The sequence below is a fragment of the Meriones unguiculatus genome, chromosome 12 (assembly GCF_030254825.1).
Source record: "Meriones unguiculatus strain TT.TT164.6M chromosome 12, Bangor_MerUng_6.1, whole genome shotgun sequence".
Classification (NCBI taxonomy): Eukaryota; Metazoa; Chordata; class Mammalia; order Rodentia; family Muridae; genus Meriones; species Meriones unguiculatus.
Window position 1 is genome coordinate 39,620,626 of NC_083360.1, and position 135,982 is coordinate 39,756,607.

Sequence of the window (135,982 nt, forward strand, 5' to 3'; positions counted from 1 at the left end):
TCCAAATTACATTCCTACTTGATGCCTCTAGTTAGTATTTCAGTTTAGTTGTGACAGTAGGCAGACTCTTCAAATCTTGAAGCTGAATCCTCAAAACTGCCTCACTTGGGTGGTGCCAAGCCTACTTACAACACCGTGTGTGAGGAAGTTGCAGCAGGTGAGAACAAAATGGTCTGGGGAACCAGAAACAAGTGAAGAGCTTCAGCTGTATTTCTACAGGGGAAGAAATTCCCCAGAGCACCTGTGACGTGGCTGTGCTCAACCGGCATGTGTCTGAGTTTAACAAAGGAAGGAGGAAAAGTGTTGAGAAGCAAAGGTGGGAGTGCTGGTTAGCTCTTCGCCAACTCGACACAAACTGGAGTCATTTGGGAAGAAGGAACCTCAGTTAAGAAAATGCCTCCATCATATTGGCTGTAAGCAAGTCTGTGGGACATTTTCTTGATTAATGATTGATGTGAAAGGGCCAATCCACTGGGGATGGCATTACCCCTGGGCAAGTGATCCTGAGTTATCTAAAAGAACAAACTGGGTGAGGCACAAAGAGCAAGCCAGTCAGCAGTGTTCCTCCAGGGCCACTACTTCAATCCTTACCTCCAGACTGCTGCCTTGAGTTCTTGCCCTGACTTCCCTTAACAATTGCCTGTGATAAGGATGTGTAAGCCAAATAAACCCTTTCCTCCCTTAAGCTGCTTTTCGTCGTGATGTTTGTCATAGCAACAGAAAGCAAACTAACACTGATCATTCAGATGGAATACCATACATAGTAGAAGCAATATCTTGGGTGAAAGAAAAATCAGAAAAACTTCAGCAGTTCTTGTTAAATCATAGTGACTATTTTTGAAGTCTCAGCCAATCATCAAATGATAACACAGCACAAGGTGTCAAGAATTCATCTTCCCCATTGAAGTGAGATTTATAAATTAAGGAGAATTTCTTTAAGAGATGTACATTAGATTACACAAAACCTTTTACCTAACCTTAGGATAAAATTAATTTTCTCCTGCTCATGACAACATCCACACTGTAAAAATCATGCAACTAAGTGTGACCATTTCAAAATGGCCAGTAGAGAGCAGTTTGAATGGCCCCAGCACAGATGTGACAAGTGTCTGATATGTAGTCTGATCCTTTCACACGCTATACGTTCACTAGAGTGTCAGGCTGCGCCCCATCAATACATACAAGACATATGTGTCAATCACAAGTCAAAATAGACTTTGGTTTTCAAAGTTGCGTGTGAGCACCATGCCTTTCAGAATTCTGCCCTGTACCCAGTAAAGCATTACACCTGACTTCAGCTTCACGCAGAATAAAATTGCTATTAGTGAAAAAAAAAATAAAAAGTAAAACATAAATTGCTATTAGTGTTTCCTAAAATGATACCCTAGAATTAGTTTTTCTGTTAGCCTCAATATTGTGTAATAAAAAGTCTGGCTGCAAACAAAATCACGCTGAGGACTAGACAGATTTTTGCCCTAATATTCACGATAGGAAAAAACCAACTGGCTGACCTCTGCCGGTAGTGATCTCACAGTCTTCCTCACTGTGCTGCCTTCCTTACCCAGCCTCAGCCAGGGCTCAGCCAGCTGTTACTATCTGAAGGACCAGGAGCACTTCCCTGTGGACACCGATGTGCAGTCACAGGAGGAGCACTTGCATGGAACAAGCACATAGAAAAATGTAGTACTTTTGATGATGACAATAACGTGTGACAAAGCAGTTATCACCCTTGATACTTAGAGGGAAGAGGATCACACCTGAGCTCCCCAATTTAGTGGAAGCTACACCTTTCACCACCCCAAGTGGTGCTGCCCACCACCCCAGTGCGTAGCCGGACACATGATAATGTCAGCAGGATTATATTAAGCAAAAAGGGGGGGAGAAAATTTTTACCCTAACAATTAATTACTACTACACACGAGGTACACACATGCCCTTTGAGGATGTTCTGAGTCATGGGAAGATAAAATACAGAGAACCTGAACAGTCATGCCTGGCAGAAGCAAACGAAATTCTATTTCTTAACTTCATTCTGGGAGATAGGGATGCAATCCATCAACCATTGTAACATGAGATACCAGAAGGACAGGGAAAAACATTTATTTCTTTCCCCATGTAGAGATTCTGTTATAACAATGCTGTGCCATAGGCATGAGACATGTGTGGCTATTTGAACTTAGTTAAAAGTAATTAGAATGACAGGTTGCGATGGATTAACCCTTTAATCCCAGCACTCAGGAGGCAGAAGTGATGAGGATCTCTGAGTTTGAGGCCAGCCTGGTGTGCAGAGCAAGTTCCAGGACAGCCAGGGCTACACAGAGAAACCTCATGTTGAAGAATCAATGGTGATGATGATGATGATGATGATGATGATGATAATTAGAATGGCAATTTCAGCCTCTTGGTTGCAAACATTCTGGGTTTTCAATAAACTGGATTTGCCTCTGACTGTAGCTGCCTTCCTCGTTGGATCACATAAACAAGGAACACTCCCATCCATGTAGCAAGCTCTATAAGGTAGAGCTGACAGGTAGCTGTTTGCTTTGCTCCGTGGGACTCCCTAGAGTCTCACATTGAGAGGCCCACGATACAGTAGGTGGCTACAGGTTCCTCCTGAAGTAAACTTATTTCTGCCTTCTCAATGAGACTCCCAGCAAGCTATGCTGGGCATTTTGATGGATACCTGCATTTTTCAAAGATTACAGCAACTTTCACTTCTGTTTTCAAACATAGCCTTCCCTCTGCCTGAGAGGAAAATGGCATTTGCTTAAGGTCCTCTGCTTCTGCCAGATTGTCCACACCAATCCTATTCAAAGTACTGATGATGGCGATGACCTTGGGGTAGCTCAGAGGGCTGCCCCTCCCTCTAAGTCTGAGCCATGTTGGTTTCTGTGACCTCCAGCCCTTCCCACCAGCTATCAACCTACAAAACAGAAACTCTGATGGGCAGTAGGTCTAGGGCGGGATCTCCAGAAATAGGGAAGGGTGAGCTACACCCTCCCAGCCAGTTCTTGCAGGATCATCCTCCTCAGGGAGAGAAAGAGGAAAGGAAGGCAAATCACTTTCCACTTGCTTCTGCTTCTCCTAAAGAAACTGCTTGCCTAATTTCCTCTGCAGCTAGAGAAACGTTCCTTGTGAAAGCTACTATTTCCACACATTCAAACTCTGTGGACTCCACAAATGCCTCCCAGAGGCATTTGCATTTCCAGTCTCCCTCTGTCCCAGAAGCTTCAGAAGCTGCCCCAGCAGCTCTGCTTGAAGACCAAAACCAAGAGCAAGTCACGCTGGCTGCAGTCCTTCCACAGAGCATTCTGGTTCCACTGGACTACGGAGGTGGGCAGGACGGAGCTCTGGAAGCTTCCATATTAAGGCCCAAGCCCTCCTAGTATGACCACAACATCCTGAAGTCCCCTGAATGGTGCTGGTTTCTCAGGTTCTGCAGCAAAGGAATTGGAGAAAATCAAAACCACTCTCATCCTTGGAACACCCAGTGAAGTACGTTCCCTAACCTCAAGCCCCTGTGGCTGGATAGCCCATGGGCAGCAGGGAGAACCCATGTAGGTACTAAGACCCTGGCCTCTTTCATGGGTAAAAACACACCAGATACACTCAGGCTATGGAGAAAAGCCTATCTATTTATCTAGCTAGCTATCTTGGTACAAAGAAAGCCTGCTGGCAAGGGTATGTAGTCTTGTCCAACATCACCATGAGTGAAGTTTATCAGTGTGCTGAGGGCTGTGCTGCCAGAGAACCCTTAAACTTGTGTTTGCTGAATTATCAGGTCTCTCCCTCCCTCCCACATCTCCACAATCCTATTGTACCCCCTTGGCCTGGAAGAGAACTGTGCATGCACTCAGAACAGATTCAAATCACTTTTCACAGTCTCAGAAGAAAGCGCATTTGCTGGAAATCTTGCATGCAGTAAATACAAGGAGGCATGTAGTATTAGGGGTGGCACCTAGTCTCTGAGCATCTTCTTACCTGAGCTGCATCGCCACAAGTAAAGCAGTCCCCCTACCTCAGCCTACCCAGCAACTTCAATTACAAGATTGTGCTGCCAGACACTTATAAGTTCACCAAGATGAAGGATGAATGTAAAAGCCATATGGAAACCGTGTGATCTTATGAGCCAAGTAAAAAATACCATTAGGCCCTGTGTGGTGGTGTACACCTTTAATCCAGCCCATGGGAGGCAGAGACAGAAAGATCTCTGTGAATATTTGGCCAGATTGGTCTATAGAACAAGTTTCAACCAGCTGTGGCTCCATAGTGGGATCCTGTTTAAAATATATATTTTTTTAATATATATTATATATATATATAATCAGACAGAATAATAGAGCAAAGGTAACATAAAGGAACAGGGGGATACTCAGATTAAGGTTTTAACTGGGGATGAGGACAGGGTGATGGAGAGACAAGAGGTGAGAGGAAAAATGAAGAAACCATATAGAAGCCCACTAGTTTGTAAGCTAATTAATAAAATATAAAATAGTTTTTAAGCTGGATGTGATGGCACATGCCTTTAATTCCAGCACTCAGAAATCAGAGGTAAGCAGATCTGTGAGTTTGAGGTCAGCCTGGTCTACAGAGCCAATTCCTGGATAGCCAGGACTACATAGAGAAACCCTTGTCTCACGGGGGGAGGGGTGGAGGCTTTTTGAAACGTTCCATGATTAAAACATATTAAAGGAATTTATGACCACAAGCCATCTCTCCAGAGGATATTGGAAGAAATAGTTTATCCTATAAACACACTTCACCATCAAGTAAAAACCATACCAAGTTGGTAATTACAGCACTTAGAAGGCAGAAGTTGGAGGATCTCTTGAGTTAGAGGTTAGCTGACAAATGAGGAGAGCTGTGAAATGTTGGCTTCTGGACATGCCACAGCTGCCAAACAGCCAGCAGCTGTGGCTACCTGTGCAAGACCTGCCCAAGAGCAAGCCAGCAAAACTCCCAGCATGAGTGAGGGATGGCACCTCCCAAGGTCCCACACGAGAGGGGGAGCTATTAGCAGTTGGTGGCTGCTGAGGTAGGAACCCTCTACCGACATGACCCACACCCATCTGCATTTGGACAGCATTAAATGGATTCAGGGGCTGTCAATAATAATAAATAATAATAATACCAATATAAAAAAGAGTACATAAAGTTATGAAGGCATGACGGGGTGAAGGCCATTATGGGGAGTTGGAAGGAGATAATGGTGAGTAGATATGATTAAAATGCATTATTTGAATGTTTAAATTTTTGAAAGGATAAAATTGTCATTTTTTAAAGTTCAGTTATGAAAGTTTTAAAGCACCTAAATTCACTATGAAAATACGAAGAAACCCCAAAACTTGAGTTTTTTATCAAATCAGTGAACTGAAAATTTCTAACATCTGAGTTGGGATTTCTTGCAAGGGTACCAAAACTCGACTTTTTTCCACAGAGCCACTCCAGGGCTTTGGCTGAGCCCCTGGGAAAATCTGAGAGGCGCTCGCCCCCTAGTGGCAACGGGAGGCAAGGCCAGGGAGCCGATTTCACTAGTTTCCACAAGGATCTTACAGAGAGGTTGGGAGAGCTGGCACAGGGTTACCACCTAAGTAAATGTGCTTTCTCACTGTCCTTTACTTGTGGGTTGATTTTGAATTAAGACCTTGATTTTGAAATTGACCTTAAGGACTCAACAATTGTGCCTACTGAAAACAATTCCTGTATAAACTCTGTTAATGCTAGGCACACAAGGACTATGGGAACACCCTCCTTCTGAAGCCCAAAGCCCTCTAGCTGCTCCAGTTCTTAGCTGTGGCCAGCCCTGACCTCTGCCGGTTGGAGTAGGGGAGCCCGCCTACAGCAAGAACTTAATTCAGAATGCAGTCCTCAGAGCTGACTGCTCACCACACTGGGGCCACTGACCAACTGACAGAAAATGAGATATTAACAGATCTGGGCTCAAATTCCAAGCGAGCAAATCTTAGCTTAGGTGAGCTGTCAGTGGGTTTCATTCCTCCTCTGTGATGGTAAAAGAAAACCATCTCCTCCTGCCTCCAGGGTGGTCTTAGGGGAAGATGAAATGCAACGGTGTCCAAAATCAAAGTGCAGAGAAGGACTTCCAAAGAGGTAGCTCCCTTCCAGAAGTCCTGCAAATGCCATCTTCCGCCTACACCGTGAGCACTGTTTAGAGCCTGCCATCTCGTGCTCAAAAATAACTTCAGGTGACACAGACCCAGAGTTATAAGATGAACATCTGCTTAGAGTATGTAGTACCAACCCATGTGTTGTACCCAGGCTAGAGGGGACAACCTGTGAGCTGGGACAGATTGGATCCAGGCCCCGTGGACATCTCCAGGGTCTGAGAGTGGCGAACTATCGACCCCCCTGCACGTCCGGCTGCACTTTTTCTTGGGGAGGCAGCTGTGGCAGCAGCCAGGAGCACATAACCCCAGGTATGAGGCCTCCTTACTCTAACAGCCAAACAGGGGACCAAAATCTGAGAATAGAAAACTGTGGGCCCTCTGAGCCTACTGCAAATGCCTTCGAGGGAGGGCACAGGCCCTCTACGCTTTCCACGCCTGCGAGAGAGTAAGTACAGATCCCCTCTACCCTACCCACCAGACATAGGATCCCTCCCACTCACATCCCCACTGTGGGCAACATAGGGATCCCTGGCACAGCGTTCTCAACACTGAAGCCCCTGTTCTGTGGGCCTCCCAGTGGAGTCCAGCCAAACAATTCCTGGAAACAGTTCCTGGAGCCAAGACGGTGCAGCCCAGGCAGATCTGAGCCCTTGCAGCACAACACCTGGACAAGCCTGTGGGCCATCGGACCATTCAGGACACCTGTGCACACGCCGTGCACCACATCCTGTGCTTATGCCCCTCTCTCACACTCCATCCTTCCAGGCAGGCACACTTCTACGCACACTCGTGCACTTGTGCACATGCGCTGGCAACCTTCCTCCCTTAGCTGTGTCTGAAGCACCAACACCCATACTCAAACTGGTGGACCTCTCTCATCTTCCTGAACAATACTCCACACTCCAGAGACAGATGGACCCTGTCTGCAGGAACAAACAGAAAAGTCTAAGGACCATCAGATGGCTAGAGGCCAGCATAAGAACACACCCAACAAAAATTAGGACATCATGGATTCACCAGCAACCCCCAAAATCAATGGCTATTTCAATTCATCGGAAACAGAAGAAAATGATTTTAAATCTGTGTTTATCCAGTTATTAGAGGCACATAAAGAGGAGGAAACGAACAAAGCTCTCAAAGAAATACAGACTAATATAGCCACACAAATAGAGGCACATAAAAAGGAAACAAACAAAAAATAGATGCTATCATGGAAAAACAGGAATCCACATTCAAATAGATGAAGGAAATGGTGCAAGAGATAAAAAACAGAATTAAAATCAATAAAGAAAACACAAACAGAGAAAACCCTGAAGCTGGAGAGCTTAGAAAAGAGATCGGGAACCACAAAAGTAAGCATCATCAACAGAAAACAAGAGATGGAAGAGAGAATCTCAGGCACTAAAGATACAATTGCAGAAATCCATATTTATCACCTTGCACAAAACTAAAGTCCAAGTGGATCAAAGACCTCAACATAAAACCAGACACACTAACTCTGTTAGAAGAAAAAGTGGGGAAGAGCCTAGAACTCATTGGCACAGGAGACAACTTCCTGAACAGAACACCAACAGCACAGGCTCTAAGAGCAACAATCAATAAATGGGACCTCATGAAACCAAAAAGCTTCTGTAAAGCAAAAGACACCGTCATCAGAACAAAACAACCTACGGGCTGGGAAAGAAGCTTCACCAACCCTATATCTGACAGAGGGCTAACATCCAGAATATATAAAGAACTCAAGAAGTTAAACAGCAACAAATCAAGTAGTCCAATTAAAAAATGGGGTACAGAGCTAAACAGAGAATTCTCAATAGAGGAATATCAAATGACAGAGAAACACTTAAAGAAATGCTCAACATCCTTAGTCATCAGGGAGATGCAAATCAAAACGACCCTGAGCTTTTACCTTACACCCATCGGAATGGCTAAGATCAAAAACTCAAATGACAACACATGTTGAAGAGAATGTGGCTAAAGGGGAGCCCTCCTCCACTGCTGGTGGGAATGTAAACTTGTATAACCACTTTGGAAATCAATCTGGAGCTTTCTCAGACAATTAGGAATAGTGCTACCTCAAGATCCAGCTATACCACTCCTAGGCATATAACTGAAATATACTCAAGTACACAACAAGGACATTTGCTCAACCATGTTTGTAGCAGCTTTATTTGTAATAGCCAGAAGCTGGAAACAACCCAAATGTCCCTCAACTGAGGAATGGATGCAGAAATTGTGGTACATCTACACAATGGAATATTACTCAGCAATTAAAAACAAGGAAATCATGAGATTTGCAGGCAAATGGTAGGAACTAGAAAAATTATCCTGAGTGAGATATCCCAGAAGCAGAAAGACACACATGGTACATACTCACTTAAAAGTGGATATTAGAAATATAATATAGGATAAACATACTAAAATCTATACTCCTAAAGAAGCTAAACAACAAGGATGGCCCTAGGGAAAATGCTCAATCCTCATTCAGAAGGGCAAACACAATTGACATCAGGTGGAGAAGACAGGGAACAGGACAGGAGCCTACCACAGAGGTCCTCTGAAAGACTACTGATAGAGGTATTGAAGCAGAGGCTGAGACTCTTAGCCAAACATTAGGCAGAGTTTATAGAATTTTATGAAAGAAGCAGGAGATAGAAAGACTTGGAGGGGACAGGAGCTCCAAAAGGAGACCAACAGAGCCAAATAATAATAATAATAATAATAATAATAATAATAATAATAATAATGACGCGCCCTGGGGTCCCTGCAGAGACTGATACCCCAACCAAGGAACATGCATAGAGAGGACCTAAAACCCCTGCTCAGATGTAGCCCGTAGACCCAGTCTCTAAATGGGTTCCCTAGTAAGGGGAGCAGGGGCTGTCTCTGGCAAGAACTCAATGACGGGCTCTCTGATCACCTTCCCCTGTGGGGTGCAGCCTTGCCATGCCACGGAGGAAGACAATGCAGCCGATAGAAGGGGAGGAGGACCTCTCTTTTCAGTAGACTGGGGGGGCACAGGGGGAGAAAAGGGAGGGAGGGTGGGATTGGGAGGAGACAAGGGAGGGGCCACAGCTGAGATACAAAGTGAATAAATGGTAATAAATAATAAATAAAAATATTTTTTGTAAAAGTGATTAGATCATGTGTGTTCCACACTCACAAATTCTCGAATGAATTAATGTCATTGTCCCAGAAGCAGATGCTGATGTCAGTTTTGCTACCCTTGTGGTTCTCATGGACACTGTCATCTACTCTGCAGGTGCTGTCTAGCCTTGTCCTGCCTCTTCCATGTTACCAAGCAGCTAGAGAGCTCTCACCAGATGCAACACTTTAGTCTTGAACTTTGCCTTCTTTCAGAAGTGTGAGAAATAAATTTATTTTCCATATGGATTACTGTATATTATTCTGTTACTGCACAAGAAAACTAAGGAACCACCAAGCCCTAGGAAACTATTCAGAGGTTAACAGTACATAACTGTGAATCCCTCCCCCTTCCTTCCCTCTTACCTCTTTACTTTCCTTCCCCTCCCTACAGTCTAGGGAGAGGTGGTTATTCCCTACTCCCTTCCATATTCCCCTCTGACACCCCCCCTCCTTAGTCCTTAATATGTTACTCTCTTATTCAGCATGGGGAACATGTCTTGAACATAGTCCCAGGCAAGAAACTACAAAAAAAAAAAAAAAATTGGGCAGGGGATTGAACATCTCATCCTTCCATATATATGTATGCATGTATGTATGTCCATACATATATATTGGGCCAGAAAAATTGCCCAGTAGGTAAAGGCATTTGCCACAATGTTTGATCCATCCCTAGGACCCCCAACATGGTTGAAAAGAAAACTAACAGCAAAGGAGGAGAACAAACAAAATCAAATACTAAGAAAATCTGCATACGTGTGCAACGGGGTCCCCACCTCTGGCTCACCTTCCTCCCCTTTGCCTCCCACCTCCTGCAAGCAGCCAGAGACTAGGCTAACCACAGTGGAAACAGTACTGTAAGCTCCTCAGGTACAGGTGGTGAGAAAGGCAAGAAGCCAACCACCCTTATCCCAGCTCTCATCCTCACATCGAGCCCAGCCCTGGCTGGGCTCAGGGTCCCTGGATGACTTCAGACAACATATTTGAGTACAATTAAAAAGGCAGCCTTGTTTCCTACTTTCTGTTTTGTTGGAGGGGAAGGTGTGGCCATGATTGGTCAAACCAAATGAGAGATTTGATTTGGCATGGTCGTCAGAACCTTCTCCTGATAGTGTACCTATGTGTGCATCCCAGGAGACTTCAGAGACACTTCCCCTGACAGTCTTATCAGAGGGGTTGGGACTAAGTCCTGGCCAGTGAGCCAGAGAGAATTGGGCTTCCAGAGCTATTGACTACTCAGAGGAAGCAGGACTTGGCTTAGAAGGGCTCAGCAAATGTTAACAGAATGCAGAGTGAAATTGTCTCTTCCAGGAAAAACTCTACAGGCTCTTTAAGTGATACAATTTTAGTGAGAAAAAAATAGATTTTTCTTTACTCAGCATTGAGAGCCAGGTGTCCTCAGGGTGCCAAGGAGGCAGCCACTGTCTGTGAGACTTGCATTTAGTTGTGGCAGGGATACCACAGGACTAAGGCAGAGCAGCATGGTTTATTGTCTAGGGAACTTAGGCCTTCACCTTGCTGGGCCATTCCCAGATACGCTGGGTGGTGATGGTAGTAGAACAAGTAATAGGGCCTCACAGAATATGAAGTATGCCTGATAGGGCTCGGCCCTAGTCCTTTCTTCCTTGAATTCCTCAGAGATATTGAGAAGTGTAGGACCTGCCTCCTTCAATCTCTGCTTAGGAGATGAGGCTCTTGATCATAGCTCTTCATTGCTTTAATACCAAAAACCAGTTTCTTCTGTCCTAACCAGACCTTCACATGCCTCTCAAGAGGTCCCTATCACACCACACAATCTGCCATGTGCCTTCCAGGCTAAGGAACAGGGTAGCCCTGGCCCTGTGGGGCAAGTACTGATATTCAAACCTGACAAAGGACAAAGAACTGAGCAATGTGGAGAAAAAGAAGTGTGACACAGGGTACAGGCCCCATTTGTTTTCCTAACAACCAGGAATAGGTCAGTGTGGCCCTCTTGCCTTCACATAAGCTGAAAGTTTTTCCTCACTTTGCTTGGCTTCTGTTATGGGTCTTATGGGAGTTTTCAGCAAATGTGGCTTGGCCAAGGGGGTTGGGAAGGCCCATATTTCGCTTCTGCCTACTACAAATGACCCAATGCCAGATTCCAGCACATCCATGGGAGCAGTGGCCTTTCACTCAGATACAGATTCTTGACTTCCTCTGCCCTTAAGGGCAGCTCCTCAAGCATGCTCATCTGGCAGGCACAGAGGATCTTTGGAAAACAGAGGGTCCCCCTTTGAGAGTCCCTTTAGATTGCAATGTGATGGTGTGAAGAGGAAAGACAGGGCCAGCTAGCCCTAATAACCCATGTCTGGATGTGTGAGACTGACAGAAAGCAGCCTGAAGGTCTCCCAGGAAGAAATAGGATAGGAGGCTTATTCCAAATGAACACAAGCCAACTGGGACATGGTGGGCATGAGGAGGAAAGCTGGACTGACAGGGGCTCAGAGGCAACAGAATTCTGGGTATTTGTGTGTGGAGCTGAGGCATATCCAAAAGCACACATAGGGTTAGGGGCAGTGCCCACTTAGGGGGATGTAGTGTGTCTAGGAGTACCCAAGAGAACTGATAAGACCTCCTGGTGACATGCTCAGTGTGGCCCCTATACTATGGCTGCCATGTGCAGCAGTTGAGACTTCCAGCCTAGAGGAACCAGACTAGAATGTCTCTTGCCTATGCTAGGGTCTGGCATACAAACCTTTCAGCTTTGTCCCTGTGGGCCCTTTATTTAGGGGAAGGAGACACCATATCTACTGCCCTGTGTCCAGAATCTTGTTATCTTCCTGTCCTAACCTGGTTTGCTATCTGTTTTCTCCGAGGATGGGAGAGGGGTTCAGCCTCAGTAGGTATTGGTGAGGCTCCCACAGGGTGCTACATAGGTCAAGCCAGGCCTCAAGGCCTAGCCCTCCTTCCACCTGTCTCATCTCTGCTTCCTGTGAGCACCACATCGCTCAATTTGCCCAAAGTGAGACAATGACAAAATAAAAACAATTTTCTAAAAAGGAAAGAAACGAAGGAAGGAAGGAAAGAAGGAAGGAAGGAAGGAAGGAAGGAAGGAAGGAAGGAAGGAAGGAAGGAAGGAAGGAAGGAAGAAAGGAAGGAGAAAAATTGACCCCTACAAGTAGTCTTCTCATCACCATATACATGCCATGGTACATACACACAACACACATATACACCAAAATAGGTATAATAATAAAAACTTTTTTTAATCATAAATTTTAAAATTCAGTATCAAGACGAAATATCTAGAATGGTCAGCGAGAAAGAACACACATATCACACACACAGATACACACACACCACAGTGTCTAAGATCCACAGCAAGTATTCCTGGTTCCTAGAGTTCTTGAATTTAGTATTGAGCATACAGAACACCTTCAGAAGCATTCTTTCCTTTGGGGGTGGTCTTCAAATCAGAGGCCTGTATATGTGTAAACACTTGAACTCTCAGTGTTTCTTGAATATTAGGATCTGAAATAAACTTTTATAAATACTAAATATTGGACTGAGGTTGTAGCTCATTGGAGTAGTACTAGCCCAGCATATGTCATATTCCAAGGTCTATCCCCAGCATCACAACTTTACTGCTAAGAATTTGTGCAAAGGTAATTAAAGTTCTGTTTGCTATTTTGAAGTTGATAAGCAATTCCAGAAGACCTCACTTTTTTTTTTTAAACCGGTATCACTGATCCAGTTTCTGGAAAATATGTTTGGTTGTTTATTTATTTGTTTATTTAATAGAATGTTTAAAAGATTTATATTCTTAATTTTTCAAAATTTATGTAGATGTATTTGTAGGAATATATGCCACACAACTACAGGTGGCCAGAGAGACCAGCAGATAACATCAGATCCTTCACAACCACCTAACATGGGTGCTGGGAAACAAACCCAGATTTCCCACCTCAAAAGAGCAAAAAGCATACTAACGAGTGAATCATCGTACCTCTCTTTGGCTTTGTAAAGTGGTATATTTCTCAATAACCTTATAAACTACATACATCAGGGGACAGTGTTCCGTAAAGGAAATATATCAGAGAAGTAATATCAAAGGTTAGATTTCCAAACTTGAGAAAAGTTTCAGCAGATCTTCAAGTACATTTTAACTCCTACCTCTTCTTAATATATCTGCTGTATAGGTTGCAAGAAGTACAAATATGACTTAATGTTACTGCTCAACAAACCACAAATCATCAAGTTGGCAAATACCATAGCCTTGTAAGGGAATATGGGCTGGGCTCATCACTATTGCTCTTTCAACTGTGCAGCAGTATCAGATGTATCTGTTTAGTCTAACATAGTTTTAAATGAAATTACTGACTCTACTATGAAAGGAGATTCATTCATTCAAAGGGGAATTGTGAATTCCATCCGGTGGTGAGCACTGGATTGCCTAGGCAACGCCTGACAAGAATAGTGCAGATGAGATTATGTGGTGCAACTGAAGGAATACAACAGAGCCTTTGAAACCAGTTATATGCTAGGATTAAGTTTTTCCAAGGTAGAAGCATGGCTAGAACAATTTTCTTTTTCTCCTTTGTATACAATGCTAGGGTGGATAGTGTGCATTTTTCCACTCTAATGTTGGCAAGTTGAGAGGAATAAATAATGAAGCACTGACATACTTATTTTGCATCTACTAAGCTTATCCATTAAAATAGATTTATCTGCATCATTTCACTTAAATTGTAATAATGCCCTCGTTTTACAGCAATTTTTGATATTCTGTGAAATTATGTCTGCAGATACTTATCATGCATTGGGGGTTATGTTGCTGCTCTGGGTCAGAGCATACATACAGCCAAGACATTTTTTACAGGCGTGGGAGCTCACAGAAATCTACCCAAACTTAGATGAAATAGAATTTATCCACTTCTGTAGTCACAGATGTAATGTTATGCATATATGTTGCTTGCTCAAAGATTCCTGTGTAAAATGGGTTTCTGAACATTCAATTTCTTAAAATGCAGATGAAATCCATATTTGCCTCACAGCTACTTTTTAAAACAGGTTTGATTGCTTTGCTCAATTTAGAGTTAGATGAATGACTCTTTACTATGGATTCTGAGGTTTACTTTGAAATACAATACTATATATGTGCAAAACATGGAGGCTTTTAGCCTGTGTTTTAAAAAGATTCATCTTGAGTTTGGTCATCATTTTTTCAGTCCTGTTTTCTATATGTAATGTGAAATGTTTTCTAAGAGGAATTTCCAAAAGGGACTCTCACTTCCAACCACTTCTCCCTTAGGTATCAACATCCAATGCCTCTAACTTTAAAAATCAATTATTCATGTCCAATAGTTTAAAAATAACCTTGTGTTGTTTTTCAAATTAAAGGGAACACATTTCCATTGTAAACAATAACTACACTATGTGCATAAACCCAAATACTACTTCCCTAATGCTGGGATTCAAGGCCTGTACCACTCCTGCTACTTCCTGATCTTACTGTAGGATAAAAGGCACCCAGGCTGCAGCACAGTGCTTAATGATGGTGGCTGTTTTAAATGTCAGAGACCATTAACTCTGTAGAAATACCAGGACGACAAGCCTTCTTATATGAGACTGCTCAGCATACACCAGCCTGCTCCCATGAAGCTTAAGTTTTAAATAGCAATATTCAAACTTGCACTTCAAAGGTCTAAAAATGATTTCCTGGGTAAGGTGATAGAGATCCCCTAGGAACATCCAAGTTCACTTTCTGCGATGGACAAACAGTGGATGAATGATTGTCCACTACAAACAGGAGACTGAACACTGGATGGAGAAAGCAAAGTTTTTCCCTTCCAGGAGAGTGGGGCCCAAGACTGCAAGTTCAGTAAACTGACTCTGGGTTGAAGAGCTGGAGGTGGGGTGGGGGGTGGGGGGATTATTGTTCGGTTTAGTTTTTTAGTTTGTTTAGTTGGTTTTGTTCTATTTTTGTTTGTTCGAAACAAACTCAGATATCCACCTGTCTGCTGCCTCTGGGATTAGAGTTGTGCACCACCACACACAGCTGGGTTGGATATTTTATAGAACCTTTGAATGCTCCCTTTTCCCCCACTGGTCCTGTTTTGATCCCCACTACCAGGCCATGCCTTCTCACTACTTTTCTTTGCAATGTCCTCTGGGGATAAGCAGTGACCATCTCATTTTCTTTGTTAACTTATGTCCCCCTAACTCTTCCTCAAATAGTCTGCCTCATGTAAATGAACCAAAAGGAAACCACCTTACATCATTATAAAAACTGCTGGTTTTGTTTGCGATATGTATGGGTGTTTTGCCTTCATGTATGTCTGTGCACCACTTGCCTGCCTCTGCCTGTGTATCAGAGGCCAAGGATTCACCGGAATTGGAATTACAGATGGTTAGCTGCCACATAGATGCTAGGAATCAAACCTGAACCCTCTGAACAGTGTCTTTATCCACTGAGCCTCCTCTCCAGCTCCTGCTCTTAGGTTTTGGCTAGCCCTGGCCAATATGCAGATGAAGGAATACTTGAAACAGGGTGACTTAGGACAAGGATACTCTGGAAATTTAAACACACATTGTGCTTCTAAACTCAGCATTAAAAAAAGATCCAGTATTACAGTTTTTATATTCACTACCTGCTGAAATCATTGGCATATTAATTTTACCTATTTCTTTTTACTTTTTCATGTGGCTCATAGAAAGTTTTTAATTACATATGTATTTCTTACCCTGAATGTTGAACAAATGTCTTTGCAATGGGCCTGGATCACTTATGAAATGAAAGGCTGGTGAAGTGCTAACTACAAAGGCAGTTTCCATGATCTGCTAACAGAGTTCTGGGGAAGGATAATCATTTTTGGCAGGACTTCCAGCAATCATTCACAGCAGGCAAAGGGGAAAAAAAAAAATCTAACCATCCCTGACCTTCAATTGATTCCACTGTGCTCAGAGCTGGAGTTGGTTGGTTGTCATTCTTAGTTTCAAGTATTCCATTTTTGTTGCTCTGATAAAATAGGATGACCAAGGCAACTAAAGAGCTTTTTTTGGCTTATGACTCCAAAGGAATAAATAAGAGTTCATGATGGCAGAGTGGAAGCAAGGAATATTAGAGCAGTAAGCAGAGAGCTCACGTCTATAAATTGCAAGCACAAACCAGAGAGAAATGGTATGATATAGAATCCCACCTTCAGTGACATAATTCCTTCAGCATGGCAGTACCTCCTAAGCTTCCCCAAACAGCACCAACCGGGGACCAAGAATTTAAACATCTTACCCTATGGGGGCCCTTTTCATTCAAACCATATTGCTCTAACAAATTACCACGAGTCTAGTATACTGGACAATACTTTATCTCAATTCTGTAAAGCACAAGTCTGGTAGCTCTCTTCCTTTCTCTGCTGCAAACCAGCCTACAGTCACTGGGGGATGCTTGAAGGCTTCCTTAAGTTGCTGGAAGAATTGCCTTATGTATCACATTATAGATCTAAGTTTTTTTCTTTTCTTTTGAGTTTGAGAGCTAAGAGGCCTCCCTCAATCCTGGCTATACACCTTGGAGCTTAGAATCTGACTACCTCTTTTCACACAAGCCAGGAAACATCTTCTGCTTTAAGGATTCATGCAACTAGACTAGGTCTATAGAAGAAATTCAGGATAATATTTCTCTTTAGGTCCACTAAACTGTATCTGCAAAGCCTCTTTCCAGTAATATCTTTATCAGTGTTGGAATCATTAGGGATCGGGATCTTGGTACATTTTCAGAATCCTGTCCACTGTTCTTCCTACATAGGAAACATTCCCTTTTTTGAGACACTCTCACTATTTAGCTCTGGCTGGCCTGGAACTCACTATGTAGATCAGGGTAGCAATAGAGATCTGCTTACCTTTGCCTCCAGGATAATGCTAGGGTGAAAGGCCTATGACATCACATCTGGCCAAAAGAATGGAGCAGAATAGAAAAATGTTTGCTAAGAAGAAATTAAGGATTTTCATTTCAATGGAAAACCATTGAAGGGTTTCCTTATAGGGGACACAAACTAATTTATATTTTAAAATGAAGTAGGGAAAGCCTTCTTACAATGTCTTTCATTTGCTTGGCGGAATGAACAGATGTTAACTGTAGGGTGAACATGATCTCCTCTGTGAGCCCTTGTGTGCTAGTGAAAGGATGTCGAAAAAAAGAATTCTCCTTCATAGACTGTATGGAGTTTGTCCTTGAAAACTGAGTTAAGTAATCAAGTTACAATGTAAAAACAGAACTCGTAAATACCCTGAAACTCACTGCTTCATCAAATAAGGTATAAGGTGGCAGCATGAACTCTCTTTTCAGGTCACAAGGCTTACAAAAGCCAGACCACTATAAATCACTCTGATGTGGGGAGCTCCTAGTGTATCCTAATGGAATATGAACTCTGCAGGACCCGTCTCTGCAATTCCTTTATGAAAGACTGCTGTTGGCCCACAGCCTGCTCTGCTGCCTGAGCAACAGTTGAGGGTTGGGCCCTACGAAGACCAATCTCAGTGAGCCTTTCCACAGGTAGCCTACAAGTATAGCCTGCGAACTCCAATAACCCAATACAGAAACACCTAGAATGTGCTATTTGGAAAAACCAATCTTCCCTTTTTTAGTATTACAATGAACTGATACTCTTCTTTCCATCCTGTGGACTGCTGATCCACAATTTCCTCTACTGTACAGAAGCTTTTATTTCATTTAATCCCATATATTTTGTCTTATTTCCTGTGCTACTGGAAATCTCATTCAGGAAGTTCTTAACTGTGCTTATAAATTGAAGCACATGCCTCTTTTTCTCTAGCAGTTTTGGAGTATCAGTCCTTACGTTGGCCTTGATTTAGAATTTTGTGCAGACTGAGAGAAACGCATCCTCTATATGTGGGTATCAGTTTTTCTCATATCAGTTGTTAAAGATACTGATTTTTCTCCAATGTGTACTTTTGACATCTTTGAATATTTTTCTCAGACACAAACTAAGCTCCACAGATAGGAATGCCCTCTGGTTGGGAATTAAAGTCAGTATTAACAGGGTCAGTTTTAACAGGTGGTATTGATGGGGAAGGACAAAATAAAAAAAATGAAAAAATTAAGACTAACTTACAGAGTTAAATGCTATCAGCCAGGTGGTGCATACCTTTAATCCCCATACTGGGGAGGCAGATCTCTGAGTTCGAGGCCAGCCTGGTCTACACAGCAAGTTACAGGATAACCAAGGCTAGGAAACCCTGTCTCAAAAAACCTAAAACAAAGGAAGACATCAAAACAATGAGCAGTTGGTAATAGTCTATGACACCATGGTAATTTTTAAGATCCAAGAGTGATCTCTAAAGAGAATAAACTCCAGATTAAAAAGCAAAACTTGTATTTAAGTTCTTCGTATTAATACCTAAAGATCCAAGGTTCCAGTGTCTTTATAAACTCATGATAAAGAGCTAAGTTATCTTTCACTATAACCAATTTCAATAGAAGCTTCAGGAAAGAAAGATTTATTTTGGTTCTGTTCAAGATGATATGGCAGCAGAACCTGTGGCAAGGGAGTCTTCACAGAAAGAAAGCAGAAAGAAACCAAGAACATAGGACAAGAATTAGCCCCTAAGGATATAACCCCAATGACCTACTTATAACTTTATCTCTTAAAAGTTTCCAGAACCTTCCTATGATTGAACATATGAGACTGCAAGAGACATTTCATACTCAAATCCTGACAAAAATAAAAGTAATGGATATTTAGGAGACTTTACAATGTTAGAGCTAAAGAAACGGCTCAGTTGAAACGGCTGAAGAGAACAGCCTGTTCTGGGAGAAGACCCTGGTTTGATTCCCAGCACTCACATGACAGCTCATAATTGTCTTTAACTCCAGTCCCTAGGGATATGGCTTCTATGGTCACAACATGCAAAGGGTGCACCAACATACATCCAGGCAAAATACCCATATACATAAAATAAAAATAAAGGTTAACGGCTGGAGAGATGGCTCAGAAGTTAAGAGCACTGTCTGTCCTTCCAGAGGTCCTGAGTTCAAGTCCCAGCAACCACATGGTGGCTCACAACCATCTATAATGTGATCTGGTGCCCTCTTCTAGCATACAGGCCTACACACAGATAGAGCACTCATATACATAATAAATAAATCTTAAAAAAAATAAAATAAAAATAAAATAAAGGTTAAAAAATTTGCCAGGTAGTGGTGACCCACATCTTTAACCCCCACACTCAGGAGGCAAAGGCAGGCAGATCTCTGAGTTCTAGGACAGCCAGAGCTACACAGAGAATCCATCTCCTGTTGCGATGAACAAGCAAAAAGCAAACAAACACAAAAAACAGTAGCTTAAGTTCTGTGATAATTTTACATTTCAAAGAAGAAAACTAAAATTTGCAAAACTTTTACAAGCAACAATGTGTAAATAAAAGGTAAATTAAAAATAACAGTATATACTGTACCAAAGCACAAACTTTAAAAAAAAAAATTTAGACATGTGTAAATAAAATTTACTGACTTTTTTTTTACCTGCATGTATACATGTGTGTTGCCTGGATGATGCTCAAGTCAAAAGTGGGCATTGGATCCCCAGGAATTGAAGTCATACATGGTTGTGAGCCACCATGAAGTACAAACTTTCTAAACTCACTCATTAAAAGTGTTTCAAATTCCATTTCAAGTTGCCGTGTTCACACACAAAAAAATATGAACTCCTGTGTTAATTAATTATAGCCCATCTATACCATGGACCCCTAAACAACAATATGTAACAGAAGATTACTGTCAACATTTATGATAGCATGCAAAATGATGATATACTTTAAAGAAAGGAAGTGGCTAACGGGGTATGGTGGTGCAGGCCTGAAATTGCTAGTTGGGAGAATGAGGCAGGGAGATTATTTCAAGCCAACATGGCTGCATACCACTTGGAGAGGAAAAACAAACAAGCAGACTACAGAAGGAAATACATACTAAAGTCGTAGCACTGTATAAAACAAAATTATAGCAAAATAACGTATCCCCATCCAAGTGGTAATAAACTAACAATTTTTATTCTCTTTGCTTCTAAGTTTCTACAGTGAACATGTTTTACAAAACAATAACAATAATTTTAAAACATTTAGTTTTGAAAGAGGGTGAAATAATAGGTTTTCAAGTATTACCAGATAAAATATTAATGGAAAACATTCTAGACCCATTGGAGGGGAAAAAAAAAAACATACTGTCTTTTGTTTGGGCAGGGTACAACTCTGACAGCAGATTATATCTTGCTATTTCTAATGTTTTTATCAGTTAATTTTGATAGGGAAAAAAAAACACAAAACAAGTCACAAACCAGCATAGGTTAATGTAGTTTAGTTTTGTTGCTTTCACTCTAGCCTTTGGTAAGATTTTAACTCTTTCTAGGCCAAGATAGCAATGCTGTTTCAAATGTAAGCCATACCATACTGACAAAGCTTATTATTGCCATACTAAAGTTCTAATATCAATTCACTTAGAAAACAAAACAATTCTATTTAAATGACATGAGCTTATACATAACACAGTAACTGGAAGGCAAATACAACATACTAATATATCAATCGGTAGGCAAGCTGTTATTCTGAGGCATAGAATTCAGGATATACTCCAAAACAATACATGTAGCACACCCAAGCTTCCTATGCTAAAGCTAAAAAACTACTACTACATGACAGCTTCTCCCTTCAATTGCTGTGTTCACTTTCCACAACCAAATGTTTCATTCCACTTTTCATAAAGTTCTAAATCTTTTGGAGACACAGTGGGTCGCACAGTTCTAAAAGCATTTTCAAAATCAATATAGGTTATTGGTCGAACTTCATCTGGGCTTATGGTAGCAATGTCAGCAGTGTGCAAACTGCGGATAGGACCAAGAGAAGCCTCTCTGCAAAGCTGTGTCATATCTGCTCCAGAAAACCCGTCAGACTGCTGCACCACCAGTTCAGTTTCTTCATCACTGAGGCAACACTGTTCCTTAGACATGAGATTAACAATTATCTGTTTCCTGGCTGAAGCTTCTGGGAGGGGAATATAAAGCCTTTTCACCAATCTTCTCCGGGCAGCCTCATCAATCTCTTGGGGCCGATTTGTGGCTCCCACCACAAGAATACGGTCTTCAGAAGATGTGGTTGCTCCATCTAACTGAACTAAAAATTCCGTTTTTATCCTTCTTGAAGATTCATGTTCACCATCTCCTCGTTGAGACAATAAAGAATCAATTTCATCAATAAATATCACAGCTGGCTGCTGACACCTTGCAACAGCAAACAATGCACGGACCATTTTTTCCCCCTCACCTACCCACTTAGAAGTCAAAGACGAAGCAGAGATGCTGAAGAACGTTGCTCCAGACTGACTAGCAATGCACTTGCCAATAAGAGTTTTACCAGTCCCTGGAGGGCCAAAAAGCAGAATTCCCTTAGGGGGTCCTCGTAATCCAGTAAAGATATCTGGCCTCAGCATGGGCCACACAACAATTTCTTTTATTGTGGCTTTGGCAAATTCTACTCCGGCAATGTCTTCCCAGTGTACTGGAGGCCCATGGTCCATAATTTCATTCATAATAAGTTCAACCATCCTTGGCTCTATGTTCTTCAGACAGTCATCAAAGAGGTGTGTTGGTTCTGTAGAATCTGCCCTAGTAGACTTCTGCTTCATCCTTCCACTCTGCTCACTTCCATCTTCCTTATTAGATACAGGAGAAACAAACTTTCCAAATATTCCTCTTGATCTCCCAGCTCCCAGGGACTTTTTCACAATAGATGAAGACCTGGATGTATGCTGGGATTGGTGGCACTTTTTTTTTTGATCTACCCATAATTGTTCTTTTGCAGTTTTAAAGGCAGGTAGGCTATTATCTTCCTTCTGGCCACTGTCTTCAGTCTTACTAAAAGCCTTATTCAGTGTTGAATTGGAAAGCATGTCAATGGTGCCAGGATCATAAAAAGCCTTCCTTTCTCGTGGATTTTCACAGCCAGAAGGGAAACAAGACACATTAGATAAGAACAGATTTAGTCCTGTGCTGGTTTTAGGAGAGCTGTGAGTTTCCTTTTTGGTATTCCCAAATAATGGTGGAGTGTGAAATGTTGGAGTGGCTGACTCACCTAATGGTGCTGAGGAGGTGGGACACATGTGAAATGGGGAATGTCTCCAACTGCTCTCTGGGATAGCTTGGGTCTTATCTGTGTCAGGCTCTCCAGAACCTCCACACACACTAGGTTCAGAAAGCTCAAAGACAGTAGGTTCTTTATAGATGACTACTGATGCATCAGCAGGTTCCAACAGAGACTCTTTCCATTTCTTGCCAGCTTGTATCATCTCCTGTACATTACTCATTTTGAAAACATTATTTATTGACAATCCAGATTGCCACTTGTCACTGTCAGCCTGTTGAGATCCTGCCAAAGGAAAAATGCTCGCTGCGTAGTTATTCAAGCCAGTTTCCACATTGTCAGAATCAATAATTGCAGAATATTTTTCTGTATACCTTTTGAACAGCTTGGTAGCACAGACCTGAGAGATTTCAGAGTTGGCACATGCATATTGAATACGGAGTAAAAGTGCACGATATGCATCTGCCTTCTGTCTTGGTGTACATGTGCGGGATGTAACTACGAAGTAATTCTTCTGCCATTCATCCACATGCACAGACCTAGAGTTGGAAGTCTCCATGTCAAAAGTCCTATAACACGAAAGCAAAATTGAAGACAAATCAGTATCAAGAAGAAAACAAAAGCAGAAAACTCTGCTGGAAAAAAAAACATACTAGATTTATAAGGTTAGTTTATAAAAAAACAAAAGTACTTATTTGAAAAAGAAACATCTAGTTTATCATGTATTTCAAGTACTCATGACACAAAGATACACTGATAGTCTCAAGCTTAAGGACAACCAAATGATTTCTTCGATGTTAAACTGTTTTATTTATGAAGTGATTTTCCTAAAGAGAGAATATTCATGGGTTTAAACAGAAAGGATTTAAATGTAACCAAAGAAAGGACTTGGGAAATGTGATTCAGTTGGAGGAACACTTACTAACTGAATTCTTGCGTTTGATCCTTAGCACGCATACACTGGATACAACAATGCATACCTCCTAGCACTTGGGTAGTGGATCCAGCAAGAGAAGTCCAAGGTCACCACCCTCAGCTACATGGTAAGTTTAAAGCCAATCTGGGATACATAAGACTCTGTCCCAAAAGCTTTTGTAACCAACTTAAAGAAAGGAAGAATTTATTAAGTGATGAGTGACAGAAAAAGACATCCAATATCAACATGTGTACTCCATACATTTATATGTACACATACAAAAATATGTACAAAAAGACTTAAATTAATCAATGGTTCAATATCCCACTCTTGTGAGATAGGTTATTCACAAAATCAACAAAGAAACTTCAGACTTAACCTACACCACAGATTAAGTAGACTCAACCGATATTTACAGCCTGCTGCACCAAACAGAAAGAAAAAAGAAAAAAAATCTTCTCAGCAGCCAATGCAATCTTCTTTAAAATATATCACATTGTTGGGCCATTTATCAATTCTTACTAAATACAAATGAATCCAAATATTGTCTTTTGAGGTTGAGGAGATGGTTCTTCAAGCGCTATCCACTTTGGTCTTTTGAGACAGAGTCTCTCATTGAATGGGAGGTACAAGCAGGCCGTTGGCTGAGTGGACAGTAAGCCCTAAGGACCAGTCTGTCTCTCCCTGCCCAGCATGATTATAAGTACCTGTCACCATGCCCAGCTTTCTTACACAGGCTCTGGGGATCAAAGTTGGATTTTCATGCTTGTAGAGTAAGCACTTTACTGAGACTGAGCTATTAGCCCAGACCAGAGTTACAAGAGTCTATGAAAATTTGAAGCTGGCTAGAAAATGGCACAACAGTTAAGAGCACATGCTGCTCTTGAACAGGATAGGACAGCCACGTTCACAGCCACCTGCCACTCCAGCTTCAGAGGATCTGACACCCTCTTGTAGTCACAACACATAAACACATGTGCCCCTTCTGAATATATAAAGAACTGAAAAAACTACCCCTCAATATCCCAATCAAAAAAATATGCTAATGAACTGAACAGACAGTTCTCAAAAGAAATACAGCAAATAAATATTTGCACAAGTGTTCAACATACTTAGTCATCAGGGAAATACAAATTAAAACTGTATTGAGATTCTATCTCCCATTTAGAACAGTTATCCTCAACAAAACAAATGACAACAAATGCTGTCAAGGATACAGGGAAAGAGAAATCCTTATTCCCTGGTGGTAGGAATGCTAATTTGTATAGCCAATCAACATTGTATTTTTAGATATATACTCTAAGAATTCTAATTCTAACGCCAAACCCTAACCCTAAAACACAAGAGAGATGCTAGTGCATACACATTTATAGCTACACTACTTACAGCAGCCAGGAAACTGAACAGCTTAGATGTCCATCAAAAGATGAGTGGATGTATAATGGAGTTCTATGAACACAATGGAATTCTATGTAGCCATAAAAGAAAATGAAATCCTGCTGCCCTTTGCAGGAAGGTAATACAACTGAAAATCACATGCTATGCAAAATAAACCACACTTGGAAAGACAAATACCTTCTTCTCTCTCACATGCAAAATCCAGATTTAGAATGTGTGTGTTTGTATGCATTTACACGTGTTTGTAGGTCAGAACTACAAGAGGATCATGAGAGAAGGTTGTGATCTTCAGGCATGTGAGAAATAGAACATGTAGCAGGAAAGTAGAAAGGATCTGAGAAGGAGGGAACCAGGGGAAAAGGTGGGTGGGGGAGGAGGCAGCACTGATGGAACAAATCAAAACAAAGTATGAAGATGCCATGATGATGCTTAAATCTTAAGCCTTTCTAAGAAAACCTAGCTAAGACTAAGCAACCCATTTACAATTTTTGGATGTTCAGATTTCTCTGTAGGAACCATCGTGAGAATCAAATCAGGTAAATATGAAATATTAAAGACTGTTACCCTGCTTTGTAGAAATATAGCTGAGAGTTAAAAACTGACTTACTGGAGAAAACTCTGCTGATTATGAGCAATGCCAGAGGTCAGTTCCAAGCTCCACGTGAGGCACTGTGTTCTTTACCAGGTAATGACTACTTCTTGAAGCTATCAGCACAGATTGAGCTGCACAGAACATAAATATGAATGGTGACATGTTTAGTATTAATGATATAGCATGAATAAACACTTCAAACTTGATGCCACAAATATTCCAAATTTCCCCCATTTCTCAGTGTTAAAAATTAAAGCCTATGAAAGATGAGCTGTAAGAACAAGCCAAATAGTTGACCAATAAACGACTTTTACTTCAGGTTTTTCTGAAGATATTCTCATAAGCCTTCATATTTTTATACAAGAATCTTAGAAAAATATGCAATTGGGCCAGAGAGACAGTTTAACACAAGAAGGCACCAGCACTCAAGCTTGCCAAATTCTCAAGACCTACATGGTTCCTGAAAGTAGTTCCCTGCCATCCATATGCACAGCTTGGCACACTAACTACTGTATTTTCGCAATATAGAATTTGCCTGTTTACTAACAAGAAAATAGTTTTAAGAAGTCCTATTGGTTTCCTAAGTATTATGACAAAGTAAAAAGAATGTCTCACTTTAAATTCCAACAATTGTCTAATTATCTAGAAGTATAGCTTAATAACCAATACATTTATATATGTGACCTATATTTAATACAGCTTTTTGTTGTTGTTGCTGTTGGTTTTTTAAGACACAGTTACTTTGTGTTACCCTCGCTTTTCTGGAATTAATTCTGTAAACCAAGCTGTACTCAAACTCAGAGGTTCACCTGTCTCTGCCTCTAGCGATGCATGAACACTGCCAGGCTTAATACAGCTTTTTAATTCTGAAAATGCTGTGGAAAGAATTTACTATATTATAGGTAGGTGTTCATAAGTTTTGCTTATAATAGGAACATCTAATAAAACTTTAACTTAAATCGAAACTACATCAACAGTTATGAGGCAAGTAGCCCTGCTTTCATCTACTTTAACCTTATTTTAATCTCCACTCTACTCCAGAAATGAGGTGACTTGGAAAATACCAACCACAAAGGTTCACAATGATAATCTTCTTTACAGCTTCATTTCAGTCTATCAACTAAAATCACCATTTCAAGTCACTGTAAAAAGAAAAAAAAAATGTCCTCTTCCATCTCCCAATTTTACTTCCTTTCTGCTCAGTCATATGCTACAACTACACATAACCAAAAACTGTCACCATTGCTCAATGACATTGGTACAGACCTATCTGCCACTGTCAAGTCATTTCAACCTTTGCTCAATAAAATCTAAATTATGGCTAATGAGTACCGACATTAGAGTTACAGTTCAATCTTCTTTGTTAATTTTCTGATTAAGAATGTTATTGACCATTCAAACTAGACCGCCAGTTTTTGCAAGCAAGAATTAATTTTCATTGCATTTGGATTTTCTTCAGTATCTGAACTATGGTATCCATTAAAATAATGATTAAAAACTGGAGTGCCTACTATATGCCAGACATCATTTTCAATCTTTACAGAACTCTAATTTACTACTGGCAAAGTAACACAGGACTTTCACAGGATCTGAAGCCGTAAGACCCATCTTCAGATGCCAGACATGAAAGTTTTATTGCTTTTAATTAGTTTTATCTATTGGGGAGGGGTGCACGTTTAGGTCTGAGAGCAACCTGCAGGAACTAGGTTTTCTCTTTTCACCACTCTGGGCCCAGGGATCCTAGACCCCCAGACGTCAGGCCCAACAGCTTTTACCGGCTAAGCCATTTCCCAGGCCCCCAGCTCTGGATGCATGATCTATTCTTTCAGCAGTAACTCTGAGTATATCTCTTATGCTGTGTCTGTTTTCACCTGCCAAAAAAAAAAAAAAAAAAGAGCAGTATGTAACATTATAACATTATTTAGCTGACAGGTTTTTTTTTTTTTTTAATTACTGAGAGCATCAGAATCCCCAGAACTTAAAACTATCATATAAGAGATTGTGAATTATTATTTCTTTCCTTTGGATAGTCCCTTCCGGCCATACCTAATCACAACTAAAAAATATCCCTATCCCAAACGCTTGGGGTCAGAAGTATGTCTGATTTCCAGATGTTAACACATATACCAGGTAGGGGACTCCGTTTCAAACACGACTCGCGTATACTTAACAGAAGGTTAACTGTATATAATATTTTTCTGAGAGCAGGAATGAAAAAAAATAAAAAGGTTTCATGATGAGGAAATTCCTCCCTTGTGATGTACTGTTGGGCCTCGTGAACGTCAGACGTTGGAGCATTTCGGACTTTCAGGTTAGAGCAATTCACCTGTGTTCGTACTACCGAAACCACGGTGCTCAGAAAGAGTAAATGTAGGTGGCAAACCTGCTCCCGCCTTCTTTACAGTCCTAGCGGGAGGTAGCTGCTGCTGACCTGACCCCAAATCGTCACGCCCCACGTCCCTCAAACCCAGCCGCCGCGGACAGCGACAGCCTCGCCCCGGGGCTTCCCAGGGCCACCCTCTCCAACAACCTGAGTCGAAAAACAAGAGGAAAAAAACGAAAACACGGCCGGCGTGGCGAGCACAACCACAGCCCGCCGCCCAAGCGAAGACCAGCCGCCCACCGGCGCCCACCTGCGTTCCCGGTCGGGCCAGCGGCCACCGAAAAGCGCGCCCTTGGGAGAGCGCCTGCGCGGTATGACGCGCTCGGCCCGCGCCGCGCATGCGTGTAAGGGCAAGGGCCGAGGAGCGCGCGCGGCACGCAGCGTCGGGGCGGGGACTCGGAAGGCCTGGGGGTCGCCGCCAAGGCCCGGACTCGGGAATTCGGACTTCCCGCCCGCGGCGTTGTGCGAGGGCGACCCCCTCCCGCGCGGTGGCGATGGTTTCACCTAAGCACTCCATGGCTTCCCATCTACTTCAGGCTTAGTTTGTTCTTTTTTGCCGAGCTAGGTGCCGCGAAATAGAGAGGCGGTGGGAGAGAGGAAAGGGAACTCGCAGGATTGCGGAGAGCAGGGCTCTCCTGGAAGGCAAACATGACCTGGGCCGCCACTCCTGAGCCTGCCCACACATGTGCTCTCCAGCCCTAACCAGTTCATTAGCAGCTATCAGATAGGAATAAGTCTCGAATTCAGGAAGATTTGCTAAGGGCCACAGCCAGCTTTAGGCGTCATAGCAAGATTATTAAAGCAGTAGCTATCAGGGATCCATTAAGAACTGAAAAAGCTTATTTTTGTTACTAATCCGTATGTAGCTAAACAGATACAAGCTTGGGAGTCACCGATGGACCTTCCCCCTCATAAACAGTTTTGGGCCCCACCTCCCATCTGCCTATTACCCGCTAAGACTTCTTGCAATTTGGGGAGAGGTCACTAAGGGTTAGGTTCTTAATTGTTTGTATAGGGCATAACAAGCCACTGGGTCAGGCTCCAAGCAGGCGGGAGCTGATTGTCAGAGAGTAGGGGGAGGGGAACTGTGCTTTTTTTTTTTTTTTTTTTTTTTTTGGTTTCTTTGTCTGCAACCCTCATTGCTAAGCCTGCCTGTTTCCACTGGGTAAACTTAACTTTTCTTTCCTTCATTCTGTCTCCTTCAGACACTGACCAGAAATCTTAACCCTGCTTGCCCTAAGGTTCTGGGCATTTTCACTCAGTCTGAAGACCCTCCTTACCCCATGCAGCCATTCACAGGACTGCATTGTTGAGCCTGCCTGCTTTTCTGACCTTTAACTCCAAAAGCAAGGCCCTCTCTTTTCCTCTCCTCCATTCCCCTCCTCCCAGATGCTGCTGAGATGTCGCTTGTCTTCTTTTTCCCCTAAACTCAAAATTGCCTTTCAGTTTCCTACTGGGTCTGATTTTTTAAATTCTTGTATCTGTAAGACCAGGAACCCTGCAAAAGGCAACATGATTCGCTGGCGTCTGAAAATTGCTTTTGTTAGAATTACAACCCAGTATGTAGTGTGGAAGAGTTTAGGGCTCAGGCATGCAAGTTGTAAACTTGCTGACTGACAACACAAACTGCTTGGTAGACTCTTTTTCTCGTGGGTGGAAGGTGTTGGAGCTGCAAAGAAGAAACTGCCACCGAAACAGACAGAACCAGTATCCTTGGTGGAAGGGCTCTTCTTGTTTATGATTCTGTGAGTTTATAAACATAAGCTCAAACAAGGCCTGTCTACAGTTCAGTTGGCTAATTTGTTTTGAGCAGAAAAGTAAAATGATCCCAAATATGTTTAGGGGCTAGCAAGCTGTCTCAGGTAAAGATGCTTACTGTGCAAGCCTGGGACCTTAGTTTGATTTCTAGAACCCAGGAAAAAGTGAAAGGACTCCACACAGTTGTCCTTTGACCTCTTGGCACGTGTGTCTTTTCCACCCATCATACACAAACACACAATAATAAGTATTTTTAAAATATGTTTGTATTTTTAGGCAGTGTGAGAAGTAGATTGTTTTAGAGCTAAAGGGGCAGAGGATGGGACGAAGTTAAATGTGGCTCTTTCTCTGATATTCCCTGAGTAGGTTGGATTTCTGCTGAGTGCCACATGTGTCCACTTCCAATCTGCCTTGGTGAAAGAGGCCCCGTGAAGATTGGGGATGTATGCAGGCATTCCTTGGATGTACAGCCTATAGCAGTCTAACATGAACACACATTTAGAACATTAGAACACACAGTTCTAATGAAAAAAAAAATCATTAAACAGTCTGACAAAGTTCTAATCAGCTTTTATATTCATGAATGGGGAAATCTCCACTCTATAAAATAGAATGGGAGCTGTACTGGGCAGAAGCAGAAAAGTATGTTTTGTAAAGCAGGGAGCTGAGACTATTGGAAAGGAGCTGACAGGTTGCTATTGGCTTACTTCAGGTCACTTTTCTTGTGAGATTAGAGCAGAGGGACTTAAGCTAAGGTAGTTTGCACTCTGGCTGCTGTGAATTTGCTGTGTTTAGGAAAAACCAGTCTATTTGTGGATCCTTCTGCTTCCAGTTTGAGCTGGCTGTGGGGGGCATACCATAATTCTTGCTGTGACTGTTTACTGCATGCCTGCTTTTGGAAACCACACCAGTTTCTTTAAAATGGTCTTTCCAAATATTACCAGTTTATGCAAGCAACTTAATCTATTATTTTCCCCATTACTTTATACCAGGGTATGTTATGGCATACATTGAGAGGTACTCAGGAAACAGATTTTGATACCAAGATAGTAAAACTATTAATATTTGGAAATTTATATAATTTATTTTAAAAAATAAATAATAAATCAATCCTTAGGCCAAAATGCTATCAGGTAAGCACTATGTTTCCTTGGTAGACTTTCTGAGTAGAATATCAGTAAGACCATTTTCCAGTATACGGTCAACTGGATTTCCTAGTTAAGAGTTCAGTCCTGCCTTCCTTTGGGTCTTGTTCTGTATCCCTTTTTCTTGTTGCCCTCAAGATGATGAGCTGCCAGCTAGTGACATCTCCCTGTCCTATCTTGGGGTTTTCTGTATGCTGTCTGGTATGTGTTCAGCCTGACTTGGATCTCTGGTTCCTGGAAGGCTGCTCTTTGCTATATTCTTGACAAGAGATGTTCCAGGATAAGTTTTGTGTTGGCTTTCTGTTGTGTCCAGATAAGTCTAGGGCTTTCTCAACACTAAGAAGTGCCTCCAATCAGCAAAAATATGAGGCCATACAGGCAGCATCTAGTACCAGTGCCACCAGAGGTCAGTGTGCTCTATTTAGTATGATACAGATCTACATTGGGCACAGATTTAAATAAAGGTGCTACTCGTGGCCCATGGAATAGTCTTAATCCAGGCATTCCTAATTCTTTTTTGTCTGTTTGTTTTTGATTTTTCAAAAACAGTTTCTCTGTGTAGCCCCAACTGTCCTGGAACTTGCTTTGTAGACCAGCGTGGCCTTGAACTGAGAGATCCACTTGGGATTAAAAGTGTGTGCCACCATGTCTGGCTTTGACATACTGAATTCTATGTTGATAGCATATAGTTGAGATCAGAGGCAAGGTTTACCCAGGCAGATAAAAATGGAGCTTGTCCCATAAGCACCAAATGTCCTCATTGCCACCTAACCTTAAAAAACTTTCTCCTAATTTGCTTACTGTTGTGATAATTACCATAATCAGAAGCAACGTGGGGAGGAAAGAGTTTTTTCATCTTACAGCAGTCTACCATCAAGGAAAGTTTAGTCAGGAACTCAAAGCAAGAAAATGGAGGCAGGAACTGAAGCAGAGGGATGGAGAAACATTGCTCACTGGCTTACTTTTGTGTCTTACTCAGGTTTGGTTTTGTTTTGATTTGATTTGTTTTGTTTTGTTTATACAACTAGGGCCACCTGTACCATCCTGATCCCACCCAGCTGCCTGGACCCTCTTACATCTATCACTAATTTAGAATATGAAGCACACACTTGCATACAGGCAATCTGAGGGAGGCATTTTCTCAATTGAGGTTTCCTCCTCCCAGAGGACTCTCTTTTATGACAGCTTGACAACAAACTAACCAGCACAAGGTTGGTCCTGGGGAGTCCATGCCACAAGTGACCACACAGTTTACTAGGAGAGAAGGTGGGCTCTAGAGCCCAACTACCTGGACAGCATGCCTAGCTCAGGTACCAGTTATCTCTTCGATACTGACATGTGTCAGCAAACCTCCCGGTACCTCAGTCTTCACATCTATAAAAGGGAGACAGTAATGCATCTTATCTCATGGAATTGTAAAATGAGTATTAGGTTGGTATTTTTAAATATAGATAACAGCACCTGGCATCGAGTAAGTGCTGGTATAGGATTTAGTTAACTGGGAGGAAGTGCTTCTTCCTTTTTCTAGGGCTGAGGGTTTTGGTGTCTGAGCACCACGTTGAAGAAAGGCCAGTAGATGGGTGTGCTGGTATCAGCTTGACACAGGCAAGATTGGGAAGAGGAAACCTCAACTGAAAAAATGCTCTCACCAGATTGACCTGTAGGACATTTTCTTGATTGAAGATTGCTATGGGAAGATCAAGGTCACTGCCAACAGTGCCACCCCTGGGCTAGTGGGCCTCATTACTGTAGGAGAGCAAACAAGGCAAAGCAGTAAGCAGTATTTCTCCATGCTGTCTTTATCAGTCCCTGCCTTGAGTGACTTCCTTGGTTTCTTTCAGTGACAGGCTGTGACATGGAAGTGTGAGCCAAGTCAACCCCTTTCCTCATTAACTTGCTTTGGTCACGCTGTTTTATCATAGCGGTAGAAACTCCAGTAAGACAGTGCGTAAGCTAAAAATGAGCCATGGTAGACAAGATTGTACCCTTTCTGTGTCTGAACGTAAAGCTGAGGTCTTAGACTCTATTCCCTAAGGATTCAGTTTTAGAAAGAAATACTCCAGCCTTTCATATAACTCCTGCCTCCCATTCATGCAACATGTCCTATGCCACAAGCCACCGACCCATGTGCCTCACGCTCAGGTCCCAACCGTATTGCCAGAATTATTTTAAAAATCATGCTACATGGAAGTCTTTGTGCAAAAAAAGAGGGCAATCATATCATCGGCAGTAGTTTGTCATCTCCAAGCCTTTCAGCATTCACAAGGGCACACTGAGGAGTGAAAACAATCATTGTAAAATGCAGGCACATCAACCTCAATTCAGTAATTTGAATGTTTCATACCCTAGGGGTCCTACCACAAATCGTTTTGGTGGCCTCAGTATACTTTCCCTTGCTTCCACATCAGGACAAATGACAAATCTGTTTCATTTATGTAACAAATGTCCTGACCAAGTCAGACGGAGAATATTCATATGTGCCAATATTCCCAAAAAACAGATCACATCATTACATTTGCACAAAGGTCAGAGGCATCTGAAATTCAAAATATACCTGCGGTCTTACTTTGTCATGTTGCTGTGTAAAATAACCCGACAGAGGCAACCTAAGGGAAAACAGGTGTGTTTGGCATCACAGTTTGAGGATATCGTTCGTCATGGAAGAGCAACCCAGGATAAAGGAGCTGACCATGTTACAACCACCGTCTGGAATGTGGTGCTCAGCTAGCGTTTTCCTTTTTTGTGCAGTCTAGGATCCTTTGGTGGTGGGTCTTACCATCTCAAGCAACACAATCAAAATAATCCCTCAGGGGAGTGGCTGTAGGCAACCTTATGTAGAAATTCCCTGCAAGACATACACAGAGGCATGCCTCCTAGATGATTCCAGATCCTGTCAAGTGGATAGTCAGTGTAAATTGCCACATCTCTAATAACATAAGGACCCCATCTTAATGCCACTGACATTTTTAAAGTCTCTGAAGGACAGTAATTAATCTTAAAGTAAAAACACATGTTGGTTCTGAGGAGAAGGCTAAGTAGCTATGAGTGCATACTGCCCTTGCTGGAGTTTGATGGTTCACGCCTTTAATCCCAGCACTCGGGAGGCAGAGGCAGGCAGATCTCTGTGAGTGTGAGGTCAGCCTGGTCTACAAACAGAGTCCAGGTCAGCCAGGGATCTGTTACACAAAGAAACCCTGTCTTGAATTTAAAAAAAAAAAAAAAAATCTAAGTTTGAGCTTTAGCACCCACAATTAGGTGGGTTACAACTACCTATAACTCTAGCTCTAGGGTATTTGATGCTCTCTGCCGGCCTCTTTGTGCACCACACACACACTGAAAAATAAATCTAAATTTTTTTCTCTAAAATCAGAATGATATCATATAATAATGAGATTATTTGAGTACATACCTAAAAGCTGAACTCATGAAATCTAAGCAGAACTTGAGTGTTGTTAATGCATCTGAACAATGATTGACATACACCAAGCTTTCATTATACACATGATGACTAAATGTTTGAAAGGGTTAGTCAAGTTCACAAGAATGAGTATGATACATTGTAAAACAAAATGCTCGCTCAATACAGTTAATATTGCACACTGATTGTTTATTAAGCATTTAGCCACACAGAAGACAAATTAACAGCCATAGATACAATCTGAAGTTAAGACCAAAGACTGCCCTGGATAATATTTCTATAAGCCTGTTCTGCCACCAATGGCTTTATAATCACAAAGACATTTTATTAACAAAAATCACAGCCACATAAAGAACAAAAGCTAGAGCCACTGACATTAGCTTTCCACACAGAAAATATTTCTCCCTCGATAATACAGAAAATACTTCTTCATTGATAAGTCACCCAAAAGTCAATCATAGGTTTCTGATTAAGTTTGGAGACACACACAAGGCCACATAGAAGCGTGATTTCATGAACACAAGGTGGTGGTTATTTTTGTCTCATTCCAGTTTTCGGTGTACTTCTTTTCAACTTTTAATCTCTATAGGGAGAAAAAAATAGCATGAACTTAGGGGCTAAGTTAGAAAATAAAGAGGGCTGGCATTGTAGCTCAGTGATAACACATCTACCTAGAAGGCCCCAGACTCTTGTTCCGTTCCCAGCACCACAGAAATGAAAATAAAATAATAAAAAGTAAGAATTTTGTGTACTCCTAAATTGACTGCAGAGAAGGAATATGCTGTTTCTGCAGTGAAACGATACAATAAGTAGTTTCAGCTGAAGAGTTCATGCTGCCAATCTGACATCGCTAATGATAAATTTTAGCACTGTAGCTGTGCTGTCTGCAAAGCTCTTTGTGTAAGCCGCCTGGAAGCCTGCCCTTCCTTACCATCACAGTTTTGTTCTTGCCTGATAGTCACATGACAGCCTCATTTATTGTTTTAATGTACCTAAAGCTTGTTCTGATAGTTGCTTTGGTCCGTACTGTTTGGGGGAATCTGAAAAGTATAGAGCAAGATCTACACATTATTAATGTTTATTCCCACAGAAATTACTACAAATTCGTCTGTGGAATCACTACACATGGTGTTCTTCCTGCTTCTCCTGACTGAATATGCTTCAGTTCTCCACTTTACAGTGGAGCCCAGCCCCATAGCTCTGAGTGGCCACGCTGGGAGTGAGCTGGAATCCTGACACGCGGGGGAAGACAGGATGTTCCTGGCACAGCTTACCTGACGCAGCTCTGCTTTCACTCCTTCTCCGCTTTTAGCACACCACTTGCCAACTCTCTGATGTGCTCCCAGGCCAGCTGCACGTGGGCAGAGTCCACAGTGCGAGCACACACAGCAAAGCGCAGCACAAACTTGTCTTGGAGACAACAGGGAACCAAGTGGATTTTTTTGGCACTGTTTATTCTTTGTAAGAGGGTTTCAGTCAGCTGGTTGGAGCCCTTGGAGGGATTAAAAAGTATATCCACCATATAACACAAAGTCTGGTAACACCCAGAGATGGTAAACAACAAAAAAACCTTCTTTCCTTTTTCATTTATATATAAGATGCCAGAAAGTTTGATGAAATAACTAACAAGGCTTAAAAAATGTATAAGATCACTTCTCCCTGTGATAGCACTTCTCCACCATCTGTATTATCAGAAGTTGACCTTCCTATCCTCCAAGTTTATTTAAGAAAGATGATGCCTCCAGGGAGGCACTGTCAACAAATAGATGAGTATGGACAATGTGACAGGGTCTCTGGGACAGTAGAACAGCTTTAGAAACATTAGAATGCACAGGAGGTCTCAAAAACAGAGACAGTGGAATAACACAGTGAAGCTGTTGTGAGAATCTGGAAAGGACTTTTGTAAGTGCAGGAACATAGTTGAGCTCTGTACAGGCTCTCTAAAAAGAGAATAGTCAACTAATTGGGGACAGAGAGGCCAGTGCACTCCACTCCCAGGGACTGACCAGAGATAAGAGGGCCTTATCAAACAACACACAGAAGCCTACACTTTCCAGCTGGGCCCCAAATACACAGGCCCTCACTCCTCTGTATAAACTGTCATGAAGTGGCTTCCCATCTTCTAAGACTATTAGTCAAGCAAAACATATAAGGGGGCTGGTTTCAGGCATCACTCCCTAGTCATAAGACCATTGCAGAGCTATACTGTTTATTCTGGACTTTAAGGAGGTAGGACGATGCATGGGAAGGGAAATGGCCCCTCTGCCTAGACCATGGCAGCTGAATACCTGCTGGATACTGAGGCCTGCGCTTAGCCTGGGACAGATACACATGGCTCTGAGTGTGACACCTAAGAAAATCTTAAATACACAGTGAAGGAACTACAGGATGCTGTAAATGCCATGTTTGGAAGACGGAGACATGAGATACGGTACTAAGAGGATGAACTTTATTTAAAAAACAAACAAACAAAGACTCAGTATGAGAGGACACATTTGAAATTCAGATAACACAAAAAACAAAACTTGGGAAAAGTTGTGTACCATTTTTGATTGATTTGGATTAGAAAGGATCTCTGTGAACTAGAACCAGAAAGCAAACAGAAATTATCAGAGATGCAGTAATGAAAAAGGCAAACGTAAGACAGGTAAGAGTAAAGGAGTCTGGCCAGGGAGAAGGAGAAAGGAGCAACTATGCCATTGTAATGTGCCACACTTTATGTCCAATCAAGGGCCACAGGACCAGAAACAGCACTTAGTAGGAGAGCAGTTGCCTCGCACCTGTGACACCATGGTTTTAATCCCCAGTGCCACAAAAACAAATTTTGTATAGGGGATGCTACTTGAAGCCAGCGGAGTGGTGAACACCTGTGACCTCACCTCCTGAGAGATGAAGATGAGAAAATCCTTTCAAGAGTCTTAGGTTATATACCCAGCTTGAGGGTAGCCTGGGCTACATGAACAGCCACAACATCTGCTTGTTGAAGCCATCAAGGGTGGAAAAGATTGAAAAGTGAGGTTGGAGAAGACAAGGACAAGGGGGGGAAATCACACTGTATAGTTATACAGGCAAAAAAAATCAAGTACTAGTGTTTGACTAATGTGCTTCCTTAAGATAAAAGGCATAAACGTGGGAAGGAGAGAACAAAGGTTCACAGAAGAAAAGGCTTCTTAGCTGAAGAGTACAGAGGGTTCTGTGTGTGAGGGCTGTGCATACTACCAGGCATGTGAGAAGGAGCAGAAACTGAGGCAAAGTATATATGGTATAATCTTAAATTATACAAAGCCACCAATAGTCTAAGCCTTGACAACATTGTGTCAAGAGTAAAGCAGACAACCAAAAAAGGCAAGAGGTCTTTAAAGAAGACAAACATGTCCCAAAATTATATTATGGTAATGGCCTCATTGCCCTATAGCTATAGCAAAAAAACACTCAAATGGACAAGCCAAAGGCCAAAATGAATTACATCTCAATAAAACTATCAAAATTTTTTAAAAAACTGAAAATATCCCACAGCAACATCCTACAACAATGAAAACAAATACCTACTAGGGGACAGAGAAGTCAACACAATGCCAACACCAATGTTGGTAGACCTAGCACATTCCATGGTCCACACACCAAACTCTAGAGGCATGTATGCTTGAGGCATCCAACACAGGCTACATGTGGCCCCACTTATTTGGTTGTTCTACATATCTCCCCCAGACACTACATTTTATGCTTGCAGAAAGCATGGGACCCCTCTATGGCTTTTGGGTCAGTGCTTGCTATTCCTAGAATTTTCCATGCTCAAAGCTGTAAGGATCTAAGAGAAGGAGACGGGAGGTGGAGGTATAGCACCATGAAAATGATGCACCCCAGGTTGCTCCTTCTCATGATTGCTGTCCAGGCGTGGACAAGGAGGCCTCCTGGCAACACCTTTAGAACTGATTCAGTAACTTCCAGTCAGATGTAATGGCATACATCTGCAGACCCAGCTACTTGGGAGGACTGCAAGTTTCAGGTCAGCCTGGGTAACATCTTATTTTTTAAAAGGGGAGAAAAGAAAAAGGAGGCAGGGTCTGGGGTCTGGGGATGTAATATAGTGTTGATTTTGTCCAGCATGTGTGAAGCTCTGGGTTCCATCCCAGTACTGTAAAAAAAGGAGAAGAGGAAGGCAAGGAGGAAGAAAACAAAACATAAAACTGTTGGCCTATTAAAAGCCATCTTCGCAATGGCCAGAGCATCTGGTTTCATTTATAAGGCAGTGATGAGCAGGGGCCTTTTGAGTAACATGGTTGTGTAAGTCTTTGCAAAGATAGCTTACTCCCTTGCCGATCTGGGCAGGCTTCCCTCACAAAGCGAGCACAGAGCCCAGGTGCCCCCTCTAGTGCAGGAATCTTGCCGAGGTATATATAGCCAGATGACCGGGACAGTGGGGTTTATTTATCTAACCAGTTCCCAGATGTGCTGATGCTGTGTGTCCACAGGTGACCTGGTTACTGAGGCCACCGACAACTCAGCAGAGGATTACAGTTCCAGGGGTATTGGATGGACTCTTGGCCTTGGGTCAAGAGGAAAGCATCCAATCATATCTGAGGAAACTGGGCAGCAAGTCCATGGAGGAGAGTCTACTGGGCCAGTCAGCCAGCCAGCACCGCCTCCTAAGCACCACAGGTCATGTTCTGTAGCCCTTGACAACTGGTACACAACTTTGTATGTGGATGACATGAATAATACCTTATCTCATTCAAGGAAAACAAAGATGGCTGAAATTGGCATTACATACCTTTAGCCGGAAGCAGACCAACCCAAGAATGACTTCCGTGCAGATCTCAAAGCGAGGGTCCTGGCGTACCAGAGACTCAAACTCATGAGACAGCTTCACATGCTGGAGAAACGGAAGGGAGACTTGCTATCTTTTTCATCACAACTTAAGTCTAACCCGGCCACCCTGCACCACTGCACATCTATTATCCACTCACATGCTCTGAGCAGTGTCTGTCTCCTCACCAGTATTTCCCACACTGGAGGAGGAAACTCATCTGCCCTATGCCACATGGATTCCAGTTAAAAAAAAAAAAAGAAAGAAAGAAAAGAGCCAGGCGTTGTGGTACACACCTTTACTCCCAGCACGTGGGAGGCAGAGGCAGGCAGAGCTTTATGAATTCAAACCCAGCCTAGTCTACAAAGCAAATGCAGGACAGTCAAGACTATTACACAGAGAAACCCTGTCTCAAAAAACAAAAACAAACAAACAAAAAGAGCATTCATTTTTCCTGTGTAAGTATCAAAATGTTTTAACCCTTCTTTCTCTTATAATTTTGTAACAAACATTGTGTAGAAGTAGTCGAAGATTCTAGAAGAAAGAAAGGTTACCTTGACCTCCTCGGAATAGCTTAAAGTATTGTGATCTGGCTTTTACTAATTTGCAGATAGGAAACTGAGGCTCAGGGATGACAAGTGTCAATCCCAAGGCCTTATGCTCGTTTCCTGGCTCAGCTGCCTAACACAGGAGTGTCACTTCTGCAGTAGGGAGGGGCAGTGGTCCCAGCCTGACTCCAACTGATAGGCTGGAGTCATCTCTGCCTGCCACGTTCGTGCCCTCTGGTGTTACGTTGCACGCCTTTAATCCCAGCACCTGGGAGACTGAGGCAAGCAGACCTCTGTGAGTCTGAGGCCAATCTGAGCTACAGACTGAGCCCCAGGTGAACCAAGGCTACATAGTGAGACCCTAATCTCCAAAATAATAAAATTATTTAAAAAGAAAGAAAGCAAGCTATGTGATCGTATTGAAAACATTATTTAATCTCTAGATGTTTATAGAATTCAAAAGCTGATTAAAACCACATATGATCTGCGGAGTACACACTCGATCACTGTCCAAGCCCACACTTAGCTAATTGAAACCTCCTGGCACCCAGCACTCACTGCCACAGGGTCCATGCTTAAGAGGGGCCTACACAAAGCTTGGTGGGAAACGCCACTGAAGCAATTGTCCTTCCCGGTCATCCCACCAGGGGGCACCAAAGACTCAGGACTGAAGTGATCGTCAATTAGCTCAAACCGGGGAACAACAGCCGCTTTGACCATTCCTACAGTCTCCTGTTAAGAAAGGATTGGGGCCTTTCCAGAAAGATCTGTGCTGTGTCTTTAACCTTCCATAGCCTAATCACAGAGAGCTGTCCTGAACTGAAAGTCGCCATCACCTCTGACTGATAAATCACTCCGACTTTCTTTCTTAATACACCAAGTTGACTCACCCTCCTTATCCCTTTTGCAACTGGATCAGGGACTATCTTAGAAATCTACACACACACTCAGTTTCTAGGTCTTTCCTCTGTGTAGCTTCCCACAACGCCTGAGGTTCGCATACATTTCCTTACAGCAGTTCTGAACAGATGCCAGTTTGTAGCATGTGACAGGCCCTCTGCAAACAAATGTCTTACTCTGCATCTTTGTCCTAGAAGGGCGGCCCGAGCCTTTCGGCCCCTGCCTTTGGCTGCACATCTGGTGATGCAGTGGGTACCAGGACTTAAGGGGAAAGCTGTCACCACCACAGGCTGGAAACCACAGGCATGCTTGCCTCATCAAGATGGTGCTGTGGCTTAGAAAGGACTCAGCTGAAGTCAGTGGGCTCTGCATCTGACTAAACGAGTAGACAAGTCCTGGCTCATATTCAGGCCTCAGCTTCCCCAGCTGTTTAAAAAAAAAAAAAAAAAGTAGGGTAGTAGGGCTTGGAACTGATCGGTGCTTCCTCAAAGTAGCTGAATGCGTATCTCAGTGATCTACATAGCCTTTTCTTTCTTTTTTTTTTTTTTTTTTGAGACAGGGTTTCTCTGTGTAGCCTTGGCTGTCCTGGACTTGATTTGCAGACCAGGCTGGCCTCAAAATCACAGCACTCCGCCTGCCTCTGCTCCCTGAGTGCTGGGGGACTACAGGCATGCGCCACAGCGCCGGGCTCACTTCTGAGATTTTTATTCCGATAAACAAAGAAGGTGGTCACCTTGCGGATGTAAGCCTGCAGTCCCTTGACTCCGTACATTCTAAAAACAAACCACATTTTCAAAGAGCGAAACCTCCGCCCTAGTGGGATCTGCCAGTGCTGAAACAAAATATAAAGAACGCGTCAGTGAGAAGCATGTTAACAACCAGGCTCCTTTTCAACTTCTCAGTTGGACGGTTTCTTCTGGGAACAGCCAGTTTCCTATAGAATGCCCATTTCCCAGCCCGAATGGCAAAGAACTTGATGTGTGAGTGGGGGAGAGGAAAAGGGAGAAGCTGTCTTCACATCCCGTGTTGATGAAGACAGAGAAATCCTGCTTGAGAGGCACTGAAGTTTACTATTTTCACTCGGCAGATGTCTGCTGAACGCACACCAGAGGAGGTACTCCGGGAAGAAATAGGAAAGATGTGGTCCTGCCCCAGGCAGCTTCCGTGGGGGCAGGAGGTCATCCGGGCAGAGAGAGAGGGTGCCGAACCCCTTATGTGTCTGCCTTTCTCTGCCTGGATGCACTGACACTGCACTCTGAAACAGTATCAGCGCCTTTGTCTCACTGACCTCTGCGGAGTGACCCCTAATACCCTTTTACCAAAGGAGCCTCCCTCTGCTTCTCCTAGCTTTCCCAGACGGTCAGCTGACAGGCTGTTCACACTGGCTCCTCACATTCTTCTTGATGGTGATGGATGATGGTTGGAAATGCAATAAAAGCACGTAGGAAAGGACACCGATGAGACACAGGCCTGTCGGGAGGACGGCCTTGCAGTACTTCCTGGCTTTCTTTGAAATTCTTTACTTGTGCTTATAAAGGGCATGCTGGGGGAGGGGAGCCCTTCTCGTCTAGTGTCTCGGCTCCTATTCTGTGGAGAGAGCGACAAACACACTTCTCCCTGCTGGGTATGAGATGGTGTTCTATAGTTAGGAGGAGCACCCTAAAGTCCACTGTTCTCTGCCTACAAGTAAGAAGTAACGCCAGCTCAGTGCTGCTTCTCAGAAAATAGTTTTGTTGTTGTTTTGTTTTCTTTAGACAGGGTTTCGCTGTGTAGCCTTGGCTGTCCTGGACTGGATTTGTAGACCAAGCCGGCCTCAAACTCATAGCGATCCGCCTGCCTCTGCCTCCCTGAGTGCTGGGATTACAGGAGTGCACCAGCTGGGCCAGCAGAAAATAAAGATTGGGGGGGGTATTTTTTTGTTATTTGTTTGTTTGTTTTTCTAGACAGGGTTTCTCTGTGTAGCTCTCACTGTACTGGACTCATTTTATAGACCGGGCTGGCCTCAAACTCACAGTGATCCGCCTGCCTCTGCCTCTGCCTTCCTGGGAGCTGGGATTAGAGGTATGAGTTACCTCACCCAGATACAAAGATTATTTTTAAACACAATTTTTCCTCCCTGAACCGAGCTGAGTATCACAATTTCTCCCCTGTGGATAAACGAAATTCGGGACAACACCAAGCTTATGCTGTTTTTCCTGTACATATATGCTTCTGGTATAATTCCTTTTTGTTTGAGACAGAATCTCATTATGTAGCCCTGGCTGGCATGGACTCACTTGGTAGGCTAGGCTGGCCTCAGACTCATAGAGATCCTTCTACCCCTGCCTCCTGAGTGCTGGGATTAAAGGTGTGCGCCATCGTATCTCCCTAGTTTGTTTTGTTGAGTCAGGGTTTTTTCGTGTAACAGGCCTGGCTGTTCTGTACTCTGTAAACCAGGCTGGGCTCCAGCTCATAAAGATCTGCCTGTCTCTGCCTCCACGCCAGCCTAGTTTAATTTCTTATTATTGAACTATTTCTTTATGAAGGGTTCTGGCTTTCCTGAATTATTATTCAGTAGGCATATAATTACCAAGAGCATAAAATCAAAATGGGACCATGAGGCCACAGGATGTGGAAAATTTGTGGGTTTTGTTCTTTAAATTTTGCTTCTACACAGCTTAAATACCATTGTGGGGAGGGAGATCTGACCCCAGGCCAAGTTCACTTTAAAATAATGGAAGCTCTCTTGACAATTGTTTCTAGACTCAGGTTAGCAAAGATCAGGAGCTCTTCCTCAAGAGTATGGGATCGTACCCCCACAAAAGCAATACAAATCCAAAGCCCACCGCAATGTCAGGACGAAGAGACTGTAAGTGATCTTATCTTCAAACTACTTTTACTATTAGTCTCATATTATCCCTTAAGTAACGCTGTCTAAAAGGTAACTTGGAGCCTAACTAGGGATTGTGTGTACAGAGTTAAATGAGATAATGGATCATTCTCCTGGCCATACCCGCATCTGCACATGTTCTGGCTTTTCCCTATGGTGCAAACTTCCCTGAAACTCTGTCCTGAGGGAGCTATAATTAAGATTCCCTGGTAACCTGCACCTGCCAGGCTGCAGCTGCCACCAGAAGAGGGAAGGGTACTTTATGTCTAAGAGAGATAATCTTGCTACCCCTTATTATCAGCGGCTGACATACTGCCCCAAGAATTTAGCCTCACTACTTCGGACAAGACGCTTTGATAGTGTCCTGTGCTCACAGGCACACCCGCCTCCCCACCCAGCAAGCAAGCCAGGTCATTTCTTGAGTCAGAGAGGCAGCAGATGCAGTGGGCCCCTTCATGTTCCCGGCCGGCTTGGCTTCTATTCTTGGAAGAAGCCTCCCAGCATTACTTGCGGTTCCAAATTCCTTTCCAGAGCAAAGCTGGGACAACCTGGTGTTTTCAAAATCCAGAAAACATTTGTGGTGAATAAAAAAAGAGAAAGAGAGAAAGAAGTAAAGCGAGTCAAGAAAAAGTCTGCCAAGACGACAGTCTCCTGTCCAAGAAGCTGGCTCTTCTCCAACTATGCTTTAGCACTCCTCAGGATTCTGCCCCGAGCACACAGCAGAAGGCAGAAAGAGAGCCACGTGGGCTGTGCAGATGACCCTTGCAGGAGCTGAAGTCAAGTCTCTTTCCACTTGTCTTAGAAGGCAGTCAGGGCTGTGCCTACTAAGCTCAGATCTCTGATGGACTTGGCAGAGCTGCTAACTGCAAAGCTACCTAATATGTCTATTAGAGAACATTTAGAAGGTGGACTCTCGTGGACTGCTGCTCAGGAGGTGGGTGGGCAGGGGAACAGCAGCGGCACAGTAGGGAGCCCTTGGCAAGTCAGTTTGGATTACAATGGACAAAACCACTCACTTACCCTGTAGTCAGTGATGAGGCCTGGAGGAAAGAGAAAGACAAAGAGAGGCAGTTAGAGAAGGGTATCTTTTCTTCCTTCAGGCTTATAAATGATGACTTCTGGGACAGACATGAAAGCACCCAAGGACTGACTGGCTAGGGTTATGCGTTCTTTGTGGCTCATTCAAGGTAACAGATTCAAGGGAAGTCCCTGAGAGCAGGATGCCCAGGACACACTTGGAAGGCTGAATTATTAATGGAGCGGGTCATACAAAGAATGATTCAAATAGTAAGTGGGGGGAGGTAGTTTTCCTCTCCACGTTCAAGGACGTTGGCTGGCATCTGGCACAAAGCAGCTGCTCTATCAAATTCCTCATCCTAGACCCAGTGACCCCACATTAATTTTGAAAAGGCTATTTTGCACTCTGTGTCCTCTGTTGCTTAGAGCCCTAGATCCCAGAACAGCCTGAGGAAGAAAGCCAGGTGAGGAGTCACAAAACAAAGTTTCCAGAGTGTCCTGGACAGAGACTAGGGGAGAACACTAAGGTGGGCTGCAGCCCTGCCTGCCACTGGGCACATTAGAGTGTCAGCCGCCTTGGAAATCTCCTCCATAGACACAGGCCAGGCAAAGCATGCTGCAACTTGTATGGGTCCCTGCTTTCAGGCCATAGCTACTGCAGCATGGTCGTTTCAGCTGGGACAACTTAATACCCATCATGCACTGCACAGGAGGGTTCAAGTTCTATTTTCAGGACATCTGAAGTCTAAGTATTTTCTCAACTAGGATAAAAGTGGCAATAAAAGTGGGGATACGCATAACTCCTAGTCTCAGCTTATCTTTTGATTAACTCTGAGACAGAGCTTACAGTTATACAAGGTCCTTAGTTCCCATCCCACACTCTGACCTTTTCTTTGGAGCTTCTTGTCAGCAATGGAGCTCTTAAACAAACCTGATGGCAGCAGCACAGTGTCAAAAATAACCTGATAGTGACTCACAAAGGCCCAAGGTACCTGGTAATAACTACATGACTCATAAGTGAAAATGAATGGATGACATCTCCCACTTTGAGTGTCTATGCCTGAGCCATCTGATAGAGTGCCGCTAGCCACATTCAGCTACTTTAATCACGTTGTTGCATGAAACTAAAGGAAATTGAAAACGTAGCTCTGCCAGATGAGCCATCTTTCAAGTGTCATCTTCCTGCTGTGGGTTAGTGGCTGCCATGTGGACAGCACAAAATTAGAACATTTCCTCAGTGCAGGAAACATGGTGGAAGGGTACAACTGAACACTTTAAAGAGAAGGATTTAGATACAGACAATTCTAGAAATAGAGAACAGGCGTGAAAACCTGCTTCTTCATGAGTCTGTGTCATTGGGGATGAATGAAGGCTGGCCTCAATACGTAGGCTCCTTGTACAATCACTTAGTGCAAACAAACAATGCCAACTCCTCTCCTACACCAGCAAGCTCCTATGTTTCTGGTTGTTTTACACACTGTGGCCTCCTAATCTTTAAAACTTCATAATTTATTTTGGTGGAGGCGGCTTGTAAATGGAACATCAAAGCAACAAAATCAGACAATATTTAAAACTGTGAGATGTACAATATATTGACGACTGTGATTTAAATAACAAATGTCTCCCATGGGCTCATATATTTGAACATTTGGTCCCCAGTTGGTGGTATGTTTGGGGAGGTTATGGAACCTTTGGGAGGCAGAGTCTGGCTGCAGAAATTTTGTCATGGAGGCGGTCTTTTTATAGCCTCGCCCTACTTCCTGCTCTCACCCTCTCTTCCTGTGTGTGGATGAAAATGTGACCAGCTAGTTTCCTGTTCTTGTCTAACCCTGCTTGTTGTCATGCCTTTTCCAACACAATAGATAGTCCCTCTGGTACTTTAAGCCAAAATAAACACTTTTCTAAGATTCTTTTACTCATGATATTTTATCGTAGCAACAGAAAAGTAATTAATACAGAAATATTTGCATTTGGAATGTTGAATTAGGAAATATAGTTTAGCATTAATTCTTTTCTACTTTTCAAAATAGATCTTTATTAATACAGATTATATCTGAAAAACCTACTTAATGAGAAAAATTATTTCTCTCTTTCATCAGCAGAAGCCAGCATTTTTTTCTGTTATATATTAAAAAAAAAAAAATTCTCAGATACAGGCTCAGTTGGTAGAGTGCTTGCCTTGCAGACACAAAAGCCTGGATTTGATCCCCATAATCATAAACTAGGTGTGGTGGCACATTTCTGCAATCCCAACACTAGGAGAGTAGAGGCAAGACCATCAGAAGTATGAGGTCACCATTCTTGGCTACATAGTGGAGTAGAAGTTCTTGTCAGGAAAACTAGATTTTTGCTCTCTTGGTGCCCCTCAGACCCCAGCCTGCACTGACTTGGGATTTTGTACTGGCAGCTGTGGCTTACAAAGGATAATAGACACATGGAATGTGGTACTTTATGTTTTGTAAGAATTCAGCTATGATGTATACCAGGGCTCCATGAGGAGACACTGGCAGGATCTCCCCTGTCTCTTTCTGTACCAGGGAAAATTCTGTCAGTACCTTAAGCCTCCGCTATAATTCCAGTAGATAGTGACTGGAAAGAAGTGTTTGGCAGCTGGGCACTGGTGGTGCATGCTTTAATCCCAGCATGGGGGAGGGAGAAGCAGGCGGATCTCAGCCTAGTCTATAAACCAAGTTCCAGGAAGGCTACACAAAGAGAAACCCTGAACCCTGCCTCAACCCCCCCTTCCCAAAATAAAGAAGAAGACAGGGAGGAGGGGAAGATCTGCAGTGGTGCTATCGGGAGATGCTTTGGACCCTTACAAAGTGAGGCCCACTGGGATGTTCTTTAGGTCCCTGGAGTCGTGCATTCAAAAATGGATTATGACAGCCCACCAGTTTTTCTTTTCCCCTTCTCTTCCCTTTCCTCCCCTCCTCTGATTTATGAAATAAATATGCCACAATGTGAGCACTTGTTTTGCTACATGCTCCCACCGTGATGTGCTTCCTTCAACAAAGGCCCAAATCTCTGGGGCTACCCCGTCTTGGACTTGAGCCTCTAGAAACATGAGTTAATTGCCTCAGGCATCTCACTGTAGCAAGCGGATGACTTACACAGTCACCATGGCTCAAACACCTCATTGTGTCTGCTTTCGGCCATGCTCTCTGGGAAGCACATGGCTAAATTAGAGGCCACGCCAGTTACTGCAGGCTTCCTGCTACGGCTCCTAGCAGAAGTCTGTGCGCCCTCAAACTGCTGCTCAATGCCTGGTCCTCCTCCTCGTCAGTCTCTGCAGACGCTGAGCCTCCTTAACTGTCACGTCAACACCGCCAGGCGACCACCAAAAGCAAGAAGTGTGCACTGGTACAAACAGCCCTACCTAAGTTTTCTTCCTATTTTCTCCTCGATCCCTTCTCTATCCAGCTTGCTTCCTTTGCCTTTTTTTTTCCCCTTCACGGTATAGTTTTTTAGGAAAGCCGTCAGCACAGTTAGTATTCTACGTGTTTTCCCTCTTGGGAGACGCGCCTGAACCTGTACTGATGGCTGCACTCCTCCTGGCCTTAACTCCCACCCGAAACTCAGGCTCTTGCTGCTTCTGGGGTAAGAGGGAAATCCTCTGCTAGAGAAATCTAACCCCTCACCCCCAACTCAGCACAGCGTGGCAGGAGCTGTGAGTATAAGCTAGGGGAGCACAGAGCCTCCTTCCCCCGAGCCCGCCTGAGGATGGCGCTATGAACTTCTTCGGCGTGGCCAGGGCAGCACTGAAAGAAAGGACCCCTAAACAGCCTGCTCACCAGAGTCCTGATGACTGTGCTTCAGATAAACAGGGTCCATTTTAAAAGCTCCTGTTAAGTCGGTTCTCCTTTTCACCCTGATTTGAGAGAACAGAAGACAGGGCTTGTAAATTCCAGAAGGAATAAAGATACTCTAAAGACATTTGTACCCCTCCCTTTGGCTATCAGATGTTTAAGAACACAGATTGGAATTTCCCCAGGAATCTCATGCTGGGAAAGGGAAAAAGCTAAAAGCCAGAGGGTAACTTGTCTCCCAGAAACAGGTTTCACCCAGTTCTGAAGACTTGTCAGACCACTTACACTGGAGACAGTGGAGCCAGGACAGTGATGGGCTAGACCACACATTGACCAGGACTGCTTAGTTATGCATATCCCTTGGTCTTTATTTAAACCTGATTTCCATGTCTGTACCCAGAAAATGTGGGTGGAAGTGTCACTGGGCCTCTTCATTTGTTTCTCTTCCCAATGTGGCCACACTGAAGAAATCTTGTTGCTGTTTATCATTTTTACACCTCTTAGTTGGCATACTGAGGCGGGCAAGCCTAGCTTGTTAGGGCTGCCAGTGCCCAGGCTCTGACACTAACAACTCAGAAAACACACCTTGCTGAATGGGTAGCAGCATACTGGGCTCTACGCTGTGCTGGCTTCTGTTGTTTTGCGTTTTGTATGGAGGGCCTCTGGCCTCTGTTTTCAAACGATCAGTAGTGTTTCAGTGTGGCTTTCTCTGTGTTGATTTTAGCCCTATGTTGTTGTTGTTTTGTTTTGTTTTTGGTTTGGTTTGGTTTGGGTTTTTTTGGGGATTTTTTTGTTGTTGTTTTTCTGCTACTGGAGATCAAATCCAGAGCCTCGTTCTGTAAGCAAGCCACACCGACAGCCCATCATTATCACAGTGTTCTTCATTTGCATTTCTGGTCTTTGACAGAGCTGGCTACGTTTTACTAAAAGGCCTTGTGTTGGACAGTACATGAAAACGGTATACACACACACACACACACTAAATAAAGAAACACGACTTTTTACAAACATACAAAGTTAGGTCCAGGCATAGTGGCACATCCTTTGATTTTTGTCTAGCAGGGGTATTTTACACTAATGCCTTTTCTGAACCTGATGTGACAACTTTCTTTTTCTTTAACATAACAAATGACATTTTTTTAACATTCTAACACACATATCTGGAATACACATGTTCTGGACCATTATAATATTTTTCTTAAACATCACTGGATTTTACTGAAAGGGTTTTTTTGCAGAGGAAGAGTGTGTTGGCAGATTGGGGGCAAAGAATGCTGCAAAAATCACATAACACAAGAGATTTATTGACTTGAAATTCAAAATTTTAAGTTTGTGGGGTTATCCTATGTTGTTTTGTTTTGTTTTCTTTCTGGACCTCTCATCTGGTTTTGGAAGGAAGCTGAAACTAAGCAACATTTGCTGTTCCCTGTGAACTACGCTTGTGATTGGACTGAAACCTCCCCCGACTAACTGCAGAAAGGACAAATTTGAATATTTTACAGGCATAGCGCATGAGTTCTGGGGTTTTCTATTTATTCTGTCAGTTTGGTTTGGCAAAAAAAAAAAAAAAGTTTTTGTATGGGTAGTTGTTGATCGTATTCCTCTTGCTGTTTTTAACAGCCATACCCTTTTACTGTCTTCACAAATGGTCAGTGTGCACTTGCTTATTTAATTCCTCATTTGTGGTGCTGGGGGATGAATCTGGGACCTCAATGTGGGATCAGAGAGGCAACACCAAGCTACATCCCAGCCCTTCTTTAATTTTGTTTTATTAATCTTTCCTGAGATCATTTATCTAACCAGACAGAACAGAGACTAATATCTGGCTTTGTCAATTCTTTCTGCAGCTCTGATAGTAAAGAGATGTTAGCGCTGAACAGATCATTCCATACTCAAAGTACCAAACAAACAGTAAAAAGCTTATGAACAAAATAATGAATTCATTAAGAAACTATTTACTATGCTTATGGTGATTGCCAGTTTCAGAAACTTCCATTATCTTGTCCATTTTAATATTTAAAGAAGTCAACCAAAGGATTTATGCTACATTATGGGCAAACTGTTGGCGAAATTTCATTAAACAAAAGAAAGGCACTTCTATTTTAAAGATTACAAAACAAGGCACAAAGAAAACAAAACACATAAACAAAAAAACACTCCCAAACCAAACAAATTAATATATATATTTGTTTCTTGCTTTAGTGAAACCTTAAGACATATCTGTAAAAATTTATTACCTTGGAACTGTGGACTTGTGCCACATTTTGCAGGGTCTGAGGCTTAGCCACCTCGGGCCTCTGTGTTTACAGATCTCCTGACTGTGACTGCCCCGTGCTCTATTTTGACAGAGCAGATCACATTACTGCAATATCAAGACTAGCAAAAGATTTCTTCTTATTTAGTAGATAGATGTTCAGGACAGTGCAAAAGAGCATTGGAAAAGTTCTCGGATTTCATCATCTGAGTGACTCCGGGTCACCACCTTACAAGGCGCCATCTTCCCTTAAAGCTCTCTGCAAACACTCAGAGGGAGCCCCCTGCCCTCCCCCACCCCCAGCATGCTCCGCAGAACCCCTCCGTGAAGGCAGCTGCACAGGGAAAAGACCGGATGGGGATGTTGTGTCTAGCTGGTGACCTTTTGCCTTTAGGCTGTACTTTCTGGGCTAAAATTCAGGGCCTTTTGTAGTGTTCCGAGAGAAAACACAGTCAATAACTGTTTGAGTGAAAGTTGAAACAGAATGACTGCCTAATGTCGGGCCCTCTTAGCCAAAACACAACCCCTTTCTTCAGCTTCTTCTGTGCCCGTGATGAATGATCCCACTGGGTTCCTTGAGCACATTGCAGTGCATGGGTGTGTCAGATACGTGCTGCATCCTGTATCTGCTCTAAGATGGTATGCACAAAGTGCAGAATTCCATCTTGCTCTGCTCAGCCCTGCACTTTAAGACATCAGGGCACCAGCCCTGATACTGATCGCTATGCACCCTTTCACAAGAGAAAAATCCCTCCCTGCTCTGCCCCCAGCTCTCTCCACCTATCTCTCTATCTCTCTTTCTGAAGGAATCTTCTTTGTTGCACAAGCTGGTCTCAAACTCCTGGCTTGAAGTAAACCCTCTTATCTCAACTTCCTGAGTAGCTGAGGCTGAAGGTGCATGCCACCACGTATTTCTGGATTAAGCCTTAAGCTCTAGCTTCCTCGACCATAAAACAGGGGAGCAGTTCCTGACCCTGCAGAGCTATTGAGGGTGAGATAAACTGTGAAGTGCTTCAGAAATGGCAAGCGTTTGCTTAGAAGGTAAAATTCTTATGCAAAGCTCCGGAACTGCAGTAAATGTCTGACAAGGATATTTGTGGCAAGCCCTTTGTCACTTCTAGTGAGGACCAGAGAAGAGTAGAATTCCTTCCACGCAGCCTGAGAGCTCAGCTGTGTGCTGCTTCTTGGCAAAAGTCTGCTGTTGCCATCTAACACGGCCCTTTCTTCAGGGATGCCGTGAACAACTGAGAAGCTTGTGTTTTCTGAGAATCTTGTGCTTGACTGCCTAACTGCCTAGCAGGGCTGTATTGAACCTGAAAGCATGTGCCCTGCCCGGGGCTACTCAGCTCTAACCCATTCTGACTATGAGAATAACATTTTGAAAAGAAGCACATGTATATAAAACCACCATTTTTTTTTAAATGTAGTACTGCTTACTTGAAACCAATTCAAAGCTGTCTTCCAACCAAAAAATCTGCAACTCTTTCAACCAAATCTGAGTTAGGCATTGTGTTCATTCTACCTCAGGGCCTTTGCACACACTCTCTTATTCCTGCCCATTCTCTCTCCCTATTCAGATGTCTGGTCAAATGTCACTTCCCCAAAGGGCCTTCTCCTGACCTCCCTATCATAAATAACCTGTCAGTGAATGAAAGAGCCAATTCATGGTGTCCTGGGCACTTTTCCCTCCTCATATCAGCTCCCAGGCCCTCTGTTCATTCCTCACTCAAATCTCTCCCCATCACTCCCCAAGCATTCCTCAAGCCTCCTCATCACAGACACTGAAGCTGCCATCACCTACATTTTATGTACTGTCACCCACTATTTTATCTAGTTTCTTAGTTTACACTGGTTATTATTTTATTTCCTGGCACTCCATGCCTAAGACCACTAGAGTATAAAATAATTTTGTTCTTGTTTTAATTTCATAATGCTCAGATTCAAATGAACTAAAAAGTTTCTTTTAGCTGCTATCTGAATGTTGAATCCGAATCTTGAAGTGACTAGGAGTTGGGGACTCTGAGGTTATCAGGTTACAGTGGTGCAATCTTAGTTAAAAATAATTACTGAATAGCTCTTATAAAAAGTTCCTTAGGAGGCTCCCTCACCCCTCTCCCTAGGTGTGGACACAGTAAGAAGAAATTGTCTATGAGGAAATGAACCCTGACCTGACATACCAAGTCTACCAGGACCTTAATCTCTTGATTCTCTTCAGTATTTTGTTATAGTAACACAAAGCGGGAAGCTACGAGGGTAGAGGTTCTCGCATACAGGCTGGGCAGCTTCATCCTCAGATCCCACAAGATGGCAGGAAATGGCCAACTCCTGTGTGTTGCCCTCTGACTTCCACACACATTCCAAGGCTTTGTGCGTGCCTGTTCTGTCCGTCTGCCTGTCTCTCTCTCTCACACACACACACACAGATTATACATATATAAGTAAAATATGTGAAATGTTATTAAAAATTTTGTGACAAAAAAGAATTTGATTTTACAGCAGTTAAAGGACTGCAGATAAGCTACTAAAAGAACACACTGATTATTTCGTAAACTGAAGGATTTGACGTTACTTTAAGTTTAGAGAGAGCTGTGTTTGGTTTTGTTTTTTTTTTTTTTTTTCAGTTTCAAGGCAACGTATCATCTGTTTAATTACATTATACACTGAGCATTTTTTGCAAAGTAAGCATATTGAAAACGTTAACCTTACATACTATAATAAATTCAAGAAAAAGCTTTCCCCTGGTTCTATGAGTGATTAATCAATTTCTCCCTCTGATTTTTTTTTTTTTAAAGAAACAAGTTTCTATTGTTTCTGCATCATTCCCAGCCACTATTTCTTAAAAGGTCATTAAAGTGGCACACTGTTACTTTTTGTTTTTTCTGTTACTTAGTTTTTAAACTTATTTTGTTTATTTAGATACAGCTAAAGTGAGTACTGAATTGTTACTAAGAATTTCCAGAGGATTTTAAAGATGTTGTACTTTTCTTTATTTGCAGAAAGTACTTTTAAGCATTTAGATTGTTTAAAGTCCTAGTTAGTCTGAGAGGCTGAAGATAAATCTAAGAGTAAATACACAGAAGCAACAGAATTAAGTGTAACTACTGAGGTTTCCTGGGATTTGGTGTCTGCTCAGGAGAGATAAGTCAAATGGCAGGTGGCCTGTCTCCAGGTTCTCTCCCCTCAAGCTAATCTGTTGCAACAATACAGTCTAGATAAAAGTTTATAGCCAGAGTGAGACTGGGCAGGAATTCCAGCAGGCCTTCTGAAATGGAAGCAAGTGATGAACTGAGCGATTAGATGTATTGTCTCTGCTCTCATGCGGGGTCCTGGATGTGTCCTGGCAGGTAGGTCTCCCTCTCTGCAGGGACAAGGGCTACCACAAGCCCTCAACAACAGAGAAACTTACCACATGGCAGAGCAGTCAAAATTCACCAAAAGCCATTTGTGGGGGTTAAAGTTGAAGGAATCTGCAAACTGTAGAGGAATAAGGAAAACAAAACAAAGCAAAAAAAAAAAAAAAAACAAAACAAAACAAAAAAACAGTTCAGTCCCAGCTCTTTGGGGATAAAGCAAGACCCTTTGTGTTCTAACATATCACATTCTAGCTTGCACACTGTAATAGCACACAAGATTCCCCATTCAAGCGGTCAGAGTGCTGGAAATGTAGAATATTCCGCTGGTAAATACCATGTCCAGAATACACAGATTGGGCCCGCAAATACTTTATGCTCATCATTCCTTCAATTTCCCGAAGTAGCAAATTTCTCAGAATATGAGACATTTGATGACAGAGAAAACTCTCATAACTAATCTACAGTGATTAGAAATTCCCTTTTTAAAAATTTAACTGAAGGTTCTTTGGCCAGGATGACACAAGACCACAACACTTCCCACGCACCTAAGGGCTCCTCTCCTCCTCAGTTTTAATGATGAGGTCTAAGTTCAGTGAATTCCTGACAGTTACAGGTTTCTTGCCTGGAGGGTCACAGATAACAACTGTGGCTTAGCAGACCACGTTTTCAAGGAGAAAATAGGTTTCTCCCAAGGGCGGCAAGAAGGCTCCTGGGTGTGAGCTGTGCACTCACAAAGCCGCGAGCACAAAGGCGGCTTTCTGCCATTTTCCAAATGCAGGCCCGGGTTCCCGTGTGACTAATGAGTGGCAATGAGTACATTGAATGTCAGGGATTTGGCCTCAGAGCTCAATTTAGATAGAGGCGAGGCTCAGTCTAGCCCGATTTCCTAAAGGGACATTTTTCAAACTTCCCAAGGCTTTGTGGTTGCTCCTCTTTATTTAAGTCCAGGGACCCTCACTAAGGAGGTAGCAAAGTCCCAAGTGGCCTGATTGGTGTCAGAGAGAGCCATACGGCCAGCCGACGCAAGCTTCCATATGGACCCAAGCTGGAGGTGCCGAATCATTTCCTCCCAGGTTTCAGAAAAAGTAATTTTGAGAAGGAGACAGGAAATTACAGCAAGTTTCATTTGTTGATAAAAGGAAACAAAAGGTTAAAGAGGAGCATTGTTTGCTGGGGATTTTATTAGTTCCCTCCGCTGGGGCTGATCTGTTTAAACTTCTTTCATTACGGTACAGTGATATTTTCCTCCCGCTGACAGAGAGGACGGCCCTTATCTGCAAGGGTCGGGCCACAGCAGGATATTGCGGCCGCTTATCTGACCACGGAGCAGCCAAGCCCTCAGCCAGGCAAGGAGAGAGCGGTACCACTAATGGAGGAAAAATTGCAGTGATTCCTTGTCCCTGTGAGTGCTGTGAATGCTGTCTGCTGTTGATAGGATCTAGCTGCGGTGCCCATCGCTGTGGTGGTCTGACTGTCCGGCACCCCTCTGTGAAAGGTGAAACTTTGAGTTGTCAGTTCAGGCCAAAGAAGAGCACTGGTAGATCAGGAAACCCTAAACCTGGACTCAGCAGCCTCCAGCCTGGGCCCGACTACGGAAAAGACACAGAAGACGCATGGCCTTTCTTTTCCTTCCACTATGTTGAAGGACAAATGGGTCGAGTGTTCCATATCTGAAATGCTTCTTTATATTTACATAAACAGGGTGAAATAGATTAGCCAGGGGACCCAAACCTAAACATGAAATGTAATTATTCAGAGATACAGGATGGAGATAATTTTACTCAGTGTTTTTAAATTTTCTGTGTGTATGAAACAGACCTCCATGATATGGAATTTACCACTTTGGCATAATATCAGAACTTGGAAAGTTTCAGATTTTGGAGCATATTTGATTAGAAATGTCCACACACCGTCAAGATTAGTGTTCATTTCGTGGATCCAAAGAACCCACGAAACTGGTAAAGGGTTTGGCATCAGAATTAGAGTATCAGAACTTTCCATCTATTAACACAACCCCCTAACTTGATTTTGACATCTTTCTACCTCCTAGGGTTGATCCAAGTTTAGTCTGCATGGAACACTCAGGAAGGAAACACTACACAAGAGAAGGAATGGTCGCAGTGGAGACAGGAACCACAATGCTGTTTGTTCACCAGCAAGAAGGGGGATTTATTCTCTTCAAAGATGGAACAATTTGTATCCCATACCTTTGACATTTGCTTTTCTGATATCACGGTCTTAGGAGAATTCAAAATAGTGATTAGAAGATTGATTGGCAAGCCTGACAAGCAAGCAGAAGGAGGTTTAGAGGGAGTTTCTTTAAGCCCCTATGAAAAATAATGAAAGCATGTAATGCTTGCTCAGCCTCCTATGTGCCACAGTCTTCCTAAACCCTTTAAGTACGATTAACATAGCCACTCCTTAGGCTAACCTCACAAAGGATTCATCCCTGGGAAATCCATTTTGTGATGTGACTAGAGGATATCAGACCTGCCCAAGGGCACATGCTAAGTCCAGTCTGGAATGGTGAAACCTGTGTGCTGGTCCCACTTCCCTTACAAGGTAAAATCTCAAGAAACCTCTTCTTCCAAGAGAAAAGCAATTCTTTCCTGGCTAAAGCACAGACTCCCCTAATTTAGCATCTCCTTCCTCGGACAGACTTCTATAGGAGGCCTCTTGGGGCTCTTTAGTGCATTAATCTGCTAGTTGCCTGCAGGAAACGCTTCCTATCCTATAGACAGCCCATAATGGAATTCTGCCTCGAGTCTGGAAAGATGAGCACCACATCTGTGTGTACTTTCTGTGTTATGTCTGCACTGGTTTACCTTCTGTAGGTCTGGGGAACATAGAGTACTGGCTGTTTTGATTGTTACTTCTTAAGAAAGAGTTTCATTCAGTATGACAGGCTATATTTTGTAATTTTCAGAAGAGTTCAAGGGACATTTAAAATGCATTGGTGACTTTCTATGGAATATTGGCCAATGAGACCATCTTACTCAGGTATAGAAGAAGAATGTGAACAACACATTGAGCCAGATTGTAGGGAATTGCAGGATGACGTTTTAAATTATTGTTTGACTGGAATGCATAGAAATTTTATTTTACTCATAAATATTTTCCATAGATTTATATGTATAAGTCTAACCTATGGTGCACAGCTCTGCCCAAGATTTGTAGCAACTGGAAAATAGCTGTCAGCCTCAGGAGAGCTTCAAAAGACAGGCTATATGACTGGAATGTCCTCAGGCCCTGTCCTGAGGAACTGTCGTTTGTTTTATTAAGTTAGTTTTCATTTTTAAAAATTCTGTGTATGTGGGGTGAACAGTATATATACATGCATGGAGTGCAGGTGTGCCCAGGCCAGAGGTATCTGACCTCCTAGAGTTGCAGTTAATGGAGTAGATGCTGGAAATCAAACTCAGGTCCTCTGCAAGAAGAGTAAGCATGCTTACTTCCCAGCTCCCTGAGGAAATGTAATTTCTAATAACCATTGCAACTGATGAGAAAGTAGTTTGCTGAAAAAAACCAAAGCAATAAAATTGGGGTGTCCAAATTATTTATTTATTTATTTAGGTTTTTAAAATAGGGTTTCTCTGTGTATTCTTGGCTGTTCTGGCTTGGGGTGTTGAATTCTTACAAAGAAGAATTTACTGATAACACATTGGGTTTGTTTTTGTTTGTTTTTTAATGACCTTGGAGTAGCAGTGTTGCTCAGTTTTGAGTACTTACCAGTAAACAGGAGGCCCATGGGCTTGATTCTCAATGCAAAGAGTCAAAACGAAAGGCCTTATTGAACAGTTTACTCACCTCCACACCATTCAGAAGATACCGGAACTCAGGACAGATAAAGGCACTGCCCGCATACGCGGCATCAATGTGCAGCCATATGCCCTCCTGGTTGCCTAACATCAGAAGCAAATGGTAAGTTCTCACCCAGGTACCCCTCACTCCATGAGGAGTAAGAAGTGACTGTCTAGCATACCACTTACACACAGCATATCAATAGTATTTGTCTAACAAATGGCTGGATCTTCCAAAAGGCCCTACGTCTTTAAGGCCCTCAGGCTTTAAAACTGAGGCCAGATATATGAGCTGCCGGCCTTCCAACACATCGGCTGCCCAGAGAGTGCTTACGAAGTGGGGGAAACAAGCAACCACACAGCATTAAGTTGAGGCCAGGGCATGCGATCCCTACTGTGCTTACCTAATTCTTTTCTGTTTTCCATCCCCCTCATTCCAGTGTATTCCTTCAATCCCTATTCGCTAATCCCTGCTCAAGGCCTCCTTTGAGAAACATCACTTAATCCATACTGTGAAGATCTTGGTTGTCAAGTTGACCAGATTTGGAATCACCCAGAAAGACAAAACTCTTGGCATGTCTGTGAGGACATTTCTAGGAAGTGTTAACTGAGGATGGAAGACCCACAGTGAAAATCAATGGCACCTTCCAATGTGTGGGTCACATATAAAGAGGTCCCAGGAATAGCCCTGTCACCTCCCTGCCTCAGATGCTGTCTCTTTCTTAATCAACTTCATTCATTCCTGGTGCTGGTCCCTGTTGATATGGCACTCCAGCTTCCTCAGCCTTCCACTGTGGACTCACTACCAAAAACTTATCTCCAGGCTTTTGGCACTAGGTTGTGCCTGTTGAAGCATCCACTTCCTGGACAGAGCAGTGGCTGAGTTCCTTGAGTCTCTACACAGAGGCAGCCACAGTATACAATCTAATACATCCCAGTTTTTAGAATATATATGTGTGCAGATGTGTGTATAGGATATACATATATACATTTCTATTGGTTCTGTCCCTCTAGAAAACCCTGCAAATATATACAGTAATTTTGGTCTGCCTCCTCCCTGTCTACCACAAACTTAGGTAATTTACCTTACCCTATCTTAAACTACCCTCGGCTCCAGTCATAAATGTTTCCTAAGTGAATTAGTCACTTTTCCTGTTGCTTTGATAAAATACCCTAACAAAAGCAACTTAAGGGATGGTGGGTTCACTTGGCTCACAGTTCAAGGTATAGTAGTTCCGACTGAGGGAGCTTGCAGTAGGTGATCCTGTTCGTTCTGTGACCAGGCAGCAGAAAACGACAAATACTTGTCCTCATCCAGCTTTCTACTTTTGATGCCCTACAGGACTCTTCCCCAGAGAACTGTGCTACCACTTTTAGGGTGGATATTTCTACCTCAATTAACTTAATCCAGATAATCCTCCAGAGGTCTGGCCAGATGCTAACCTAATCTAAATTAGGGGTCTGTTGTGCCTGGAGTCTTATCGCCTTCAGGATTCCAGACCCTATCAGGCTGACAATCAACACTAACCTTCACTCCCACCACACATAACAGCCTTGAAGATAGAGTTCTCACTTTGTTTGGGGATGAGAAAGTCCCCTCCACAAGCATACCCCCCTCAATATGTGCGTATCTGAGCTCACTGCTCTGCTGATGACTTCCCTTAGCCACCTAGCCTAAGCTTTATTCTCTCACAGGCAAATGAAGGTAAGGGTGATACCTATAGCTTTGCCCATCCTATCACTTAGAAGTCAGTGAAAAAGCATCAGTTTTCTAGCAAGGCATAGGGCATAATAAAATCATTATTATTATTATTATTTTTAGTACACCTTTAATCCCAGCACTCAGGAGACAGAGGCTGGTGGCTTTCTTTTGAGTTCTAGGCCAGCCTGGTCTACAAAGCAAGTTCCAGGATAGCCAGGCTGTCATAAATAGAAACCCTGTCTGGAAAAACAAGCAAAAAAAAAAAAAAAAGAAAAGATAATTTTTATGTATTATGTAGCAATATACAAATCAAAACACTCCATGCCAGAGAGAGGCCTCTTAAGACTCCGGAAGTAAATAAACTCGGGTCTCAGGAAGTTCTTGAAATTTACAAGATTTACAAGATGCCTCTTGCTGCAGCTCTAAAGCTAAATAATAAACAGTAATGGCCGCTAGGAAAAGAAGACCAGCAAAGCTGCCGACAAGTAAATGCTGGGAGCGCCAGGGTGCAGCTTTTGTGAGATGCCAGCTAGGTTGGGCTCTATTTTTCAGTAATGTAGCTGCCTTTGAGTCATCCACGTTCCTTTGGGCAACCTTTCACTGAAAATCCTGTAAATAGCCCCTAAAGTCAATGTTTCACTGAGTTGAACTTTTGGGAAATTGTTAATTTGGTCTTTAATTGGTTTCTTGTCAGAGGTGAGTAATTCTGTGTGTGTGTGTGTGTGTGTGTGTGTAGCAAAAATACGCCATGAGAAATAGCCCAACCACCAAATATAGTTACAAGGCAGTTAAGATACAAAGGTTGAGGCTATGAAGAGGAAAACAGGCCGCCATCCCTGCACAGGTGAAGATACTGGTGTCCTATATTTATACAAAATAATAGATCCACCACTGATTTTTCACACATCATGGTCATTAATGTGTGTGCTGTGAGGAACAATGAGTCATTCTGAACTCTGCTGATAAAAGATATAAAAGACATTTCAAATCTTGGATTCTGTTTATTTTTCAAACTAAGACTCTTAGCCAATCAAGGTCAGATGAATTATAAACTCATGGATACCACTATGCCAAGACACTGTGAAAAACTAAGGTACAAGAAGAAACCCATCTGAAGCAAGCGTAAAGGTGTCCGTCTCACCAGGTGCTCACATGACCTCAGTTGGGTGCAGCAAGAGACAAAGCCTTAGGATAACACAAGACACGCCCCAAGGAGCAACAGGATCATGATGGATGGAGATCATAGCCACCACTCAGATTAGCTGTGAGGCCAACCAAACTTTATACTCCTTTGTAAGACAAGACACGCTGTAATTTGAATGTCTGCTAAATCCTAACCTCCAGGGTGAGGGCATTCCCTTTGGGAAGCGACCAGATTGTCACGGTGGAATTCAGTTAACACCCATATAAAAGAGACACCAGAGAGACTGCTGGTATCATCTACCGTGTGAACACACATAGAATGGGCCAACTTATTAGCCAGCACTCAAGTTCTCTCCAGGCATCAAATCTGCTGGTGCCTTGATCCTGAATTTCCACACACAAGAAATGTAAAAAATGAATTCCTGTTGTTTACAAATCCTGGGGTCTGTGGTGTTTTGAGGAGCATCCCAAAAGGACAAAAAGAAGATGATTCTGTGTTTTCCATGGGTGCTGCTTGGGTCCCACATAGGCCCCTACCTATAGAATTTGCCTTTTTGGCTGAGGTCCTCTAATCAAGTGTCATATATGCCACTGTTTACGTTCAGCTCAGGATGCTGAATGAAGAAGTGAGACAAAACAAGATGGAGGTTCTGCATGGGCTGACAGTAAGAAACACTCATACCATGGGCATGGGGGAAGGGAGGGTCTAAAAGGGCGTTCAGGTTTCTGTTTCTTTACTCCCCTCTGTTGCTCCTCCCATACCCTCCACTCTTGAGTGAAGGGCATGCTGGATAACTCAGTAAAACCCTGAAAAGAAAGCAGGTCATTCAACTGCACCCCAAGTGTCTCGGAGCTTGTTTCATAGCACCCAGATGAAAAAGACAATTCAGTCTGAGTCCTAACAACTAAGGCCACTCAAGAATGCTTCAGGTCCCTTCCCCATAAACCTGGTTCAGTAGGTAGGAAAAGATAAGGGAGCACCAAATAGTCTGTACTGAAGAATCAAGTTTACCTGCAAAAGATCTAACCTCTACTCTGGTTTCCAAGAGATGACCTACAGTCCTCTTTTTGGCATGGGGCTTTGGCCCAGACAGTCTGATCTATGATTTATGATGGAGACCCTGGGTGATGCCATTAACAATTTTGACATCTAGAAGAGTAGGTCTCTGAAGGTACTAGCTGGGCTTCCAGTAAGGCCTAAGTAGGACCCAATCCATGCAAAAACAAACAAACAAATAAACCAAAACCAAAACCAAAAAACAGACAGTTAAAGGTTAGGAGAGCTTGCCTGCTAGGGAAATGTCATTACTCAGTGCACATGGTTACACATTATAACTACAGCAATTCATACCCTCATGACTCCTCAGAGACCACCAGAAGCCCTTTTGCTCACACTTCAAGACCATCCTGTGTCTCCTCTGCTGATTTTCTTGTTTTGTTTTGTTTTGGTTTTTTGACAGTTTCTCTGTATCGCCTTGGCTGTCCTGGACTCACTTTGTAGATCAGGCTGGTCTCGAACTCACAAAGATCTGCCTGCTTCTGTTCCCAGAATTATAGGCATGTGCCACTGTGCTCAGCTTCATCTGCTGATTTTAATCCCTGTCTTCAACCATCCCTATGAGATAGTTCTCGGTAAATTTTGAGTCTTCTAGCTGTAGCAAGGGTCAGAACAAGGATACAAGGCCACAAGGACTGCCTCATGGAGACTATCTTCTTCAACTTGGATTTAACCCCAAACTCGAATAAAAGATAACTCACCAATGCTCTTTAGAAACAAATGGGCTTTTCTTGATTCTATGGGGGAAGTGAGATGGTATTGACAATGCCTCTGTGTTCTGCACTTTACATGATTGGCTGACACCAGCCCCATCATCCGGGTTCTCCAGCATGTGTACACATATAGGAGTTGTGTGAATGCAGCATGAACACACAACAGCTAGATATAGTGAGTTACACATGCTAGGCACATTAGCACTGAGGCCACACCACCTTTGGCCTCGGCAGCCATTGGTCTACTATTGCTACTATCTATTTTCCAAATGGCCACCTCAACATGCAGAACCCAGGCCATAGCAGCACAGCCTCCTTACAGCCCTTCTGGGCGCCAGGATGAAGCTGTGACAAGCTGCAGTCTGCCCCTCCCCTCCTCATACCCTGAGACTGCCTACTTTGCTCAGCCAGACCCCCTTCCTCGGTGTCCCCACATGTGTCCCTAAGGCTGTCATCTATCCATCTGCTATAATCCATCCCCTCTTTAATAAATGGCCACCATGGCATTTGGTCCGTCGAGGTAGACAAATGTCACTATCCTCTCTGGTGCACCATTTTCAAAGGAACTAAACAGAGCTCGAGCTTCCTGAAGCAGAGCCTGGAAGAAGGCCATCTTCTGATGTGAGATGGCGAGTGGAGAACTCTGGGTTGTTATAACTCCATCATGTTAATGAATAGGATAAGGCCAGCTCAGAGCACATTGCTTGGCGGCGAAGCATTCTGATGGATGATAGCTAAATAGAAGACACCAGTTTAGAGATGGTGGGTTACAAAGGCTTAACTTTAAGACACTACCACTGGTCAGTACTAGTGCTAGTACTAGTACAAGGACTGCCCTCAAGTATGAACATCGGTCATGCATGAAAGGGTTGGGGTTGGCCTGTCAGCACCCCCAACATTGTCCCAAGAGCAGTCTCTGGGCTTGAACCCAAACAGCAAAGCACATATCAGGCTCTGCCCACAGCACCAGAACCGCCTGACAGAGGGAGCTCCAGGACAGCAGGGCAGCCTGAGCTGTAATCATCCAGCAATGTGGGCATTAATGGCAGGGGCCACCTGCTGGCTGTCATCTTCCTGCTCCTGTGGGGAGCCAGATTGAGTTCAGGGATAGCAGCCATGTAGGCTCTATCTGGCAGAAGACTTCAGTGCTTTAAATCCGATAGCCCTGGGGAATGACATCAGCCGGCTGTTGGCCAGGACATTCAGTCCTTGGCCTGACATCTGAGTCAGAGAGGACTTCGGCTTGCTTGGCTGAGCTTGTGAAGGTCTGCAGCTAACGAGGCCCACAGTACAGCCATAGCTGAGGATGGCCAGCTAGTTCAGTGTGTTCTCAGCCTGCTGTGTGGCTGTGTGTGGCTGTCTTTAGCCAGTAATAATCACAGCTGTGCCATAGCTCATAACAGGTGGAGCCAAATCCGGAGTGAATGGCAAGGCTATGTCCACACCACTTCTCACGGTTGGTGATTAGCCTCACGGTCCTGGCAGTACAAGCATGTACTACAAGCAGTACATGCCTTTCCTACAGTCCAATTGTCTGCATGAACTCCCTCGAGCTGCACTGTGAAGGAAATAGTCTTTTACCATTATGAGAACCGTTTTTCTTTCCAATTTTCAGATAGGGGAAAATGAAGGTCAGAATTTAAGACATGCAGCTGTAAGCTATAAGCTTCTCTGCTGCTTAAGGTCATGGCCAGCCACACACACACCTCCCCTCCACACACACACACACACACACCAGTGTGCCTGCAGCACCACCTCCACCATTGTTTCCCTACTGGCCAGAGAACAACGCCCCAGGGGAGAAGAACCTCTTCCTGAGAAGAGGCCACAAGCAAATCAGGGGTTAGGAGAGGTGGGAAACATGCTTGGCCCACACAGAGTGACAATGAAGCCAAATGCCAAGCAGGTGTCGTGATGTCTGGCACAAGTCAAAGGACTGAGGTCAGAGAGCTTGCTAGGGACAGCTCCACCCGAGCCTTCACAGCCCTGAGGGACTGAGAGGGGTGAGTTTCATGGGCTGATATATCCTTGGTACCTTAGAAACAGTTCCAAGGCCTGCTGAGTTCCCAGAGTTCGCATCAAAGGTGAAACTTTAGAAACACAGGCATTTATTCATTTTGCAACTAATAAAAAATTCTAGTCTCAAGGAGAAAGACAAAATGTCCTGATAGAGGGAGCAAGGAGGTAAGCACGAGGCCAGGAAATGATCTGAAAGGAGTATGCTTCATAGAAATTTAGCTTGAAAGTATTGATTTGCTAAATCAATACTAACAGCTATGTGCTACTTAATGATAGGCAGGTCTGAAAAATTCATCATTCCACAAGGTGGTCATCAGGAAAGCATTGTGCAGTGTGCTTAGACACACCTAGGATGTAGCATATGCCACCCTGTTTTTATCCTTACACCCCGCACATCACAACAGCATCTTTCTTTTTCTTTTTTCTTCTCTTTTCTTTCTTTCTTTCCTTCTTTCTTTCTTTTTCTTTCTTTCTTTCTTCCTTTCTTTCTTTCTTTTTCTTTCTTTCCTTCTTCCTTTCTTCCTTCCTTCCTTTTTTTCTTTTGTTTTTTTTGAGACAGGGTTTCTCTGTGTATCGCTGCTGTCCTGGAATTTACGCTGTAGACCAGGCTAGCCTTGAACTCAAAGACTGGCCTGCCTCTCCCTCCAAGTGCTGGGATTAAAGGCATGCACCAACATTTTCTGGCTTATAAAAATTTATTTTCTTAAAAAAATATATTTTGAAGAGGGTGTGACAATAGACTGGATTCAAGCATAAACAACCCCTGCCGTGTGTATGCACACACAGGTCCTTCACGTGGGGGTGCTCCAAATGTTGAAGAGCTTAGTTTCCTTAATATGGCCACCATACCCTAAACATTATAATAGCATGAAGTGCTTGAACACTTTCTCCCTTTCAAATATTATATTTAGTGTTGTTAAGTTTAGCCATTGTTTAATTAGCTCAAAACCAAGTTTGTGGAATTTAAGCCAATGGAGTGACATTATTGTAAATACGAGACCTTAATTCTAATCATAATGTTTAGAATTAATGATGATTAGCCCCCTTCAAAATGAAAGGTTGGTTAAATCTCCCACTCCGTGTCAAGAATACTTTTTAAAAAGAAAACTGAATCAGATACTTACAGATGGGACCCACTTCTAGGAGATTGTCAAAAGAGCAGCAAGATGTGGTTCCCAGTGTAGCAACCACCTAGGAGGTAAAAAAACAAAACAAACAAACAAAAGCACCATTTTATGCCCACGTTGCCATTGTTGTAACTCAGCCTGTCCTCCATTGCTGGTGGCTAGCACAGGTACAATGGTAATGAATATTCACACAGAGATGGAAACCCATGAATGTATGCCTCATCTTTTGGTTAAAGTACCAAATCGGATAAAGAGAACAAACCTATGAAAGGAAGTCTGAACTATGGAGCTGGGGAGATGGCTCATTGGATAAAAAATGCTTTCTGTGAAAGCAAAAGGATCTGAGTTCAAATCCCCAGCTCCTGCATAAAATCTAGGCAGGGACTCACATGCTGGTAACCCCAGCATTGGAGGAGCAGACACTGGTGGATGCTCAGAACTTTCTGATCAATTGGTGTAGCTCCACAGTGGGCTTCAGGTTCAGTGAGAGACCCTGCCTAAGAGAGTTATACAAGGGCTGGAGAAATGGCTTAGCAGTTAAGAGCACTTGCTGCTCTTATAGAAGACCTAGGTTTGGTTCCCAGAACCCACAAAGCTGCTCACAACTGTCCGTAAATCGAGTTTCAGGGGACCCGATGCTCCCTTCTGTCCCCCACGGGCACCAGCACATATACGATACACACACACACACACACACACACACACACACACACACCATAAATACAGAGAAATCTGAGCGCTGAGTGTAAGGCTAGGAAGTAGCAGCTTTCATGGATAATTACCCACATTTGACCTACAAAAGATTTTCAGGGGATTGTGCCTTGGGTAGAAAAAAGATAGTTTCCACAGAACAAAGAATTTAGACATTTTCTTCCTAGTCTGGTGGTGGTAGCGGTGGTATGTGTGTGTATATGTGTAGAGTGGTTCTTGTACAGCCACAGTGAAGGCCTAGTCAAGCCACACCAGGACACTGTTAGAGAGTGTGGCTCAACGCCCTTATTCTGTGACTCTTCTTATCCAGAATGACTTTGCTCCCAAAGATTTGCTTCAACCTTCAAAAGGTCTATGAGAAAGTTCCACTGGCACTGGCAGTGATGCTGAGAATGCATGCAATACTGTGGGTCATGCAATGAAAACTATGACCCAGAATCACTGTACAGCCCAGCCCCTCAGTGCCCTGCGATGCTCTTATTTGTGTGGTTCACTCCTGTGACTGTCTCTTCCTCCAGGCTCACTGTGTTCTTGAAACCAGGTCTTTCTGTTGGTGGGAATTTGCTGGACAAATTCCTTTGCTGGACATGAAATTGTTGCTGAAATATATCTGCCAAACTGACATTCTCCAGGTGATTGGGGAAAAAAAAAAAACTGTTTATGAAAGCCAAGGCTCAGACTGATTCATAGAAATGATGCCGCTGGGACAGTGAACTTTCTCCTCAGGCTTGATAGAAACATGCAATTCCATACACCCTTGTGCCAGTCATATGTCAAATGTCAAGGGTGCATGATTGTTCAAGTCTCCCTGGAAACAGCATCACACAATACTCTTTGAACAATGTTTTCACCCTTGTGTCAAGTCTTCCCCTCCTCCTGACCCCTCCAATAATGTTACCTACACTGCAGGTGTAGTGTTAAGTTGGGCTAGCCAGAACTTCAGACATCTCTCCAGGGCCTTTCTGGCTCAATTTCAGAGATGACCAACTATGTTTGCCCTGAGAGCCAAACCCACCTCTCAGAGAGATCATCACTCTCTTTCCAGGGAAACTGGCGTCTACGGGTCTCCCACCTAGCTGCCTGGGCCCTGCTGCTCTTGTAGAAGCCCGGGTTGGTGGAGGTACTTGGCACTGGTTCTCATAGGTAATGCTTTTACCAGGGACTAGAGTGTTTCTGTACCCAGGTGTATGAGAAGGTGAAAAAGCAGGTGCTGGCTGGGCTCTGACAGGTTCTCTGGAATTCCAACCTATGTCCACAAAGGTTCTCTGCTCACAGGGCTGTCCTCAGGCCCAGCAGAGGTAAACATTTAAATATAGACTTTATGATTATACAGGTAGTTATCCTGCTCACAGGTCCCTAAGAAGAAGACCATGTCATGCCATGGGTACACCTCTGAGGCCATATGCAGAAGCTCTAGGACCATCAGATCTGAGTACAAGATTGCGAATGGGAGCCTTTCTCTTCGGGCTCATCGGAAGTAACAGGCCAGGCATGCAAAAAGGCTGCTTTGACAAATTTTAGGTGCTGTAATTATTTGGTACCTGGCTGGTCCAAAGGCAAGTATGAAAGACAGTGCCCTGCATCGAGAACCTCAGAGGCATATGAATGGTGGGTTTGCTAGTCAGTCTTTGATCCAGAAGAGGTAGGCACTCTAGGGACAACATTGCCCAAAGATGTTCAAGCATCAGAAAAGCATCAGGAACAGTGGCACTAGCCTGCTATTCTAGCTTTCAGCAGTGGAGGCAGCAGGATCTCAGGTTTGAAGTCAGTTGGGCCTATGCAGAAAGATTATTTTAGGGCAGGCAAGATGGCTCAGCAGGTAAATCTTGCCACCAGCCTGATGACCTGGCTGTGATTTCCAGGGCATAATATATTTCCAAAACAGAAAAGCCTATCCCAAAAGAACAAAAACCAAATGTGTGTATATGTGAGAGAGAAAGGGGGAGGGAGGGAGAGGCAGAGAGAGAGAGAGCAGTGTGAAGCTCAGTTGTATTATCTTGGGAGACACACTGCTGGGTTGCTTGCTGAGCTCCATTTTCTCACTCACCAGGTAACACAGTGGACACAGGACTTGCCCAGTGTGAAAGGTAGCAGTGGGCTTTCAGGCTCCCTGTTTCCAGCCTTTCCTGGAGCCTCAAGCTCTTCTGTATCTCCACCCAGTTTCTTCACTTAATGCATTCAACATTCTCCACACTTGCCTCATTTGCACAAGATGAGTCATGCAGTGGGCCTCAGGGCCTCAGTGATTTTTCTCTGGTATCTGTAATTTCATCTTGACATTTAACTGAATATTAAAATGCTTCGCGTTAGGTACCTGGCTAGCGGGTTGCTTCACATAAGACTCATAAAATGCTTTGTCTGTGTTATTCAGGGTAAAATTGCTCAGTTTCAGTAAAGACAGATTAACACTGCGTGATTTTCTCAATTTTGTGTCTCTCAGAAATGACATATCTGCAGTGCAGCAATTGCTTCAGCTTCATCTCATTTTCTCATCTAAACACTAATTGGCCTAAGCGCAATAATTTCTGCTGTTAAATTCATACATGTTAAACATTTGCTTGTTAAAAACGGCTTTTATCTATTGCTGCGTGCACAGAGTATACAGAGTGGTTTCTGCCAAATATGATTACTGCTTATCGCTTGAGATGAGCTTGTGGCCAAACATAAACGTTCCTTCTTAAATTTGCAGACAGTTATTGATTTCTTTATAATGAGCTTAAAACTGTGCACAAACAGTAACATTATGCCCTGTTCTGCACGGAGCCTTGACAGGGAATAGAAATGAGTGACTGGTTTTAATGTTTTGTCGGTGCGGGGCTGATTGCTAACTGCTTCCTGTGTGACTCAGCTTAGATAGACTCATGATCCCTGCTTCATACTTGATGTAAGGAAGGTGCCAGAGTAAGTAATTGTCCAAAAGCACATGGGCAGGGACAGATTAAAGTGACACCAATGGCCACACTTTTAGAGGACAGAGTTCTTGCTACAGGCCTTAGTCCTTTCTAGCTGCAGAGGAGCTGTGGGTAGGCAGTAGGACCTAAGACGGTGAAGCATCAGGGGGCTGCATGGACAGTGTTCTAATGGCCTGTCCACGTGCCATGGAGCTACAAGTCAGCTTGTCCTAATTCTCAGAAGCCATATTAAAGCTAGCACCTGCTCTGCTCCAGGCTCTGATTACCCCCGGCTCAGCATCACTCAGTGACGCTAACCTGATTTCAGTGTGCTCTGCAGAGCAGTAATCACATTTGTGCAGCAGGAGGGGGCAGGAGCCAGAGCAAGCCTCTATCTCGAGAGCCTGCGGCCTTCCTGCTAGTGACAGAGCCTGTGTGACCTCCTCGCCTGCTGTCCCTACTCCACCAGCTCCATCTCCTCACGTACAGGCCTTGCAGGCATTGCCCTTTGCTGATGTTATTAAGGTGGCTTATTGGAGAAGCAAACTATCATGGTGAAAATAGAGAGAAACTTTATTATAGGACTCAAGCTAGTCTGTGGAGGGACAGAGTCAGCTTCCTTGGTCAAACTATGCCAAATGTGCCTCTTATTCTCAGTAGTGGGTCTCCAGTTTGAGGGGTCTGCAATTCTTGACATATACTAAAGGCTACATCCCTGCATCCCAGGAGGGTGGGCACATGTAGCAATTACATGCACACATACAAATACTTATAACCACTAAAGAACATTAGGGTCCTAAGACCAGGCCTAGCTACTATCCCTTCCCCATCTGGGGCAGGAGGATGTATCCCAATTAAATAGCCCCAAGCTGCACTTCGAAAAAACAAACCATACACACTGTTTCAAATACCCTGTGTTTTTCATGCTGATGAATGTTATCAGTCCTCATTCCCTTAACAAAAAACAAAACAAAATAAACAAACAAAAAAATGCAATGCACCACAAGTCCCTGCCTGTCTAAACTCTAGGATATAGTTGCTTATATATACTGTTGCTTAGCAACAGGCATTATTGATCCTCTCCAAAGCTGATTGCATCTTCTACTCTTGTCTGTATATGTAGTTATCATGAAATGGTGCAAAGACTAGGCATATCTCTATCTTTGCCACTAGAAACCATTCCAAGATGAAATAAACCGTGGCTGGTCAGATATCCTTAGAGTTGGTACAAGGTACACTGCGATACAAGCATTTGTTAAATATATGAATGCATGAATGAACTGTGACACTTCTCTTTGTGCCAAAGATATCTGTGGTTTCTTTCTGAAAAACAACAACAATATACTCTAATATTTTTTGCAATTTGGGTTGTTAAAACACAATTTTGAAAAATGGGATATTGTTTCTTTCTCCCCTCCTGCATGAAAATAAAATGTGGCTTTCTTTAAATGGACTTTTCAGTGTTCATGTAAGTCCTGTGTTTCTCTTCAGCTGGTTTCTTCAATTGAGCACACAAATACAGTTGACCCTCTGTATCTGAGGTTTGATTTGAGGTTTGGTTCCAACAACCTCAAATCAAAATACTAGGAAAAAAAAATCGCACTCCACAAGACAGAACCCACACTTGAGACTGCTTGGGTGGCAAAGAATCTGAGACTAAATAGGCCACAGACCTAGGGGAAAACCAAATACTACTGTTCTGCTATAGGAACATAGTAATAAAATGACTCCTAATGACATTCTGCTATACTCAGAGCTCAGTGTCTTGCTCAGCCATCGTCAGAGAAGCTTCCTTGCAGTAGGTGGGAACTAATGCATGGAACTACAGTTTTAGAGAGACTTTGGAACAAACACTCAGTCCTAAAAGGGAGGCATTCATCAAATACCTCCCCTCAAGGCTCAGGGAACTATATGAAAGAGGAGGCAAAAAGATTGTGAGAGCCAGAGGGGATGAATGATACCATAGAAATAGTAATTTTCAGACAAAACAAGAACGATACACATATGAACTGACAGAGACTGTGGCAGCTTGCACAGGACCTGCACAGATCCAAACCAGACAGGATCCCAGACCTGAGATGGGGAAGCAGCTCCCCTCTGCAGCCAAGGATCTAGCTCTAATTAACAACTACGAACAAAGGAAAAGTCAGTTTCTCCAACGGGGTCTCTCTGGGTGTACAAAACACTCTTAAGGGCAGGCCCCATGCCCAGCAGTGGATGGCCAACACAAAATGAACTCAAAGGAGTTTTTGGAAATTTTATTTTTGTCTCATGTTGCTTTGTTTGGGCATTTTTTTTTCATGTTGCTTTGTTTGGGCATTTATTTTTTTTAAAAAAACCTTACTGGTTTTTTGCTTGTATGGCTTTTGATCCTGTGTTTTTAAGGTGTGTGCGTGTGTGTATGTGTGTGTGTGTGTGTGTGTGTGTGGTCTGAGTCTGTGTCTGTGTGTCTGTGTGTGTGTGTGTGGTCTGAGTCTCTCTGTGTGTATTTATGCATTTCTTGTAATCTTTCTTTGTTCCTCCTTTCTTTCTTTCTCTCCTCTTTTCTTTCTTTTGTTCTTTTTGTTAGCTCATTTCACCTTATTCTTATTTGCCTTTTCTATTTGCCGATTTGTCTTCTTACGCGAAAGAGAAAGAAAGAATGCATAGCATTGGAAGGGTGGAGAGGTGGGGAGGATTTGGGAGGAGATAGCAAGGGAAAACCATGATTAGAATGTGCCATACAAAATTCTAATAACTCTCTTTTCGATTAAAAGTGAAATTTTTAAAATATTAGGAAAAAATGTCAGAGAGTTCCAAAAAAAAACACTCTAATCTGCTGGGCACAGAGCACCATATGCTGAATCCATTAATAAAATGAAGTGTAGGCATTACTGTAGACATCAGAAGCACTTAAAATATGTAGGAAGGTACCAAGGTTATATGCAAATATTGTGGGCTTTCATATAAAGCAGCTGAGCATCAACAGGCATCCTGGAAACAATATCCTGTGAATTGTGAGACACAACCATATGCATAAACCTCTCATTTCTGTACATTTTCCATAAGCCCGATGTATATATTGAATGTAAACATTTCATTACAAAAAAAATTAAACTGAACACAGTAATGCAGGAAATTTGAGAGTGTGCTGGTTAGTTTTTTGTCAACTTGACACAAGCTAGGATCCTCTGGGAATAGGGAACCTCAATTGAGAAAATGCTTCCATCAAATTGGCCTGTAAGCAAGTCTGTGGGGGCATTTTCTTGATTAATGTGTGATGTGAGAGGGCCAAGCTCACTGTGGGAAATATTACCTCTGGGCAGATGGTCTGGATTGTATAAGAAAATCGAGCAAGCCATGAGAACAAGCCAGTAATACGGAGGATTGCTCCATGGCCTCTGCTTCACTCCCTGCCTCCAGGTTTCTGACTTGAGTTTCTTCCCTGACTTCCCTTTATAGGCACAGAACCATTTTTTAAGACTTTTTAATATTTAATTATGCATATATATGTTCATGTCAGAGACCAGAAGAAGTGTCAGATTTTCTCTGACCTGCCTGAGGTGGGTACTAGGAATTGAACCGGGTCCTCAGAAAGAGCAGCCCGTGTTCTTAACCACTGAGCCATCTCTCCAGCCCTGCCTTTGACTTCCTTTTATGATAGACTGTGATTGGGTTTTATACGTTAAATAAAGCCTTTCCTGCCCAAGTTACATTTGGTCAATTTTTACCACAGCCATAAAAAGCACACTAGGACCAGGGGTACTCTACACCATACAGAGAGAAATTAGACAGTGGCAGAATATTTTTCTTATTAGTCAGCCTTAGGGAGAGTAGAAGGGCTGTGGAAATCTTGCAGTTGGTAAAATATCTGCCATGCAAGCATGAGGATTGGCAGTTAATCCCCTGCATCCATGTGAAAAATTGAGTGAGGCAGTTTGTGCCTGTAATTCCAGTGCTTGGGGAGGGAGTGAAATATGTAGATCCCTGGATTTCATTAATGAGGCAACCTAGATCCGAGTTCAGTGAGAAATCTTGTCTCAAAAATTAAGATGGAGAGCAAATGATCAAGATAGCTAACATTGACAGCAAATGTGCACATGTACATACACAAAAGGACATATGTACATACTACTCCATGCATATAGTATACACATATGTGAATTGTGAGATACAGCCATATGCATAAACCTCATGAATACACATACACTACACCACACACAGACAAAGAAAAAAAAAAGATAGAAACTAAGATCTTATGCTAAGTGAAAAGTATTGTTCATGAAAAGAGGTACCCGGAGGCACTTGAAGCAAGGAAATTCATAGGCACAAGAGTGACTTCCAGGGGCTTGAGGGAGGGGAAGTTCCTATTTAAAACACACAAAATTTCAATCTTTTGAGAGAAAAGTAGTTTTATACATTGGCAAATGTAATAATTTCACATAAAGGAATCATTTGAACGTACATTAGTTTATAGTAAGTACATGCACAGAATTGCAAAGAAAAATTGTAATCTTAGCTTGTGGAGTAAAACAATAGCAATGATTATTCTGAAAGCTCATATTTCATAACACACGCCCAGATGGTCCCTGGCGTACAATGGTGCCACTTCAGACTGCTCAAACTTGTGACGGTGTGGCAGTGATACACAGCAGGAGCTTCGGGTCTAATGTACTAAGCAGCAGTGAACTACACATTTGGAAGTGAATACTGTATTTTATATGACATGTATTTCCTCAAAGTTTAAAAATTAAAAAAAAATCACAGAGAGTAAAGCAGGGACAACATAGCAACAGGAAATAACTTTTCATAATGCTGAAGGGTCAGTTCCCTAAAAAAAGGGCAGCCCTTATTGGTTTGCATCCCTCATCAAAACAGACATGTTTAAAAATTGATAAACCTGTGGAAAGAAAGAGATGAGCTAACCCTTACAGTTGAAGACTCTTAACACTCGTCTACCAGGAATGGACAGAGCCAAGAGACAGAAATTTCATAGAGACAGTTTTGAACTGAGAAGTGCCATTAATCACTGAATCTAATGAAAACTATAAAATCCTTCACATAATGACCATGGAATGTATCTTCTTCACATGTTCACATGGAACATTCACTAACACAAGCCATGTTCTGGGCCATAAGACATGGCTCAATAAATTTGAAAGAATAGACATTATATAAGACAGGTTCTTAAATTACAGTGGAATTTAACTAGAAATCAGAAGATAGCTAGATTATAGCCCAAACTCTGAGTAATCATAAAACACATTTCTAAATGTCAAAGGGAAATTTTTAAGAAATACTAAAAAGAACTTCAGCTCATAGAATATGACACTACATCTCAAGATAATTTATCAGGACAGTTAAAGTGATTAAAGAGAGACTTATAGCATTGAATGCATAAACCAGAATAGAAGGCAAGTCTAATCTGCAACCTAAGTGATCACTTTAGAAAACTAGTAAAAAGAAAATTAAGTGCAAAGTGAATATAAGAAAATAAAAAGAAATAAATCATTGAAATGGAGAATAGTAAAAAGTTGATTCTTTAAAAAGATCAATAAGTGTGACAGACCTCTATCCAGACTAGCTAAGACAAAAAGGCAGAGACACAAATTATTAAGATCAAAATTGAAACTGGAATCATCACTGCTGACCTCATTGGCATTGAAAAGATAATAAAGAATATTATGAAAAAAAAGAATATTATGAAAAAAAGAAAAAAATTAAAAAAAGAATTTTATGGGCTCTGAGCTCATAGACATTAAAGAGATAATTAGAAATAACATGGGCTCAATGTCCACAAATTTAAAGACCCAAATGAAATGCACAGATTTTTTTTGGGGGGGGGAAATTCAACGTAAATCTTACATAAAGATAAATAAGTAATCTCAGCAGAGCTGTGTCTATTGAAATTGTGTCAATAGTCAGTAACTTTAAAAATCAGAAAGCACCCAAATGGGCTCCTTGGTTCTTCCACTGAACATTTCAGAAAGAAACATGATATACATAGCTCATCTATGATACTAACATTACCATAATACCCAAACTAGACAGGAACTTCCAGAAAGGGGTATGATAACCGAGTATCTGTCAAAAATATAGATATAAGAACCTTTCTTAAAATATTAGCAAAAATTAATGCAACAGTAAGAAAATAATTACATACTACAACCAAGTGTGGTCTACTGCAGATGTAAAGGTTGGTTGAATGTTCGAAAACAAATAAATATCATCTGGTTCAAGAAAAAAAAAAGTGACATCATTGTATGTGATTCGAAGCAAAGTTACCTTTTCGCCAACTAGGATCATGCAAAACTTCCTCAGCTTGATAATAGCCATGAGCCTCGTGTTAGGGATTAACCATGGAGTCTAAAGCTTTAATGAAGAGTCAAAAAACTCTAAAGGAAACAGAATCAATTTTAAACTTAGCAACTTACTATAAACCTGCAATAACCAAGACAGTGTGGTCTTAGAAAAAGAGAGAAAAAGCCAGACCAGCAGACTAGAAATAGGTCTACACATGTAAGCCAAGCTTTGACAAAGGAGGAATGGTTATTTTATGGAGGAAGTATAGTCTTTCAGCAGACCACTCTGGAACAATGGCTCATCACAACACACGAATGTGCACTGCCTGGGAGGACCCTAAACACGGTTTATTCCTTTCACAAAAATCAGCTGAAAATAGATTATAGATTTAAGTATAAAGCAGAAAACTACAAAGCTCCTAGAATGTAACACTGAAGAAAATCTATCTGGTCATGGTGTTGAATCAGTTGGCTGGAGTCCTTTTGTTCTGTTTATACAGAAATAATGTGTAGCCAAGGAGACAGCCTTCAAGTACTGGGCGCTTTTGTTTCCCTTGGTGTTTTGCAGCAGTGAGTGATGGCAGTAAGCAGGTGGGAGCAACAGCAGGTGGCACCTTCTAGTGTTACAATCTTCATGCATGCCTTGAATATTGGGACTCTAAGCCCTGTACGTGCTATAGCTCTTGTGTAAGCCTAGAAAGTTGGGATTTTTCAGCCCTTGGTTGTAATTAGGGTTGAAGTTTGTGGGCAGCAGGAGTGTAAGGATTTCTCAGCTTTTGACAGTAACCAGTATCACACATCACGTGTAGGCCAAGGAAGTTGGAATTCCTGAACCCCAAACTCTGGCCAGCGTTACGTGCTAGGCCTGGGGCATCTGAGACCCTTGGTCTTAGAGATCTGACAGTTCTCTGGAATTCTTCTGGCAACCAGGGCCTGCAGTTTTTCTTTTCTGACACCTTATGGTCTCTTTATCCTTCCTCAGTCTCAGCTGTCCACCCTCTCTCATTGCCTCTCTTCTTCAGCCCTTCTTCATCCCACCCTAGCTGCTCCCAAACGGTTCATCGGATTCTTCTTCAGCTGTCGAGCAGCTGCCTTGCCTCTTTCACAGCCCAGCCTGCCAACTGCTCAGCTGTCGCCACTGCCACTCTGCTGCCTTTCCCATCACTGCAGCTCTGCTCTTTCTGTTGCTCAGCCTCACTACTAAAAGGAAAGACCACTGGAGAAAATCCTTTTATCAGGCCCAATGTTGCAACACCAGGGAAGGCAGCACAGCAGAGTATATCTAAGCTGATACACTCAGTGAGTCTGGGAACTCTAAGTAGACCATGAAAAGAGGCTTTTAGGCAGAAATTGCCATTTGTTTTGGACCAATACAGTCGTGCCCCTTAGCACCAACCACATCATTGAGACTTCTATTTGGATCAATCACATCCTTGCCTCTTTAGCCCCAGGCACAGCAGTGTCTTTGCTAGGCCAACGTGGACCTGGTTTCCTTCTGGCTTGTGTGGAAATGGTTGCAGGGTTATATAGAGCTCATGGAAGCTTGTGATAGCAAAAGGCCAAGCATGAAAGATTTCAAACATCCCTGGCTGATGCTGTACCTTCAGTAGTTGGAACAATCAACTATGGTTGTCTTGTTTTCTCAGGGTGGCTGTAAACTGTTCTCAATAGCTGGTCCTGGCGTAAGGGTGGCTGACTATTTGCCTGACAGTCCTGTTGCAACTATGGCAGCAAGGGAGAGCCTAAAGCTGTTCATTCTTCTGAGTGTTTGATTAGTTGTGAGAAAATGAACATCACAAAGAGTATTTAAAGACTTTTTCTTTTTTATTTGTTTGTATGTTTTGTTTTGTTTTTTAACACTATTTAGCATTACTCCAGGAAGGAAAAGTTACCTCTCTTTGGACCGGCTAATAAACTTTTATATAGTATACCAAAAGTATTCTGATCTGTGGAAAGAAAGCATAAGTTGTACTTCACTGAAATTAGATATATGTCTCACCAAAGACAAAAGAAACAGATTCAGAGATTATAACCAGCTACAGACTGTGAGAAGACATTTGGAAAACATGTAAGTCAGCATGGAAACTTTCTGTTCTATTTTTCTTTGTGAACCTGAGTTGTGGCTGAGTTGTGGCTTGAATGTGGAATGTCCCTCACAGGCTTATGTGTTTCAACACTTGCACAGGTGGCGGTGCAGCTTTAGAATGCTGTAGAACATTTGGGACATGGGGCCTAGCTAGGGGAAGTGGGTTATTGTCGGCAGGCCTCATGAGTTCTTGGCCAGCTCCCTTCTAGCCTGAGCTCTGTGCTTTCTGACTGCTGATGTGATTGAACAGCTGCCTCACATTCCAACTACCCTCCAAGCAGCCCCTGCTACCATCTGATAGGCTGTGTTCCCTAAACCAGGAGCCAGAATAATTCCTTCCTCCTTAAATTATTTCTGTTAGGTATTCTGTGACAGCAGCAACCTAAAACTGCTCTAACAAAATCAATCTGTTACTTTAAGAAAAAAAAAAAAAAAGAAAGAAACCCTAGGCAGGACTTCTATTGATGGCTTCTGGGGGGAAGGAGAGTCAGTTTTCTTTAAGGGTGTGGCCCTGGCATGTCAGCTCCGCTCCAGCGGCTCCTCTCACACCCGTGAGGATCTGGGCAACACAAAGGAGACTCAGCGAGTTATTTTAATAGGGGGGAGAGAGACACGGGTCTGGGAGCGGGTAGAGGTGTGGGTAGATTTGAAAAGAATTAGGGAGAGAAATTGGGGGTGAATAGTATAAAAATACGTTGTACAAAATCCTCATGGAATTCATAAAAACACTGTATTTAAAAGGGAAAAAAGTTAAAAATCAATTCAGGGGCTGGAAAGATGGCTTAGCGGCTGAGAGCACATACTGTTTTTGCAGAGGATCCAATTTCAGTTCCTAGTACCCATTATGGAGCAGCTCACAGCTGCCTGGAACAAACTATAGCTCCAAAGGAATCCAACACCTTCTTCTGAACTCTGAGGGCACCTACACATCACACACACACACACACACACACACACTTTCTTTGTCTCTTAAAAAAATCTTTAAAAAAATCCATCAAGTATTTAGAACATGGACAAAAGAAATGATTTCACATTTTACTAAAAATGGATGGATGGTAAATATCCACATGAAAAGACATTTAACAGTGTTAGTCATCAGAGAAATGATTATGATGACCCTAGGAGATATTATTACACTCCTATCATTAGAACTAAAATAAAAAATAATGACAAACACCAAATGCTTATGAGAAAGCCAAAAAACAAGCAAACAACAATGACAAAAAGTAACCCTGAATTTTTTATGCTGACTAGTGGACTGATAAGACAGTCAGTCTAGAAAATATTTTGTTAATTTTTTTCAGCATGTATTCCAAAGGAATGGAACTATTTCTCTGCCCAAATAGATATGCATTAATATTCACATATACTTTACTTGCAGTTGGTGGAAATGGGAGAAGCCCAAGCATTTTTCAGTAGGTGATGAGAAGTACACAGGCTGGTACCAAATCTGTGGTACAGCATTAAAAAAGAACACAAGTGACACCTGGGTGGGTCACAAAGGTACAAATTGAGGGAAAAGATGCTAACCACAGCCTTTTACATACTACATGACCCCATTGCTATAGCATCCTCAATATTACTGATATTTAGAACATGAAACAGATTGTGAGGCTAACGGGAGACAAGAAGATGAGAGTAAAGAAAGGGACTACAGGAAACAGACTATTTCAGAACCAAAACACTTCAGTACTTTAACTAGGAGAATAGTTAGAGGATCATCACTATAAAGATAGAACTATACAAGCACAGTAAGCCAACGCCAACTAACTGGTTCTAATATTATACTGCAGTTATATTGGCTGTAATATTTGGGGGTGAAAATGATGGGTGTAGGATCCCTCTGTTTTAATTTTGTAACTGTAAGAAGGTTTTTCTTTTATTGTTTCAAATTATGTGCTTGTATCTGTGCTTGGGCATGTGCACATGACTGCAGGTGCTCACAGAGGCCAGAGCCATTCAATCTTTCTGGAGCTAGAGTTATAGGCAGCTTTGAACCACCTGACATAGACGTTGGGAATCAAACTTTTGTCTTCTACAAGAGCAGTACATGTTCTTAAACAGTGAGTCAGCTCTCCAGACCCTGTAATTTTTAATGAACCCACAATTGTGTCACAATTAAAAGTTAAAAACTTTAGTGTTTATAATTAAAACAACAGTTATCATTAATTAACTAGGTAATTAACCAGGCAAGCTAAAGAGAGCATTGGAACTGGGTGCTGTGGCGCATGCCTTTAATCCCAGCACTCACAGAGGCAGAGGCAGATGGATCTCTGTGAGTTCAAAACCCGGTTGGTATACAGAGCAAGTTCCAGGGCAGCCATAGCTACACAGAGAAACCTTTTCTTGAAACACACACACACAAAAAGTATTGAAGAAATATAAATAGGCCAGACTGAAGCATAAAGCATGAGTATACAAGATACCTGATATTCAGTGGAAAGATGTAAATACGTGTAATCATAGGCCCAGAATGCAAGGAGAGAGGAAATGAAGAAATGGAAACTATGAGAAGACAATGGATAGTTTCCAACATTGATATTAGAGTCCACCTTATTTTCAGAAATGGAAATAGAGTGAGGATAAGAAACAATTCTTTTTGTGACAAGATAAAATGCCAAGATCAAGAAAACAAATGAGGATGTGAGAAAACAAACACAGCACTCACCGTTGACTGGAGTACAAACTGGTGTAGCCACCATGAATATCACTGTGAAGTTCTACTTTTCAAAAAGCGAGAAGTGGGATTACCTTGTGACCCAGCTGTACCATTCCAGGAAATATACCCAAGGAATATAGTTCTAGCAATATCCCACTACAGAGATAACTGCTCATCCAAGTTCACTGCTGCTCTATGCACAACAGAGAGGCAGTAAAGTCTGCTATCTGTCAGCTGACAAATGGAGAATGTAGAGTAATATTCCACTTTAAAGAAAAATGAAATTTGCAGGCATGTGGGTGGGTCAGGTAACCCAGACCCAGAAAGACTAGCACCATATTTTACCTCCTCTATGTGGATCCTAGTGGCGGTCTTTAGATGTGTGGGGTTACCTTGGAGTAGAAACCAGGAAAGGAGGAAGAGACCAAAGTGGTAAAGAGGAATAAATAAAGAGTTTAAGGTTTGAGAGGACAGTAGAATACAGGTCATGTGAAAGTTGACAGAGAAAAATGGGGCAGGGGAGACTATGTGGGGAAGAAGATGGTGGTACAGCGTGAAGCCTGAGCTGGGGTAAGAATAACTTGACATGAGGCTGTTTTCAAAAGCCATATGGAGGCTGGGTGAGGTAGTGCATGCCTGTAATCCCAGCACTCTGGGAAGGAAGAGGCAGGAGGAGGGAGTTCAAGGCCAGCCTGGTCTACAAAGCGAGTCCATGACAACCAAGGCTACACAGAGAAACCCTGTCTCAGAAAACCAAATACATAGATACATGCATGCACACACACAAATAAAAAGCTATATGTAAAGCAATCATTCCATAAGTTTACTAAAAATAATAATAATAGAAGGGTTTGGATGCAGATACCCTACATAAGGGGTTAAGGTTACTCCTATAAGCCCTGGATCCCATCCCCAGTGCTGAAAAAACAAAAGGGAAAAAAAAAAGATCATTTTTTTCTGAACATTTTTCTCAAACACAAATGCACACTAGAATATTACTATTAAATATGCCGGGTTCTACCCATAGTCATGCTTCCAAAATTATCCAGGAAAAGGGCCTGGAGTCAGCATTTCTACAGCTCCCCTGTTAACACTATATAGCCAGACAGAATATCCACAGAGCCCCAGTCATGACACTCTGATTGCTTCAAACATGAAGTATTAGTCCCAGGCAGAACATACTGCTCTGGCTATGTCAGAAACATGACAATTCCCAGACACCAGGTGGAGCCCCCACTAGAATCCATATCTCGGCACAAAGGAGCCAGTGTGCCATTTGACTAGGTAGATATTTTACCTCAGATGGTAAATTCACCACTTGTTCACAAGCCTCCCACAAATGAATTTCTTGATATCTGCTGAGAGCAACAAACCCAAGCAACAAAGCCTAGAGTTATTACTTTTAAAATGTGATTTTAGTAACTTTATTCTTTGGCAACTTCATACATGTATATATAACACATTCTGGTTACTCTCACACCCCATTCCCTTCAATCTTATTCCTACCCTTGACATCCCATCTTCTCTTTAAAAAGTTTCTTTCTTACATTCAGGTTGTTTTGTTTTGTCTTGTAACCCACTAGATTTGACCAGGGCTGTCTGTGTGACTATAAGCTTTGAGCTATTCTTTGGAGTGTGATTGAGCTTACTTGTGGGTATACATGTATCTTGTAGTTACTTTTCTGTTGCTGTGATAGAACACCATTACCAAGGCAAAGAAAAAAAGAGTAGATCTGAGTTACTCTTGGAGAAAGCTAGTGTCCAAAATGGCAGGGACAGCATGACAGCAGGCAAGAAGCATGGAGACAGAGGCAGGAAGATAAGAATTCACATCCCGAGCCTCAAGCATGAGGCAGAAAGAGTGAAGTGAAAATGGTGCAAGAGTTTTGTTTTTGTTGTTGTTGTTGTTTCTTGAAGCTCACTCCTAGTGAAAGGCTGTACCACCTAAAACTCCCCAAATAGTGCCACCAAATGGGGACCAAGGGTTCAAATGCCTAGCACTATAGGGGACATTTTTCATTCAAGTCACTACAACAAATGAAGACAATGACTACCTCTCCCCTAAAACACACACACACACACACACACACCTCAAACTCTACCCCAGGTCCAGAGGATCCCACCACGCCATCTTCATCCAGCATTGAACTTACAAGGAATGGAATCAGGCCAGCTGCCTTGTCTTGCTCCAGGGCCTCCTGAAGGGCAGAACCTCTCAAGGAAAAGTTGTCATCCGAAGGAATTGCTTTTAATTTGACTCCACCAATCAATCCAGCTCTTTCTACAGAAGAGTGTGCCTATGGCAAAAAAGAGTAGAGCTAAGTGTGTGATGGTGTATTCTCTTGACACCTGAGGCACTGGCTCTGCAGAGCACTGCATCTAGGCTCTAGATGCCCCAGGAAGGTGGCAGAGTTGATTTCTTCTCTGCCTTTATGAAAGCACCTCTTTCCTAGACATGTTTCTACACTGGAATCTTGCTTTCCAGTCTAGTGAATCAAACACCACCAGAGTGAAGTGTTGGCACTACACTGATTAAGTTTTTCACTCATATGTGTGATTTTAAATATACAGCAAGATACACACCAAAGGTGACAAACAGAAAATGGGTATAATGTATATTCAAAGTGTATATAATATACTTTTCAATACCTTGGGGTTTTGTATTATAAACAATGTGTACATAATATATTATATATTTTTGGTTTTGTATTATATACAATGTGTATATAATAGATATTACATACATACAACTAACAAGATAAAGTGAAGAAAAAGGAACAATAAAAGCAGTCAATCAAAAAGTCAAATAAATACAATAAGTGAGCTAAAACTACTAACTTTCTATTTGCTTCTATCTGTAGGATTTTATGAGCATTATAATGAACTCCAAGCTGGTCCTCTCAAGCCACAAGCAGGACTGAGTGGTCACAGCAAGCACAGTGCTTTTATCCCTTCTGGTAATAAAAAAAAGGCTCTGAGAATGTACATGATTTACAAAGCTGGGATTTGGCATCAGGTTAGAGCCTCCCTTCCAATTTTTCCACAGTGGAGCTTTAAAGGCAAGCCACAGGGGCATGGTGCAATTCCACAGTACAGAAATGGTAACCAGCCAGTTGTGGGGGCTCTTAGCATGTGTATTTTATTTCTGACTAGATCTATCAAGCTCCCACAATAGAATAAAAAGTTTCTCTCCTCAAGATCCCTGGAGAACAGCTTTTGGATTTGACGTGATGCTAACTAACTGTTCCTTGGATTCAGCTGTAGGGTGGAGGATGGGGGGAGGCGAGAGCGTTGGGCCAATGCCCACCCCAGCACACTCACCTGATCTGAAGTGTACGCCACCAGCTTTTCCATGATAGCAGCTTGGGTTAATTCTGGGGAGGCTGCCTGCATCTGGCGGATCACTTTAGTCCGAGCAGCCAGTAGGGCCACCAAGGTGGCTTCACTGGCACTTCCCTGAGTCCAAGAAAAAAGGGCCAAATGAAATTTGAAGTGTTGCAAAGGAGTCCCAGTCTAAACTGTTGGAAGACATATTATTTGTGTCCATAGTTTCCTTTAAAAGTTGAGCCAGAAATTGCAAAATTCACTTATTTTTGCATCTAACATCTGCAGGGGCTGGTTTAGCTCTTGTAATTAGTTTGACATTGCTTTATCCATATTATGTCCCAGCGAGCTGACATTCTGATCCTGTAGCGTATACAAGCTCCTGCAGGTGTTTTCTCATGGGTTCCTGAGGCCTGGTCTGGGACATACTGTCTCCACTTCCATCAGAGGAAGAGACTGATCCAGGGCAACCTGCCCAATCCCTGCTCTGTGTTCCTATGCATGTGGACAGAACAATTTGTATTTGCTTATAACATAGGAATGCATTTTCCTTGACACACGGAGGTTGGGTTGGAAGATTTCTCCCACTCCTTAATGTAACAGGCTGCATTGTGATTGCTCGCTCCCTGCAAACCATGTATTGAGTCTCTAGACCCCAGCATCTCAGAATGTCCTAAATTTAGAGAAATGGGACCTTTAAAAGCAGGCCTGGTGTATGCTATATGGTGTACGCGCATGTAGTCTTACCACTAAGGAGGCTGAGGCCTGAGGATAACTGTGAGTTCAAGGCCAATCTGAGTATATATAGCTGGTACCAACCTACAGGGCTAGGTTGGTACAGTGTGAGAAGGCTACAGTGTGAGAAGGTCTCAAAATACCCATAAGAAAAGAAGAAAGAAAACAAGGATGTTAGGAGACAGTAAAAAGGGAGGGAGAGACACAGGGGACCTTTAAGTAATAATTAAATCTTTAGGAAAGAGCCTAATCCAATCTGACCGGTATCCTAAGAATAAGAAATTAGCCGGCAGACATGAGTTACATAAAGGTGAGAGAGACCATGAGAAGAAAGAAGTGAGAAGCCAGTAAGAAGTGAGAAGCAATTCAAGACCAATCCTTAGGAAAAGCAATCCTGCTGACACCTTGGTCTTGGCCTTCGGCCTGCAGGACTCAGGAGTCATGACTGGGCTCTTTCAGCCATCTTTACTGTGTGCTTTGTTGTGGCCGGCCAAGTGAACCAGTGCAAGGAACCTCAACCATTTAGGAATTCTAAACAGTTCATCTCTCAAACCTGAGACTGGGTGAGAGAAATAGGTTTAGTGCCCACTGTGCTATCCCATTTAATTTGTAAAATAATCCTACTTTTAAAGTGGGCTTCATTCAAGTGGGCTTCTGTAACATGCCCCAGATTTGCAGTATGAGTTAGGTGTGGTTCAAAGCGAAGGTGGTCTTTCTTGGTACCTCCTAGCGTTTGTGCTCAGCTTCCCTGGTAGACAAATCCCAGGAGAAACCATCATCCTTTCGCTGACTGAAAGTTTAGAAGGCCATGGCGTTTTTCAGACAAATATACAGTGAATTGTGTAGAAATGCAAATTTTTCTTTATTAATATTTTATCTCCCTTCATCAGTCATGATCTTCCACTTTGATTTTCCCCATATACTGCTTTTACTTACTCTTTTGAATCAACTCCTATTCACTGAGGAAAAGGATGAGCTTTCAAGCTGGGTACATGGATTCCTATTTCTGTAGCTTTAATGCATGAGTTCAAATAAACAGACCATGGTCTTCACTCAGCCTCTGAGTGACTCACACATTTCCTTCAGGCTGTACTTTCACAGTCGTTTTGCATAGTCTCAGACCACGTCAAAGAGGCCTGGCTGACAAGACTGGCAGCTACTTCAGGAACACCCAAGCCTCTGAAGGCAGACATACAAATCCCACTTCTGTGTGCTCCTATTTCAGTCCCCCTGGCCACATTCTGATTTTTAGGATCTGCTATTAAAAAGTGGATCGTGGTTGTAGTGTTACATGACTTTAATCCCTGTGCTGAGGAGGCAGAGACAGGCTGACTTCTGTGAGTCTGAAGCCAGCCTGGTCTACGGAGTTCCAGGAGAGCCAGAACTACATCGTGAGACCCTGTCTCAAAGAAACAACAGCAGCAAAGCAGAGAGAAAAAAATTCTTTTTCCACCGTCTCTTCAGAGCCCTGGACTCCTTTGTAATTAATGGTTCTGAGAGGTCATGCTTTGCCATGCCAACCTCCCTACTATGAACTTGTTGGGGACTGTCTATGTTCTGAGAGAAAATTCTTTCTTTTGCCAACAAAAAATAATTTAAGAAATAGCAACAAACTTCAGTGTAAAAAACAATTAGCCTTAGAACATTGGATCTCAACATGCTATTGCAAGATCCGGTTTGGGCAAATTTGAACATATAAGTGAATGGCTCTCTGTCCCTTTCTGGAAGTGGAGATTTGCTGAGGGAAGAAGAGAGAGAGCACTGACAGAGCCCAGTGACCTTTGTGCTTCATGACTGAGAAATGGGGGGTTGAGCAGACCTGAGCTGCACCCAACTAAGCCCACACACTTGCTCCTTCCTTTACCTGTAACCAGCAACCCCCCGCTCCCCCTCCCCGCCCCCCGTCTTTGTGTGGCTGGCTGATGCCTTTGCTTCAGGCAAACAAAGGTTGCCATGGCAAGCGTGCTCTGAGGTGGGAGGGACCTTTTGGGGAGAGTCGGTGCTCAAGGCTGCTGATGCCCTGAGCCGAAAGGTCCTTTTATCTTCTAGGTTTTACAAATGTCACCTCACACAGGGTAAGAAATTGGCAGCTTTTCTTCCACAAGAGCTTTCAAACCCAATTAAGAGACCCATTTTGCAGGTCTCATTTGTCGGGCCTCACAATGACGGTGTGCCATTCGGCTCAGACACCCACTGCTGCGCCGCCGAGGCTAAGCTGTGATTACAGCTCTGAGGGGATCGATAAGGCAGGCTGCCTCGCGGGCTGTCGCTGGGCCCGGTGCTCTTTAAGGCCTCACAAATTACCGACAATCAGCCTCATGAGCTGAAAAGGGCCAGCCAGCTCCCTGCAGCAAACACAAGGAAGTCTGCTTTGGGTAGAGCTCACAAGGGCTTTGTTGAAGCCCGAGCCGAGAGATGCCAGAATTAGTTCTAATCTAAGGCTGGGACTTCTGAAAATGAGACTGTCTTTACTGAAAGGATGGTTTAACCCACATAGCCTTCAAACCTCCAGGCACCGTCCCAAGCAAAGAGCCTGGGTGAGCTGATAATAATACTCAACCCCATCTTTACAAACTGCCTTTACTTTCTGCCCTGGACTTCCCTGAGCCTCAATTTCTTTGCTATGAGAACTTTACTTGATAATGTTGCCGATCTTCCTAAGTATATCGAGGATGAAAATTGATTCTATAAAGCACAATAAATAGGCTAAAGCACAGTCAGGTTTGCAGTAGTCACTCAATAAACCTCACTACTTGTAAAGTTCTTTGAGAAGTACCCAACTAGACGATTTATCTTTGGGTATTAAAGACTCGAAAATGAAAGTGTTTTCACTGTAGGACAAGGTGACTCAGAACTGCTCTCATGTGTGGTCTGTTCTGGTCTTGGCTTAGCACTGATGTGTCCCTTGGAGGAAGCTTGGATGATGGTCTTGGAAGACTGTTGCACCTTATCCTAAAGGCTGTCCTCTGAAATACTGCTCACAAGACCAAAAACATAGTATGAGATGAATATCTTAGGCATTATTTCTATAAATTGTGGCACATCGTAAGAAATTGTACAGTAATAATAGTCTCAAAGAATATTTGGACAAGAGGGGGACTAATAGGAGAGGAACAGGAAGGGTGAGGCAGGGCACCGACTTGGAGGTGGATAAAAATTAAGGATAATAACATGTGTCTGAAAGTGCCGTAATGAAGCCCATTGCTTTGTTTACTAACTTACAAAGTAAATTGCCAGAAAGTGGTGTCACACGCCTGTGATCCCAGCACTTGGGAGGCAGAGGCAGGGGAATCTCTGTGAGTTCGAGGCCAGCCTAGTCTACAGAGTGAGTCCCAGAAACCCTGTCATGAAAAACAAAAGCAAGAACAAACAAACAAACAAACAAAAAACATAAATTTAAAAAAAAAAAGTAAAACAGCTGAAGTGGGATGGCTAGGAATGAAGAGATGTCACCCTGCAAGCCTGGCGAGCCACATAAAGGTGGAAGAAAAGAAGCGCCGTCACAAGGTTGTGATCCGCGTGTCAACGTGCACCCAGCATGTACACGCACAGTAGTAACAGTAACAATAAATTAAAGTATTACTTAAATTAATTAAAATATACAATTAAGTTAAAATAAGTTAAACAGTGAGAAGATAACAAAGTAAAACATCATGCTGAAAATGTGTATGCATTGTATCATCTCAATATAGGTAGCCTACCTACAGAGTTACCTACACGTACAGAGATATTGAAATAAGACTAGAGAGAATTACATTCTAAAATAGTTATTGTATTTTCCCATTTTACAGTGAGTGTCCACTATCCATAAAGACAGAGGGCACAATAATTTTTAAAAATAAAAAAATGTAGTCAAAATTGACATGAAAGATAGTAAGTTGGCAATGTGGAAAATTACAGTGATACACAGAAAACCATGAGCAATTCACTGAAAATACAGAGGGGGAAAATGACCAAAAAGGAAAAAAAAAAAACTATTCAAAGAGAGAAATTATGAAAAAGGTACTGAGTCTATGGAAACTCAAGCACTTCAAGTGTTGAAATGGCCTACTCTCTAACATAGAACAGAGGAAATGCCCCAAGGTGGGTAGAGAGCTGGGTCATGTGTGAGGAAACAGAGCTTACCAAATGCTAAGATCTCAGCAGTGAGCTCGTGGAGTTATGGTGGAAAGTCTGCTCTAGGGTCAGGCTTACTGTGAAGAGGGAGACACTTGGGCAGAAATAAATAGAGCATAATTCCAGGCCATTCCTCTGCAGACAGCTGCTGGCCTGTGTAACCCTGACTGGCTGCGTGGTCAAGGATGAGGGCAAGGGTGTCCCTGGAAAATGAGGATTCCAGCACCAGAGCCCAGGGAGCCAGCGGGCTTCCACCTAGAGGAAACAGCTCTGACTATGCATTTTGGGGAACCTATGCAGCAGCCCCTTCTCAAGCTGGAAGAGCACCTTTTGGTAACATTAGCCAAGGAGGGCTGACTGTGTCACACAACCTCTAAAAAGAAAAATGAAATTGTATTGGGACTTCCCTAGAACATTCCTGCTGCCATTTTAAAAGGTCTAGTTTACAATGTGTATTATTTATGCTTCGGTTACGGTACAGTATATATGCACATTTACTTATTCTACATATATAATAGTATATTATGGCATGTACCATATATGTGATTATACATATATATAAATAAGACAGGGTCTCATGTTGTGTGAATTCACTGAGGATGACCATAAACTCCTGATTCTCCTGCTCCCAGTTCTCAAGCGTTGGTATTACAGGTCTCAGCCTTAGTAATTCATTTTTATCAGCTCCCTACTTAACAGTGACTTAGATGTGACAAAGTGACTTAATCAAAGAATGTAAAGAATGGTTTGAGCCGTGGGTACTTGCTGGCCTGCCTACAGATTTCTGCATTAGAATAAACAAGAATTTACATTCCCAAGCCCTGCTGAGTTTGACTCTCCAGGGGCAGAGGCTAGGAACCCACAGTGAGAACAAGGCCTTTCAGGGGGCTTCTGCAGATTGCATGCAACACAGACTGCATCTCCCACATCACCAAGATGCCAGGCCTCTTTCCCAGACTGAGATTGTTTACCTTTCAGGGGAAAGGGGACTTTGTTAATGTGATTACATTAAGAACCTTGACTTGGAAAGATTACCTTGGATTATCTGAGTGGACCCAATCCTATCACACGGGTCCTTAAGAGTAGAGACCCAATTTCACATTTGCAGTCAGAACACGACAGTGAAAGAAAGGTCAGCGAGATGGAACGCAGCTGCTTTGGGAGGTGGAGATGGGAGTTGCAGGCCAAGGAATTCCAGAAGGCTTTAGAGAACTTGAGGAGGTGGGGAAGCAGATTTCCCCCCTGGGCTTCTAAGATGACAGTCTTGATTTTAGCTCATTAAAACCTAGGTCCAACTTACAGAACCATAGGATAAGAAATGAATTTGAAGTCACAAAACTGTGGGTAGCACCCTTAAGAAAAAGACCCTATATTGGAGGTTAAAACATGTGGCCTTCCTGAACAGTCTCAGGAGTACAAACTGAGAGCCTGGCCTCCTAGTTTAGTTTGGCCACACCAGACATGTGTTCTTCCACAAAGGCATTCTCTTGTCAGCCCCAGTGTTCTCACCCATAAAGTATGTGGAGCCATCACTACTTTATCATATTCTCAGAGCTTCTGAGGAAACAATATATATACACAAGAAAATTCTTTCTTCTAGTTAGTAACACTTTCTCAGTATTACAACCATGAACTTGACATAAGAAAAATAACATACAGAAGGGTGATGAGTTAATGTAGTTATGTGGCTCATCATCCGTGTTACAAAATGTTTTTTAAAGGCTCACATTTGCTGGAGCATGGTGGCACATTCTTTTAATCCCAGTACTTGGGAGGCAAAGCAGGTGGATCTCTGAGCTCAAGGCCAGCCTGCTCTACATAGTGAGTTCCAGGCCAGGACTACATAGTGAGACCTTGTCTTTAAAAAAAAAAAAAAAAGGCATAAATTCCAATCATTCACTCTGAAGATCCTGGTGGAATGGAAAATTCACCACGGCTGTCATTTGCATCTGTTGTGTGGCCTCATGTAAGCTCTACAGTTGTTGTCGGTGAATACAGAGAATGAATTAAATGTATGCATAGACATAGCAGAAGCCTTAGGTAAGCTGTTGGCTCCCAGACAAATAGCACATACAGCCAAGTAGCACATACAGCCATGGAAGCATGGCCACAGCTGTCACTTGTGGTAAAGACAGGATCCTGTGGTGACAGCAAGACCTTAGGTTCTGGAATACACTGATACAAGGTCTATAACTTCCAAGCTAGAAGCTGAGGGGTATGTTATCAGTTGTTGTGTGCCTCAGTTTCCTTGGTTGTCAAATCGAGCTCCTAATTCACAGTGCTGTGAGAAGTGAGTGTGTCTGAAAGTGCTTAGGCATGAAGGCCAGCAATGGATGCCCCAACATGTGCCTATGTGCTAGCTGCTGCTCTATCTACCAGAAGGGCCCTCAGAGATTACTTGCCCACAGCTTGTGGGAAGCAGCACCAGAATCTAAATCCTGATCCCATCCACTCCAAGACCAGGGCTTCCTGTTCCCTGGAAGAATCCTCAGGGCACAGCAAGAAGTAACATGGGCACTGTTTTTTGTTTGCAGCTGTGGTCCTTTGCAGAGCCCACACTCCCAGAAGACTGCCTTCTGTGCTTTCTCCACCTTACCTGGATCACTCCTCCCCCTTCACCAGCTTTTCCAGCCAAAAAGGCCTCTGGCAGCTCCAGCATCTTCCCCAGCCAATCCATCATCACTGTCTCCAGCTCTGTGCACGCTGGGCTTGCAGCCTGCAGTGGGGGTTGGAGGAGAAAGTGAAGGAGTTAAGCCACGCCACAGGGCCGCTGGCCTCTACACAAAAGTGTTATTTCTTTAGTGACTTTTATTTGATCAACTTAACAAAAAGTTCACATTTTTGTCCCCCAAATCCACCTTTGGTAGGAAATTAGACCCTTGGCTGCTGTGATCTGAGTGTGTCTTCCCACATTCATGTTGAAACCTGAACCCACCATGAGAGTATGAGGAGGTGGGGGAGCCACACAGGCTGAGTCAACCAGCCTGTGTGGCTCCTTGGACATGAATTGATAGAAAGTGGGTCATCTTAAGAGTGGATTAGACAGAAACAAGGAATTTCACCTCAATTCTTGTTTGTTTCCTGCATGCCTGCTGCCTGCTGCATGTTCCCTGCACAGTCACACAGCAGGCTTTGCTCCAGATGCCAGCAGCATGTTCTTCGCACCCTCAAGTAGACTTCTAATGTTTATAAAGAACTCAGCGTACAGTATTTTGTTCTTTCCTCCAGAAAATGGATTGAGATGATGCTGTGTTCTCTTTTCCCAGAGATCCTGAGGAGCCACTGGGGTTGGCTCTGCCAGGAGGTCTGGAAGCAGGAACTGGGACTGGCTGCATTGACAGAGCTTTACAAGGACATATCTTTGCTCTTCCTCAGCGCCATCCAGATACAACACAGAGATCCATGGTGGGTAGAGCTCTGTGGCCCCTTTTGACTTGCTTCACCAACCCTATCATCTTTCCACGACATCAACTCCCCCAGCACCACCACACACTGCCATGATTCTGTAGGAACTAATGCAAGGGCCCAGGTGATAGGGACTTTGGGGTTAACTCTGGCTAAGTCCCACATTAAAATCTTTCATCTCAGATGGGCCTCAAATGCCTGAAATCAGCCTCAGACATAGCTTCTTTCATCCATATTGTTATAAGGAGAATGGCACCCTTATGAACTTTACGCCACCATGCCTGTCTGCATGTGCCCTGTGTGCTTGATCATGTAACAGAAGAATAAAGAAAGATCTGCCGGTAGAGCTTCCTCCATGGGCACAAGTGAGTTTTTAGAGTGCAGAATGGAGTCAAGGAAATGGGTGTTAGCTACTTCCTTCTGTTAGGCAACACCAGACAAGCCACTGATCTACTGTGTAGTCTTTTAATCCCCTAGTCACTTAGTGTCTGGACTCTCTCCTCTCACTGCACATAGAAGGTGGCTGGGTTCTTGAAGGTCTAGGCAAAGGTGACTTGAGTCTCCATTTTTATTTGGTGACCAGGGTGCTCTTATGCATTCTAGCATTATGTTGCACTGATGACAAGAGGAAATGAGGACTTTCTCCCTGCTGGTCAGATGGCCATCCCCATTGTGGTGAGTTCTACTGCAGCCAGGATAGTCCTAATTCCAGATATAGACCAGCATTCCATGTTATGAAACATAGCTATCAAGCAACACAACTTTTGGGTCAGAAGGTGAAGCATTTCCTCACTTAAGACCATTCTAAAAAAGCAGATAAATCAGAAGTTGGTGCTGGCTCCCCAGACAGACATGCAGTGGCTTTTGGATTAGCAGAACTATGAAACCTGCCACTGAAATATCATTCAGCCTAGGCCAGGTCTGTTCCCAGGAAAAGAAGATTCCAAGTGCCCAATGTTAGTTAATATTTAAAGAAATATGAGGCTGGGGTCAACCGATCTTCTACGCCAGAGGTTTATTAAGTGGGTAGGGAGGGAATGGGAGAACAGGACATAGTGGGGAGAGAGAAAGAAAGGGGAATGGGGTATCGAGAGAGAGAGAGAAAGTATGAGAGTGAGAGAGAAAGAGTAAGAGAGAGAGAGAGACCACATGCGGGGTTGTCTCTTTAAGGGGCAAGGTAACCACGTCTTCCAGGTGTGGCCACCTGGCCATCGATACATGATGACATCATAAGTTGCTGGGTAACCCATGAGCAGGTTGTGTTCCAAAATACTAACACCTGACAGAAGAGTAATGACATAGACAGTTCAGTAGGAAGGCCACCTCAGCTCTTCCTCTGAGCTGTGACTTTCATTTGCCCAGCACCTGAGGATCATAGCATGAAGCAAAGTAGGTGTAGTGTGGTGAAACAGCCAGCTCCGCTGGGCTCTATTGGCTGCTAAGAATTCACACACTATTTCCCTCTCTATATCCCAGGTCCTCACTCAACACTAGTCAATACCATTGGGCTCCAAGGCACAGATAAGGAAGATAGTCCCTACCTAGAGAGTAAAAGATAGTCTAGAGTTTGGGGAATTCTTCATAGTGTGAGCAGGCTAGGAACCTGAAAGCCAAGGACACCTGCTTCAGATCTCTCCTGAAGCACACAGCTAGGACCTAGGCTGGATGCCTTCAGAGCAGAGAACTTTTTAAGTCTTTACTCCATGTACAAAGAGACCTCACACAGGGAGGGATGAATGGCCTGCAGGCAGGCACAAGCCTATTTTCAGCACTTTTGCTCTGCACATTTGCCCATCAGATAGTCTGGGCAGTAGCCTGGTGTGGGGTAGTGGAATGAGACAGAGCTAGTAGCGTTCTCAGGCTTCATGTACATAGCAATCTTCTGGTCTTGGGGGATACAGGATCCAGCCTTAGGCTGTAGAAGCTTCACTGCCTTGGGCTGGGAATTTTAATTCAAATTGGATGCTTATAAAAAAACAAAACAAACAAAAACAACCCTAAGCAGAATCTTCTCTTCTGTTCCCTTCTCTTCTCTCCTCTCCTCTCCTCTCTTCTCTCTTGTCCTCTCCTCTTCATCCCTTTCCCACCCTTCTCATCCCATCCTCTTTCCATCCTCTCCCCTTCTTTTTTCTTCTCCTCCCTTCCCCCCTCCTTTCTCTCTTTCCCTTTTTCTCCCTTCTCCCTCTGTCCTTCTTCCTTTTACACCAACTTTTCATTCAGAATTTCTCTTCCCTTAGAAACTACCTCCCTAGAGCCCAGACTCTGCTTTCTGCAATATGGCCCTGCTACCTACAGGTGACAGAGCTACCTGTTTCTGTCTTGTGTGCAAAGGGATCACCTCCCCATGCAAGAACAGACCCCACCACAGGCTTGTGGAGATACTCACCCAGGAGAAGCCAATGCAGCTGATAGCCCCACACAGCATGTCTGCGAGCATGGCTGGGTAAGAGCAAGCCGTGGGGAAGTAGGCGAAGAAATAGGGACTCTGCCAGTGTGTTACCTGTGGGGAGGTGGACAGTTAATCTGGGGCAAAGGAGGTCAGGCTGCACCTGAGAGAAGCCTGGCATTCCTCCAGGATGCATGCAGAAGGCAACTGGGACAGAGTATTTCAAGTTCAATCACCCCACACTTTCCTTCTGAATTTCATCTCATTGTCAATACAATGAACAGACTCCCTGGTTTGTGCTTGAGTATCTTTGCTAGTCAAGAAGGAAATGCTGTCTTCATAAAATAATATGGGAAATTAATATGATTTGTAGTAACACATGAAGCCTCTCAGTAGGGATGATAGCAAGACTGCTTCAGGTTCTTGCTGGGTGCTCTGGGTAAGAAGAATGCTGCACCAGAAGACTGACGTCCTAAAGTAAAAAGCTTGGTTTTCCCAAACAACCCAAGCAAATCCAGTTACCTTTGTGCATTTTGTTCTTAATGCCCAATTTTTCTTGTTTAAAGATTTCTTTTGTAGGATCCCTTCCCACAGTTGGAGGCTGTTCCCTCCAACAATCAGTCTCCTTAAGAAGAGCTGTTACCCCTGTTTCCCACAATGGCTGCTGTCTCCTTTGCCTCCTCCAGCACAGAGGCAGCAAAGGACTACTCTGTACCATCCCTGGGTTAGGTACAGAGGAAAAGCTCCAGTTGACAGGGAGAAGATGCACCTAAGTGGTGATCTAGGGAATCCCAGGGATGATGGAAACCAGGGCGGTGGTGGGACACACAGACCAGTATTGATTCCATTGGCAGTATTTATTCTTTTCCCTTGCCATATGCAAACTGAAACACTATCCCTAGCCCCAAAAGGCAGTTCAGGAGGTACTTAGATCATGAGAGTAGGGCTTCATGATAGGATTTGGGCTAGTAGAAAGTGATATCAGACTGATCATAGACTAAAAATTCCAGAATGTATGGAGGGCACTGACATTATCTACTTGGAAAGTTTGGACACCAATTCCACCCTACCCCTGAACTTCATTAAACATAAATATTCTGCTTTTGAAACATTGAAAGTTATCTTCTGGGGAGGGAGGGTGGGAGTGTGAGGAGAGGGGGGGTGGGTCTACAACAAAGAGGAATAAAAAAGTGAATAAAAAATAAAGGAAACTAAAAACCAACAACAACAACTACAAAATGTTATTTTCTATGTGGTGGTTTGTAGCAGGCTAAGGAAATATTTCCTTTTCCCAACATTCAGAATGCTTATATGGTTCTGATCAAAAGATTCTGGAAAAAATCAGCCCCCAAATCAAGGAACTTGGTTTCTTTCTGCATTGTTATCCAAGTAATAGCATCTCTGACTTTCTCCTCCAGATTCTAGTCAAATAAAGTTTTATTTTTTCATCGTGCAAAACCCTGTTGAGTTTTAGGATCTCTGAAATCAGGATGTACCCTCCACCGTAAGGAACCTACCCTCTGTACAAAGTGCAAATTTCTGGAGGCCACCGTACACTGTGTTAGGCTGATATCTTTCTAAAATGATATATTTAATTTTTTAAAAAGAAGAGTATGCCTGTCCAGGGGAAGAGATTTCTTCACAAAGTGAATGGCAGGCTGAGACAGAAAACAAGCGTTCATTCTTCACCAGTGTATAAAGAAAGATGATCCCTGCGAGCAGGAGGGGCTTAGATCCTGTCATTATCGGAGCTGGGAGCTCAAATCACTCCATGTAAACACTGAAGTAAAGATGAAAGTAAGGGTCTGCAGGATGTGAGGCGCATTGGGTGTCAGGCATAGAAGGAGCTATTAGCAGGAAGAGGTTAAGTGTGGTGGGGGAGGAGGGGGAGAGCAGAGTGCTAGCTCTCTACCACTGCAGGGTACAAAGCTGCTTTCTCTAACTTAGAAAGCCCTCATCTCAACTCAGCCTCCAAAAACTTGAGAAACGTTGAAGGCAGCTAGTCTACGTGTTCGTTATAACACCTTTCTATGGTGAGGCTCTTAAGAACCCAAGGTAGCACTCTTGGGAGGTAGTGAGAAGTCTTGCTTTGGTGATGTGCTCTCAGAGGAGACTGTACGATGGTGGTGCCTTTCTCTGCATCCAGGCGAGAGGCAAGCAGATTTCCTCTGCCATGCGCTTCTGCCTCACCACAGGCTAAAAGCAATTAAGACCAGTGAGTGCTGGCGCTGAACCTCCAAAACTATAAGGTAAAGCGAACCCTGCTCCTGTGCAAATCTGTCATTTCAGCTGTCTGTTACAGGGTCAGAAAGCTGACAAGCTCAGTGCCATTTTTTTCATAGTCTTTGCAAAGATATAAACATGTCTTTTCTCAGTAAAACCACATTATTAGGCATTTATGTGGCACGAGCAAGCCCCGATTACGAAGACAGCCAACGAGAAAGGCTCATTAAAAACTGGAAGATTCCAGCAAGGCTCATTGCATGTCTGTCTCCAGGCCTGGGAGTGGGACTGAGCCAGAGGGAAAAAAGTGAGAGTGAAAGAAAATCAGGGTTAGCAAGAACAGGAAGGGGGGATGGGGGAGGGAGGGAGGGAAGGAGGGAGAGGGGGAGTGAGGCTGACAGTGAGTCTCTGAGGCTCTGGAGAACTTCACAGGCTGAGTGATGTGTTCAGCAGAGCAGGAGTGGGGCCCATGAGGCTTTAGAAAGAAAAAAAAAAGAATGTTCAGATAAAAACCAAAACATCTGTAGCAGTAACGCGCTTGTCTTTGCGGAAATGCCTTTATAAAGTGTAATTGCAAAGGCCCATAGAGGAAGAGGCCAAAGACGGCACAAATGCACAAGGCCAGAGGGCACAGCTGGGGCCCAGGGCCTCAGTTTCTTTCAGGTATCTAGAGGCTCCACACTGTCTGCAGCTCTGTCTCTCTTCACTACCCACGTCCTAGAGAGGCCAAGGTGACTCTTGACTGCAAAAGACACTCCTCTCCTTTACTCTCTGTGAATAGCCACAGAGCATGTGGGGTGGGTGGCCCCACACTGGCTGGACACAGCACAGACTCTTCCCCTAACATCTGGTCAAACACAGGGCTAGCAGAGGGCTGGCTGGACCTGACACCCGCGGAGCTCTAGCCCCAGAGCCTCTCTCTGTGTTTTGCAGTTTTGCTCTACACAGTAAATACTCCTCTAGAATGCAGACTCTTGCGGGAAGTGTTCACATGTTTCCAGCATGGCACTCCTGTACTCCTGCTCAGCCTGAGGTTCAACGCTGCCTCCCTGCACCGCCTTTATGCGGACTGGCTTAGTTTATTTGCTCAACGTGCAGGCTAGAGTCATAATTTTGAGTTTTACTCAAAGAACAAATGTCAGGGGAAATCTTCTGAAGATGAAACTTGACAAGGGCTGTGAGAGCTGTTCTGGAACCGAGGAGCTAACTCTGAAGCCTGGGACTTTGGCTGACTATACGCCTCCCCAGGGCCTCTGTATTCTATTGGAAAACAAGAGGGAGTACACACTATCTCCGACCCCCCCCCCCCCCCCGCTCTGCATATAGCGTGCTTCTTTCTCTTTCCTTACAGCCATAACCACCTAAGTGCTGGCGGTGGGGTGTACAATCTAGCAGGTTTACCAACACCACACTCAGACTTTACACATGATCTGATGACCAGGGTCAGACCCATTTACTCAGAGCCATGCTAAGGGATAGGCTTTTAGGTAAACTGCTTGCTGAGTAAAGTAGGACTGAGATTCACTGAGAGCCTTTGACTCCTGTGACTATCAGGGAAAGCTCAGCTATTCTGTGCCCTTAGGCAGAACCTGTGCACGCTGCCCATGCCCAAAGAAAATGAGGAGAACATTCCCTCTGTAGATGAAAGTTATCCTTTGGTGGATATAAGAATGATACAAGTACCTTTATTGAGGATAATTAATTGAACTATTTGCAACCAACTACCAGGAGCTCATTTTTTTTTAACTGTCATAGGATGATACACTCTAGGAACAGACTATGGTGGAGCAAGTGCTGAGTCTTGGGGACCTTGGGAGAAAACCCTTGCACTGCCCTTGGAGTGCATGTAGTTTGGGCGTATTATTTATTATCCCATGAGAACTTCATAGACCACCTAACTTCCCTCAACCTCAAATGTCTCAGCTGAAACTGAAACAGTGATAGAAGTCGCTTTTCAGCCTGCCTGCTGCGGGGAACCCATGGCATCAGAAGTGCAGCTTCCAATAGGTGATGTCCTTTGACCACAGACACATACTCACCCCTGGCATGATTATCTTCTCAATGTCTTTGATTATGTCCTCATATGTTTCTGGTTCCTGAGGGGCAGCGGTGGGGAGCAGGGGCTGAAGGTAGCCAGGTTCTACATCAGGGTACACCGGATATCTCTCAATGCCTTCCAGATAGTCAGCTATATAATCCACCATCTCCTTCCCTCTCCTCCGGAATTCACTTGAATCCATGTTGAAAGCTGCTCACGGAGAGAAAAGAAATCAACTAACAAAACATTGCTGGGGCAAGTCCAGGGAGCAGTGACTCTATACCCTAGAGACCACACAGCCTCTAACTCAGCATTCCTTCTTCCATGTCTGTCCAGACATGCCACTGGACCCACACAGGGCAGCACAATCCCCGTCCCACACCTCACAAGACACTCAGTGGAAGGTGCAAGAGCACCTTCATTTTTATTTTATTTTATTTTTTTCAGTAAGATGCAAGAAGAACACATTCATGGATCACTCCAACTTTAATGACAAGCACTAGTCCACATTCTGCCCACACCCTTTGTTAGCCGCTTGAAAGAGAGCCTTGCAGTTTGATCACCGCCTTTCAGAGATGAAGGTGATAATAATACAATGTGTGGAAGCTCAGCCCAGGGCCCAGGACAGCACAGCCCTGGCCAGAGCTAGAGATGACTTTTCCTGGAATCCCATCTCTTGATGACGTGCCCCTTTGCCTACAATCTGCTTGTCATAATGCTGCTTTCTCTATATTACCCACATCACATACATGAGCAGCTATCAGAGTTCATGTTCGTTATCTTCTTCAACATTGCAACAACCTGAGTTAAGCCGACAAAGCTGTTTTCTCCACAGGGCTTACTGCAGCTTAATTGGGCTGATGATCAAGAGACAACAGTTTTTGCAGTACATTTTGAGGCTCATTTTAAAAAGTAAAATCACCAAGAAAAAAAATAACAATATAAAGGATGAGGTCAAAACAGATTGAAAATAAAGGGGGATGGGGGGACTCTTATTTACATCACAAGAGCTCAAACACAGGCAGAGTACAGCCTTGTTCAAGCTCAGAGAGACTGTTTGCAGTTGATGATTCACACAGTTCCCCCCAGCTTGGCAAGTGGTCAGGAAGGCATAGTGAGCCTTAATTGAGGATTCAGATACAAGTTAGCAGGCCGGAGATTCTGAATGTCTGCAACTGATGTATAGTAAAAAACAAAAAACAAAAAACAAAAAAAAAAAATCAAACGTATTTGCAAAACAAGAAAGACGGACAACCCCCTAGAATCCTCTCATCCCCAATTGTAACATGTGTCTTTCCTGAATAGTTCCTAAATTTGTGAGAGACAATTGAACGCTAAACAAAGGATACATTTCTAAATCCCTCCACTAGTCCAGAGCTTTGTAATTGAAGATGGATTTTCCATCAGAATAAGTACTGGGGATGAGTCAAATCCATTGTGATTAGCAATGGGGCTGACCTTCATGTCATGTTCCCAGCACTTTCCATGCTCTCCATTGTCTGGGATGGGAGGGGGGCTTGGACAGATTTTGTGATGTTAAATGCGTTAGAAATGATTCATCAGACACTTTTTTAAAATGGGAAGACAGATTTTTTTATTCAAGAGTACTGCATAGGGGAAAGAGTTTGACCTCAAACTTTGAAACACCAGGGACAGATGGGGAGTTGTAGCCAAAGGGGATTACTCGGGGCTCTCCAGAGCAGTGAAACCCACCATATACATATACTTGTAACTACAAAAGGCAGTTGATTGGATTGACTCACATGCTCAGGGGCTGTTCATTTCCACAATGGCTGTCAGCAAGCTGGAGGACTAGAAACCAGTTGCCACTTAAGTTCAAGAAACAGCCTCAGGATGAGAATGACCAACTATGCAGCCCCAGCCAGAAGTCACAGCGCTGAAGGTGGCTCAGGGAGTCACTGGGTGCTGAAGAAGCTGGAGGGTGGTGTCCACAGGTCTTGGCAGCAGCAAAAAATGTACGCTGCTAGCACAGAGCAGTGGGGCTTTCTTCTTCCGCCTTTTGATTCATCTGACCCAGCCTATTGGTGTTGCTCAGATTGTAGGCTTCTTCTCAGTTCACTGACCGCCCACTAAGGGCTTCCGGTAGTGCCTTCCCAGAAGCACCAAGAAATGTGCTTTACCAGTTTCCTAGGTGTCATTCCAAATGACAATCAAAGGCAACCATGAGAGCAGCTGGTAAATCCAATGGGTAAGAAAAATTACCGAGAACAAGGGAGTTAGTCTCAGGGTTGGGAGGTAGCAAGCCGGATCAGACACCAAGGGTGGAAAGAGATGAGAAACAACACCATCAGATAGTAGCAATATCTGCCCAGTAGACTTTGCAGGGCTTTTTAATCAAACAAGGCCTAAGCAGACAAATGTTGGGTTCGGAAGCCAACCTGCCCGATTGGGATTTTCCTTCCTCTTGTGTTTTCACACAGGATTTATAGAGGACCCAGCCCCTATTCCAGAGTTACCATTTAGGTGCATATTTCAGCCTTCAGTGGTTGGGAGACAATGATGGTGCATAAGATAAGATAAAAATTATAGCAACAGCAAGCGCTAAACTAGCATCAGAAGGATGCGAAATACTGATAAATGCATTTCTATCATGTGCCTTCTCGTGATAGCACTATCACGCTTGGCTGTAGTCAGACAGTGTACCTCCTTTACCAAATACTGCCATCATTACCTGTTTCTCCTTCTGTTAGTGGGACAGTGTTGGGGGGCGCTGTGAAATCCCACGGCTGAGGTTCAGGGTCCAGAGATGAGCTGCACAGACAGACCCTGACTCGTGTTTAATGGCTGTACACCAACACACTGCATGAAATGCTGCCATACCAACCCTGGTTTTCCTTAACTGAAAACAAAAATCAAGATAATGATAGCACCACCACAGTGAATTTTATTGTATTAAATAAATACCTAGGAATAGTTTTGAACAGTGGTACTAAATAATCAGTCAAGAATCGTCATTTGTAGTATCTCCCCATTGTTTATATTTTAATTTTCTGGGGTTTCAGGTACTTGCAGTCAACTGCAACCTAAAAACATCACATGGAAAATATATGACTTGAACTTTTAAAGTTGGGCACCATTCTGAACAGCACGATGACATCTGTGCCTTCCTGTTCCTTGTCACCCAGCACATGAATCACCCCTCAGTACAGTGTTTCTCCACTGTATATACTGCCTGCCTGTTAGTCGTTACAGCACAGCTGTTCTTGTGTCCAAGTAAGCCATGTACTGATGCAGTCACTGCTCTGTGGCATTACTACCTACCATTAACTTCTCTTCCTACAGCATGTGTGCCTCACTTCTTAAATAAGCTTCATCACAGCTACACACGCGTAGGCTACATCTCTGTCCTGAGCTTCAGGGAGCCTCTGTAGGGCTTGAACTGTATCTCTCCGCGAATAACAGGCAGTTACTTTAGTAACTTTTCTTTGCAACCCTAAAGCAAAGCTCTTGTCTGTTCTGCATGTTTTTGTTTTACATTAAAAAAAAACACCTAAAAGTGAAAAACATTTAATTTTGTGTCATTTTTTTTAGGACAAATTTTTCTAGAGATATACGGCTTGAGTTTTTTTAAATTATACTGCCAAGTTTCTCTGAGTGTACATTTTTATTGGGTTACTCTTTTAAAGGGGAGTGCTGTACCATCAGTGAGGTTAATTTTAAACTTTACCCGTCTCATAAGCATGAATGGGTCTCTTTTAACTTTGACTACTGAAATCAAATAGTGATGTGGTGTTTCTTTGACATTTGAATTTTTTCATTTATAAATTTATTTATTTATTGTAATTTTTCTATTTAGATATTAGCAATTTGTATTTAACTGCATGAATCTTAATATATAAGAAACTTCTACCCTCATATCTGTGATATTTTCCTCATTTTGCCTGACCTTATTTGGGATGATTTTATTCTGACTTATAGGAGTCAGAATAAAGAGCTCTCATAAGAGATTTAATTTTTATGTGGCAAAATCTCACAAATTTCCCCTTATGATTTGGACCTTGTCTGTGATTTTTATGCCTTTAAAAGTAACTGTTCTTGTGATCTCTTTTTATCCTGCCAAAGGGAGTGCACATGTTGTAGGAAGCTGAAGCCTCTAAAAAAGAAGCTCTAAAGAGCTGAGAGAGACCCTCGGCCTCCGAGAACACCAGTGGTGTCTTTCTACTGTGAATAAGATCGTTTTATGGACAAAGCAGGATGTGCCAGGGAGAAAAACAAACAGGCATGCGCCAACTCGCTATGAAAGGAAACAGTCCTAGTCAAACTGTAATATAATACCTGGTTATTCTTTTCAAACCATCCTGCCATTTACTTGAAGATTATTTCCCACTGAAACCTTTGCAGAAGGTACTTAGAGCAAAGCCTCAAGAGACTCTCATGCTCATTTTGGAGCTGTCTGATATTCATGGCTCCGAGTTGGGCAAATATTAGCTAGAAGATGTAGACTGCGATAAGGGCAGCGGCCTACACTTCTCCAGACCCCTGAAAGGGTTTCTGTTGACACAACCTGATACGTCTCGGCAGCAGCTGCACTGCATGGATTTTGCATGCAGCCCCTGTCATAGTTGATGCATGTGTGGAAAGCCAGGCACCTCCCTGGATGTTTTATTATTATCAGTGACAGTCAACACGGCTCCATACCCCTGGGCTTCAGGAGATACGAACTCCCCTGAGCGTTCTCGGCCTCCCAATCGACCCCGGTTATGAAATTATCTTTATTATTGTTATTTCTTGTTCCATTATTGTCCCCCGGTAACTGAGAATGAATGAATAAATAAGTTTGGCCTTCTAACTATTTTATTTCTGCTCTGTTCTGTATTGGATCCTACCCTGCTTTTATCACAACTGAAACAGCAGGTTATCACATCTCTGGCAGAGTCATAGCTACTGTAGTGACGCCCACAACCACAGCCTCATCTGCTCTGAGATCTGGATGATTTTCACCATGCCCAGGCTATACTTCTACCCTCTACAATTCCGCTTCTTGTAATTTCACTCCTCTGCCATAGCCATTTTTCCAGAGCCCAATCCAGGCCCCTACTGATATTCTTACAAGTTCAGTGGTGGTGGTGGTGGGGTAGTAGTATAGAAATTCTGCTTCTGTGGGTGAAGAATTTTGGTTGCAGACCCGAAGCTCACATCCTGCCACGGAGTGTTCCAGGGAGTAAGCTCCTGTGTGCTAAGGGAAGGTCAGTAAAGTTCCGAGTATCCTTGCATGCATGGTCCGCCTAGCATTTCATAGTTTCCATACTTCCATCCAAAACCATAAAAAAGTTTCTAGCCATGAGAAATCTCTAATAATTGAAGAATGACTATCCGATTCTTTGCCTCAACAACAACACAAACTCCAAAGTCCCCTTAGCCTTTTTAGACTTGTAAGATGCTGACTAAATGAAAGATTGTTAAATGAACTTTCCGCCAGCATTTTCTGCTGGTGACTGTGAAGCACAGGAATAGTCAAAATCGGCTCCAGAGCAGCCTTGGTATGTGCCAGTGTCAGGCGACCCAAGGTCAAGGGTGCTTCTTTAGTTACCATGGAGCCTTCAACCTTCAACCTTTCTAAGGTTTCCTGTCAACTTCTGCAAAGGCAAACAGGCATGAAAGCACCCCCAGGAGTGCCATCGGCAGGATGAAAAGAGGCTGCATGCTGAGTGCCTGCAGCAGAGTCCACATTCAGTAAAAACTTTTATTAGTAACCAAGGAAGTATTGTGGAGGGGAGGGGGGAGGGGGCCCCTCTCCTCTCCTCTTCTCCTCCTCTCCTCTCCCCTCCCCTCCTTTCCTCTCCTCTTTTCTCCTTCCCCTCCCTTCCCTTCCCCTCTCCTCCCCTTCCCCTCCCTTCCTTTTCCTCTCCTCCCCTTCCCCTCTCTTCCCTTCCCCTCTCCTCCCCTCTTCTCCCCTACACTCCTCTCATCCCCTTCCCTTTTTCTTCCCCTTCCCTATTTCCCTCCCCTTCTCTCCTCCTTCCCCTGCCTCTCCCTTCATCACCCTTTTCTCCTTTCCTCTCCTCTCCTCTTTTCTCTTTCCCCTTGTGCATCCAGACTAGATTAAGACTCACTATGTAGCTCAGGATGGCCTTGTGCTCCTGATCTTCCTGCTTCCACTTCCCAAGTTTATAAACCATGGCTTATTCTACTATACATCAGGAGCAAATTATTCTAGTGTTTTAAGTAAAAGGAAAATTAACTGAGCAGAAAGAAGCAACTTGTTTTCTGGCTTTAAAGGCTACTCTCAGAGAGCCTCAGGTGGCTCCTTTGGTAAAGCACCAGGCTCTAAGTTTGAAAGATCAGGGATTTAAACCTAAGTAGAGGCCACTGTCTCACATTATCTTATTTGCATTTCTGCCCTTTGGCTCACAAACTTCCCTTTGCAGAGTGGAAAGCCTGCTGTACTACAGCTGCCATTTTCTTTTCAGTCTTGAGAAGTAGGCTGCATTAACCACAGATTTTCTAAAAGTCAGACCCAGGGAATTTGGAGCCAGAATTTAGAGCTCAAGTCTGATTTGGGTGTATCTTTGAATGGCTTGGGTTTCTGGCCACTGGTGAATGCAGGAAGCAAAGAGGTAAAAGACCAGGGTCCCACAATCTCCTTCACAGGGATGATCCCAATGACGTAAGACCTCCCAAAACCTCCCACTAGAGGTCTTGTCACCTGCCAATAGCTCCACTCTGGAGTCCATCATAACACATTGATGTTTGGTGGACATTTTGCTGAATGAGAGCACCTTGTCAGGACTCTTAACAAATGAGAAGGGTGAAGCACCGAGAGGCTGGCTGCTAGCAAGGTCACATTTCAGCTGAATTCAGGCAGTCTGCCTCCTACTATCACTGGCTCTGAGCATCTTAACAGATGTTGCAAGTGTCTATTGCTTGACAACCCCTAGAAGAATGGCCTGAAGCAGCACCAGGACTTGAAGCCCAACCATTCCCAAGCCTCAGACACAGTCATGATTCCCAAATGTCTCCCTGGACACATGGCATAACAGCTTCTGGGGTACCTTAGTTGGTGAGAGGCCATCTTCATCACAAAGGGAAGCAAGAAGTTAGTGGGCTTGGATAGCATTTGTGGAGAAGTGACCATAGTCAGGCCCTCACCTTGGTCCATTTGTGCCATTGCAGAAGATATGGTACACCAGGTGGCCTACACCCCCACAAACAGTGGATTTTGCAATATTGAAGAAGCTGGGATTCTGAAATCATATTTGCTTTCTGGTAAGGTGCATAGCCCAGGTTCACACTGCCGATTTCTTGCAGTATCCTTGGAGAAAGGAATAGGGGTTCACCTTAGGACTTCTACAAGGGTGTCATTCTCCATCTTACAGGCTGTATCCTTTTGACCAAAGCACCTCACAAAGTGCTAATACCACCATATGTCTTCTGGTAAAACTTGAACAAATGAGCTTAGGGGTATAGAAGCTTCAGTCCTTTTAGGTCTCTTTCCAATCTGTGAGATATCCACAATCCCACACTCCACACAAAACTGTAATGATGCCACAAGATGCTCACTGCCTGCCAGTTCTCCCCACCCTTGCCCTTCTGCAGATGAGAAAAGGACCGTTGTCTCTTTCTCATTTCCTGTTTCATAACCGTGCTACATCTAAGTATTTTCTTGGCTGACAATGCATGGAGTTAAAGTAATGATTTTCAGCTCTGTTCTCCTGGGGAAATACTATTTCTAATTGCATCTCTGTCACAATAACTGTAACCCAAGTTATAGAAAACTGGAAAAATTCATGACATTTGTGACTTTAAAAGAAAAAAAGGGGGGGAATATTTAAGACCAAGACATCATTTTTTTTTTTTTAATTTGGCTTTCTCCATATGCCTATGTGCAAAAACAGGACATAGCCATCTCACATTCCTCAAAACTGCAACCTCAAATTACAGTACTTCCATCTATCTCCATTAGCCAGTAAGCATCTGCTGTGAGGAATGGTACTGCCAAGGGTCAGATGAGTGACTGTAGCATCCCAGGGCAGCTGACATCAAGGCTGACCCTAAATGATATGAACTCCCCCAATGCACAAAAAAGGTCTGAGTTGCACCACTCTTTTTGTATAATGCCTAACTCTTTCTAGAAAAGCTACAATGCTACAGAAAACTTAGCTCTACTTATGGACAATGTACCATGCACCTCAGATAGCTTTTATCATCCACTCAAATTTCAGATTTAAAAGCATTAAAATCTCTTATTCATGTCTGCTACTTTTTAAGGTTTAGCAAAGAAGCACCAGGTGATTTTAACTTAATGCTTCCTCCTTTGTTCCTATATTTGATTTTATATCACCCCAATATTTTTCCCCCAGAAGGAATGCTCTTGCCTTACTCTATGTTTCCCCTCAATTTGTGCCCTTTTTGCTTCTGTTCTTGAACTCACATCAACAGAGTTTACCAAATATCATAGGCCACTTGCCTTTCCTGTATGCTAGTGACTCCTCGGGCTATGTCCCAGTGGCTGCCTTTTGGTAATAGTCTCATATTGTTTTATTGTCTTTGCAAACACGGACACCCGGCATTGTGAGTTTATTTGGTGCCCTTTGGTACCTGCTCCTGGTACTCTCAATTTTCTCTTACAAACAAGGTCAATAGTAAACACTGACTTCTCAATTCCTCATTATCCCTTTATTGCAAGTTGCAGGCCAGTCACTGTGTTGCTAAGTACCCTGCATTTCAAGCTCTTCCACATTCAATTCCAAGAATACATTGACATTTGGTTGTCACATTCTGTTGTCCAAGAAACCAAACAGATCATTATTTCCCAACCTTCTGCTAAGCACATGGTATTCACAGGATCTTACTTAACACTCAGTAACCCTCTAAGGTGAGGATTATTATGTCTGCTATACCAAAGTCACACAACCAGCAATTGTGTGGATGGATATGGTCCTCTCTCCTTTTGAAGTTGGCCTTTTCTCAATCAGCCCTTGGCTTGGGCATGCTACACTGTCTCTGTAGCCTCAGAGGCACAGATGGGCCCCCAATGAGGTCTCCTGCCAGGACTGGTGGAGATGTTCCCTGTAACCACAAGTGTAGCTGCAGGGTTCCTGGCTATGCCACTAGGGCCCTGCCTGCCATTCCTCACACACAGGAAAACTGAGGCGTAGCTTCAGCAAGAGGACTAAGCCACCCTCTTGGGTGCATCTCCATGGGAACAGGCTGGGATAGCTCTGCTGTCCTCTGTTCCCTCCATTTGTACATCAGCTCTGCAGAGCAGTGAAATTACCTCTTCAGAAGTAAGAAAGTAGACCTGGGGCAGCAATTGGCTTATGTACACCTACACAAATCATAAGTAGCATGTACATACAGGCCTGTCCCAGCAGAAAGGCAAGTTCCTTTCCCACCTCATGTCACTCAGTCAGTGGGATTTTAACTTTCCCTATGGGCCTGCTCTACTTGCCTGTACCCCTGAGGGTCTTCCTGCCCAAACACCTATGAATGGGAAGAGAACATTAGGATTGTTCTAAAATAACAGTGAGCATAATTTCTCTGGCACTTTCCATATTTAACACAGGCATAATATGAATTTGCAAAGTTCAGGGTAAAATCTTCATGATAATCAACAAACAGCCCCAAGAGCAGAAAATAACTAGAAATTAGCTCCCTAGACATTTCTTTGGACGTATGGAGGTTTACAGGAGAATGTAATTTTCTTTATCTCATTAGCACAATCCCAGTGTGGAGGCCCACACACCATGTGCCCAAGGAGGAGGAAAGGATGCTGTCACAGATGACAAGGTCTTATCTCTCTGTAAACATCCAGATATCCCATTTCTGCTAGTTCTTCACTGTCCTGGTATATCCTGATCCAGGATTCCGCAGGCTCTGGCTGAGCTTGGGGTGACCCTGAACAAAGTCTGTTTTTCTCTGGCACCCCTTAAAGTTCCAAAGGAGGCCAGCTTTCCTGAGATTGTCACCTTCACTTTGATCCTGTTCTGGAGGGGAAACATAATGTTTCCAAACAAGAAATTGTGTATAAGAGCAGAACTGGAAGCCTTTGAGGAAAAAAGGCAACTCAGAGGAAAACCCAGGTCGCTTGGCTAAAGTTGCCTTGGAAACTGGAGCTAAGAGGATGTGGGGTGCGGAATGGGTGCACCTTTCCACTTGTGTTTGCCTTGCTCATTTACAACAGGAGATTCCAGACACTGAGCATCCATTGTGTGCCCAGCCCTTTAGGAACCAGATTACTACAACTTGTTGGAGGATATTGTTAGTTCTCCTTCACCTGCAAAGCACACCCAGTTCTGTGGCCCCAAAGCTGCCTCCTCATTCTCTATCTCACAGGTACAGAAGTCTCTTGAAAGACAGTCAACTCACTTTTTTTATATTGCTTCAACAGTTCAAATAACAAGGTTGAAAGCCACTAGAAGTCCCTAATTTTCTGCCGGACTAGCATAGAAATGATTCAAAACAGGCAGGCAGAGGCTGGTACCTAATTTCTCAGGAAGTTCCCTTAGCATCCATGTCACCTGTGTATGCTGGATGACCAGCCTTCTCAGCGTGCAGTATCTCTGGCCATCGAAAGACCCCATGACCAAAATCAACCACAGACGCCCACTCCGGCCCCAGGGTCGCTGTCTCCCAGAAGTAGGCACTGGGGTCTGACCCTGAACCATGTAGACAAAGAACAGTACTCACAGGCAGCTGGAGTCTCCTCCTTTCTATTCGCTCTCTTGCTCTCTCTCTCTCTCTCCTTGGTGACAGTTAAAAGGCACAGAGGATGCGATTGCCATTTATGTAGACAAAGTGTCCGCCTCCCGAAGCCAATCAGCAGCTTTCTCTGCATTATTTACCCAGAGCCTCTCCTGCTCCCTCTCCCTGTGTGCCCTCTGCTCCACAGGATGGAGCCCAGCAGGGCAGAGAGGGAACAATGGGGCCTGGAGAGAGGCCCAGGAGAGGTGGGTCCTGGGTTCCCTGTCACTGTGTGGAACCCAGACTAGAGAGAGGCCAGTGTTCCTGGAGACTCCTGGCAACTCAACCCTCAGTCTCCATTTTAGGGGAGAAGCCTGGCTCAGGCCCTGCTCCATCCACAGGGACCACTGGAATGCCGCCTGACTCAGGGGCTGTGAGGGACTAGGAGTGCCAAATCTAAATCCCACTCAACTCCTTCAAAGTACAGCACTGGTTCCTTTGGCCAATCACCACCCAAACTATGTTGGTCTCTGAACACTTCTTCCCAGTGGGTAGGAATGAGGACAGGCAGACCATAAACCCTGCTAATCAGTGTGGCTTAAGGGTCTGATTTTGTTTTCTTTTTAAGGGGTGTACATCACCACTTGAATCTAGAACAGAGGCCTGGGCCATGCAAATAAGGAAGGGTGGAACAAGAGCCAACTCTGAACAGCAGCACCATGCAGAAGCCTCTATCAGAACCAAAGGCACATGCGCACAGAGAACACACACATACAGAGAGTGCACACATGTGCAGAGAACGAACTGAACACACATGTGAAGGGAATGCCCACATGTGAGAACACATGTGTGAATAAACCACACATGCAGAAAGAGTATACACACATACAGAGAACAAGTATATGTACAGAGAACATACACACACAACAGAGAGCACACACATTTGCATAGAGGGTACCCACACGTTTATAGACAGCATACACATGCACAGAGTGCACACACATGAACAGACTATGCACACATGCAGAGAGAGCAGCCACACACACAACAAATAGCACATACATATGCATAGGGGTACTTACTCGTGTACATAGGGTACACACACAGATTGCACAATACACATTAACAGAGAGCATATCCACATGCACAGAGAGCACACACATGCATAGACAATACATACATGTAGAGAGAGCACACATGCTTAGACCGCATAGATAGTATACATACATAGAGAGAGCACACACATTCATAGAAGGTACCCACTTGTGCACACACATAAGGACAGAAAGCATATCCACATGTAGAGAGAGCACACACATGCATAGATAGTACCCACCCATACACACAGAGTGCACACATATGAAGAGAGAGTACATGCACTCATGCACAGAGAGCGCACACACACACATAGAAAGGCACATATGCGCAGAGTGGCACACATGTGCACAGAGAGCACACATGCACACAGAGCTATACACAAATGTGTGTGCATTTGTGTACACACACCAATACAAATGTATATGTGCAATGTCACTATGCTCATGCATATGCCCACATAAGACATACATGTATGCAGACATATGCATACACTAACATATACACATACACAGTTGCATACACAATACACACACGCCACATTCAGAGCCTGTGTACAGTCCAGAGTCAGGAATTCTCCAAGGAGAGCTGACCATCCGGGATGTTGCCCCAGCAGGATCTCTTCCCAGACACCTTTGGGACAGAGGCAGTGGCTTCCAGGACAGCAGAATAGACAAGGTGAAGGTGGTGTGGCAGGGGGAACTGGCACATGGTTGCTGGCCATGGAGGAGGTACCCTGCCTCCTAGCACAGGCAGCTCCCTCCACAGCCCGTGCGGCCGTGCGCACAATGGAGGATGTAAGGAGATTAGGTCCATCTGCACAGATGGAGCTCCCCAGCACCTGTACTATCATCAGGGAAGCCTAGCTGAATGGGAAAGAGGCTGACAACCCCACCCCCACCCCACCCCCAAGTTACCTAGACTACTGGAGAAAGCCACAGTGAAGTGGCAAAGGCTGTCACCAAGCTGGACAGAGATCCTCAGGCTGATGCTTCCCCAGCTCAGCCACACTGCTGCCCATGTTCTTATGAGGAAGAGTCCCTAGCCAGAGAGGACTGGCCTGGAGCACGGGATCAGGAAGTATAATTACACACACTGGATTCTAGGAAGATCAGACCCATGGGAAGAGCACACAGCTCTACCCAGAGCAGGACCCTAGTGAAAACTGGCTGATATATAACAATCCAGGGTGCCCTGGCACAAGCCTCTGGAGATGAGGTCCAAGGGCAAATGGAGTGAAATCCTCTACTTAACAAGGATTTTCTCAAATAGCACTTTGCATTTTAAAGCTTCTGTTCCAGCCTTTTTACACATGTTTTCTGAGCCTCACAACCTCTTTCTCTCCGGCAACAACTTACAGATGGGAAAACAAAGCTTGAGACAGCTGTGGACAGACATTTGAGGAGATAGACGTGTTTAACCTAATTTAAATACTACACAATGCATACATGTATGGAAACATTACACCAACATTACATAAAATGTTCCTATTCTGAACAAATCGGTCAACAAAATAAGATAGGTTATGGCATTGACTGGGCACGGGCCAGGGACTTCTGGACACCACAGGCATCTTGGTGCAGAGGCCTTTCAAGCTTTGAAGCAGAATGTGGGTGCGTCTCAGGCTCAAGTGTAGAAATTCACATCAGCATTTCTTAGAGAAATTGGAGGTTGAATGGGCAAAAATGAAAGAATACATAAATGTAAGATTTACTTAAGGTTACAAAGGAAAAGTCGGGTGTGGTGTCAGGAGGCAGAGGCAGGCAGATCTCTGTGAATTCGAAGCCAGCCTAGTCTATGCTGCGAGTCCAGGGCAGAGAAGACTGCATAGAGAAACCCTGTCTTGAAAAACAAACCAAGACCAAAACCAAAACAAACAAACAAACAAACAAACAAAAGACCTCAGGTGGCAAGGGAATGTACTGAGGTATAGTCAGGCCAGAGGGCCCTGGGTCTTGTACTGGGATCTGTACTTAGCGCCTGGGAGGGGTGGACTTTTTGCACCACGGTGAAGCAGACACATCAACGATTACAACAGAGATAAACCAAAAGGAGCGGATCTAAGAAAAGCCAGCAAAAGCTCTGTGGGGTTATGGAGAGACGCACAGGAAGATGAGACTAAATGGGAATAAACCAGCGCTGCATAGAAACAGCCAGGGTTATAAATACTTGAATTCTTCTCTAACAGGTGAACAGACTCAGTGCCACTGCAATAAAAATCCAACACATGTCTCGGACTCTGAAATAGAAATGGAAAAGCGGAAGTCCAGGAAAGGCCAGTGGGGTTTAAAGAAAGGCGAGCTTGACTGTGTTAGTGCAGGGCTCAGGAGAGGAGGGTGGAGGGATGACTGACACCCGAAATCTTCTACAGGGTTACAAACACCACGATGTGCTACGTGCAGTGGGATGAGGTCTGCTGGGTGCAAACAGAATCCTGGCTAGTTAAATCGAATAGAGATTCCAGAAGGGGGGCGGGGAGGATCTGATTGTGGAAAATTGACAGGTGCACATTGCAGACCAAAATGGAAAGGGTAGGGTGGTAGATATGGCAACAACTGCGCTCCGCTTAGAAGGACGTGAGTTGGATGTGTCCCTCACTCCATCCTGACCAGTAGGGGCAAGCTTCTAAAAGAAACCAAGGTGTTCGTCTTCCATGATCTGGGAGCAGAAACATTTCTTAATTGATTTGCTTTTCAGTTAGAAACATTTCTTAATTGATTTGCTTTTCAGTTAGATAAAAGATTGACAGACTGGATTTTTTTTTTTCTTAATACTTCAGACTACAAAAGCTAGAAACTACAGGGAAGGGTTGAGAAGCATCTTGCTAATTACAGGAGAGCAGTTTTGAAATTAAAAAGACTGGGCAGCAGTGGCATGTGCCTCGAATTCCAGCACTCAGAAGGCAGAGGCAGGTGGATCTCGGAGTCTGAAGCCAGTCTCATCTACAGAGCGCGTTCCTGGACAGCCAGGGCTTTAGGGAGAAACCCTTTTCGAAAAACAACAACAACAAAAACCATAAAAAAAATTATAGAAAAGCAAGCATTTGTGAGGCATGGAATACAGGATTCTCATGAGCATGTGAATACATCTTTGTGGTTGGTAATCAGGGAAAGGAGCTGTTTATCATAAACTGGTAGGGTTGTGACAGTTTTCATAGGGCAACCTTTGTCCTGACACTTACTGTTAAGGTTTTAATATCTTATTTATTAATTCAGGTGGATTTCCAAGTCAACAGTCATGACTTCTCTGAGTGACACCTGACTTCTGGTTTTTCCTTTCATTACTCTTCGGCCTCTCTGCGCTGAAGGTTATGGCAGACACAGGTAACCCTGGCCGTGGGACTTTCACAGCACAGCCAGTAACAGATGAATGCTCAATCTATTTTAAAAGTTAAAACATTTTATTTACAGACTGAGGCAGTGTGAACACTTATCCTATCAAACACAATGCTAGTGCAAAACTGTAATTGAATTGTATTTTTAAAAAAGATCTGTTTTCACTCCATTGTCATAGTGATATAGGGTTTTCTGTTTGTTTTTGGTTTTTGAGGTAGGCTTTCTCTGTGTAGCTTTGACTGTCCTAGAACTTACTCTGTAGACCAACTTGGTTTCAAATTCACAGAGATCTGCCTGGCTCTGACTCCCAGCTGCTGGGATTAAAGGTGTGTGCCCCCACACACCATATCAGTGGTGTTATTTGGAGGTGGTGGAAGCTTCAGGGAAACTTAGTCATTGAAAACAAGCCCTTGAAGGGGATTGGAGGCCTCAGCCCCTTCCTCTTTCTTTTGTTTGTACTTAGCTATGAAGTAAAGGGATTAGATTTCAGGGACATTCTATTTATTGTACGCAAGGTTCCATGTATGTTCAATAAACTAGCAGGTTCCTCAACTGTGGATTTGACTAGGGAGGGGTCAGAAATGTTTTTTAAAACTACATCTGCACTGAACACGTACATGCTTTTTTCTTTTTTCATTATCCCTGTACAATAGAGCATTAACAACTGTTCATACTGTAATATGTTTTGTATGTAATCTAAAGAGGATTCACATGTATGAAAGGCAGTACCTACAGATTGGAAGCTAATTAAGTCACTTTTTTAAAAGACACTTAAAAATTCGTGGGTGTTGGTATCCACAGGGTTCCAGGGTCCATCCCTCATGAGTACAGAAACAATGATAAAGACATGCTGGAATTTTCCATTCTGGTGGGATATTTAGAATTTCTCCCTGTAACTGTACTAAGAGTTCCTTTATTTGAACTTCTATGTGTTTAGAATTGTATTATATTCTTTTCCCCCAACATAATATTTTTGTTAATTAGTTAGGAATTTCATACATGCACCCTAGTCACCCTGCCTCCCCAGGTCTACCCTCCCATGCTTATGCCTCCCTGTAGGCTTATATTTTCCAAAAACCTACTCTACTTGGGGTTCTTAATGCTTCTACCTCCCTTCCAACCCACTGACAAGCGGTAAGGAAGAAAGAAGGTTATTAGGAGAAGAGGGTTATAGACGTTTTTTAGATGTTAGCCAACACCAAACAGCAGCGGCACATTCAGCAGAAACAGCAAGAATCCGCTAAATTGGAACCAGTCGGTGAAAGCCGCAAGACTCAACTGGAGTGCACACAGGAAGATCGCTGGAGCGGTTCTCTTTTTGCAAGCAGAGAAGCGATGCGGGCAGTTGCAAAGCTTGCCGATACAAAGCGACGTCTCCCTGTCTGCAAACTGCTGTTTATCAGAGTGCATGCAAGGCTGTTTTTAAAACCACGCCCTTTGCACAGGACATCAGGAGCCCGCTCACGTGAGCCCTCTCACGTGTCTGTTTTCAGCTGACCAAGATAATGTGCCCTCTCGCTATCAGTTTTCAAGTACGATGAACTAAACACATTTCTACACCCCACATTTGGGATCAAAACAAAAAACACATAGGGGGCTAGAGCGATGGCTCAGGGGTTGAGAGCACTGCCTGCTCTTCCTAGAGGACCCGGGTTCAATTCCCAGTACCCACAAGGCAGTTTACAACTGTCTCTAACTCCAGTTCCAGCGATCTGACACCCTCACACAGACACATGCAGGCAAAACACCAACGCAAATAAAATAAAAACGTTTGAAAAAGTTCCTTTAAAAAAAAAAACACATTAAAAGAAACCAAAACTTTCACTATCCCTCACCTAAAAACAAACAAGCGAATAAAAACCCAACTTATGTCGTCCATATACTCATGGAAGCACGGTTGAACAAAACCAAAAACCGAGTGCACACACACACACACACACACACACACACCCTCACACACCAGCACCCTGCCATCAACTGTGAAGAGCTACACTTGGTTTGATGGCATTGGTCCTATGGTGCATGCTATTTTGAAAGCCCAGAACGGTTCACCTCACATCTGGTCCTGTACTTCTGACTTTCCACCTGGGCCCTTGCTTCATCCCTGTACTTTCTACTCTCTCTATTTCTATCTCGTTCTTCTACCCACAATTCCACCTTTTCTGTTCCACATCTCTGCATTAGACATCTTAGTTTTTTTGTTTACTTTTTATATATTGCTTCTTTCTTTTTTTAAATTTTTTGAAAAATTTATTTAATTTTATTTTATGTACATTAGTGTGAAGATGTCAGATTCCTTGGAATTGGTGGTACAGATAGTTGTGAGCTGCCATGTGGGTGCTAGGAATTGAACCTGGGTCCTTTGGGAGAGCAGACAGTGCTCTTAACCACTGAGCCATCTCTTTAGCCCTATTGCTTCCTTCTTAATGCTTCTGTGACATTTTTCCTAAAGCTTTTATGCAGTTGAAATATAGTAATGTTATGGTGATTAACCAAAAGAACTTGCACTGAAAAATAGTAACAGAAAACAAATGCAAAATACAGTTGGTTAACAATTTTGTAGAGAAGATAGCAAGATTTCATTAGTGAAGAACATCAACCAGGGGGATTTTGAAACCTTTTGAAGGCTGGTGCTTTCCCTTTTGATGGAACATTCATGATGACTTTTCATCTTTGGTTCTCCCATAAGAAATAAAACACATGCAAGGACAGTTTAATATTTAAGGGACTCTGAGGAAACTTCCTATGAAGCCAGTACTGTGTTGAGGCCCCAGAAAGTGATTCAAAATACATCTTTTCCCAGAATGACAGAGCAGAACATGCCAGCCTAAGAAGGAGAAGTAGTGGCAGTTGTGATCATCTGCATTAGCTGTGAGATAGAGTTTATGACGCCTTCCTCACCTTTCTGTCCCAGACTGGGCACTAGAGAAACACAGCTTAACATAAATTCTGTTTTTGATAGGGACCAGTACAAGCCAAACATGCAGAATTTATTTTTACTTACACAGGTGCAGACCAATGATTTCTTCCCATGCATTCTACGTTTCTTTTTCTTTCTTTTATTTAATTTTTTATTTGTTTGTTTGTTTTTGAGACAGGATTTCTCCATGTAGCCCTGGCTGTCCTGGAAGATAACGCTCTGTAGATAAGGCTGAATTCAGGGCAGTTACAGCCGCCACCACTACCAACCAGCCTGTTCTACTTTTCAATGAGAACTGTAACCAGTATTGAACTGTAACCAGTATTGTAAATTAAACTGTTTAGACAGCTGAAAGGAGAGAGCCCTTTACAGAACCATAGACACCATTCAGGTAAGGAAACGTTCATACTGATGAATCATGTCCCATGTATGTCTTGGGCTTGTTCGTAATAGAGAATTTCATCTTCACAGGGACTTGGCAAAGCAGGTTTCATTAAAACTTCCATTTCACAGATGAGGAGGCCTAGGGGAATAAAGTGCCTGTCTCCCCCTTGTTGTACACCGTATTGTGAAGCAGAAACATCTCCTTTATCTCTCACGGAACTGCAAGCCTGAAGTCATCATGTCACCACTGCGTGTGAGTTCCAGCAGTGCCTGTATGTATGCACACATGTGCCACCAGCAATGCAATCACAATAACTGAAGAGTTTGCCAAGCCTTCAGCAAAAGAGGAAGCATTTTGTCATCGGTAATCCCCATTCTCAGGAGAGCCTTCCTTTCAGCACAAATTCAGTAATGTGGAGCCCAAGAGTCACAATAGAAATGGTGCCCTTTCAGCAACTATAAACTGACAAAGCGTAACACTTACTTGCCTGGAATTCAGACCCTTGGCCGGCCCGCTCTGTTAACAGGGACTGTCCAGCTTTGCGAACTGAGAAGGTGGAGAGTCGGCTGTGAACTTTGTGCTTGGGCAGGTTACTTTTGTTGCAGCTTGGAACGAATGCATTTCTCTGTCCTTGCATTTTAGCCTTGTGTTCAGGTTAAACATTAATTTCTGATTGTATACAGGCTAAAGCAGTCTAGATAAAGCACACACACATGGGGATTGGGGTGTAACTCTTCTTTGGGCTCCTGAGAAAGCTCATCCAGTGAGCCTGATTTAGAACAAGCCCTGACAGCATGAGTCTTTCTTGCACCTATGCTCTCTGACATAGCCTCAGTTTCATGTTGTTAGCCCCACTAACAAGCCCTGTGTCAGGAAAAGGCTGTCCTGTTGAAGGCCCTGCATCTAGAGCCAGACAATGGGCTTAGAACCCACCTGCTTGCCTTCTTTCCTAACCCATTGACACGTGTGATGCAGGAGACAATATAATGAATGAGATTTTGATTCTCTTAAAGGAATGCAAAGCTGACTGAGTCTCATTGGAAAATAAAGGAGAGGCAAGGAAGAGTCATTGAGAAGGCACATGGGAAAAGCCCACAGAGCAGCAAGCACTTGCCAATTTGGGCCAGTGGGGACAAAGAACAGAGTGGGTGTGAGATTGTGTATGGGCAACCTGGGAAGGGACTGGGTACAGGCAGCTGAAGACAAAATGGCTGTTGCAGTTATAGACTAAGAGAACACGGTGGATGATATCAGCTTTGGCTCAGGAGAGATGGAGGACACTAAGTATTCAGTTTGGGAATTAAATTTCCGATATTCTCTTCTTATCTGTGAGTAAATATCCGGTAGGCCTCTCAGTATATGAGCTTAAAAATCAGAAGAGGTGTCTGCACAGGAAATAAAGTTATGAGTGGAAAGCATTTGGCAGGAAGCAATAAGAGGCATTCAGCTTTAGCAATAAGAGCTGGAGCAATAAGAACACAACCCATAAAATGTTTCCCCCACCGAAATAATATTTTCAGCACCCCTATAACAAGCTCGGTATCTGCACATACCCCTACCCCCAGTTCTGAGAGCACTGGAGACAGGACATCACTGGGACAGTCTGAATATGAAGGTTCCAGAAATAGATGCTCTGATGTCCAAGCTCAGAGCCCGGGGGTCACAGCTAAAGTGGAGAGAGAAACTTGACCCTCTCCTGCCACATGTTCTGTTCTTGCCATCAACATCATGGGTCGTGTGGCATCCTGGTGAGGACGGACACTTCCTTTTTATTAGTGCCTTGTGTCCTTTCACAACTTCATATATGTGCCCTATGTATTGTGATGCATCTCCCACCTAACTGCCTCTTGCTTCCCGCCTACCACACAAGCCTCCCTCCTCCCTACAAATCTCCTTTTCCCAATTAGACGTTTTGGTTTCGTTTAATGTTCTATGGGTTTGATCAGGGCCATGGGTATGATCCTGAGTTTGGAACTGACCATCAGAAGCTAGCCTAGATACTTTGTTTTCCTCTCTCAGAATCTCTGGTTGCCAACAGACCACCAGAACCTGTGGGAGGGTCCCAAGAATTCTTCCTTCTCCATTCTGAACCTTAGAGAGCCCACCTTCTATGAACCCAATTCCATTATACATAGCGGCTGTGAGGTCATTGTTGTCGTGGCTGTGTCATGCTTAGAAGATAGTATTTTACATCTTCTTCCCCTTTCCTCTGGGCTCTTACCATTCTTCTGTCTCTTTCCTGCAATGTTCCCTAAACCTTAAAGGGCTGGCATAAACGTATCATCTGTGGCTGAGCTCTCAACAGTCCTTTATTTTCAGTGTCTTGTACAGCCATGAATCTTTGCGTTTACTTCTGTCTTCTGCAAAGAAAGGCTGCTCCATTTAAGACTGAAAGAATCAATCATGTCTCTATGGATATAAACAGATACTATTTCAATTAAGTTAAGAAGCCATCTTAGGTTACCATGCCACAAGATCTCTTTAGTGACCTCTTTAGTCATGGGTACTGGACCAGGTTAACAGAATTAGGCATGAATTGCTTCATGTAAAGCAAGCGCCAAATCTACTTAGAGAGTAGTGGTTGTTACCTCCATAATAGTTGTGCCATGATTGTAGTCATGGATATATCTTGTCTGGCTGGTTGGTATTATAATTTGTTGAGTTCTCAGCTGGGTTAGGCCATTGGTGCTTTTACCGGCACAGTAGCCGTACATAGCACCATCTGGAACCATGACAGCCAACCAGAGTGGAAGATGCTTCTAGGCCAGGTTCAACTCGATTTCTCAACATCTTGCTTCTGAGGTCTGTGCTGCCTGCAGTTGTAACGTCTCACAAAACAGTTCGGGTGGGAAACCAAAGATGAATTGCAAGAGCCTTTGTTGTTTTGAGGGCTTTTGGGACCTCTCTGAGCCACCTCCTATGGAGGGATTGCACACTTAGTCTTAGGGTTTTTGTTTAATGACCCATTTCTTCTAAGACGTGCATTGTCTATTCCTGCTGGGTATGTCTTCATAGTCTCTTTTATGTTTTTTAAACTGGCTTATCAGATAGTAAGTTACTGAATTGTTTTCTCACAAACCTTTATCCCATTTGACTCCTTTTCTGTTTTCCTATTTCTTCCATCTCCCATTCCTCGACCCATTTTAAACTTTCCAACCCCAATGTACTCCCTGTCTGCCCTTATTAACCTATGTGGTACTATGGTTCTGTGTTCTTTCCATCTCCTTTCTGCTTTCTTGGGTTCTCAAGGTGAGGCTAGATAGTCTTTATTCAGTCTATGTAGTTGAATGCTAATTTGTTCCAGAAATGCTTTCCCAGATACACTCAGAAATAATGCTGAGCTAGCTATCTGGGCATTCCTTTTCCAGGCACGTTGACACACAAAAATACCACGTTAGCACCACTGACAGGATGGAGAGTATGGGGGTGGGGTAGCTATCTTGGCATTGTTGGATGTTCAGCCACATCTGGACTGTGTTCCTTAGATACCACTTATCATCATTGTGACAACCATAAGTGTCTCTGTGCATTACTCATGTTTTCTGGTGGCAGCATGATGATGGCTGAGAACTGTCGATGTAATGTGACCTTGCTGTGACCTAGGCAAGCAGAAAGCAGCACGGGCTGTGGTGGATGTCATTCCTAAAATGGGCTAACTGGGCTTTATGCCATCAGTGACAGTGCTGTGAGTGTTTCAGGAGCAAGGCTGTGAGTGCAGAGAGAGATGGTTTCATAGTGGAAGGGACCGGGCCGCCCTGCAGTACCAACAATGTGGCTGAATACACGGAGGAGGAATGCCAGGGGAATCAAATTTTCCTCGAAAAGCTACCCTACGAGGATCTGATAAGAATAGGAATTCAGTTGTTGTTGCAGAGAAAATTTTAAAAATGTGATTTATTCATTCTTATTTTGCATTTGTAATGAGTGCAGGTGGGCATGTACCACCAGGGTGCATGTGTGGAGCTCAGAGGACAACCTTGAGTGTCAGCCTTTGTCCTCCATCTTCACACAGGGTCTCTCTTTTGTTTACTGATGTGTATGCCATGCTCTCAGGCCTGTGAGCTTCCAGGCACTCTCCTGTCTCTACCTCCCACCGTGCGGTTAGAGTGCTGGGATTATAGATGCAAGCTACGGTGCCTGGCAAACCCTTCATCACTAAGGCATCTCCCCAAGAGAAAAATTTAACTTTAAGAAAGTTCATTTTTGTTAAAGTATCTTTTATTTGCCTGATTTCATTGTTGCCTCAAAGGCTGTCTCTGTTAACCTGAGCCCAGTCCTGGAAGCTTCTAGCTTGCATATAATCTAATCGAGGCCTAGAATGTTTGCAGCCTTTGAGACTTACTGCTGAATAAGCTCACTTTTTCTAGCTCTTTTGTAATTCTGGATGGCTAGTTCAACTTAGCTGTCTGGCTCACAACTCCTCTCCCATTTGAGTGATTCAAACTGGCTTCTCTCGGCTTCTCTCTGAATTGCTCTGCTTGGCCTCAAACTAACTCTAGCAATCTGTTCTAATCGTCTGGCTCCTTCTCATCCTCTGGCTCGTTCTGTCTTCACCTTTTTCTAGCTTGTTCTATCTTCAACCTGTCTCTATAAAATTATCTCAGTAAAAACTGCCTCTGAAGTCCATGAACTGAACTGAACTCTGCTTCACTTCACTGACTCTCAACTCACCGACTCAGCTGCCTGAACTCAGAGATCTGCATGTCTCTTGTCTCCTATGCACTGGGATTAATGGCGTGTACCATCATACCTGGACCTAAACTTTTCTATGCCTGACACTTGATCTATACTAGGCTGGCTTTGAACCCAGAGATCTGCTTTGCTGACTCCTAGGATTAAGAGCATATCTGTATTCCAGCTAGAGTAGCCATGCTGCTGGATTAAAAGTCCTCTACACATCTTACCTTATTATTCTTTTTTTCTGATGCTAGTAATTTTTCTTAGCTGTTGTACAGTGGGGGAAAAAATCTTCAAAGCCAAGGTCACTTGGATATGCTTTTGGATTTTCTTCGAGTTTTATAATTTGTATTTGGACTTTAAATCTGAGAGGTATTTTGAAAACGGTGTAAAGTTTTAGATGTATGTGTTTTCTGGTTGGTTGATAGCATGTGTCTGTGTATTTGTCTTAGCCCTGCTTGATGAAAACACTGCTCTTTTTGTTGCATTGCCTTGGCTCCTTTGTCAAGGACCAGCTGGCTCTGCTTGTATGGACATGTTTCTGTTCTGTTTCATTCAGTGTTTTACAAATTGCTGGTCTTAGATTACCAATAGGTCATATAATCAGTTTTGAAGGTCTTAAGATCAGCATTTCTTTTTTTAAGAACAGGATTGAATGGAAAAGAAGAAATATTACATTTAGCAGTGTGAATGTTATTTTCTGAAACTTCAGTTGCAAGTACATACATTTATTTGCACCCTTTGTCACCATATATAACATCTTTCTTACTGTAATGAAAAAGCCCAGCACCCCCCATAAAGAGGTGACACCCCTTCTCTCTTTTTCTCTTTTGGTCTCGTGTAGTCTAGGGTGGTGTGAAGTCACTATGGAGCTGCAGTATGTCAGATCTTGCTACCTCTGCCTCTGAAGTGCTAGGAGTCTAGGTGTGAATCACCATGCACAGGTAAGAAGTGATCTCAGTCTATAGTGGATTCCAATTAAGATTAAATCAGGATTAAAGAAACTACAGAAACCTAGAGAAGGCAACTCTCATAGGCAGCCCGTTGCTTCTATGATTATTTTTAATTTTATGAAAATTCCATGCATGAGTTACACTGTATTTACATAATTTTCAACACTTCTTCTACTAATTCCATGTCCTTCCCTGCTTTCCGTACCACCCTCTGTCAAATTCATGACCTCTTCTGTAATTATTGTTGAGATAGATAGATGAGCATGTTGCCATATGTATGTGTTTAGGGTTGATTACTCGGGCTTCGGAAACCTATCATCGGGGGCTCATTCCTAGAGAACACTAGTTGTCCTCTCCTGAGGAGCAGCTATTGAGGCCCTGTAGTTCTTTGGCTGGGGCATTATGAAATCCCCACCCCCACGCATGCTGTCATGTTGAACTAGTGTTCTGTTGTGCAGGTGTTGTGCAGGTGGCCACATTGTTGAGAATTCACTCTTTCTGAGTCGTCTCAGTCCCCTGGCTCCTACTGTCTTTCCTACCCCTGTTCCATGATGTTTCCTGAGCTGAGGTGTAGGTAGATGTCCCAGTTGGGGCTGGTCACCTTTTGGTTACTTATCCACTACACTTTGACCAGTTATAGATCTCTGTAATAGCCTATGTCTTTTGCTACCTTGATGAAGGATGGGAGCTATGCTTACCTATGGATGTAAAGATAAGTATTTAGAAAGCAGTTGGAACTATATTAATTTAGCAAAATGCTAGGAGTAGGTTCTCCTTTAGGGTCTATGACCACACCAGCTCCGGGTTCTTGGTTGTGTTTATACCAGGGAAGTACCCTGCTATTGAGCGGACCTTTGGTTCAATTAGATAGCTCTTGGTAGGCAATTGCATTGCTGGAAATATCTTGCCAGCCTGGTCATTGTTGCTGGGTAGCACTGTTGATAACTTTTCTCCCTTTGTAACTTCTACCCATCTTCTTACATAAGGAGTACTAGTCCCAAGGGAGGAGGCTTCCAGGTCAGACCCAGCTTGATTTTTTTCTTAAGTCTTGTGACCTAAGTGTGTAGCATCTTCAGTAATAGAAACTTACCTTTAGGTTTTGAAAGGCAACTGTGTTAGTTTGTTAACTTGACACAACTTGGAGTCCTCTGGAAAGAAGGAAATCTCAACTGAAAAAATGCCTTTATGAGATTGGCCTGTAGGCAAGCCTATAGGGCATTTTCTTAATTGAAGGAGGGGCAGCCTGGTGGTGCCACCCTGGGCAGGTGGTCCAAGGTTATAAAAGGAAGCAAACTGAGCAAGCTAGGAGGAGCAGGCCAGTACACAAATGCTCTTGCCCACGGCTTCTGCTTCATTTCCTGCCTGTGTTTCCTCCATGATGGACTAAACTGTGAACTGAGATAAACCCTTTCCTCCCCAGTCATGGTGTTTATCCCAGCACTTGAAAGCAAGCTAAGTAGCAACCAAGTGCATGAGCAGTGGCCTATATTTTTGGGGGGTGCCGGGGGGGGTTTCTTCAATTCCAGTGTCAAACAACTCTAAGGAAAGGTTCACTTACCTGGTTCTGGGGTTTCTGAGGAGAGCACTTGTTCCTCAGTAGGGGGTGACTTCATTTGTGCACAGACTTATATATGTATTTATCCTGTGTGTGTTTTTAAGTAAACTTATAAAATAATAGGTTTCCTTACGGCTTTTCCAAATTTCCTTATTCTGCCTCTTTCCCTCTTGCTCTGTATTGCACTCCCCTCCCCCACCAATTGAGTCCTTTCCTTGTTTTTCCCTTTTGTTCTTCATAACTCCTGTGTCCTATGCCTAGAGCTTCTTCTCTCTGCCTCCCCAGTATATTCACTTCTGAATGTGAGGGCCACAGAAACAAAAATAGTCGCTTTGTGGTGGAAAAGGGAAAAGTTTATTCCACACCACCAAGGCTGTCTGCCAACCCAGAAGAGGGGAAAAGAGAGAGGGGGAACAATTTCCACAGTTTCTAGGGAATGGGTACCTGGGAGACAAGGGAGCCTGTGAGCTGGAGTGGAGGGCTTTGAAGTACATAACAGGTACTTGTGAGTACTTTGAAGTATATAGCAAGTACACAGAGGGAGCTCACAAGCTAGCACACACCTTGATTTGTCGATAGGCATCACAGGCATATGTTAATGGGAGAGCCATACTTCCCTTTTGCTGGCGATAAGGAGGCTCAGTCCTTTTGGCAAGTGAAAACCAGTTTCACAAGTTCCTGAGGAATGCTGGCTTTTGTCTAACTGCCAGAATTTGGGGGAAATGCAGTTTCTTTCAGACCTGATAATTTCTACTCTCCCAGCATCTACAGTAACTGCAAGTTATAAAGTCAAGCCTAAAACTTTACCGTAAGGATCCACAAATAAGAGATAACTTGTGGCTTTTGACTTTGGGTTACCTCACTTAATATATTTTCCAGTTCCATTCATTTATTTCCAGATTTCATGGTTTCAGTTTTCTTTAGAGCTGAACTCCATTGTGTGTATGTACTACATTTTCATTATCCATTCATCAATTAATGGACATCTAAGCTGCTTCCATTAACTAGCCATTGTGAATAGAGTGGCAATAAACATGGCTGAGAAAGTATCTCTGTAGTAGGATTTTGAGTCTTTTGGACTTATAGCAAAGAGTAATATAGATGGAGCATTTGGTAGATCTATTTTTTGGCTTTTGGAGACTGTTCCTCAGTGCTTTCCATAATGGCTGTCCTAGTTTGAACTCTCATCAATAGGGAAATAGAGTTCTCCCTTACCCACTTCCTCACTTCCTCAACATTTCTTGTCCCTTCCTTCCTTCCTTCCTTCCTTCTTTCCTTCCTTCCTTCCTTCCTTCCTTCCTTCCTTCCTTCCTTTCTTCCTTCCTTTCTCTCTCTCTCCTTCTTTCCTGAGACAGAGTTTCTCCTTGTAGCCCTGGTCATTCTGACTGTGTAAAATAAAACCACAAAGTTTCAATTGCTTTCACTTAGCATTTCCCTGATTGCTAAGGATGTTGAACACTGAGGTATTTCTTGGCTATTTTTATATTTTCTTTAGAGAACTTCCTATTCAATTGACAGTCTTTAAAAGAAAAATGACTTTTTTGTTCTTGTTTTTGTTTTTGAGACAGGATTTCTTTGTGTAGCCTTGCCTGTCCTGGACCAGGCTGGCCTTGAATTCACAGAGGTCTGCCTTCCTCTGCCTCCCTGAATACTGGGATTGCAGACATGTACCACTGTTGCCCGGCTCACACTAAGATCTTTGATTCATTTGGAGTTGATTTTTGTGCAAGGTAAGAGATAAGGCTCTAATTTCATTCTCTTACCAATGGACATCTGCATATGTTACAGATGCTGTCTCTCTTCCAGTGTGCATTTCTGGCATCTTTGTTGAATGTTGGGGCTGTAATTATGTGCACTTAAGTTTGGGTCTTCCTGTCTGTCCCATTGATTTACATATCTGTTTTTGTGCCAATACTATGCTGTTTTTATTGTTGAGGCTCTGTAATACAACTTGAAATCTGGTATAGTAATCCCTCTTTTTGTTCAGTATTGTTTTGGGTCTTTTGTGCTTCTATATAAACTTCAGGGTTCATTTTGTTTTGTTTTTCTCAATGAAGACTATAACAGAAATTGTATTAGAATTGCATCAGATCTATAAATTTGTAAAATGATCATTTTCACAATGTTAATTCTACTAATTCATGAACATGGGAGGTTTCCCATCTTCTAGTATCTTCATCAATTTCTTCAAAGACTTAAAGTTTTCATTGTAAAAAAAACTTTCACTCCTTGAGTTTATTTCTAGAGATGTATTTTTTAAAGAACTATTTTAATTTTAGTCACGAAGGGAGAAGCATGTGTGTGTGCACATGCCTGTGAGTGAGGGTGCTCATAAAGACTAGAGGCATTGGATCCCTTTGGGATGGATTTACAGTTATGAACTGCCTGATACCAGTGCTGGGAATCCAGGTCGGATCCTCTGTAAAAGGAAAACCTCTTACCTCTGGAACCATGTCTTCAACCCCGTATTTTTCTTTTCTTTTCCTATCTCCTTTTCTCCTCCCCACTTCTCCCCTCCCTTCCCTTTCTTCTCCTCCCCTCGCTCCTTCTCTTTTCTCCTCCCCCCTTCTTCTCCCCCTTACCTTCTCTTTCTTCTTTTCTTCTCTTGTCTCTCCTCTCCTCCTTGTCTTTGAAGTTGTGAATGGTAGTATTTCCATGATCTCTTTCTCAGAGTTTGTTGTTAGCATATAGAAAGGTTACCAGTTTTTTTTTTTTTAAGTTGGTTTTGCATCCTGTCATTTTTCTGAGACTTTTAGAAGTTTGTTCGTGGAATCTTAGGGACTTCTTATGTATCAAATCAGATCATCTGCAAATAGAGATGATTTGACTTCTTTTCATATTTGTATTTGAAAGAAAAATGAGGCAGAGAAGTAGAAAGACTCAATTTCAACAAGCCGAGCCTACTTTATTAGAACGGCAAGTGGCTGCGACCATTTTTTGGAACAGAGGTTAAGCACATTCAGAAGGGCTGAGGGACACGTATGTTTAGCTAATGGAAAGTTGTGGTGGTTAATTCTTTTGTGGTTTGACTGGGAAGCAGGAAGGTTGTTTTTGATACCTGGGCATATTGTTTCTGCAGGTGGAATGGAATAGTCATGCTAAGGCTGAGCTGTTCTTTATGGCTAGGGGCTATTGCCCAGTACAGCCTGACTCCATTCCCATGACCAGAGACTATTAACCAACAGTATTTATTTAATTTCTTTCTCTTGTTTTATTGCTCTAGCTAAGGCTTTACGTGCTAGACTAAAATGGAGCTGGGACAGTAGACATTCCTGTCTCATTCCTTATTATCTTTAATGAAAAAAAACATGAATTTTATTTGATTTTAATATGTTCATATATGAACTAAGGACTTCATATAAAAGAAATAGTTCCTGAGAAGCAGATTGGCTTGAGAACTTATATACTGCTTTAACAAAGAATAACACAATCTGGTGTCAGCCTAACATAAAGAAAAAAGGTTTGAGTTTGGAGTATTACATTGTGGGAAGTGACTAGAAACGATGTGGAGGAAAGTAACAGAAGAAAAAGAGCTGTGTGGATTTGTTTTTCTATTGTCTTTGTGTTGCTAATTGACTTAACTCAAATGTTAACAATGTTCACTTCTTATTACAAAAAAGGCACCTTTCTTAGAGGAAACTGATGTACCATTTTTAGGTCGGAAGACAAAAGTCAGGAAACTTTTATTTTAAAAATGTTTGAGAATTACATATGCAAATAATGCATTTCTATCAAGTCCATCCTTCAGTCTTTCCTTTCCAACCCCCCCATTCCTCTCTCCCACTTCTCTTTCCCAGCCCCACCCCCTTTTTAGAGGCTGCCTGTGTATGTGCATGGACTTGGTATGCTGAACTGAAGTGTGGGTAGCCACTCAGAGACCATATCATTGAGGAAGGGGGAGGGAGAATCATTTTCATTTCTGATTCTTTTGAGTTTGTCTCCATTTAGAATGATGTTGGCTGATGTATGTTCCCTCTAGTCTGATTTTCTTTAGGACTTTTATCATGAAATTATGTTGGACTTTTCAAAGGACTTTTTTTCTTGCATACATTGAGATGATCATGTCGTTTTTCTTTAAGTTCATCTATTACACTTAATAAATTTATTGGCTTATGTATTTTCAACCATCTCTGCACCTTCAGGATAAAGTCAGCTTGTTGCAGGAGGTGCTCTTTCTGATGGATACCTGCATTCAGTTGCAAAAGTGACGTTTATTTGCCTGGTTCAGTTGTTGTCTTGGAGGCTTACTGCCTCCGTCTGCTAGCCTAGGCCTAGTCCAGGAAGCTCCCAGCCTCCATACAATCTAACCTAGGCCTTAAACGTTTTCAGTCTCTGAGACTTACTGCTTAAGAAGTTCACCGTTTCTTATTCAATGTGGCTTCTTTCTCAGCATCTGAATTGCTCTGCTTGGCCTCAAACTAACTCCAGCAAACTTTTCTAATCTTCTGGCTCCTTCTCATTCTCTGGCTAGCTCTGTCTTCACCTGAGTTCTCTCTCTGAATCCTGCCTCTCTATCACTGTCCCAGGAAAACTGCCTCTTTTCTCACTTATTGTCCCTTAATTAGCTTCCCTTTCCTCTCTCTTCTCATGAGAGTTGGGTGTATACTATTCTGTCAAGTCTCTCTCTAATTCCTCACTGTTTCTGCCACTCTGACATCACTTCCAAACATGGGGGCTTCCTTCTACAAACTATCTTTACCTTTATTGTTTGGGATTAAAGGCATGTACCATCATGCCTGGACCTATTTCTTCCTAATATTTGCTCTATAGCAGGCTAGCCTTGAACTCAGACCTGCTTGCCTTTGTCTGCTGGATTAATGGTGTGTTTGTATTCCAGCTGGATCACATAGACCTAGAAAGATCTTTGGATGTGATCTCTTGCTAGAGCAGCCATGTTCTGAGTTAAAATTCATCTATGTTCTGTTTTCTTCAGTCACACTAATGCCCTGTCAAAGGTGAAGAGGAATGCTGCTGTAGCCCGAGATTACTTGTAACCAGCCTTCCTGTAGCAAAACTCCCCTTTTGCAGATTGACTTGCCATGTACTATTTTATGTGTACCTGGCCTGACGGATGAAACAAGCTAGAATTAGGATGCCTATGTTGAAATGAGATGGGTGAGCAGAGCTTATAGGCATCAGGTTATTTTGTTTAACTATTGTATATTGGTAGAAATTTAACATTGGTTTATTTGACTATTGTTCGATGTATTGTACATAAGCAGCTCATTTAAAAATGTGATGTAGAGTTCTAGTGTTATGGTTCTTATTGTGTGTAGATTGTTAGTGTTAGAGAAAAAGACAGTTTCTTTTAAACAGAAGGGGTACATGTAGTGGACATTTTGGTTTCTTCAAAAACTTGGTTGTGGAGGCTGAAGAGATGGCTCAGTGGTTAAGACCCTGTCTGCTCTTCCAGAGGTCCTAGGTTCAATTCCCAGCAACCATATGGTGGCTCACAGCTATCATAATGGGACCTGATGCTCTCTTCTGTCATGCAGGCATACATGTAAATAGAGTGTTCACATGTGTAAATAAATAAACCTTAAAAAAAAAAGAAAAAGAAACTTGGTTGTGATATAGAATGTGTTTTTATTTTGGTCCTAAGTATGAGATGTGGAAATGCTTTATCCACTGCTGAAAACAGAGTCATGAAAGGCACATGATGTTTTCCAGCTGGAAACTACCTTGTGTGAGGGGCATGGGTTTTGCTAGCTAGAAAACATCCTTGTTTGGACTCTGAGAACATATAAATAAGAGCCCAGAGACAGAGAGAGGTCACTCTGCATTGTTTCGCTATGCTTTGCTTCCTTTGGCATCACTTGGCTTTGCTTCACTTCAAGAAGCTCCTATAGAGAAAGGCTCCGGAGAACGTTTCTGTTTGCTCTTTGACTGGGCTTCTGTAATCCAGACGACTGAGATTGGTATTGCCCTAAAAACCCCAGTGACCCTAGTCAGCAGGGAGTACCTAGAGAGGTCTTGTCCCTTGTCCCTACTCACCTGTTTTCTCTCTTAACTAGAGGTGGAGGATTGGAAGGGAGGTAGAGGCGTTTAAGAACCCTAAATAAAGTAGGTTTTTGAAAAATCTAAGCCTATAAGAGATTAGAGAGCAGGACCAGCTAGAGTTTGATATGCTGTTTGGTGGCAGGAATGATCACATAGCTCCTTTGCTAGTCACAGGCTAATGTGATTGCATACTTTTTTTTCTTTTCTTTTCTTTTTGAGACAGGGTCTCAGTATGTATCCCAGGCTGACTAATTGTTGTAATCGTTAGCTTCCAATATATCTGAGGTTAGCCTCAAACTCTTGATCTTTTGCCTCAGCATTATAGCAGTATGCCATGTTTGACCTACATACTTCTTTAAAATATGTAGTGCTAGGGACTGAACCCAGGGCTTTGAGTATGCTAAACATGTGTTACATCACCAACGGCACCATCCTAACTATCAAGACTGTCCCCCAAAGGCCCTGGGGAACCTTGTATTTAGACTTGGTCGCCAGCCTACTGGCAGGAATTATAACACTTAGAAGGTACAGCCTAGAGGAAGGAAGCTAGTTCTTTGGAAGGACTATCAGGACAATGGTTACTTTCTCTCTCTTTTACTTCCAGGTCACTGTGAACCACTAGGCATTCCCTCCATAATGTACTGGCCTGACCAAGGCTCATTGTGAAACCTTCAAAACTGTGAGCCAAAATAATAATTTCCTTTTTGTTGTTGTTGTTTTTTCAAGACAGGTTTCTCTGTGTAGCCTTGGCTGTCCTGGAACTCACTCTGTATGTAGACCAGGCTGGCCTCAGAGATCTGTCTGCCTCTGCCTCTTATGCTCTGGGGTCAAAAGCATGTGCTTCAGCTGCTTGTACCACCCAGCTTCATTTTCTCTCTCTCTCTCTCTCTCTCTCTCTCTCTCTCTTTTTTTTGAGACAGGGTTTTTTTGAGTTCAGGTAGCCTTGGCTGTCCTGGACTTGCTTTGTAGACCAGGCTGGCTTCAAACCCACAGTGATCCACCTACTTCTGCCTCAGGTACTTTGCTACAGTTATGAAATGCTACCACAAAGGTGTATTACAGACAGGTTTCAAGTAAAATTAAAAATAGTGTACTTCACTGTATGCAGTACCTATTTCTCAGTTAAAATTAAAATTTTAAAAATGCATCAAGAATCTCCCAAACTTAGCCGGGTAGTGGTGGAGCACACTTTTATTCCCAGCACTTAGGAAGCAGAGGTAGGTAGAACTCTATAAATTCAAGGCCAGCCTGGTCTACAGAGTGAATTCAAGGACAATCAAGGTTACATAGAGAAATCCTGTGTTGAAAAACCTGAAAAAAAGAAAAGAAAAGAAAAGAAAAGAAAAAAAACTCTCTCAAACCTGAAAGAGACTGGAGAGGTAAATCGGCTTACCCCAACCAACAAAACAGAAACACCACTATGCTCTGCCTACATAACCTTAAAATCATGAACTCTACTTTCACTTAATTAAGTAATTAATTGATTAATTGTGGTGCTAAGGAAGCATTCTGCCATTGAGCCACACCCTGGACTATGATCCCTATTTCAAAAGCAGTTGCTAAGGCAAGGCCATCTTTCGATAAGTCCTGCCAACCACTCCTATTGGCTTCATACAGGCCAGTGTGTCCTATATGGAGACAATCCAGTTACGCTGAGTCTCCCCATTGATAGCAGTGCTGGAGCAGTGGTGCCTATTTTGAGAAATATAAAATTTACATTTTTGATCTCTGGCTCCCACTTGCTTCTTGAAAGGCTGACATTTGGTTAGGAAGCATGTTCCTGCTTGTTGTTTTGTTTTGTTTTTCTTCTCAGAGAACTCTGGGGCTGGGGGTCAGGTCCAAACACTTGAATTTTGCATACAATATAGACCTATACTGTGAAGTGTGGACATTCAGTTATTAGCAGAGAGTGAAAAGACCAAACTGAAGACAATAGGCTGTCTGTCATGATGTGAGTTAATCTGACCAGCCACATGTCTTGCCTGTAGGATGTAATAAGCGGAGAGTAAATGAAGGGTCCTTATCCTCAAATCTAGAGGGAATCTTTGCTGGACAACTGGACAGGAGGGCATGGTGGAGGCAGATTCACTCTAACCCACTAAAACTACTTTTGTACTCAGTTTCTCTACTGCCTTTTAATTGAAACTTTTATGATTATAAAGATACTCGCTCTGTAATCTCTGCCAGTAGCCACACATTGCTACTCTGAACTTAAAATGAAGCTGGGAAATGGAGAACTAAAACTTTCTTTTAACATATTTAGTGTTTTTTTGGGGGGTGGGGTAGGGAGAGGGGACAGGTTATTTCTTGGCCTTGATCTTGTGTTAGAGTCATGAGTAGAGGGATGCAGTACTATGTTGGCTTTAATTATTTAATTATTTGTGTGTATATGTGTGGTGTGTACGGATGTGTGTATATCTAATGTGTATGTGTGTATGGCTGTGCGTACATGTATCCATGGTGCATGAGGAGACATTAGAGAACGTCTTTCAGGGGTTGGGCCTCATCTTCCATCATGTTTTGAGTCAGAGTCTCTCTTGTTTTTCTTGTTCCTTGTTTGGGGGGCAGGGTATATCCTATTCTCATCCTTCACCTTGTTTGGAGGGATAGTCTTTCCTCTGGTTCTCACCTTGCACCTTGTTTTTGAAGCAGAGTGTCTCTTGTTTAAGCCTTCCAACTTGTTTTCAGGCAGTCTTTCTCATTTTTGCTTGTCCATTTTTCAGGCTAGCTGGCTCACAGGCTTCAAGTGATTCTTCTGTCTCCTCTTCCCAGATCACCATAGCAGTGTTAGGGTTGTAGATGGGTACTACATTATTATTATTATTATTATTTTGAACATTGGTTCTAGGAATCAGAACAGTATTCATCAGGCTTGTGAAGCAATTGCTTTGACTCATGGAGCCATCTCCATGCCCCCCTTTTATTGTATAATTAATGTAAATTTGAATTCAAAGTTCTATGGACTAGTGGTATCATTGGGCAGAACATACAAGGTTTAAGACCACCTATGATCACCTTCATCTTCATAATTTTGTTTGTTTGTTTAGAGATGGGGTTTCTCTGTGTAGCCCTGGCTGTCCTGGAACTCACTCCGTAGACCATTCTGGCCTTGAACTCACAGAGATCCACTTTCTTCCCAAGTGCTGGAATTAAAGATGTGAGCCACCACCGCTTGGCTCATTTTCACAATTCTTATTACACACCCTCCAGATGAATCTACCCTCTGACCAGTGCTTATCTTTTAGCATTCTCTTATGCTGTACACCTCAGTGTATACCTGATAAAGCACACAGTACTATTCCTATTTATCTATGGGAGATTGGTTACAATATGTCCTTTAGATAAAACAAATATCTTTCTATATATAAATTTTATCTGTAAATTCTTAGGTCCCATATGCAGAATGGCATCTTATCTGTATATAACCTAAACATATGCTCTTGTAAACTTTGTATCTTAGGTACTATAAGAACACTTATAGTACCTAAGATAATATAAAGTATTAGTATATAGTAGTAATAATGTATATAGTAGTGTAATAATTGCTATGCTATACTGTTTAGGGAATAAAGAAAAGGGAGGCTGTAAATATTCACTATGTAACCTCTATGAACCCAACTAGAGAGTACACATTGGCAATAATGCAACAGTTTCAGTTCAGGCTTAGCTAAATCTACTGAGACTGGTAGATTCAGAGGTCTGGCTGTATGTAATTCCAGCAGAGATTTTATTACTAAGAGAATTGGCCATAACTTTTATTTCAAACAACAAGCCTCCAAAATGACATCTGATTAATATTCAATGGAAAAACCAAGTAAAAATGTTTTTTGGTTGTAAAATTTATTGGAAAGCATTTCAGGAGGGCCATCTGGAAGGTGTGAGTCCTTCCATGTGCGAAGGGGGATTTAATGAGATGATCAGTTATAATTGCCTTGAACTTTCCCCACAGCCCTTTGTCACAGGGTTTGCTGATTTATTTTGTGTACAACATCAAGGAGTAGTTGAGAGGGTGGCAAAAAGTTGAATGGACACAAGTACCAAAGGACTTGGGAAAAGCAGATGTCATGAGCAGCAGGTAAAAGTGAGCCAACAAACTGTGCTCTTTAAAACCTAACAAAGTGGTTAGGAATTTAGTTCTGTGGTAAAGTGCCTGCCTAGCATGCATGAGGTCCTGGGTTCAATCCCTAGTACCGTTGGAAAAAAATAAAAATAAAACCAAACTAAAAAACACACCCAGATGTAATACATGAACAAATCCAAGGAATCAAACCTCTAGTTTGAAGGTGTACCCTGTGCTCCAGAAAACAAACAAACAATCAGAAAAAGAACACTGATGTTAACTACCTTTTCTAGCACATGGTTTTTCATGGCTCCTTAAAATATGCCATTTATCTTGAGGATGCCCTCTGGAGCTGAGTTGACCTTGGTGGCATGGCTCTCTTTGGTCACTCTGATCTTTCTGCTGCTGCCTCTCCTGGCCTGTGATAGCAGCTTAACCTCTGTGGTGGATGATCGGTTGACACACAGAATCTGTGTTGCTTGGTTAGTTAGGTGGTTTGTTCGTTTTGGTCGCCAGCTGGAGTCATCTGAAAACATATCTCCATTTGAATGACTTACCCACAAGCCTGCGGGGCTTTTTCTTGATTGATGATTGATATGGGAGGATCTATCTGTAATGCCCAAGAGTAACTTGTAAGCGTGCCTAGGGGCCTTTCAGATGGAAAATTCCATGGTGTGGTGTTGACCAACCTGCACCTCTTGGTTGGTATTTAATAAAGCTTGCTTTAAATCTGGCCCACAATAGTAGAATTGACAAATCTCAGGATTGTACCGTGGTGCCATCCCAGGCCAGATGGTCCTGAGATGTTTAAGAAAGCAAACAAGCTGGGCAGTGGTGGTGCACACTTTTAATCCCAGCATTTGGAAGGCAAAGGTAGGAGCTCTGTGAGTTTGAGGCCAGCCTCATCTACAGAGCAAGTTCTGGGACATACAGGGCTACGCAGAGAAATCCTGTCTTTGAAAACCAAAAATAAATTAAAAAACAAAACAAAACAAACAAAAAATAAGCCAGGACGAGCAAGCCAGCCAGTTAATCAGTGTTCCTCCGTGATCTCTGCTTCAGTTCTTGCCCTGACTTCCCTTCATGAGAAATTGTAAACTGAAATAATCCCTTTCCCAAATAGCTTTTTTTTTTTTTTTTTTTTTTTTTGGTCAAGCATGGTGTTTTATCACACCAACAGATACAAGGATCATGGGCTATTGCTGTGATAGATCTGGCCATGTTCCCCTTGCTCCTCCCCACACCCTCCCCCCTCAACCCCCACTCCCAGGCTGGGGTGAGGCATGTGAGGATTTATGGCAGCTGAACTTGGTAATGTGCAATAGTCTCCGAGCTGTTATTGATTTTGAAGGCACGAAGGGTCATGGAGAACACTGAGGCTTGCACTGTAAGAGGCCAGGAGAGGTCACTGTGATGGGCATCTCAGATTCAGGACACTGAGCTACAGGATTTAATTTACATTGTTGAATTTTGGTTTTGCTTTGATTGTGACTATGCCTTGGTTCTTTCCTCTTGGAATGGAAGTGTGTAACTTATTTTTTATTTTATAGGGGCCCACAACTGAGAGTTTTGATTTTCAGAGACTTTTTTTTAAAAAAGAGAATTTGGACTTTTAAAAATGTTAAAGATGTTGTATAGTTATTCTTTATGTTGTGATATTAACACGGATTCTTGGGTACAAACAAGAAAGAAAAGTTTATGCTTTAATAGTGTTGTGGTTGTGTGTCAAGGTGAAAAAGAGTCAATTGTGGTGGTTTTTTTTTTTTTTTTTTTTTTTTTTTTGGTCAACTCAACACAAAGTCATCTGAGAAGAGGGAACCCCCTTGAGCTCCTGCCCTGGCTTCCCTTTGCAATGGACTACAACTGTAAGACGAGGTAAAAATTTTTTTTTTCCCAAGGTGCTTTTGGTTATGGTGTTCCATCACCATAATAGAAAACAAACTGAGACAAATACTTTCTATGATGCATTTTCCCTTGTTTGTTTTCAACCCTTATTAAGAGTGAGGTCTAAGTGCCAACATACAAAGTGATATGACTGAGTTTTATGCTTAAGTGTTTTTAATAGTCATGGAAAAATATTTTTTGAAAGAGTCTCATATAGTCCAAGGTGGCTTCTGGCCTCTAACTTCCTATATTGCTAAGGCTAGCCTTGACATTTCTGATCCTCCTCCCTCTTCCTCCCGAGTGTTGGTGTTTTAAGCATGTACACCCATGCATGGCACAGAAGATATATCTTAAGTACATACGAAGCAGTGAAATCAAGGTCCACATTGTTCTCCAAGCATTGTTTTCTTCACGCGTGCTCTGTTGGGCTTGTGTCCCTTTTTGGAAACTGTGATCGGGTGGTGCCTCGCCTGCCCTCGCTCTGTCAGGCCCGTGAATCAAGGCCATGTGTCCTGATCAGG

General features: G+C 43.0%; 2 protein-coding genes across 9 annotated transcripts; both read right to left on the reverse strand.

Annotated features, from left to right (window-relative positions):
- Nucleotides 1-20,265: 20,265 nt before the first annotated feature.
- On the reverse strand, nucleotides 20,266-27,975 carry Fignl1 (fidgetin like 1). 4 transcript variants are annotated; one of them, XM_060365679.1, is made up of 5 exons: nucleotides 27,913-27,975; nucleotides 27,055-27,150; nucleotides 26,348-26,421; nucleotides 25,295-25,410; nucleotides 20,266-22,942 (listed from the first exon to the last, which is right to left on the reverse strand). In XM_060365679.1, the coding sequence occupies exon 5, from the start codon at nucleotides 22,930-22,932 to the stop codon at nucleotides 20,959-20,961; it is 1,974 nt and encodes a 657-aa protein (XP_060221662.1). In that variant the 5' UTR covers nucleotides 22,933-22,942; nucleotides 25,295-25,410; nucleotides 26,348-26,421; nucleotides 27,055-27,150; nucleotides 27,913-27,975; the 3' UTR covers nucleotides 20,266-20,958. The 4 variants fall into 4 exon arrangements, with proteins under 4 accessions (XP_060221662.1, XP_060221663.1, XP_021502849.1 ...); XM_060365680.1 differs by lacking the exon at nucleotides 26,348-26,421; XM_021647174.2 differs by lacking the exons at nucleotides 27,055-27,150; nucleotides 27,913-27,975 and having other exon boundaries at nucleotides 26,348-27,044.
- A 6,176-nt stretch (nucleotides 27,976-34,151) lies between these two features.
- On the reverse strand, nucleotides 34,152-116,931 carry Ddc (dopa decarboxylase). 5 transcript variants are annotated; one of them, XM_021647185.2, is made up of 15 exons: nucleotides 116,820-116,931; nucleotides 97,955-98,163; nucleotides 93,693-93,806; nucleotides 90,498-90,617; nucleotides 83,048-83,182; nucleotides 81,880-82,023; nucleotides 65,096-65,162; nucleotides 57,345-57,439; nucleotides 53,591-53,658; nucleotides 47,916-47,992; nucleotides 44,128-44,147; nucleotides 40,972-41,070; nucleotides 38,755-38,856; nucleotides 35,258-35,475; nucleotides 34,152-34,566 (listed from the first exon to the last, which is right to left on the reverse strand). In XM_021647185.2, the coding sequence occupies exons 2-14, from the start codon at nucleotides 98,153-98,155 to the stop codon at nucleotides 35,275-35,277; spliced, it is 1,443 nt and encodes a 480-aa protein (XP_021502860.1). In that variant the 5' UTR covers nucleotides 98,156-98,163; nucleotides 116,820-116,931; the 3' UTR covers nucleotides 34,152-34,566; nucleotides 35,258-35,274. The 5 variants fall into 5 exon arrangements, with proteins under 5 accessions (XP_021502860.1, XP_021502858.1, XP_021502859.2 ...); XM_021647183.2 differs by having other exon boundaries at nucleotides 116,816-116,931; XM_021647184.2 differs by lacking the exon at nucleotides 116,820-116,931 and adding an exon at nucleotides 108,604-108,759.
- Between the last annotated feature and the right edge of the window lie 19,051 nt (nucleotides 116,932-135,982).

Excerpts from the sequence above, each read along its gene's own strand:
- Fignl1 (XM_060365680.1), bottom strand. The coding sequence starts at position 22,932 with ATGGAGACTTCCAACTCTAGGTCTGTGCATGTGGATGAATGGCAGAAG.
- Ddc (XM_021647184.2), bottom strand. The coding sequence starts at position 108,751 with ATGCAGAGAAAGCTGCTGATTGGCTTCGGGAGGCGGACACTTTGTCTA. Across the intron at positions 98,164-108,603 it reads GGAGGAGACTCCAGCTGCCT|CTTTCAACATGGATTCAAGT; the intron begins GTGAGTACTGTT and ends CTCCGTGAGCAG. Across the intron at positions 83,183-90,497 it reads AAGGGGGAGGAGTGATCCAG|GGAAGTGCCAGTGAAGCCAC; the intron begins GTAAGGTGGAGA and ends TCTTGGACTCAG.